At 38.2% G+C, this 144,179-nt stretch overlaps 7 protein-coding genes and 1 long non-coding RNA gene across 40 annotated transcripts; 3 read left to right on the top strand and 5 right to left on the bottom strand.

The window, feature by feature from the left end:
- The first annotated feature begins 17,532 nt into the window (after window positions 1–17,532).
- On the top strand, window positions 17,533–18,845 carry LOC104606174 (transcription factor PHYTOCHROME INTERACTING FACTOR-LIKE 15-like). The gene has a single exon (XM_010271257.3). The coding sequence runs from the start codon at window positions 17,814–17,816 to the stop codon at window positions 18,585–18,587; it is 774 nt and encodes a 257-aa protein (XP_010269559.1). The 5' UTR covers window positions 17,533–17,813; the 3' UTR covers window positions 18,588–18,845.
- Window positions 18,846–30,168: 11,323 nt separating this feature from the next.
- Window positions 30,169–34,491, bottom strand: LOC148791233 (uncharacterized). Of its 15 annotated transcripts, XR_016076518.1 has the most exons (4): window positions 32,959–34,428; window positions 32,340–32,799; window positions 30,826–32,232; window positions 30,169–30,652 (listed from the first exon to the last, which is right to left on the bottom strand). It is a non-coding gene; the product is annotated as an uncharacterized LOC148791233 (long non-coding RNA). The 15 variants fall into 15 exon arrangements; XR_016076516.1 differs by having other exon boundaries at window positions 30,169–31,469; window positions 31,806–32,232; window positions 32,340–34,431; XR_016076517.1 differs by having other exon boundaries at window positions 30,169–32,232; window positions 32,340–33,968; window positions 34,085–34,431.
- Window positions 34,492–35,389: 898 nt separating this feature from the next.
- LOC104606182 (triacylglycerol lipase OBL1) lies at window positions 35,390–40,447 on the top strand. The gene is made up of 5 exons (XM_010271270.3): window positions 35,390–35,945; window positions 38,226–38,419; window positions 38,569–38,602; window positions 38,999–39,603; window positions 40,092–40,447. Exons 1-5 carry the CDS (start codon window positions 35,462–35,464, stop codon window positions 40,359–40,361), a joined length of 1,587 nt encoding a protein of 528 aa, XP_010269572.2. The 5' UTR covers window positions 35,390–35,461; the 3' UTR covers window positions 40,362–40,447.
- Window positions 40,448–43,294: 2,847 nt separating this feature from the next.
- Window positions 43,295–51,191, bottom strand: MCCB (3-methylcrotonyl-CoA carboxylase). The gene is made up of 10 exons (XM_010271310.3): window positions 50,187–51,191; window positions 49,968–50,087; window positions 49,198–49,632; window positions 48,957–49,047; window positions 46,101–46,342; window positions 45,855–46,019; window positions 44,563–44,637; window positions 44,000–44,131; window positions 43,789–43,845; window positions 43,295–43,684 (listed from the first exon to the last, which is right to left on the bottom strand). The coding sequence occupies exons 1-10, from the start codon at window positions 50,373–50,375 to the stop codon at window positions 43,484–43,486; spliced, it is 1,707 nt and encodes a 568-aa protein (XP_010269612.1). The 5' UTR covers window positions 50,376–51,191; the 3' UTR covers window positions 43,295–43,483.
- Window positions 51,192–51,297: 106 nt separating this feature from the next.
- LOC104606189 (uncharacterized) lies at window positions 51,298–59,601 on the bottom strand. 4 transcript variants are annotated; one of them, XM_010271297.3, is made up of 8 exons: window positions 59,231–59,601; window positions 58,619–58,733; window positions 58,414–58,515; window positions 57,645–58,346; window positions 53,994–54,357; window positions 53,821–53,902; window positions 51,764–53,720; window positions 51,298–51,606 (listed from the first exon to the last, which is right to left on the bottom strand). In XM_010271297.3, the coding sequence occupies exons 1-7, from the start codon at window positions 59,423–59,425 to the stop codon at window positions 53,691–53,693; spliced, it is 1,590 nt and encodes a 529-aa protein (XP_010269599.1). In that variant the 5' UTR covers window positions 59,426–59,601; the 3' UTR covers window positions 51,298–51,606; window positions 51,764–53,690. The 4 variants fall into 4 exon arrangements, with proteins under 4 accessions (XP_010269599.1, XP_010269583.1, XP_010269591.2 ...); XM_010271281.3 differs by having other exon boundaries at window positions 51,764–52,021; XM_010271289.3 differs by lacking the exon at window positions 59,231–59,601 and adding an exon at window positions 58,817–58,851 and having other exon boundaries at window positions 51,764–52,021.
- A 10,228-nt stretch (window positions 59,602–69,829) lies between these two features.
- Window positions 69,830–93,501, bottom strand: LOC104606219 (uncharacterized). Of its 7 annotated transcripts, XM_088887844.1 has the most exons (13): window positions 93,026–93,500; window positions 92,715–92,790; window positions 92,499–92,550; window positions 92,207–92,289; window positions 90,917–92,034; window positions 88,110–88,291; window positions 78,024–78,086; window positions 77,856–77,904; window positions 77,555–77,690; window positions 76,409–76,503; window positions 76,196–76,319; window positions 75,420–75,482; window positions 69,830–70,426 (listed from the first exon to the last, which is right to left on the bottom strand). In XM_088887844.1, exons 1-13 carry the CDS (start codon window positions 93,103–93,105, stop codon window positions 70,355–70,357), a joined length of 2,193 nt encoding a protein of 730 aa, XP_088743970.1. In that variant the 5' UTR covers window positions 93,106–93,500; the 3' UTR covers window positions 69,830–70,354. The 7 variants fall into 7 exon arrangements, with proteins under 7 accessions (XP_088743970.1, XP_010269634.1, XP_088743969.1 ...); XM_010271332.3 differs by lacking the exon at window positions 77,856–77,904 and having other exon boundaries at window positions 77,555–77,625; window positions 93,026–93,501; XM_088887843.1 differs by having other exon boundaries at window positions 77,856–78,072; window positions 92,499–92,534; window positions 92,735–92,790; window positions 93,026–93,494.
- Window positions 93,502–105,862: 12,361 nt separating this feature from the next.
- Window positions 105,863–117,114, top strand: THO5 (THO complex, subunit 5). Its single transcript, XM_010271342.3, has 8 exons — window positions 105,863–106,278; window positions 109,704–109,994; window positions 110,616–110,952; window positions 112,059–112,396; window positions 112,492–112,751; window positions 113,064–113,682; window positions 113,765–113,896; window positions 116,599–117,114. Exons 1-8 carry the CDS (start codon window positions 106,078–106,080, stop codon window positions 116,863–116,865), a joined length of 2,445 nt encoding a protein of 814 aa, XP_010269644.2. The 5' UTR covers window positions 105,863–106,077; the 3' UTR covers window positions 116,866–117,114.
- Window positions 117,115–119,081: 1,967 nt separating this feature from the next.
- LOC104606250 (ABSCISIC ACID-INSENSITIVE 5-like protein 5) lies at window positions 119,082–126,426 on the bottom strand. 10 transcript variants are annotated; one of them, XM_088888786.1, is made up of 6 exons: window positions 126,284–126,426; window positions 124,526–125,809; window positions 120,745–120,816; window positions 120,621–120,650; window positions 119,499–119,628; window positions 119,082–119,375 (listed from the first exon to the last, which is right to left on the bottom strand). In XM_088888786.1, exons 2-6 carry the CDS (start codon window positions 125,624–125,626, stop codon window positions 119,344–119,346), a joined length of 1,365 nt encoding a protein of 454 aa, XP_088744912.1. In that variant the 5' UTR covers window positions 125,627–125,809; window positions 126,284–126,426; the 3' UTR covers window positions 119,082–119,343. The 10 variants fall into 10 exon arrangements, with proteins under 10 accessions (XP_088744912.1, XP_088744914.1, XP_088744913.1 ...); XM_088888788.1 differs by having other exon boundaries at window positions 124,526–125,731; window positions 126,284–126,420; XM_088888787.1 differs by lacking the exon at window positions 126,284–126,426 and adding an exon at window positions 125,858–126,277 and having other exon boundaries at window positions 124,526–125,731.
- Between the last annotated feature and the right edge of the window lie 17,753 nt (window positions 126,427–144,179).

The following is a 144,179-nucleotide window of genomic DNA, read 5'->3' as shown; positions in this document are numbered from 1 at the left end:
TCTCCTGGTCCTGGAACAAGGTTGCTTCTCTCTGTCTCTTTCTACTTGGTTGTGATACTGACATTGGATTCAAGACAAACTAATTGTAAATGCGAGTGTAATGTATTGCTTGTAAATGTGGTTGAAATGACCAACTACAAATTTGGGTTACCTGAAATTTCCGGCCTCAAGTCAAAATTAAAAGTTTTCCTGTCGAGCCAAATTAGCCAATTAACCTACTTGTATGTAGTAGTGATTGAATGTATGTTATTACAAGAGGTTCATCCAGGAGGGACCATGCACTGTTGGGAGGTGAATTTTCTCATCTTTCTCATCCCTTGTCATGCAAAATGCTAGTGCTTAGAGAGAAAAAAATATACTTCGGGATTTCTTTTTTCTTTGTTCTAAACTTCTAAATTTCAAATATATAGTTTTACCCAACAGGTTCCAACTTGCTACTTAGGCTAGTTTTGTGTGACAATAAATCATTTTTAATTTCCATTGCAGAGGATGGATGCAATGGAAACTTCTAGCTTGACCCAATACGGAGTCAGGATTGAAACGGCTGATGTATTGCTTTTAGTTCCCCCTACCCTAATGCTTAATGCTTTTAGATGACACAGATTGGTTTGGCCACCATCATTGCATCCTTACCACAATCTATTAGTACCTTCGTCTTAGCATAATCATTCGGTTAACCCATTCTCTCTTCTTCTTCTATGTCAGCTCACCTTCCTTATAGCTTATCCCCTCGTCTCTATTTGCTGCCCGTCCCAGGTCCAATAACCACTTGAACTTACCTTCCAGAATTGGCTCCTCCCCACCCAGTTAGATTAATCCCACAAGATTCCTCCAGTTGTACTCTAGATTGCTTCTTTGGTCCATAGGCGGAGAAGGACCTGGTCCAATCGAAGAAGGTCCCACCGTCATCTAACCAATTAAAGGCCACCAGTTGCTCATACTCATACTACTCTAATGATATTGGCCTCAACCTCCTTGATCCCAACCTTTCCCCTTTCCCCTTTCCCAATGATTCCACTGCTAGGGATGAATGATGAATCTTCCACAATTGTTGAACCTACCCTCTCCCATATAACATGCCAATTTGATGAAATTAGAATGTTCCCAAGGGCTTTTTGTTCAGACGCATTTTATCTAAAAATAGATACTTGTGAGATCCTTCAAAACAGAAGATCTACTTTATGTAAGATAAATTGTGGAAAATAATTTTCACTTATTAATCTTTTATTCAGACGCATTATATATATATATATATATATATATATTCTTATTACGACCGGGTGTTTAGGAATGTTCCCTTTTCGACATGTATTACGTTTGAATGACAACACGTGTCCCTTCCATTTGATTCTCCCCTTCTTTGTCTTATCCCTGTCTTCCCTCCCTTTCCATTCACCCATCTCAAGGAGAAGCTTGCTCGGCAAGCTTCGGAATCTAACGGGTAAGACCTCTTGCTTGATCCAACATAGGGCTTCCTTTCCCCATTTACCCTCAGTAAGCAATAAAATTCCATTCGCACAGTAAACCATGCATTCAAAGGATGAGTTGTAGTGCCTGATTGACGCTCATTGGATTGCTGCTCGATGTTACTTGATGCTGAGTGACCCTCACTGAAGGCTCGAGGTGACTTGATGATGAGGCTCGCTGGTCGAGGTGAATGGTGAGCTGATTGAAACGTTGGCTCCGATAAGCGATAATCTGGGCAGATAGAAGGGAGCAATAGGGATATGGCTTCGGTTGCCATTACATTCTTCCTCTCGCAACTCCTTAGAGAGAGAGAGACAGAGAGAGAGAGAGACAGAGGCGATGGATTCTCCTTGGGCAAGTGGAGAGGAAGAGATCTTAGGCGATTGGTTAGTTCAGGTGTATGAGAGAGGGAGAAAGACAGAAGCAATGGGTTCTCCTCGAAGCGACACACTTTTTTTTATCTATCGAGGAATTGTTGCATCTACTCTCGCTGTTCAACCAAGCTGGAATTTATTTTAATGATCGAACCAAAGGAAAGGATGTAAGCAATGAAGGATTTATAGCATCTTATAGTTCTTAAACAGCAGTTTGCATTCTTTGTTGATAAAAGTGGTGGGTGATTGTTTGCCCGAGTCATTCCGTTGCAGGTGTTTATTTTTGTTGTATTTATCTGCTTTTTTATTTTCTTTGCTTTAAAGGCCGAGGACAAAGGGGATTTTCTATTTGAGTTTCAGCAATGCCCACTCCACATCTCTCTTTGTACAAAAACTACGAAGCCACAGATTTTTTTTAAGGAAAAGGAATTAAAAATAAAAAGAAACCCTAAGCTTCATTCTTGACGAAGGAAACGGACGAAACCTATAATTTGCAAATGTGTTCTTTTGCAGAGAAGTTCTTTGTTGGTATAGTTCTTCATGAAGCAGGCTCTCAGAAACAAGAGGATTATCATCCTCTCCTTCCTTTCTATATCCGTTCTTGTCCCGATTCACTGCTTCTTTTGGTATTAGTGTTTAAAGATTCATAGTTTTTGTTTCCCTTCTTTTTTCTTTTAATTTTATTTTTTTTCCTACTGTTTTCATCGTTCTGTTTTTGCAGCACACAGGGGATTTGGGTCCAGCAGCTCTCTCTCTTTCTCTCTCTCTGTATTTTGGGTTTGTTTCAACTGATTACTCGTTACTTCATATATTTAACTAGTTAGTGGGATTGGGATTGTATTGTACTTCAGGAAACAGGTGAAGGCTTGAAAGAGCCGACATTAGTTGTGTACAAAGATGGGGATTTTAATTCTGTAGATAGAAGGAACTCTTCTGGTGAGTCCAAGAATAGTGGTTGGACCAGTGTTTTCCATTCTTAATTGATGAGTCCGAATAGGGTATAATTATATCTAATTAGCTTAGTGGCTGAATCAATTCCAGATCGAGAGGATCCTGTATTCGCAATCAAAGTGCTTGTTCCAGTACAAAGTTGATCTCGTGGTTAACGTTGGTATTATCTTTTTTCTTCTTTTATTTATCTCCAAAAAATTAAAGAGCTTGGAGCTTTTCCTTTAGTCATATTTCCTTTCTACTGGAAAGCACATGGTTAGATGTAGATTTCACATTGGTTGAGAGGGAAAGTCTTTGCCTTGATTTGGGCATGTGCGGAAGTGTGATTGGCAAATAAAACGACAAAATCACTAACAAATTATAAAATTTGGATGGCTCATTTTACAAAATTTTGCCACCTTATCAATAACAAATTATCAATAACATTTCGGTGTTTTTACACTATTATTTGTATTGTTCTTTTCCACTATTTCCACATGAGCTAAACAGTTTTGCATTCATTATTTTCTAAATAATGCATTTGGGTGAGTCAAAGTTTTAGTATTTTGTTCAATATTAGTTAACCATTCATCTAGCTTTACATAGTGGAGATCCTGATAGGTAAATACTTGTACATGGTTAGCATGATGCTTGCTTTATACCACCCTGGATAAATGCATGGCTACTTTCAGAGCCTACTTTTTTACATGAATACTTCTGAGAACCTACCCCCTCCCTCAGCTTTATTTCTTATATCCATTCAAAATTAACTAACCTCCACCCCATCACTTTGCCAACCACCAACCAGATTTCAAGGCAATACTAAAAATACAAATAGCATATTAACAGCTTTATTTCTTATATTCATACAAACTACTAGAAACAGGGGAGGGGCTAGATGGGTAAATACAAAACAAAGTCTTCACTACTTCAAAGTTTCCTTTTTGATCAATTATAGCTGGTTGATCCTTTGTTGGATTTATTGTGCAAAACATTTGGTTTTGTTGATTTAATTATATTAATTAATGTTTGAGTTATATATTTAAGCATTAGTTTGATTTGTTACTTTTAATTATAAACATCCACTACTGAAATTTAAGAAAATGGTTGTCCTATTTCAAAGCAAATTAGACAAAATTTAACCCACATTCTAGAATGGTTATTGGAAATCATATTACCTCCTATTCTATTACATTAGATTACATAGATACTATCATTGGCATTAGTTTATTTTTTAATTTTTTATTAAAATTTTTATATGGTATGATAATGAATAACCAAAATATTGAATAATTCCATTCCCATCCCTGGTGGAATGACATTCTCCATTTGAGGGAATGGCCATTCCCTCTCCCTCTGGAACAAGATTTCATTCCAGCTGATTTCAATTCTGATTCTGATTCCTGTTTGAACCTAATAGGTTATGGGAATAGACCAGTCCAATTATGAACCAAATGGACCCTAAAGTCTGACGAAAGAATACAAGCAGAAGTAGGTACTTCCTTTCATTGGAGTTGGGATGAATATAAATCTTTTTGTGCATGTGCATATCTTGGTGTTCTTGGGGGAGGGGGTTCTAAGAAAAAAGGAAATTAAAGGAGATGGATACCTATTTTTCACATTAGATGGATTTTAAATTTCCTCAACAAAGATAGAGCATGCAACCTCACAACATGGATCATTCCTTGTTTCAAACGGAAAGTGAGAGCCCAAGGTAGTAAAGTTGAAAAGATTAAAGGAAGAAAAAGGAAAAAAAGGTAATAGAGGTTGTACTACTACAATAAAAAAAAAATAGAAAAAAAGAAGTAACCTTAGCAGACTAATTGATTATATTATCTCCTTATGTTATTGATGGCATGTTCAATGCATAATAAATCCTAAAATTGAATAATTATCATGAGTGGCTTGAGTAGTTTAATGTTGGAAAATGTAAAATTTACCTTTGAAAAATAAAGTCCAAACCTCTCTAATTATAAAGTTCTTTAAGCCATCTCTAATTATAATTAACTGTAATTATCAGAAGTATTAATTTTGTTTCTTATCATATGATAGAATCTTTATATCTTGTTTCCTTGTTGATATACTACATGTTGGAGTGTTTAAGTACACTAATCAGATTTTACATAACTTGTCAAATATCTATTTAGATAATCAACCAATTTATAGTTTACCACTGATTACCATTTGACCTCTATTTGTTTCTTATTTTTGCATGTATTACTACTTTTTAGGTATTCATTTAGGTTTAACTTTTTTTAATATTTTATTTCTATTTTCTTCTACTATTTTATGATTATAATCTATTGTTTAATAATATTATTTGTTATTTTTGTTAATAGGTATCATAGAGAATAATGTGGACAGTATCATGTTCTTATGATTGTTGCAGGCTTTTTGTTTATGAAGTGAAAAGTAGGACTGCTATGGACCTATAGTAGCGGCCAGATTCCATTTTGCTAGCTAATTGAAGCCACTATAAATAAATAATTGAGAATTTTTTAATTTCCACGGTTCTGAATTAGGATCTCTTATTTTTTCAATTGGTAATGGCCACTGTGGCTTTAATTCATAGTGAAACTTTTGGCTCTACTACTTTAGGTTCTGATGCTTTAACCATTGTTTTAGTTCATTCAGTGAAAGAAATGCTTCACCAAAATGTCGAGACTTTGTAAAACTTCACAAAATAGGTTTTGTGAGGTCCACCAAAAGGAGTACATAGTAAATTCCCATTCCCCATAAAGTTAGTAATGGACCTCTTTCATCCCTAAAGAATTCAACAATTGAATGAGTGTGGAATTTTTCTTGACTAAAATGCCCACATTTGTTATTTAGTCCACCTCTAATTATGAAGGTTGAAAATGTAATTTCAATTAATGCTTTTCACCTTATTTAATCCCCTCTCATTAACTCTTGTATTTAAGGTATTAGCTCCCATTCTCTCTTGTTAAATCCCATATTTAAGTTATATTTTCATTAATAAATGCCACTAATTAGATCTATATCCAATACTTTTAATAATATAAACCCATATATTTTAAAACTTACTCAAAAACAAAGCCATTCTTTATCCAAGTGATGACTAAGCAATTCAACTATCCGAATCAAATTAGTCAACCCATGAAATCATAGTTAAATAATAAAATTTTAAATAGAAATAAATGTACACAAAAATACACATTTATGATATTTTTTTATCAATCAAATTAAAAAACAAGTGTAATAAACAAGAATTATTTTTATTGATGATGAAAATGAAATGCATAATCTAAAACTAACCAAAAATGAAATTATTTTTCTGTTTAGCGGAGATCAATAGTTCAACTTTTGGGTCAAATTTGTCAACCTTTAATGTCATAATTAAATAATAAAAATTAACAAAATATAAAAGAAACACATAAATTTTACAAAAAAATATTTGAGCACATGTATAATATCCTACATTTATCATATTAAGCAAAAAATAAGTGTAAATAACAATATTATTTTTACACACATAGAAATAAAAAAAATTATAGAAAAAACGAACACATCTATAATTCCATATTTACACTACTATTAGAAATATGAATAAGATTGTGGAACTTTCCTTTGACTAAAATACCCATTTTTTGAATTTAATCCCTATTTAATTGTGAGGTTTAAAATGTAGGTTTTTTTTTATGAGTAATAGTGCAATTTTATTAAAACAGACACTGATTTAGGATTACAATCTCATGCAAGATCCCATAGAGAGGCGCGAGCTGCAGCCCCTCCTACCAAATACAAAGAAGTTAGGAAACAATTAATGGAATCACAATTGAGCCCAAAACAATTCTTCCCTATTTGCCCCTTGCTTGGCTAACCTGTCGGCCAAAGTGTTTGCAGATCTCCCCACCCACTAAATAGAGACTGACATCGGGTTTACTTAACCTGATGTCATCAGGTTTACATAACCAGTGCACCACCACCTTTGTGTCCCCCTCAATAATTAGTTGTTGTACCCCCATTTGGTTTGCAAGCTGCACCCCTTGTACCGCAGTTGGCATTTCTGCCCTGACAGCATTACCAAATCCCAAAGGACCCAAGTACAACGGAACAACCTCCCCCATTCCAGAGGGCCCTGGATTGCCTAAGCTGTTGCCGTCGAAATTTTAGGGAGCCTTCAGTTGGAGGACACCACCTTGGGACTACCTTGTTCTTGATGGAAGAGCACCTTGCTATTGCCAACCAGTTTCTCCAAAAGGCATTAAAGGAGAACTGATGGAATAGGTCCAAAGTCTTCAACCATTGTATTGTCCTATTCAATACACAGTTTTTTTGTTGTTGGTTATTTCTTTCCTTCTCTTGAAATATTCTATCATTTCTTTCTTCCCATATTGTCCAAACCAAGGCTGCTCTCGCACATCTCCACATTGATCTTCCTCTTTTTATAGGCCAACTGAAGGTAGATTGGTCAAAGATCAATCGTATTTCTGCTTGTGAGCTCCAAATACATAGAGAAGCCAAACCCACAATTCTATAGAGAGTGGACATGAAACGAATAGATGGTAACAGTCCTCCCCGTGAGCTCTACAGAGGGTACACCAGTTGGGAGAAATACAAAGGAAGGGTCTTCTCTTTTGTAGGTTTTCTAAAGTGTTTACTTTCCCATAGTACACTTCCCAGCAGAAGGCCATAACCTTTAGGGGAATTGGCCTAAACCAAATTTCCTTCAAGGGAAAGACCTATTGAGTAAGAGGTTGGGAGAAATACAAAGGAAGGGTCTTCTCTTTTGTAGGTTTTTTAAAGTGTTTACTTTCCCATAGTACACTTCCTAGCAGAAGGCCATAACCTTTAGGGGAATTGGCCTAAACCAAATTTCCTTAAAGGGAAAGACCTGTTGAGTAAGAGGCTGGGACAAGGACTTAAAGAAAGAGGCACAAGTAAACATCCCTTTAGGACTGGGGACCCACACCCTTTTGTCTGGTTTCGAGGGATCTAGATAAATTTGATTTAGTAAGGCCAAGCAAAAGAGATAACGAAACAGTTTCAGCATACCTTGATACACCTGCGTCCAACCTGTCCTCTAAGGTGCCATGAATACACCCCACCACTTGATGCCAAACCCTCCCTCTCTCCAAGGGCCAACGCCAAAGCCACTTCCCCAATAATGCTTGATTTTTTTGAACGACCATCCCTAACCCCAAACCCCCTTTTTACTTCTACACACAATTTCCCACTTAATCAAATGATCATTTTTTCCTTGTCCTGGTTCCCAAAGGAAGTTTATCATTAATTTCTCTAGTTTCTTGGCTTCCCTAGGCGGAATTCTAAAGACAAACAAAAAGTAAGTAGGTAGATTTGCTAATGTGGCTTTTATTAATGTGATCCTGCCACCCAGAGAAATGTTATTCTTCTTCCATGAGGCTATCTCTTCTCAAACTTCTCTGCTACTGGGGTCCAGAATCTGCTCTCCCTAGGGTTTGCCCCTAAAGGAAGCCCTAGATAGGACAAAGGCCAGGATGAGATAGAACAGTCAAGACACCCCGCAATAGCCTCCATCTCACTGTCCTCCAAATTAATGCCCGCTATGTAGCTTTTTTTCAAATTTATTTTCAGATTGGAAATTCTTTCAAAGCCTTTTATTAACTCCTTCAGATTTGAAACCTTCTCACTAAATCCCCCTCGCAAAAGATCATTAAATCATTCGCAAAAGTCGTATTATGGACAATCAACAATTTGGGAAGAAAGAATCTCTCGAGTATTTTCAAAGAAAACCCAACCAAAGGAGGCATTGATTGGGTGATAAAAAATAAGGCTAATTCATTGGATCAACACTTTGGAGGAATTCTCTTGTTTCACGGTAGATGACATCTTAAGAGAATGGACTGTGACAGCATCATTATCTTCAAGGATGGACAGAAACAACATTACATGGATACCCCTGCCATAAGAAAGGATAAAAATTATTATTGATGAATGTAATCTTGGGAATCCACGTGAATCAGGTATAGGTGGTGCATTCAAAGATCACAGGAAAGATGTTGTGACGGTATATTTAGGGCCAGTAAGTAGGGGAAACTCAATAGGAGCAGAATTGCTTGCTCCACTGCAAGGACTTAACTGGTTAGGACATTAGGCCTTCAAAACTTGATTATAGAAGGCACCTAAATCATCACATCAAGGAAGAAAAACTGTTGGCTAGTTGCATAGCAATGGAAGATTATTGAATACCCCAATCTGCAAACTCTCTTGCAGATTCACTAGTTTGAGAGGGAGAAAACAGACAGACCTTGAGTTAAGGAAGATATCCTTTGAAACAATACATGTGTTGGTTTCAATTTGATCCTTTGAGCTGAGGGGTGAGCAACAATAAGCTGGATCTTCTGAAAGGAAAATCTCAGACTATAAATTACCCCAATCATTATGATTGAATGCTTCTTTTTTTTTTATAAATATCATTATGATTGAATGTTATATGCTTCTTAGAGATTATAGCTGCATTATAACATTTAAAACTTCATTTCTTGTGTTTTTCTCCATGGCAGTTTTTTTTTTCTATGGTAAAGGGTTTGGAAGCAATGTCTTGGCTTAAAAAAAATCCAAACTCATTAATCACCCCATTAAGAACTTTAGCATTATATCTATTTATAATGTGAGTGTAGCATCCTTTGTCTGTTTCTTTCACTTATGTGGTTGATATTTCCTGAGGTTCCTTATGTTTTATCTTCATGTCCACTTTGTGCATAAATTGATGTTTTTCGGTTGAAGAATTTGTTTATGGTGTTCATAATTAGTTATATGTTGACTACTACAAATGATAAAATGATTTTTCCGGCCTCTCAATTTACAAACTTATCTCATTTCAATTTGTATTTTGTCTAGTCTGCTGACTCTGCTCTACTGTTCAGGTACTGTCAACAATGTTTCTTGCTGTTAAACAGTCCAACTCAAATCCTCAGACATCAATGAATGCACAAGCTTCCGTATCTAGGATCATGCACTATTGTTAACATCACCACTGGGCAAATATATGTAAATGGACAGATGAAAATATTGATACAGGAATTGTTGCTGTATCTCTGATTCCTTGCAGTGATGTACTGAATGCTTCATACTTCAGTCTTGCATGTGGAAGCAAATCAATGAACTTCACCACTGGGCAAATATATGTAAATGGACAGATGAAAATATTGATACAGGAGTTGTTGCTTTATCTCTGATTCCTTGCAGTGATGTACTGAATGCTTCATACTTAAGTCTCAGAGCATGCTTGTGCCCCCAGTCCCTTGCTTATTCCTAGTTTTAAGCTATCTGGGGTCTAGGGGACGTGTAGACCGGATATGGTCCTAAGGCCTAACCTTTGGCCTTTTCTTGCACAAAGTTGCTAGTCTCAGATTTGAATCTGTGTTCTCATGCTTATCAGCCTGAGATTTCACCATTGCACCAACGAACGGCCCCAAGTTATATGTTAAAGGTGAAAGAAAGTGAATCCATAGCAAACATTGTATTTGCAATTATATTAATTATTCATTTATCTCATGCTTGTGTGAATAGTCATTATTCATTTTGTCCCATTAGGATCCTTCTTGTATAGTTGCATTTTCAAGAGTTGAATATTTTCTGAAATTATTTCCTTAACCAATTAAGGGGTTCTTTGGCAAATTGGAAATTTTCTTTGCTTTTTGGTCCATGTTGCATCCGCAAAAACAGGAAGCTCATTTGATTTTCTGGTTTCTAAAAAGCAAAGGGATTTTTCAAGACACCCCCCCTTTCAAAACTGACAAACTTGCTTGACACCTCAGAATTGGTTACTATTACAACTTAATCATTGCTGACTATAAAATGATATTCTTGCTATGATTTTAAATGTTCTATTCTTGGCAAAGCCTGATATGAAGCTGAGAACCTTTTTAACATGATCTTATTTGCTCAAGATACCATTCTTTTATGTTCTTCAAGGCTTTAACATTATCTATTGTGTTACTATTTTGTTGGGTTTCCACCTACTAAACCTCAGTAGTTTTTCTTTAGTTTATATTATCTGATTGAAGAATGGCATTTGATTCCTCGGTTTCCTTAGGTGATACATCTTTTGGTATAATGTGCTGAAGGTGGTCTATTATTTTTCTATTTTTCTTCTTTGCTAAGGTGTCATCTTTGTTGTCAAGAAAATTGCAGGTACCATTGATACAATCTTATTGATGTGCAGTGAGTCAAGGTGTTAGCCTACAGCTAAGCATTTTAGCCTTTCAAGGCAAGTTATGTCCTAGGCTATGACATGACAAGGCGTCATTGATACAATCTTAAGCAACTAGAATGAAAATGCGTCTGTCAATTTTCAGAAAAAGATATATAGATGTTGAGCTGAACACTTTCATTTTGATTGATGAGCTAAACACTTCTTTTTTGGTTTTTGGTGAAAATAACTACTTAATTGCTTCGTCGTTTGTGGATAAAATAAAGTCATCCTTTTTCTTTTCTTTTCTTTTTTTTTTTTTTTTGTATTCATTGCTATGCACCATTAATAACACCAACGAGCCAGCCCTTCGGTGGTGCCATTATCCTATCTTGGTCCCTGATATCTGGGATCTTGGGAGGGGTAATCTGGATACAGTCGTAACCTTTGTCATTTTGTATGCACAAAGTACCGGCTGAAATAATAAGATATTCAAGGGTATGGCAATCAACCCAATTTCAACTTTAGCCGGTAAGGAGATCAAAAACTTCTCAATAACATACTCGGTAAAAGACAAAAGCAATAAGCCACTCAATTCCGCCAAGACTGCTTGGTTTTGTTGGTTTTGTTGGTTTTGTTGGTTTTGCAGTTGATGATGATGGCTGAAGTTAAATAATATTCAATATTATGAGTATGAGTGGGTGGTATATCAAAATCAAAGGATTTCTGCTTAATATGCCCAGGATCAGCATGGAGAGTGTGATTCCTATTCCTAAAGCCATTCAGCATGCAATAATACAGTGTGTATGCATTATAAGAAATACAAAAATTAATATCAATTCTGCAGATTATCACCCCAATGATTTCTAACATTGGAGTGGTCCAATATATCCTTCCATTCTGCACTATTCAACTTCCCATCTCCCAGAACTGAAACCGGGGTAAATCTCCATGGTATCTTTCCTTCAAATCTAAGTTTTGGTTAATGTGTAATTAGTTAAACGTTTCTGATGTCGATGAAACAAAGGGCTTTCATTATGATGTCAAGGGGTGTGAATGCGAAACTGACTCCTAAGGCTCAGCTTGGAAAGAGTTGTACAGTGCAAATATATACAAAATAATATAAAACAAAAGGTTTTACACTACATTTTTGCATTTGTACTTCCAAACTGAGCCTAAGTAACTGATTTTACTTGATTACTACTTCACATACCAAATTTCCAACGTTGTGGAGTTCATGGACATGCTGTGTATGTGCACAAACTTGTATGTCGCTAGGTGCATATTTTTTGTGGTTGATTCTGCACCAGTTGGGCTGGTAGAAGCCTGAATAAGCACCAATTTATACTATATTTTGTTATAAATACACTGCATTTTGTCATAAACCTGAACATTGGCCACAAACTAAGTACCTACTGTGTTGGAGTATATGCTATTTGAACGAGTAGCTATCAGTACCACTGATTTGCAGCAGTATATATAGAATCCTAGGCATCGACCTATCCTTCTGGCATTCTCTTTAGCAACATAGATCTTTTACTGCACCTGCACGGGAGTTAGATAGGATGAAGCTTGACCCAAAAGATCACATTGCAAATGGTAAAAAAGTGGAAGGCAATGTTCAGAAACCTGCATAGCATTCTGTACATGAGCTTTTTTTTTTCTTTTTTTTTGGTATTAAAATGAGCTTTTTGATGGTAGCCAAACATGGAACCATAGTGCAAAGTCTTCCTGATCGGACTGGCTACCAGAAATCAGAAATTCAATCAAGTTTTGTAGGTATAATTAATGAATTCCTCGACTTTGAGTATTTGTTTATCTATGTGTTCAAACATGCTGAAATTTCACTCATAATCACTGATGGTAATGAAAATGTTGTTAAACTTCACTTCTTGCCAATGCTCCATTAAAATCTGTAGTAATAAAGAGGCTGAAATAAGTATAATATGCATCGGTTGCTTGGTTTGTTTCATTTATTATGTTCTCTTTATTATGGTATTAATTTGTTAATAGCATCATTCTGTTAATTTTCTTAGTAACGGTTCTGTTGATATTGTTCTTGTTAATTCTCCCATTATGCCTCATATCATTGATATGTGAATTATGGAAAACTGTCTTATTGTGCAAATTAGTCTCTCATTGTTATTTAGCGAGAAGAATCTTTACTAATAGCATCTTATCCTATCTTATTTGTCTTATCAGCCGAACTTTGGTTTTCAGTCATAAAAATATTTGATGGGTTTTGCCAATGATTGTCTGTGAATTGTTTATACAACTCAACAAGTCAAGAAATTCTTATCTTCCAGTCTGCTTGTGCAAAGTATTAGTAAAATAATTTTAAAAGACATTACCATTGTGCCTTGTTTGCTTTGGTCTGACAAACTGAATTGATAAAACAATATGTATTAAATTAATGTTTGTTCACACTTCACACCAACAAACTGAAGATTTGTATCTGCGCATCGGATATAAAAACTAGCTATGAATTTAATAATTTGAGGCTTTATTTACATGAGAATTCAGGAGCTGAATTCTTGTGGGATGATTAATCTATTATTAGTTCATTGGTTCTCACTCAGCCAGTCCTCACCCCACCCAAAATGGTGGGACTCCTTGTGGATTATTGTGCACATGAGGTTGCACCAAACTAAATTTAAGTCATCCTGGCTGTAGTCAGACTAATCATCCCAAGTGTTGCATTTGGATACAAGGAAGCTTCATTATTTCATCTGAATTTTGGACAAGACCGGTCAATATCCTCATGTTTAGTTAGAACTAGCAGTTAAAATGAATGAGTCATCTGGGCACCGAAAAGCGTGCATGTGTAGTTAATCTTGCCATGGCGTTGGAAATCAACGACTGTGCACCTTTGACATAAGGAGCTCTTATCCCTGGGGGACCAAGAGGAAGCTGCAATAATGGCTTCTCAGACCAACCAATATTGAAAGCATTTCTGTTCTCTGTGTATTTTTCAGGGTTAGGCGTAAGTCTGTACTTTGTGAGAATGGAAATACGATGGTTGGAAAGCCAACAGTCTGAAAGCTTGAGCTTGTTACGGTGAGACAGATTGATCTATTCAATTGGGTAAACAAGAAACCGATCCCTCCCCGTAGTCTGTAGTCTGTAGTCTGTAGAGGCGTTGAAAAACATATCAGTAATTTGGTAAGAAGAAAGAAAAAAAAAAAGCAGAAACTAGAGACTAGACTCTCTCTGCTCTGGCGATGAAAAGCAAACCAAGCTTGGCTTGGGGGACCGCTTTCGAATGCGATTTGTTTAATAATTTACGCACAGCTATCTATATCTGTATCTCACTGAAATTATATAAATTTAATATGATTTTGCATGCGTCTGCAGTTCCCGATGAAGGGAGAGGTGGTGAAGTTTCTTCTATTGATGTCAATATTTAATTGGCTGTATGGTTGTTTTTCAAAATAGTAAAGGAGCAAGAGAAGATAAGGTGATGCTCTCGTGATAATTAAGTTCAAAGTAAAAAAAAATACACCCACCAAAACAGCAGGATCCCATCTTCTTTCTTTTGTATTCATGTATTCTTTTTATCCAATCCCACCTCTTCTTGCAGAGAACATGTCCCTTTATGCATGCCTTCTTGATAGAGAAATTTATTTATTAAAATAATTATTAGAGTGAAGAGAGAGAGAGAGAGAGGTTCCTCATCAATCTTTGAGCTGTTCTCAAATCAGGGGGTAGTATGGTTCATGTATTATTTTAGATTGTAGGTGCAGGAAAAAAAAAAGCAGCAAAGCTCAACATCAGATTCCCTCTCCCCTCTCGCTTTCATTCTTCCCCTCTGTGTTGTGTCACAAATCACAACCCATCTCTGTATGTGTGAGAGATACAAACAACCATGGAGTCTACGTCTCAAACACCATTGATCAGGATCATAAAATCCCATCACAAGCTGTCGAAAACCAATATGTGCAGTTGTGCAGCTTTATATCCATCCTATCACGCCCAACTAAAACCAAAACCAACTGGGTCTGGGTTACAAAAACTGTTCATGTATTCTGTAACTCTATAAACACACTAGAATATCAAATAACAAATGAGTTGATTTGATTGCATCTTCTTCATTGACTCATGGCCGGAGGCCTGTAAATGTGATGGAGCCAAAAGATATATAGTATAGTGATTATTAAGCTCTCGCTGTAACTACTTGTAGCTGAGTGCCAGGTTCAGGCTCTAAACCTAGCCTAGCTATAAGCAAGGCCGTCTGTCTGTACAAAGCGCGTGTACGGGTGGGTCCAAACACCACCTAATTCCAAAGGGTCGTGGCGCACTGGCAACAGTGTTGGTGAATGGTGATCTAAAGGGACCCATGCTCTCATTGGAGGCATCATTTTGGTGATAGGATCTTGATGGGTAGATCCGTGCTGACGACCCTCGTTTTTGGCCGCTCTCTAGCCTCTTCCAATGCTATTAGAAACGTGCCTCGGAATCTCTGAACCAACAAAATCACTGCCCCCACCCATCTTTGAAACTTTGAATAGCTTTTATTTGGCACGAACCATCCAAATCTAAGTGGCCCTTTGTTTAACTTTAACTACTCTAAGTCGATGTTCTTCAGGGCCATTTGATGCAGCAACAAATGAGATAATGGGCCATGATCATCTCATCTCTTTGTTTCTGTGGGCCTGTGGATTTTGCATTTTCACATGGGGGCTTCTTTTCTTATATGCATTGCACTCGTGCTATACACACAGATTTACGAGACTACAGAGTCTATAAGTCATGGGCCGGTGGTCGTAGTATTGCGCTTATAGACTCTACCTCTTGGATAGGCCCAGTGAAAACCCTAATTGTCATCTTATTGTCGTTTTCTCAATGACCCCTTTTCACATTCTAAGGGGTACCCTTCTGCACCTTACTTGGAAAGTTTGATCATCTTCCTGCAAAATGTACTATAGAAAGCACGTGCTAAGCAGGGTCCACCACATGGTGATGGTGAAAGTGTGAAACATTCAAAGAGAAATTATAACTAAAATCAGTATACAAGCGGGCTTTGTATATTATGGTTTAGAGCAGATCCGAGCCCAATTCCCCATGTTTACTGATTCCTCCGTTTGGCTTCAAATCAAAACCAAAATTGACACCGAGCAATATCTGAAAAGTGAAAAACTATTTATTCCAATTTGCTAAGTTTTCTACCAATTCCAAATTCCTTGAGATAGTCGCTTGAATAGTTGAATTTGCGTTACGACTTTAAAACTCATGTAGAGTGAAACTAAACAGGCAAAGAACTTCACCCAAAAAATAAAAAAGAGTAGACAAGAAAAGAAGATTTTTGGTGAGTTCGTATTGCCATAAAGTACTGCTCCATATGTCAGACCCTCATCCATCCCGAGAAGCGTCCTCCGGCAATGAGAGGAGGTACAGCTGCAGTTGCAGAATGCAGGATCATCGGAGTAGCATTAATACAGTGGCTGTCCTCTCACTACACATTGACACATGTGAATCTCGGATATGTTATCGCCGGATTCCGTTACTGGACCCCCACCCTACCCTTCCGCGTTCCGGCTAATATATGTACAGTTCGCTGTCACAGTGCACTTGGAATCCTCGACGGAAACTGTAGGATACTGGGCCAATCATGATACGGCACATCACCCTGACATGTGGGATTCACGTGTACGGAGCTGACACGGCACATCATGATTGGACCAATATTATAACTCGTACGGTGAAGCTGTCAAGTACCTAGATTGGAGGTTGTCCTTCTGACATATGTCATGTGACTGTGGGGTTTAGGGGGTTAAGTAACCTTTGAAGGAGCGATGAGCTGCTGCTTTGATGGAATTTGGAACCCTCTCTCTCTCTCTCTCATAGTCTCATTGGCTGCTGCAACAATGAAATTCTGGGCCTCCTCTATTTCTTGAGCCATTACACTCAATTCTAGGGGAACTCTTAAAAAAGGCCTTCAGTCCTTTCAGTTCTATATATTTGGGTTTCTCACTCTAGGAAATTGTCGGAAAGTATTTTAAGCCATTTTTTTATGGGATTTTCCTTAAGAACTTTCCCACAGATTTTCTCTTTGACATCTATTTTGGAAGGAACCAATTTTAACAGTGAATTCTAGATTTAAAGAGAAAACTTTCCAGGTCCGTTCAAAGCACAGAGGATGGATGATGGATGATACTTCCAATAATTGTTGAAATTACATGCTAACCACTTCATTACATCAGTGATCAGTACTCTTCAGTTGGTGGGCCACATCCATTGTAGCCCAGCCCCATGGTCCCCCCCCATTCATAAACTGGTTGAATTTAATTGATTAATTCCAGTATTGGTCAGCTTGTTGATTGATTTTGGAAGAACCGGTTCCCTATTGGACGGTTCAGATCAAAACTCTGGTGATTATCATCCCTGTAGACACCAATTATCTACTCTTTTATTTATTTACTTCAATCAATCTCTCTCTCTCTCTCTCTCTCTCTCTCTCAGCTGTAATTATTTCATAGTTTTGATAGCAATTGACTTCAGAACTAGAAAGAAGAAAAGCCCAGATACTTTCTTTGACATCAAAAGGGGTCGAAACAGTAAAAACAAGCATTTATGTATTTGAAATATAATATTCATTCCACCACTTGTTATATATAAATATATAGACTTACAACTGGAATGATAGTCGGTTCTCGATAATCTCAAGCTTCTCTCTGTTTTATTCCATCTTTCCTTCTCCTTACCCAATTCTTCTTTTCTCGTTTTTTCCCCTGCAATTGCTGAGATAGAACCTCCCGCGTTGCCTTGCCCGTCCCCGTCTTTCAGTTTCAGTTCTTCTTTTATCACCTCCTTTGGCTCTCACCGCCTTTACCTTTCTCCTATTTTGTTTTCTTTAATTGTTTTTCTCTGTTGCGGGTGCTATATATCTAAAGGGGTTGTGACAAGCCATGGATGTAGACCTGCTTAAGTCTGCAACAGAAGATCAGCTGGAGATGATGATGGCGATGATGCAGATGGAAAAGTTTCCTGAATTCTGCGGAAACTCTCCAGAATTAGCTGAATTGCCGTCGTCCATGGATTTATCTTGCGGTTCTGTTGGGACAAGCAGTGGAACCATCCCACCCACCTTCAGTAACCCACCGATTACTTCACATGCATTGTTGAACCCATCTGCCAGAGCATCACTTATGGGCAGTGGCGCCACCTTTCAAGAACCCATGGCTTCCACTCTCATATCCAATACTGCGACGGGAAGTTTAATAAACACTGGCGAACTACTGGGTGGTGCAGGTGCAAGTTCGCCCCAGAAGAGAAATTCAATGGAGGCAATGAGGGAGATGATCTTCCGGATTGCAGCGATGCAACCGATTCACATTGACCCAGAATCGATAAAGCCACCGAAGCGGAGGAACGTGAAGATATCAAAGGACCCACAGAGTGTGGCGGCAAGGCACAGGAGGGAACGGATTAGTGAGAGGATAAGGATCCTCCAGAGACTTGTTCCAGGAGGAACCAAGATGGATACGGCTTCTATGTTGGATGAAGCGATTCACTATGTGAAATTCTTGAAGACCCAAGTGCAATCTCTGGAACGAGCTGCCGCCAACAGACCCGCCGGTCTCAGGTTCCCAGCGGCGGTTTCTGATACCAATTACTTTCCCTTGGCCAAAGCCTACCAGCAGTCTGTTCCACTCTTCAGCCCTACCCAGATGCTTAGCTGAAGCTTTAGGAGCATGAATATAATTATAAGTTCAAATAGGAAAAAAAAAATAGACTACATTAATTCTCTACTCTCTAGTGATGTAGGTAGGGTGCCTTGCACAGAATGATCCTTCGATTTTCTTTAAACCTCTTATCTCCTCTTTAGTTCTGTTCTTGGTTCTATCGGTACAAATTACTACGGCCCACTGAATAATAAATCTGTTGACAAACCATCTGTGATTTACTCTCTCTCTCTCTCTCTCTCTCTCTGTACTACTTAGTACTTGGTGTTTTCAATGATGCTTGAATCATGATTTATTTTAACTGTTTTAATTTTTTTTGGTAAAATTTTTTAAGTGTTTTCAATGTTATAAGAGAAACGAAAAGAATTAATTAATAGCCATAGAATGCTGAAGAATGCATGGGAATTCCACGTGAGAATCAGAGTTGCGCTGCTCTTTATAGACATAGACATTGGTAAGATGAATGTTCGACCACTATTTTTTAATAAGCTCTTTCCTTTTTAATCAATTTTCTTTTATCTAATTACTAAAAGAATTGTCGGGATTCAAACCTTCCTAGTTTTCCCAGTGGGATGCATGAATTCCCACATTTTTCTTCAGTCAATATAATCTCTCATGGATAACTCTCCTTTAAAATATATATAAATATTGTTCCCATGGCCACACGCGCTGTGATTCTCTATTTAGAAACACGTGTCCCATTAACCGATAGGACTGGATCTAGTAGGTTAAATGATCACTTGATAAATATTTTGACAATTATCGAAAATGGGTTTTAATTTTTTTTTTAAGGATAGAACTGAGAAATAGGTGTTAAAAAATTTTGTAAGTGCTCATTGACCGTACTTACAACGTTGTGCCTACTTTATCCGAACTGATAACTGAGGGGTTTAATACTGTGGGATATATATCAAGATTCAGTCTCCGATTTATATTTCGTAGACCAGTCATTCCTAATTCACATCTTTGTTGAAAAAATTTCTTTTGTAATTCTTTACATAAGAACTCAGAAAATACCGGATCCCCCGCCTACACAAGCAAATTGTTGATAATACATCGAAGACCAGCTTTGTAACAATTTCATGAATAGACAACGATTGAGTTGAGTGAGCATTTGGTAACCAAACAGAAGATTGGTTGGACCAAACTGCTCCATCCAACCAAAAGTTAAGGCATAAGCTCAGCAGAAAGCAGTAAATATCCATTGACACAGAGAGGTAGGAGGGACTCTGCCTTAAGAGTGAAGCTACTTCCTTCACAAAGCTGAAGTGCCCCAAACTCTCATTTGGGCCGGTTAACTCAATAGCAACATGGGTTGTTTAAACATGTTCCCAACAGCAGAGAACCCTCTATCGGATACTCAGTTAAGTACTCTATTGGTGGGTCAAGTGATTCAAATGGTTTGGCTGAGCCTTTGGTCCCTACTCCCCCCACACCCCACCCAAACCCTAACATATCTCTGCAGATATGCATTCAATTATAACAAGAACTTAGGTTGTACCTAACATGTTCTCAGTTTGTATTGGAAATTGAAAACTGGAAAACCCACTCACGCCCTTCCATAATAGGGTTATGGATTTTGAAGGGTTTTCTGCAATTGGGGAGTCCAAATTTTAGTTGGGTCTGAAATCTGAATTGGCCGTCCCTAAACCGTTCCGGTCCATAGCCACTACCCCATCTTGGAATCCAAGCTTAATTTGTGTTAGTGGTTCAAGTGAGAATGGATTAAGCTTGGTTTAAGACATGGGTATTGTACTACATACAAGAAACCAAGATCGAGTACAGCCCTGAGAACAATATCAAATGCTTGCTCACCAAACAGATCTAACAACGATATATAGCTTTTGGGGAAAGGCCAGAGAATTGGATTATTGTCTATTATTAAGGTTGTATGTAGTGGTTGCCTTCATTGAAACGATTACATCATAGTAGAAGTATTTGAGGAAGTTATTCAAATAGCAAGTGACTTGCATTTAATTGGTGGATGCCTCATGAGTCATGACCCACTTCCATGAAAATCTATTGACGAAACCAGAGTTGTGCAGCAACAGAGGAACCCAATGGGTAGAGTGTTCTGAACCAGCTCTGATACCATTAAATGGAATCATAGATAAACAAAATTGAATCGGTTATCTGTCTAATAAGAGCAAACCCCAATACGGAATTTAGGGAAATAATTAGAGAAATTATGTCTAGGGAATCAAGGTTAATTAGATTGCTAAGCTTGGGATCTTGCTTGTTGTAAGCAGCATATATAAGTGGTGTAATGAGAAGCATTTGATCATGTGAGAAGAGATCTTGGGCTAGATTCTTGTTTGTACTACTTTATAAAAGAAACCATTTTGGAGTTCATTCACTGGAGTACAGCACGTGATATTGCAGAAAGCCAAGCTTTGATTTGCAGCTGCACTACCAACCCAACCACTTCCCAGTAAACACTTTTAAGGAGTTATTCGTTTATCCTTTCTCTTTAAGCACGTTTCTTGGATTAATAGGGTAAACATCTATGACCCACCATGGATCATGTCTCAGATATTGCTCACTTCCAATAGCTCACGTGACTGGATGAAAATAGACCCATTGTCTATTGTGTTTTAATTTATTCTCTCTTAGTTACATGCATCTCTTATTAAATATTGTTAAATTAATTAATTTGTGCTTAACCAAGGATTAGATATCCTGAAGTTAGTATAATTAATTAACTATTAACTAAGTCCATTTCGAGGGAGTTAACAGTTAAGTAGGTGGGCCCTTGAGACGGTCGACAGTATCTCCAAGGTGGGACTTGTTGTACTTGAGATAATGACATCTTACCAACGTAAAAAACCTACTAAATAAATTGAAAGAAAGTCTTGATTGTTTTAACTTTTAAATCCATCACCAAAGAAAAAAGAGAACAAGGAGAAGAGAAGAACAAAGACGGACGATGATGTCTCTACCATTCAATATTAATTTTTTTATTTAATGTTGATGGCCAAAAACATACCCTTGCGTCCGTTTGTATGGTGCCACCTGGCATTTAAGAAACGTTAAATCTGATTTGAAGGGTTCATGAAAACGTTGGAGACGGTGACGGTGAGGAACTAATGATGACGACTCGCTCATTATGTGATTTGATCGTTTTGTGGATTCAATTGGAAACTACTAGCTAAGAAATTAAAGTATGAAATCAGTCAATTCAATCTTATTACTCTTGATTGATGACAACACATTAACCCACTTCAGATTGCGGGGTTAGTCTTTCCTCTTTAGTGGGTTCCTTTTCCTTTCCTTTTTTTTTCTCTCTCTTCTGAACTTCTGATCCTTTTTTCCCCCTCTTGGGAATGCCCGACCCCAACCCCAACCCCAACCCCAACTAGGAAATTGTAATAGATAGGTATAGATGATATATATATATATATATATATATAGCTTTATTATTAATTTGATGAACAGAGCGTTTTAAGTTATAAAATGGGTTGATTCCAAAATCCAAGTTCTTCTTTTTGGCTGTGTACGTACGTGCATGACTTCAGACAATATTGGTCAATATTGGAGATGGGTAAGGCAAGACCGAATCGAATGATAAGGCTGTCATGCCTGAAGAACCGTGCATACATGCCTCACTAGAAGCCATTGAAATTCTTTCTCTCTCTGAGTCCAATGGGTTTAGAAGTGGGAAAGGAATGAAGAAAGAAGATGTGGTCAGAGGGTCAAAACTACAAAGGAGAAGTGAGTGAGGGCCATGTGCATCGTCCCACTAAGTACCAACATCCCATAAGAAGGTAGCCCTGTTTTAATAAGTGAGAGAAGGACTTAACTGCTTTTATCTTGTTTCATTCAGTGCATTGTATCCATTCGGGGTCTTGACAACATTCATTCCAGTTATCCATTTATCTATTATGATCTATCTACATCTTTATCTAATAAGGGGGCGGGGGGTGGTAAATGGTACGTTAATTCCTAGAAACGCAGACAGCCAACAAAAAAACCAAACAAGTCCACCAATAAAAGCCCTCTCCCATATTATTCATGGAAGATGTTCTCGATGTACGGTAGATGTGCATGTGAGGTGCTCCGGTGTGAGGAGCAGATCCTATTCCCAAACATACATGGTGTGGGGTCGCCAAAGCTGTACAGCAGATAAAGCAGGATATGAGCCAATTACATAAAAACAATTGCATGAGCTGGTTTGATTGGTAGCATTATATCTTGCTTGGAGAGACATGTGGAGAAATCTTAGAGCCCCGCTGCTTCTTATTCTTCTTCTCTCTCTCTCCATACTTGTCCTTTTGGCTAGGGGGGGCGTATTGGGCTTCAAAGCTGCAACCATCTCGGAGAGAATCCTCAAGGAAACCCCGTTCACAAGACTGTCTTTCAACAAGAGCTTTGTTGGAACGAAAGCGCCCTCATGGAAACAACTATCATCCATGTATATTTTGTCTTTAATTGCCACCTGTCGTGTCTATACAACATCAAGTCCACCATTGACTAGATCCCATCTAGCTAACACAGAGAGAGAAAGAGAGAAGGGGGGGGGGGGGGTCTGATCTCCCATGTTGAGCCTCTCAACTCTCCATATTGGACACGTGGCAATTGAACAGATTAGCTCACATAGCCATTGCAATGAGGGCAAACTTATCTTATCCAAGCCCTGGTAATAATTGAGGAAAAAACATTAGATGGTACCATCAGCACCACATTTATGGTGGTACATAGTCTGTATTACATGAACTGTACATGTTTCTGGTTAGATGAACTGTCCTATCAAATGGACCCCATTTATTTCACATATTTGACTAATAAATCTCTGTTTTGATTATCAGGTGCGTTTGGGTTTGGCACTTTCCACACGCTCCTCGGCTCTCGCATTCTTCGTTTTAGAAAGTTTCGACCTTGTTTGGTTATTTGGAAAAATAAATAAATTAGTAAATTACATTAAAAATAACCGGTTGGGGAGCTGGAGTTGGAACCCATCCAAACTGGTAACTATTTTCAGATACGGTTTACGCAGGGTGGAACGCATCCAAACACCGTTTCGTTTTGTACGGCCCAATGGGCTTCGAAAGACGTCGTCAAAGTCAATCCTAATAAAAGAAATCGTTGTGTGTAAAAATTCTTTCATGCCTCAACGAAAATCTCTTTCATTTGATTTTGTGGGCTTTCTCTTGCACCTAACACCTTTGTTCTTTTCAAAAAAGAAACAAAAGAAAGTTGAGGGAAAGTCCCCAATGAAATCTTTAAAGCTAAGTGACTATACCTTATTATATTTACATTCTTGCACTCTTTTCAAACTGAACCTTAGGCTATGTTTGGTAAGAGTATAGACACTAAAACAAAACAAATTTATACTTCAGTTCAGTTTTCCAGTCATTTACTAATAATATATTTTTGTATTTTTTAACATATTTTCATTTAAAACGAGAGTAAAATAAAAAACAAACTTTGCACTCATAATTAGTCAATGTAAAAATATGAAATTTATCAAACCAAATTAGCATTTTCATGAACTGTAAAAATACAAAACTGCATTTATATTCTTACCAAACACAGCCTTAGGAATTTTTTCTCTTATTTTCTGTCAAACCACACACAACGCAAGTGAATCTAGCTACTATGCGTAATTCCAATTTTCTCCAACTTTTCTATAATTTGTGATTGATTGATTGATTAATTGATTGGATTAGATTCAAGCTAAATATCTTTTAATTTAGAATTTTTAAGGGTGGACCATCTAAGTAATTTTCTTGACCAATGACAGTTATTACTGCTGTCACTATAAGCAAATCTAAATTACTCCTCCAGAAGTAATTCAATCCCAAAGCATTGTTAAGCAGCCGTTTTCAACTCAAATTGTGCCCCACATCACCCCTTGTTATATTCCAACTTTCCAACAAAGAAATTGATTACAAACAAAATCCTGAAAATTTTGTGATTTTAGTTGTAATGAAATTTTAGTAAAAATTTCAGGATTTTGTGATATATTTTGTCTAAAATTCAAGGTGTTCTTTGTAATATCTAAAACAAAATCAAGTGGAAAGACAAGTGCATTGCTGCCTTGCATTTAACATCTTGCATGAATGACAGATTGGATGGATCAATAAGACATATTAAATTGTACCAGTTCAGATTTAATAGTCTAAAATATTTATTGGATTGGATTGAAATTGGTCCATCCATAATGGATTTATATTGGATTGGATTAAATTGAACCAATATCCGGTCCATTGGCAGAATACAAAAGTATGGGTTTCAATAGACCAAATTTGAGTTAGACCCAATTTAAATTGAAACCAATTTGAACAGATTGGATGGTCTAAACATGGAATTAGATTAGTCCAAAATGATCTAAAATATTCATGGATTAGATTGAACCCAGATCCATCAGTAATGGATTCATAATGGACCAGATTAGGCTAGACCATTATCTGTTCCATTGGCAGTCTACATAGGATATTCCCATGTGTAGCTGCAAGTGCTGTAAGATTAGTGTGAAGAGTGCTCTGAGTAACAGATCCGGTCTCCTCTCACAGAAGTGGGGTATCTGTTTTTTTTTTTTTTCTTTATGATAATAGAATATAAAAATAAAATATTTTAAACTACTAAAATATAAATTAAGCATAAAAGTCTATAAATTAGCCAAAGTTGGTTTTTTATGTAAATTCGTATTTTACATTGGATCCCAAATGGACGAAATTTTCAAATTTTAAAATATTTTCTAAGCAATTGCTTCAACTAATTAGGTACTTACCATACTCATAGTACAATGGCCATTGAATGTTCCCTTTCTATCATATTATGTCAGTCTTTGAGAGTCTGAATCATATACAGTTCAACTCGTAACGTTGGGCCAATCATCAAACACCACGTCAATTCTAGATCACGTGGGCAGTGGCGGTTGTGTCGGTTGCCTTATCCCCACCAAGGGCATGGAAGGGAAGGCACAGATCAGCATACAGTAACATAATTTTGACAAGGTGAACCGTATTAGACTCAGGGTCATCTATGGATGGTTTCAGATTGAGCCGAGAGAGCCTGGTCCCATGTGATTTGAAGGTTAGGTTGGGCTTTGGGCAATCATCACGGGCTTTCCTCCAATGTATCAAATCAGAAGCCTAATCCACTCTAACCAATGGGGTGAGCAAAAAACCGAACCAAAATTCGGTTAACTAAATCGGTCAGTTCGGTTTCAGTTTAATATTTTAAAAAATCAAAGGTACTGATTAGGTTTCAGTTAACCAAATCAATCGGTATATATATATTTATATATATTTTATGTATATTTATATTATATATATATATATTATTATATTTTTTATACATTATAAATTAATAAATATGCATTATATATAAATATATATTTATAATATATAATATATTATTTATTATTTAAAATATAATATTATATATATTTCTAATATTTTATTATATATTTATATATTTTTCTATAATAAATATTATAAACAATAAACAATCGAAAAACCGATAATTAACTGAACCAGTCAATCGATTAACCGATCTGCTTCGATTCGGTTTCGATTACTGATTTTCCAAAAACTGATAACCCCTAATTCACCAATCCTTCTCAATCCAAAGACAACAAGTTAGATATGTGCAAAATGCACATGAAATAGAAAGGAAAACACTCACGCAAAGGACTAATAACAAATAAATGGTGCCGGTCACTAGCACTGATGGATCGATCCCTCAAACCCAAGTGGCAGCTCAGCACCTAAAAATGAATATGCGCCACTCAAGAACAGCCGAGGATGAATTTTTCATTTTTGTATATAAAGCCCAGGCCCAGAACTCAAGCAGCAATGTGGACAAAAAGACCGTGACGGTCTAGGGCAATTCTAGTGAAAGAATATTGTCTTGCCATCATGAGTTATGACAACAGAGTAATAGGGCTTGTCCTGGGCCTCCTGGCCATATCACGAGCTAGACTTTGTACAGCAATAAATTTTTTTTAATTCCTGAGCAGGTTGGCTCTGGATCTTCAGCCCACATAACAATTGGGCCTTTTGACCACGCTGAAGTAAGGCCTATCACCCCATCCTTAAACTACCTCTTGCCCAAAGTGAACTCTTCTGCATCTAATTCATCCATTTGCACACTACAATCGTCCATCTAAAAGTCAACTCTTTAAGACTTCACCAATTACTACCCAATGGAGTGGATTAGTTTGGATTTTGGACTCTAAAATTCCCTCCTCGTAGATAAAGTAGCTCACTTATCAAGATTGAATTTGGTTTGCTAGAATGAAGGGGAAAAAATGAATGATTTCCTTGGAAAATGATGCCCAATAAGAAAGCAATAAATTGTATTGGTCCAAGATATGAATGAGAGAACTCATCTTTGTTGGTTGCAGTGCAACATTTGCACTGGTGTAAATGCACGAGAGTGCAAATAGGGTGAGTTTAAATTCTAATTTATTTTTGTTTCAGATTTGGCTTTGTTTTATTTGTCTGTGACAATTAAAATAGGTAGTAAAATGATGTTGTTAAAGTGCAAGAGAATGGAGGTAAAAGGAGGGTATTTGTTTAGGAGTGAGATATGTAAGTCAGATGGTGCAGTCCCTATTTTATATAAGAGAGAATTGAGGTGGGTGGAAGATGGTACAAATTTTACATCAGCACCTTAGATTAATACCCATTAAAGTGTGTCACATCAGCATTTAATTTTAAGAAATATTGGGGGAAATAAAAATTTGATATTTTCCCAAATGACGCATGTACAAAAATTAAAGCGTTTCAGTTTTCTACCATTTATTTGATAAACGATGAAATCATACAGTTGTTTTGTTTTATTTTATATGCAATAAACACTATCATCTATATGGTGTTGATATGACAGACATTTTTCCAATAAATGCCCACAGAACTGAACACAGTCTGAATCAGGCATATTCATAGTTCATACTAACCGCTCAATACTAATTTCAGAGTTAGGATGAAGAAGATTATAGATCATTATGGGTAGATATGCATATATATAACCATCATAATTGAATAGAATATCCACTCAATACAAGCTACCAACAAATCAAATTTATGGTAGTGTTGATGGCCGCTCAGTGAGAGAAAGAGTTGGATATTAATTAATTAAGAAGGTAACGTAGAGGTTATTTTAAGAATAATGGAGTAATGGTGCAATATTAAAGAATGTGACAAAAGTAATGTTAATTAAAAGTGAAAATCTGTGGTGCCGGAAAGGCATATGAATCTGATAAAATAACCATCTGATTGATTATGTCTTTTGTGATACCGTTGATTGATAATAAGTTTTTCCAATATCATGGTCGAACCCTAATTAAAAATTGATAGATGTAAGAAGAGATGGACTGCTTTATTACGAGGATATGGTGGACCTTGTCTAGAATACATCTGATTGAGCGTCGAGATTAATGAAACCACAGACAAATTAGATTTTCCTTTTTATTCTGGTTTTTAAACCTTCACGACTTAATCTATTGATCATATATGCTCTATAAACCTTATCTTTCTTCACATTTCGCTGTCAATCACAAGCCAATTGACAAAGTTTTAATGGCCTTTTAAAGGGGTGTTCGTCTTTTGGATTTTGAGAGGTGGGGGGAGAAGAGAAGTTGGTCAATAAGATTTTGGTTCCTATTGACCAAGAACCTTATGTTCTTTTTTCAGATTTATGTGGAGATCAATACCATTCTTCTATTTGTACACGTCTCTTTGAGAAGAGCTCCCCTAACGAAATTATTTACCTTCATTTAAATATGGTAACCATCCTCTTCTCAACAACATTTTTTTTCTCATCTTTTCCAGGATATTTTTCATCTAAGAAAACTTTGCCTTTGTTTATTTCTTCCCTCTTAATGTAATCTAATCAACTTCTATTTTTCACTCTTCTGATTTGAATACTTACAAACCGAGAAGCCGCTCCCTGTGCTTATGTTTTCTCTTGTTTTGAGAGCTAGTTAACAGACCCACATTTGACTCTACATGGTAAGTAATGATAACTCTCTATTTTTCCTTTTATTTTATGCTTCGATAAGATTTTGGGTTGTTTTTTCATCTCACTAATGTGTTTGTTTACTTCTATAAGGAAGAGAATAGAAGAAGGAAAGAAAAATGTTTCTTTCCTGCAACTGAAATCTTCTCACCATATTCATTCTTCATCTCATTTTGTTTTTACTTCAACAGGTTCTCTTCCAAGCATTTAGGTTCTCATCCAAAAGTCTCGACCATACCTGGGTCAAGGCTTGTAATGAATTACAACAAAACGTAAAATCAAACCTATGAATGCAACCAATTAGCTAGGTCCAATTTTTTTCTATTTTTGTAATGAAGTACCAAAATAGTGAGATGTGAGGACATGAGTGTATCATCATATTCTAACTGAGAGTAAGAAAACTTTTGTAAAGGTTCTTAATCTATATGTTAATAGCAATTATCACTTGGAATACAAGGATGTTGAATGAGTGAGTACATGGACAAGTATCATAATAAACAAAAGGAATAAGAGAAAGACGGGAAAAATGTAAGAGGTTCAAAAGGATTAGAAGGCCAAAGTAAAGGGAGAATAAATAGAGAAGAGGTTGAAACGGATGATCATGCATGACTATTTTGATGTTCTGGTGAAAAAGACGATGAAAACAGGTCGATCCATCCATGTGCTATATTGGTCCTATGACCCGTTTAAATATCTCTCAAACGGGATAGAGCAAATTTCTCTAAACACAAGGACACGACAAATCTTAGCAATAGTACTGAGCAACCATTGATTGAAAGTCCATGGAGCTGATGAGGTCACCAATAATTATAATTCCATTTCACTTATGATGAAGAGCTGATAATATGCATTCAGTTTCTTGCATTCTATTCAGACATGTCCCACTTGATCACTTTAACCTATTAAAAAGTATGGAAAATTTAGAGTTAAGTCAACCTGAGGGATTTTTATTAACACCTCCACCTATGATTCACTATTCCCCGCTTGAATTTTGTTTATTCCCCACCTGTTATTATTCCAATTATACAATTGTACTAAAGTTTTTGGTTGGACTGAATAATAAAAACCCTTATAATCATTAATTTGAATGTTAATTTTGATCAATGTTTTAAAAATCAACCTAGAATTGGAACCGCTTTCACCACCGGTTTTTGGGTCAACAGTTTGACCATCCAGTTTGAACGGTCAGTTCCAATTTTATATATATGCAATAAATATGCAAAGTTGAGATCTGTATTGCAGTTTGTTAGAATTGTACGACTTGGTGTATGGGAAGCAGGAGCACCCAAAGACTTTTAGAAGACCATAATTCGGAGAAGAGCCATACAACATCTCAAATGGCAACTTCATCTGCAGTACTGGTGTGGGAAGACGGTTGGCAAGGTACACAGCCGTGTGAAAGGCCTCCCACCAAAACATTTGAGGCAAGGACGATTGAGCTAATAATGTCGGCCCGGTTTTGACAATTTGGCGATGTCGCCATTCAGCTGAACCATTTTGTTCAGATGTACGAGGGCAAGTCCAACGATGAACAATGCCAAACCTGGTGAGATAAGGCTTCAACTTCATAAATTCACCACCACTATCAGATTGGAGGAATTTAATAGAGCAGTTAAAATAATTTTCTACATAAGCTTTGAATTTCAGAAATATATCCAGTACATCAGATTTATTAACTAGAGGATAAATCCAACAAAAGCGACTATAAGCATCCACAAAGATAATAAAGTATTTAAAGCCATGAGGAGAAACTATTGGGGCTGGTGCCCAAAGGTCTGTAAAGAGTAAATCTAAAGGAGAATTATACTGAGATGAATTAGACGGAAAGGTAGTTTGTGTCCCTTGCCAAGAGGACACATATGGCAGAAAGATAGCCGTTTATTAGATTAAAGTAGCAGCTTGTGATGATTAACCACATGTCGAACAAGTCTTAGAGAAGGATGTCCCAATCGCTGGTGCCATTTGTCAATGGACGTATGCTCTCCAATGAAAGCCACATGAGGTTGTTTGGATTGCTCACCCACAAGACTACCATCTAACACATACAGTCCATCCTTACTCGGGCCCTGAAGAAGTACCTTCTTTGTCACACGATCCTTCACAAGAAAACCATGAGGATGAAATTCAAAGAAACAGTTATTATCCTCAGTAAATTTACGTACAGAGAGCAGATTTTTCACAATGTGGGGAACATGAAGCACATCTTTCAAGATAAGAGAATCAGAGGATGTAGAAATAGAAGAAATGCCAACATGTTTAATGGGCAAACCTGCACCGTTGCCTATCTTGATTTGATCGGAACCCAAATAATCAGAGTGAAGGGATAGAGCAGACAAATCAGGGGTCATATGATGACTTGCGCCAGAGTCAGGAAACCAACTACTATCAATATGAGGTCCCATGGATGCAGCATAGGCGGATGGAGTTGAGATGTCAGGTTTGAAATTCTTGTCAAACCATGCTCTGCACTTGTAGGCCATATGATTCATCTTGTGGCAGATCTGACACTTGACACCATAATAGGGATTGGGCTTACGGGCCTTGTTATCACCCCTGTTGTTTGGGCATGGAAGTATCTTTCTTATGTGATGAAGAAGAGTACCTTGGTTAGAGGCATAGTGGGCTTGAGGCTGGTAAGAGTCAAACAGGGCCCTGGAGTGCGCAAGATGTATTTCATGGTTCAGGAGCAGTGCTTGAACCTCTTCAAACGTAAATGGCTCAGAACGAACCAGTAATGTGGTGACAAGGGCTTCAAAGTCTGGACCAAGCCCTCCAAGAAATGCTTGAACCAGTTGAATTTCTGAAATGGGTTCACCGATTGAGGCAAGACTATCTACAATGAGTCTTTGCTTTCTAAAGGTAATTGTCAACAGATTGGTTGGTCTTTTTCAGATGAGACAACTCAAAATGGAGCTGCATAATGCGAGCATGAGATTTAGAGGCAAATAAAGAACATAGGGCAATCCAGATTCCTTTTGAAGATGAGTGCCCAATAAACTGGGCAAGTACACTCTCGATAAGTGAAGAATGTATCCATCTGAGGAGTAACTGATCTTGCTGCTCCCAAAGTAAGAAGTCAGGGTTAACATTGCCAACTCTTTGGTCGTCATTAGAGGAGAAGAGTGGGGGGCGTTGCACAGAACCATCAACATATCCCATGGCTTTAAAGCCTTTTAGTATTGGGATCAATTGAGAACGCCACACAATGTAATTTGTACAATCAAATTTAACTGGGAAGAGATGACTTACTGTAGGAGGTAAGTTCAGATTGACAATGGTGGAGATGGACCGGCCATTGGTGTTGAGGGTGGGAGTGTTCGCAGATGTTGAAGACATGGTGGACGTGAGTCCGATACTGCTCTGATACCAAGATATAACACAAGGGGAGTCTGAGAAAAGGCTCTAGCTCAATGATGATGAGCATTGAGCTACTGGTATTTATAGAGCAGTAAGCTATATACACTTGGCAGCCTTTGATTGGTTTGTGCGGTTACAGATAGAACAGAGATGATGATAAGTTACAGTTACAGATAGAACAAAGATGATGATAAGTTACAGTTACAAATAGAGTTTACTGAATTTTATCTTGAGGAGTGAGATAAAGAGTTTATCTCGATGAGTCAAGATTTATCGTGACTGAAGAGCCTTGTGAGTTGTAGTTGTTATCCTTAACACCCTGCATAACGACTCAACAGTTCAATGTCAAGTTAGTAAACTTAAAAAACACTAAAATTTGACGTCGTCTTGTACAAAAATCAAATCAGTAACAGGAGAGGGGAGTACTTGTTTGACGTTGTGCAACTGAAACTCCGATCGGAGAAGTGTCTTCAAAAGTGTCAGGTTGAAAAGAAAACCACCTAGGGTGTCATGCTTGGAGACCGGATCTTGGTATCTAATGCACTCGTCCTACATCATTCGAGCAAGCTCTTCATCATCAAAGATACGCAGGAAATCCTCCTTAACGAAATCCAGTAGTGGATTCCCTTCAATCGTTGAATTTGGTGGGAGGCTTGGTTCTGTTGAGCTTAGTCTAACAGCCCACTTGACTTTTGGCTCAGTTTCAGCGTTTGTTACCTTTGGTTTCCCAGAATGCTTGGATGGTGAATGAGAAATCCAGGTAGGTTTCTGGTTCAGGGTGGTTATTCGTCGAGTCTTGGGATTCAAACACAAACGTGGCCGGAAAGAATGGCTGGAGGGAGATTGAAAATGCAGATCTATGTGCCTGCCAATTTACTAGGTAGACCTGTCAACGGCTCCAAGACAAAGCAGAAGTAGAAAGACGTTCAGTAATCCGAGCAATGAAATCGCCAGAAACAGAGGGATTATCAGAATCGCAGAGGTTATCAAAAGATCAATGACCTGACGAGCGATCGGCTCGTGGCTCAGTTTCAGCGTTTGTTACCTTTGGTTTCCCAGAATGCTTGGATGGTGAATGAGAAATCCAGGTAGGTTTCTGGTTCAGGGTGGTTATTCGTCGGGTCTTGGGATTCAAACACAAACGTGGCCGGAAAGAATGGCTGGACGGAGATTGAAAATGCAGATCTATGTGCCTGCCAATTTACCAGGTAGACCTGTCAACGGCTCCAAGACAAAGCAGAAGTAGAAAGACGTTCAGTAATCCGAGCAATGAAATCGCCAGAAACAGAGGGATTATCAGAATCACAGAGGTTATCAAAAGATCAATGACCTGACGAGCGATCGGCTCGTGGCTCAGTTTCAGCATTTGTTACCTTTGGTTTCCCAGAATGCTTGGATGGTGAATGAGAAATCCAGGTAGGTTTCTGGTTCAGGGTGGTTATTCGTCGGGTCTTGGGATTCAAACACAAACGTGGCCGGAAAGAATGGCTGGACGGAGATTGAAAATGCAGATCTATGTGCCTGCCAATTTACCAGGTAGACCTGTCAACGGCTCCAAGACAAAGCAGAAGTAGAAAGACGTTCAGTAATCCGAGCAATGAAATTGCCAGAAACAGAGGGATTATCAGAATCGCAGAGGTTATCAAAAGATCAATGACCTGACGAGCGATCGGCTCGTGGCTCAGTTTCAGCGTTTGTTACCTTTGGTTTCCCAGAATGCTTGGATGGTGAATGAGAAATCCAGGTAGGTTTCTGGTTCAGGGTGGCTCAGTAATCCGAGCAATGAAATTGCCAGAAACAGAGGGATTATCAGAATCGCAGAGGTTATCAAAAGATCAATGACCTGACGAGCGATCGGCTCGTGGCTCAGTTTCAGCGTTTGTTACCTTTGGTTTCCCAGAATGCTTGGATGGTGAATGAGAAATCCAGGTAGGTTTCTGGTTCAGGGTGGTTATTCGTCGGGTCTTGGGATTCAAACACAAACGTGGCCGGAAAGAATGGCTGGACGGAGATTGAAAATGCAGATCTATGTGCCTGCCAATTTACCAGGTAGACCTGTCAACGGCTCCAAGACAAAGCAGAAGTAGAAAGACGTTCAGTAATCCGAGCAATGAAATCGCCAGAAACAGAGGGATTATCAGAATCGCAAAGGTTATCAAAAGATCAATGACCTGACAAGCGATCGGCTCGTGTCCATAGCTAAAGCAATGAAAAACACTAAAAAAATCAAAGCCCTAAAAGATCTTACATTAAAATCTTAGTAACCCACTTGTAGAGAAATCAAGGAGAAGTCGATGTTAAAAAACGCATAGAAAATGATAGAAAACTCTAGCGCCGGAAACAAGTCGTCTTCTCCGGCAATGGTACTGGATCGACTTCAACTTTTCCAGCGTCATGTTCGATCGCCGAAATCAACTTTTCCGGCGGCGCATTCGCTTACACCACCGGCGTGAGGGAGCTGATTTTCGGAATCTCAGTCACTGCAAGCGTGAAGAGTGGTTCTCACTTGCATTGGTCGAAATAGATGATGAGGATATTTTAGTAATTTTATTTGATAATTCATACATTATTCAAAATAGCTGGGGGTATTTAGGATATTTTATCTTCTAATTGACGGTAATTTAACAGTAGGTATTAAATTGTCGCAAACTGAAAATTCGGGTAGTTGATTGTCACGATTTAAAATTCGAATACTAAATTGACACTCGGCCTAAAGTATAAGATATCTATCAGGAATTTTTTTATAAAGTATTATATATAATTTATAAAACTTAATTAGTGGGTTAGGCCCAAACCGTGACTCGGCCTGGCCCATGTCACTACTAGTTTGGCGAAACCCCTTATCGTACCTGACCCGTTGACATTAATTTATTCGTATTGGTAAGAAACCATCCACACTTTCGAAATTGAGAATTAAGTAAAAGCTCATTCTGAATATAAGATACAATATTATAAATTATAGTCATTAAAAATGTATATTTTAACAATTAACATGACTACCCGGGTCAAATCTAATCAAAACCCAGTAGATAGGAATCATAAGATTGATTCGAATTCAAGAATTAGTCACCAGAAGGGTCCATTCGAATATCTGAATCCTAACCGTTCAATATGATGAAGCAACGAAGACTCCTTGATTGATGTTTCACCTATGCCAATAATAATTAAAAAAAGAAAAAAAATGGCAGTGATGTGCCACATCTGAACTAATGGTGAAATCCGATCTCCCTTTCATAGTTTTTATTCGCGTGTGTTAGAAACTGAGAAAGAAACCTCTCCAAGGGTTTCTTTTTTTAAGGCGAAAGCGTGAAGAGGGTTTCAATTGATATAAACGTTTAAGAAGAACCAATCAGAGACGTAAATCACTATCATTTTAGCCATCATTTAAAGTTTAAGCGTTAAATTAAATCAGATTTGACTTTTCAACATCTATCCCCCCCCCCCAAAAAAAAAAAAGACTTTAACAACGTCCAAAGGTTCTTCGTCAGCTCCTTTCCCCACAGAAGAAAGCCTTGGACGTTATCTATGAATAAAAAATAAACCCATCGATGAGCATTTATGTAGTAAGCAAAAGAACACGCATAAGTATTGTTTTGAGGGAATCGTTTGTTTTTGTTTTTTGGGTTGGGACTTGGGACAAGGCACCAGAGTCAGTCAGACCCGGGAGTCGCGTTCTTTCATCTTTGTTGCCTGCCCGGCTCCCCCTCCCTCTGAGAGAAAGAATGGCGTGCAATGAGGAGGATTTTTGTAGTAATCGTCTGGTTTTGAAACCGGAAGAAGCAGGGCTGGTCGATCTCATCTACCTTTTATGGTCCTCTAACATAGAGAATAGAAGATTTGTGGACTACTCGGAAGAAACGAGGATAACAGAGTTCCGACGTCGGTGGCTCATTTTCATCTCTGTCCTTTTACAAAAAATTCTGCTCTCAATAGCTAAGCCCCTGTCTTGGGTTGGCTCGCTGTTTGAGAAATGGCTTAACCTTTTGTCAAGCAACCGCGATTTGGCCGTGCTCTTGCTAAATCTATTGAGAGGTCAGTCTCTGTTTTAACTTAATTTCCCCTTCTTCATTTAACTAATTAATATATAGTAACTGGATGAGGAGGTGTGCTAACCCTACGGGATCACCGTCATGCTGGGTAGTGGGTACCGGACTACCGGCATCACTGTCTACCCGCAGGATATATAGCACAGAAGCACAGAGAAACTTGGTGGAACCATGCATATACCACAGGGACAGTAGTGTTGGTAGCTAGCAGTCATGAATCTCTTGATTTCACCAAGCCTCAATTCATTATTTCCCACCATTGATCAATACCCACACCTACCCAGGAAATAATAATTATTATTATGTAAGAGCATGAGAATTGAGATGTTCCTCATGTATGACTGCGATCTCATGTGCATGAGTAGGTGGAGATAGAATCATTGTGGGTAAGAGGTGAGGATCATTATTAATATAGGCAATCATTTTATTCACTAAAGGATGAAGTAATAATAAATGATTAAAATGTTTTGAAAATCAAAGAGTGGGCCAATCGTTTGAAGCAGTTGAACCTGTAGGATCCAGACATATGGCATGATCCCAACTTAAGCGTGACCCAAAAAAAAAAAAAAAACTCTTATTGCTTCAGCTTGCTGCTTGCCCCCACTTCCTCTCTCTCCCAAAGTCCCATGTGCGAATCATCCATTCCACATCCCACTAGGATTATAAAAAATATATATTTCTTCCATAATTAATTGAATAAAAGTTTTTATTTTATCATATTTTTCTCCGTAAAACTAGTAGAAAGAAGAAATTTTATATCATAGCTAGCATGTCCCACAATCCCACAGATTGTGCACCATAACCAATTAACCATTCTTTCCGTGAAAGGCTCACTCAAAGCAAACAACCTTCCTACTGCCTCAAGGTCAAGGACGATCGGATCGGACTTGAACCAATAATTTGATTGCGCCCTTCCTGGAAGGAGCGAAAATGGAATTCTCTCACAAACGCTCCATAACATATCCCAACCAACCAACCATGTATTGAGAATATTTTCTATTGAAAACTTTTTAAGATGTTTGTTCTCAAGGCACACATTGAGATGTATATGTGCGGCACAGATGTGACTTGCGGAAATGACACCCTTCGGATAAATACCCTAACCTTAATTGTTAAGAGTCTTCTGACTGAATTGATCCGGCGTTTCAGTATGTATGATCATACTGTTCAGTTGTATGATCCGGTGTTTCAGTATAAGTTCGAATTTTACACTAATAACCAATCGAGTGGTTTCAGTTCAGTTAATACATTAGTTGAATTGTTTCAGCAGAGACACGAATTGGATTCCTGTTACCTGCCAGCCATTAATTTTGGAGAGGGCCGGGGGATTATTAGTGTGGCGTTGTGGGAAATTCTGGCGTATCACCAAATATTTAAAAAAAAAAAAAATTACACGATTTACACCTATAGGATGATTTGAGATTTTTTGTTTTTATTTATTATTTTAGAGTTATATATAATTTGATGGCCTATGGTGGGGCTGATTCGTTGTCTTTTAGTTTTTAGAATATTTTTGCAAAGTGCTTTAAGGCATATATATGCTTGTGCAGCAAGTTTCAGGTTTGGCCGTTTAGGTTCCTTCTGAGTTCTGCCCTTCTGCATTATGCGTTGATAAATTTGTTTATATATCACATTTATTTATTTATTTATCTTTTCTGCCCGGCATAAAACAATTAAGATGATGGCTTTCATTCTGGGGAAGCCATCTCTGACAGCTATTTGTTTTTTTATCCGAAAAATTATTGCTGATTTCTAATAATAAAATCTTACAGTTCTGTATGGATAAGTTTCTGTTTTTGAGCTTCAAATTATATATAAAACCAAAAAGTATTCTGAGTATTTGATAAGAATTGCTTTACAAACATTTCAATCTAAAACCCAAAATCAGATCTCCATTCTTTTGGGTTTTAAAAGCATAAATCTCATAGCTTATCCAAACATGACTTAAATATATGATGAATAAGAAATGTTGATATTGTGACAATTTTGTTTATATATATTATGTATATATAAATAAAATCCTTTAATTCATTAGATATTTTTACCCATTATCTAAGAAACATACAACGGACATAAAAAATGACATATATGTCTTTTACTCTCACTCCAAAAACTGTCCACTTATAACAGTTAAGAAATTGATCACTTAGAACAGTTCAAAAATTGTCCACTTATAACTATTCAAAAACTGTTCATGAATTACAATAGTTTTGTTTGAATTTTAAACTAATAAACTAGGATGCTCTGCTCTGATGTCGATATACAGGAAATGTAGTGATACCTGATGAAACATCAGCAACTTTTAAATCAAGCGTGGCGTGTATAGACTGGCGAGTGGAATTGGATAAAAGCATCACACCTGAAAATAAAAAATACCATGCAACACTATCCATAATGGCTGCTAAACTGATCTACGAAAATGAAGCCTTCATTGCATCCATAATCAGAGATCATTGGAAGGTATTTACTTGTTTATTTATTTTTATTTAACTGTTGCACATGGTGGGGGCCTTTTCCTCAATTTCAGCATCTATATATATATATATATGTATAACATTTTCTAATTTTAACATTTTTTTTCTTTATTTTTTTCATGTGGTTGTGTACAGATGGAGCTTCTGGGTTTCAACAATTTCTGGAACTGTAAGAAATTCTATGCTTTTCTGTGATTGTTTTCTCCAGTTTAGGCCACGGGATCATTGTATCACTGTCTTAGTCGGTATCTATATCACATTCATCAGTTGAGCTTATCATTACCATCTCTGTATTTATAAAAAATATAATATTTTATTTTGGTATATGTTTATATAATATTTATACATAAAAATATAAAATTATATCATATTTATATTTTTCAACACTAACTTAAACTTAAACGGTTAAACTCAACCCAAACTTTTTTCAGACTGGGTTCGAGCTAATCCAGCCCAAGTTGCATTCCTACCTACTAGGGCCTACATGGTCCAAACTCCAAATTAATATATGAATAATTTGTGTAAAGAAAAAGGAAATTAATAATACGAAGGATGGTGGTGGCAGATTATCAGAATGTGCCTTCAACACAGGCCTTGATATTGGAGGCTGACCCCAAGTTGATGGTGGTATCGTTTAGAGGCACGAGACCTTTTGACGCAGAGGCATGGCGAACGGATGTTGACATGTCCTGGTATGAACTCCCTAACGTGGGAAGGGTCCATAGTGGCTTCATGAAAGCTCTGGGTCTACAGCAATCGGGTTGGCCCAGAGAGATTGAGCAAGGGGATGACCAACAACATCCCTTTGCTTATTATGCCATTAGAGAAAAGTTGCGGAAGCTACTGAAGAACAACCATGGAGCAAAGTTCATTGTGACAGGTCACAGCTTGGGTGGTGCTTTAGCCATTCTGTTCCCGCTAGTACTGGCATTGCACCAGGAAGACTGGATGTTGAAGAGGTTGGAAGGAGTGTACACGTTTGGGCAGCCTAGGGTTGGGGATAAGCAGCTTGGAGAGTTCATGGAAACACAGCTGCGCTCTCATGGTGTCAGGTATCTAAGGTTTGTCTACAGCAATGACATGGTGCCTAGGTTGCCCTATGATGATTCTACTCTCATGTTCAAACACTTTGGAACCTGTATCTACTTTAATAGCTTCTACCAAGGCCAGGCAAGTCTCTTCCTCTTTCACATCATAGTATAATAATCCCATTGCTTGGAATCTGCTGGTTATTTTATCGGTAATTCGGTATTTCTTAAGGTACGTAGTAAATTGGTTAATCGAATAATTGACCAATTTATTCGCGATCTCATGCCTCTATTATGGATCCCACAGAAAATGAATTCTCTAGAAAGTATTGTTGTACTGGTTGCCCTTAGAGGGAGGGTAGGTAAGTTGCTCATTCATCCATCAAAAAACATACTCTGCTCCAGATTTGAGTAAGTGATAGTGCAAAAGAACACTTGCATTAGGAAACAGGTTACCTAGGTGCCAAAAAAACGAACAAGGCCTTAGTGGGATCCATTCCTGAATAAGGGATGAAGATGTATTTAGTTATTTACTGTTTTATGTATTGCATTAGTTATATTCCTTTTCTAGAGGAAAGAAAAGCATATTACTTTTTCACTAATTCCTCTTGATTTGATCCTTTTGAGCAGATTTTGCGGGAACAACCAAATAAAAATTACTTTTCGGTGTTGATGGCGATACCAAAAATCATAAATGCATTTTGGGAGCTGATCAGAAGTTTCATCATTCAATTCACAAATGGGCCTGATTATAAGGAAGGCTGGTTTTTGAGATTGTTTAGGGTAATAGGATTGGTAGTCCCAGGATTACCGGCTCATTTCACTCAAGATTATGTCAATGCCACCAGATTGGGATCTTCCAGTTTATATGATTACCTCTGTGATCTCAAAGCTGAGTAAAACTAGAAAACCATCCATCTATACTACCTATAAAAGAGCAGAATGTTCCTTTTTTCTGGATTTTTCAATGGACATCTTTTATCTTTTGTCTAAGTATCATAGAACGGGCATAAATAGGGCATATATATCCTTTACTCTCACTCAAAAAACTGTTCAAAAATTGTCCATAAATTATAAATAGTTTTGTCTTAGAGAAACTCACATGCAAATACACGTACATATTTACTAGTGTAACAAAGTGTCCTCAAAGTGAAAATTGCAGTAAATTCTAGTATTATACCATTTTAATGATTTTACAGTTTTACTTGCCATGTTTGGCACTCTGGTCTGGCAGAAAAATGAATTTCAAAAATTGATTTTCATGGAAAATTATTTGATGACATTTTCTTTGTATTTGATAAACATGAAATAAATTTGAACTAGGAAATCCACGGGAAGTATAATATGCCCCCTGTATTTAATTAGACTTTGTAGATGTGCTTATCAGTGAGTGGTTATCTCCTTGGATGATCAAAACCAAGGTTTTTAAAATTGATTCGGAGAATGAATCGGTCAGGGGTCCGGTTCACGGGTCGAACAGTCAGCCTATTCTGATAAAAATAAAAAAAATAAAAAATGGTTAAAATCGTTCGAACGGTTAACCGCCCGGATCAACGGTTTACTAATCAAAATCAACGGTTTTTAAGAAAAATTTAATTTTGAAAAAAAACAAAATCAATCACCTGACCAGTTCCGGGTTTCCGATCCAACTGTCCGGTCTGGTCCGGTTTTGAAAACCATGATCAAAACTGATGTTGTTAGACTCGTTTTGGACCTGATGCCCACACCATCAAAACCAAGAATTCACAAGCCTAAATGGTTTTCGAAGAAGTTAATTTATATGCCTAACATGCGTTACACCCTTTATTATTTATTATTTTGAGCTTCTTCGTAAAATAGTTTTAAAGATGGTATTGAATCATTTCATTTTTTATTTTTGATATGTTTATACTTTTATTTAAATGAATTAAGGGTCTATTTGGTTTGCGGGATATGGATACAATCGGAATCATAATGATTTAACTATTTGGCTGAGTGGAATTAGAATATCATTCCCACTTTTTGGTAGAATCTAATTCCTATTTTTAGTGAAATGGTAGGTGGAATCTCATTCCCATTTCACCATTTGAGGGAATGGATATTTCCTCTCTTTCATTAAGAATGATCACCTAATTTTGATTCCAATTGCCAACCAAATAGACCCTAAATGATTAAACCACATCGCTGAATCATTCAAACTGTGACTCAGTAACCTGGTATTTTATGCGGTTTGTGTAAAAGATTTATAGTTGGGATTAGGGATGCCAATGGGTTGCGTCTAATAATAAACCCATGTTAGGGTCAAGTTAATTCAGATGTAGGGGGTCAGATAGTATTCCTACATGTAATATTTTCACTCTTTAACCAGAGTCGAGTTTTGGTTTAGTTGGCCACCCATCCATTCATGATACCTCTATGGGTGTCAGGTTGAACTTAAGATTCAAAGTATTGATACGTATCATTCCAGGATCCCACCGATACGACCCTATAGTGGGTGTATCGGGGGTCTGACCAGTTCAGGGGATGAGGGAGACCTAAACCAGCCCCCCTGAATTGGTTTCAGAAAAAAAATAAAAATAAATAAATAAATAGTATCGATTCGTCTAATACACCCATACCAGCATATCGGGCGTATCAATATTTTGAACCTTATAAGATTGGATAGGTTCAGAAAATTACATATCAGTGTTTTCAATCCTCCATTGACCTGACTGGATAAATCATTCAAATCATCACCCAATCATGACCCTAGGGCTGGTTCTTCCAAAATCCGGTCTTTGGTAAAAAACAGTTGATATAGTCAAAAAACCATTCAAAAAAAACAGTGTTGAATTTAATAATATTCTGAATTTTGAGTAAAAGATTTTTATGTATTCTCTTTCTACATGTTTTAATCAAATAAGTAGAAATTCTGGTACTTGTTCATGTTATTTTACCTGTTTATTGCTTATATATAACCAAAAATAATAAGAAATTAGATGCAGGTTCTGGCCCCAATCCACCCCATCCCCACCCTCAAATGCAGGGAGGGTAAACCAGGGTAGGGTTTTGCAATTTTCATGTGCATAAAGGGTTTGGATTTTGAAAATTCAACCCGCTCGCAATGGGTTTTGGAGAGGATATGGGTTGGGATGTATAGAGAGGTGGGCAAGGTCTAAAATTTATAAAACTTTCCCAAACCAAGGTTCAAAATATCAATATGCCGGCATATCAGGCCATATCAGTACTTTTTTTTATTTTTTTCAAAACTAGTTCAGGGGGACTGGTTTAAGACTCCTCCACCCCCTGAACCGGTCAAAACCTCGATACACCCCTTATAGGGGCATATTGAGGAGCTCCCGAAACGATACATATCGGCCAATTTTACCCCAAACCTGCTCCATTGCCATTCCTTTGTACATCAATGTATGTGCAAACTTCCAAGGCCATGACTTTGCACTCAGGTGTCCAATTGGAGTGATGTTTTTTTAACTTTAGGTAACTTTTCAAGGTCACAAGTTGCATAGTCAAGGTGCCTTTCCCAGCTATTTTTCCAAAAAAAAAAAAACTCTTTATGGCCTCAAATTACACATTTTAACATTGTTTTACAAATACAAATTAAAAACTAAATTAAAAATATAAATTAAACATATATTACATCTAAAAACAATTATAATTTTTTATTGATAAAAAATACATGTTTATACATACACATTTTTGTTTTTTACATTTGAAATTAGAATGGGACTGTTAGCATGCATTAAATATGGTAGCTTTAAATGGAACTTAAATGTCTACCTAAAAATTGGAATTTAAATGGGACTTTGAATCCAAATGGAAATGTTAAAAGAAAATCCAGATCTAGGCACTATATATTTTAAAGATACGCTCATCAATGTTATCATTTAATGGAACTGCATTTACATTTACAGCGATCTGCATGTGCAGATGTTTCTTTGGAAACTTGCAAAGCCATCTGCATTTACGTCTCTTCCAGTTCTAGAGTTCATTCATTGCCATTTTTAGCGTTCAGAGCAATAACAAGCTTCCAAAAGTAGAGGGACTTACATTCTAAACACACCATATTTGGTATCTTCTGGGACATTTTTCGATGCAGAGAGGCAAAGACCTAAAACACTTCTTGTATCTGCGGGATCAATGATTCCGTCATCCCATAGTCTTGCAGTAGAGTAGTAAGGACTTCCTTCTCTTTCATATGCTTCAACAACCTTGCTCTTGAAGTTCTCTTCTTCTTGCTTAGTCCACTGCAGCAACATACACAGACACATGAACACAAATAAAATAAATAAAAATTATTTCTTCACCCCAATTATGACATTTCTCAGTAACAAAAAAATAACAGGTTTACCTCAATTCCTTGCCTTTTCTTAGTGCTCCTTTCTATTTGAGCCAGCACACCAGCAGCCTTCAAATTGACCAAAAAAAGCAAATCTATATTAAAAAAACTAATTTCCACTACATGATTGCAATAGCACTTTTACAACATTCTTTGACAAGGTTTTAAGCTCAATGACTTAGCAGTTAGAACAAGAACATAATGACTCGAGTAAACAAGTTACCTGAGGGCCACCCATCACAGATATTCTTGCCGTTGGCCAAAGGAACAGAAAATTAGGGCTATATGCACGGCCACACATTCCATAGTTCCCAGCACCAAAGCTTCCACCAACAATGATTGTTATTTTGGGAACCTGAAAATGTATTATTTGTTTGAATTCTAATAAATAGGCATATTAAGATGCATCAAATTACATAATTAAAAATGAATATTTCCACCAGAAACAATGGAAAATCCATCAAAGCATAGAGCAATATATTTATAATTCATAATATAGGGTAGAACCATTTCTGAAATGGAACTCTTGTTTGACAAACATTTCTAACAATAACATAATCTAAATACATTGTTGGATTTCCATGTCACTTATGACGGAAATATCCAGTGAGATTGGCCACTTGAAACCTTCAGATGCTTAAAAAGCTCTCCTAGATGCATGAATAACTGTGTATGTGCGTGTCTGATATAACAGATACTGTTAAGGTTGCATACCAACATCTCTTGCACTTGAAGCAAGGAAGTCCAAGTACGTATAAGAAATATAAGACAAGGAATTAGTGTAACCTTTGCACAAGAAACTGCCATGACCATCTTTGCCCCAGCTTTGGCAATGCCACCTGCCTCAGATCTTGAGCCAACCTACAACATGAATGAACTTTGAGTGGTTAACACCATTACAGTCCCATAGTCTTATCATGTTACATGAACTTTCAATTTTTAAGAAAATATTGTTCCACTGAAAAAAGAGGAAAACAAATTGACAAATTACTTGATCACCACAATGACATATAGATGAAGAGAAGACAACTCCTAAGAGAAAAATCTTTTAGCCAAAACTAGATTATGCATCCTAGTCCATTTCATAGTAAAGATAAATTTCATTTAAAATCAAAAGGTATAAATGGGTAAGGATTCTTTTTCATAAAGACCAAAAGAAGGAATACAGCTATAATTTCTCGCAACAGTATATATTCTATACTCCAAGAAACTAAATACGAGCTAACTTTAAATGTCTGGAGAATGCAGCTGCTAAGCCAAACTAGCCACATCTTTTACTGTTAAGCTGCATTATTCAGTTCAGAATGTAGATGTGCTAAGTATTTCCTAACCTCCTATGTGAAACACCAATCTAAATGGGAAATGAATTACCGAACCTACTCATTCCAACAGTTTCAAAAAGGATATGTTCCTCAGACAGAACCCTCTAGAGTTGCTGCTGGGTTTACACTTTACAGTCTCATGTTTACTGTAAGTTTTATTATATCAACCCCCTTGACTTCATAACAGAAAGATACAGAGATTTCTGTCAGGGAGAAAGAAAATGTTTTCCATATTGTACTACTAAGAGTGGGAAAATAATGTGCATCCAAAAATGCAAAACCCATAACTTATAAGACACCATTTAGTCCATCGCAGTTGTTTAATTCTTTTTAAGTTTAGCAGGGTGCTGAAATTCAGTATTTATTTACAAGAATTAATGACTAATAGAAATAATAGAACACTTGTACGAGTTTGACAATATCATGTAATTGTACTTATCTACACTGCTGAGCAATTTCTATCAATTTATCAGATAAAGCATCTACATGGTGAATAAATGAATTCCTTCAAACTGAAAAAGACAATAAAATATGATCCAGCCTAAAGCATAAATAGAAAAAGGGAAGGGCACTACCCCGGGGCATTTTATTGAATTTTAATGTAATCTCTTTAACTAAAATGACATTGAACCTAAAATTTTATCATGTTGGTCATTGTTCATATTTAATTTTACTCAAAATAAATTAAAAAGAAAACCATTTCTTCTACACATCAAATATATCAGAAGAAAAGGATAAAGGTTTAAATGAACGCACCATAAATCCAGTAATATTCTGGAGAAATATCAAAGGAATGTTGCGTTGAGTACATAACTCAATGAAATGGGCCCCTTTCAGTGCAGATTCAATAAATAGTATTCCATTGTTTCCAATAATTCCTACAGGTTGTCCAAAGATCCTTGCAAAACCTGTTACAAGAGTCTGTACAAATGTCTTGAGGATTCCTTTGCCTCAGAATATCACACCAAAAAATGTGCAGATTAAAGTTTCAAATGCTCTCACAGTGCCATACAACTTCTTGAATTCATCAAATTCACTTCCATCAACAATACGAGCAATTACTGATCGGATGTCAAAGTGTTGCTTCTGGTCTGTTGGTGCAATGGAACGGAGCTCTTTTACATCATATAAAGGATCTTTATAATCAGGGGTAATACTTTGCAATCCATTCATTATTCCTTGTTTCCCAGCCATATGCAAGTTCTTAATGATATTCCTCCCAATTGCCAGTCCATGCAACTCATCTACAAAGTAGGTCACATGGTTAAACATTATTATGAAGAAAGTTCAGTGCCCCCCCCCCCTAAAACAAAAAAAATAGAAATTATATCATGTGACATCTGTTTCTTCATATGTATTTCGAATGCTTGAGAATAACTGCATTTTAAATATAATAGCTGCAACACAAAGCCCCACCATTTATTGACATGACTGCTCCCTATATGGGGGTACATCTATAATTGAAATTCTAATACAGGGCCAATCATAATAAACCACATAAATTTCATCTCACATGGGCACTGGCGATTCTGTTAGCAACCTTCATCTTCACAAGGGACTTAAATGACATGGCAGGTACTGATTGGCCTGGTACCATTATTTTGACAAGATGTACAGTATAGGAGTCACCTACTAACCCCCATCCCCCAATTTGTCATGATGCTGTAAAGTGGATTTTTAGGTTATTTATTGCCTTTGGCTTGTCTTTGTTGTTGTAAGCTGGTTGTTGCTAGGATTTTCTCTCAATACCATCTTTTATAATTTTATTCTGTTCCATTTCAATTTTGTTCTCAGAAATCTCTGTTTCTCCCTCCCTACACACACACAAACACACAAGAGGCAAGAGTCATCCAAGCCAAATATCATCAATTTAGGGGGTGTTCTGTAGTGTGGATGAGAAATTGGTGGGTGTAGACTAGTCCACACCACACCCTGTGGCAGGGACCAATCCACACCACACCACAGTCCACAGCTGTTCTGAACTGTGAGTAGATTGTGTGGACCGGACCAGTCCACACCCATGGTGGCGTTCTGTAGGTGTGGTGTGGACCACACTTTTTTATTCCATGTATCTCATACATTTTATGGGAGATCTACACAATCGATCATAAATGTCTAATTTTTGCATTTTATAAGGTAAATAAATTGAAAAAAAAAGGCATCAATAAATTAATATGTAGGCAACAATTGCATTTTTTTAATAATTAAGAAATATTATTTTAAATACTAAAAATTAATATTTTAAATATTATTTTATTGATAAAAATATTTAAGAAATTAATATTTAAATAATGAAAAAAGAGTAGAGAATGAGAACCATCGGACTTGTGCTAGAATTAACATTAAAAATTATTATTTTATCGATAAAATATTAAAAATTTAAAAATTACTAAATGATTAAATAAAATGAAGAGTAATTCGACCAATGTAACAAAGCCACACAGGTGCGTTACGCTGAAACCTTCCCTCAAACTGTCCACACTATAGTGTGGACCATCCACGAGAAAATACTATGGACAATAAATCGGGGTGTGGCCCACACTACCGAATGCCACCTTAGTAACCATTGGAGTGGCTCATTGGATTATGACAATAGATAATTCAGGGACCCATATAGTGGAGTGGACTCAGTGATTAGGGGGCAACACGTAAAAGCAAGTTTGTCATCCAGGAGACACTTTTGGTAATAGGAGTGGATCTCCACCCATTAGGAAGCTATAGACCCAATTTTGACATGTTGATATTTCGGGAAACCAAAGAACTTCAGGAGTGGCAGCTTGTTTATGGGATTTAAGGTTAAGACTCTGATGTTGTATGCACCCTAATTGAAGATGAAGATTCTATTAAATCACACCTTATGGTACATTACATAAGAACCTGAATTTGATTTTCATCTTTGGTTTTTTTTTTTTAACAGTAAAATGTTAGTAACAAGATTTGAACCCAATACCGCTTATTTTTAATTACTTAATTACTTTTCTCCTTTGGTTTTAAGAGAACTGAATTAGGGGATTCCCCATTTGTTACTGGGTAAATAGTTAAAATGACACTAGAGCTCATTATTGATCTAAAAAAATGACACTAGAAGACCTATGGAATATGAAATATTTCATTAGGGAGGAGAGAGCCTTGGCATTCAGAATGAACATCTTATTACAAATGGTTCCCTAGGTAGGTCAGCTCATCAGAAAACAGCCTTGCTAGGGGAGAAATGAACTATTTTTAATAAAAAAAAATGTAAAAAGAAGAGCTTCAAATGATAGATATTTGACAAAGACATGTTCTGAAAATTTTGACATGGATGAAATCAGGGAAAACCCTTACAAAACTTCCATTATTGGGTTGGTCATATACACTTTGCATGTTTTCAACAGGTCTACTTGTGAGTTTCCATAAATGGCCCACGAATCTTCCACACGGTAATTTAGTGGGAAACCACATATTTGTCTTGAAAAACTGTTTATGGGATAGTTTTCAGCCCCAAAGCACTTCCTACATATCAATAGTAACTTAATGAACGCTTCTTTATTTTCTAATTTTATATTAAATTGTAGAAGTGAACAGATAATACCTTTTGGGGAAACTACTAATGCAAAGTGGCTTATAAGGCTTATATGGACCAAAGAACTGAATACCAGGCCAAGGTGGAGATATGCCATGCAATGAACCCTTCACCAATCCTTGTCTAGGAGTTGGGTTTTCCTCTTCTCCCCATTACAGTCGGGATTGCTCTGATCCTCCACTTAGGAAGGATGTTTGTATCCATTATAAAGTTGATTTTTATAATAAATTAAAAAAAAAACTATGAAGCACCAAACTACAAGGTAAAAAATGGAGAATAAAACAAAGAGAAAATACCTTCAGCAAAATGATCCGAAACTCCTGATATTTTACAATGCATGGTAGCACCCCCCAAATCCTCTGCAGAGACCTCTTCTCCTGTAGCAGCCTACCAAAATTGCTCCTTCAGATAAAACCTATATTTTGAAAAGTACATTTGCATACTTTTCATAGAAATTCCACACACACATACATAAAAGTAGTCATAAAGTAGTAGTTATGACATGCAGCAATTGGAGAAAGAATCTCGGGAACTAACCTTCACAAGTGGAGGTCCAGCAAGAAATATGGTACCATTCCCCTTGACCATAACACTTTCATCAGCCATTGCAGGTATATACGCACCCCCAGCTGTGCAAGAACCCAAGACCAATGCAATCTGAGGAATGCCCTTTGCGGACATTTGTGCTTGATTATAAAATATCCTACCAAAATTATCCCTGTCAGGAAAAACATCTGCCTGCCTTGGCAGGTTAGCACCACCACTGTCAACAAGGTATATGCATGGTAAGTTGCATTGAGCAGCAATCTCTTGTGCTCTAAGGTGTTTCTTAACAGTAATGGGGTAATACGTCCCCCCCTTGGCAGTAGGGTCATTGGCCACAAACATACAAAGTCGTCCATGCACTGGTCCTATACCAATGATTATTCCTCCAGATGGTAAGTATTCTTCATAAAGTTGATGGCCTGCAAGCTTCCATGCAGAAAACATATAATGAGGTGCAGAATTGCTGCCACAAGATGGGTAAAAGAGTACACTTAATGTACATGCTTATATATGTTAAGGATCAAATGAAGGTCCTGATTAGAACCATTAATCCAGATTCAATTCAATTGAGTAGAGAGAGGGGGTATTTGCAGAAAACCAACCAAGACATTGATTAACTAAATGAGATGCTGTTCATCTGTGAAGGTAATAGATGCGAGCAAAATATGATGGATTCTAATCTAATTCAATAAAGTAATAAGAAACAAAATTTTAATCAAAGAAATGAATAATACAACTGGGGAGAATCAAACAATTCCAACCTGCGATAGCTCAAGGAACGAAGAACCAGGGTCAATTAGGCGATCGATCCGTTCTCTGGGAAGAAGCTTATTCCGACTCCTATTCCTTCGCACAGCTTCGGAACCGCCACCACCGAGAACCTAAGAGAAAAAGGCAAAAGAACCTTCAATCGCTGTTCTATTAACTGAAGAAAAAGCGCGCGCGCGCGCGCGGGAGAGAGAGAGAGAGAGAGAGAGTACCTTGTCCATGTGGAATCGAAGCTCAGAGATAAGTTGGTCCATGGCCTTAGAGTTGTTAATATAGACATCGGAGTTGCGATCGACACCATCTGGTAGGACACCCAAACAGAACTCTCTTCTCTGAAGAATCAAATTCGGGATTGTCCACCGAATTGATGAACTGGCTCTCTTTGCCAACACCCTTAACATTTCCTCTCTGCCTTTGTCTCTACCCTCAAGTCCCTACCTTCGATCTTTCCCAGAATGCGTGCATGTATCGTCCTCCCCTTCTCTCTTTATGTTTCGCTGGCTTTGCTGGAATCTCTATCCATTCTGTAATCCATACTGAAGATAAGGACTAGACGTGACATCTCCTCCCCCTATTAAATATTAGGGCACAGAGGACGTCATTGATCGTCAAGATTCAAGAACGTGGGACTTGTCAGAGAAACACTATTATGTTTTTTTTTCGAGTTAAAATCCCTTGGGAGTACAATGATAAGGAGGTTGAATCATTCTGAATCTTTCGATTTTATCATCAATCTCGTTTTCTGATCCATGATGTCTCGTTTAAAAGGGTCCCACGGATTGGTGGTCGTTCATTTGAGATAAGACATGAATGTCGAACCGGAGGATACAGGGCCTATCACGATAAATCACGTCGGCCTGACGTGTAAGACTTACATGTAAAGAGGTTATGTGGCGTATCGTGAACGGCCTACTGTAGAACACTTTTCAACTTTTGAGTTCTTCCGGATTAATGGGGGTCTCGACGATAGCCCATGGACACCTGACTCAGATCATCAGATTAGTTAGGGTTCACCTGAACTTCCGAGTTCCGAGTAAACCTTCTGCGCCGCTGCGCGCGTTCCATTATTTTCTATGCTAGCCAGAAACGGGATGTATAGAAACACAACGGCTATGTGTTTAGTCAGGATTTGAGTTACGTAGCCCATTGTGCACGCCGAGTTTACAATGATCTAGTGCAGTGCGGTGGTCTTGTATGTTGTATTTCTACCAAAAAAGAACAAAAAGATCTGGTGCTCTTGTACTGGTTCCAAGAATGGTTAGAACTTTAGACCACATCTGTGATCACTCCAAATATATCTAAGGTTTGGAGGCTCCATATTAATTGATCAGAAACAGAAATCCCATATGGGAGATTGATTACTCATGGTTGATAAATCTTGAGTGAAGATCATCTACATACATGCATACATACAAATATTATTGGAATTCTCCCAGTGGATTATGCTGCCCCATTAAACAAATTCAAAGGAAATTTTTACATCTTATCTGACATCTTTTAGGGTAGTTACTCTTCGTTCTTGCCGCTACAAAACTGATCAACATATCAACATCACCTAGTGTGTGGCCTTCTTGCCTGCTCTATGCTGTTTACTCATCCTTATTCCATAGTTTTACTCGGAGTTCTACTTGCCTGACCATGTATAGAACAAAATAAATATTACGGAACATGCAAGATGAGTGACTAGGAGTAGATCATGTAGGAGCTCCCACACAAATGGTAACAAAGGTGAGAAGTTCTGACAGAGAGAGAGAGAGAGAGAGAGAGAGATTAAGGGAATGGAGCTTACAAGGTGCTCAAGGCTGGGGAAAGATGAACCGATGAGAGAGCAGATAATTTTTCAGAATGCATGGCAGGTGAAGCAGCCACTCAAGGAACCAATCTGTGCAACCTTACGGAACGACAGACTCTTACTGGAATGCCTAGAAACCTGATGGACCTGGCTGGCTGCTACAGAGCTCCTCATCTCTTGTGCTTTCTTCTGGGCCAATCTCAGCTTGCTCATTATCTTATCCATTGAGGATGATCTCTTCTTCTCCAGTTTCATCTGAACCAAAGTTGGTACACCAAAACATCAGATACATAAAGCAATAACAATTACTCATGCCCCATTCCCACTGGGTGTGGATCATAAGATGTAATATTTACCATACAGGTTTGTTCTATTAAGGGCCCTTTTGGTTCATAATCAGAATCGGAATTGGAATCACAATGGTCTATTCCCATAGTCTGTTTGGTTCAGACAAGAACCGGAATGGGAATTCAATTCAGCTGGAATGGGATTTCATTCCCAAAGGAGGGGGAGGGAGGGAATGGCCATTACCTCAAATGGGGGAATGCCATCCCACCAGGAATGGGAAGGGGATTTCGATTCCACCCAACCGAACAGTTGGAATCGGATTGGCCCATTCCAACTCCAATTCCAGACCCCTATTCCCGTAAACTAAACGGGCCTTAAGATAATGAAGACATTGAAGTGGCAACAACAGGGATTTCTGAGATGACAAAGTTAAACATGGAAGACATAAACCATTTGTCCATGGGGAGGGGGAGGGGGGTCTTGATCAGCCATGCATAGCACCACTGTCTATGTTGGTGTTATGGCCATTCTGTATTGCATTTCTCCTACAAAGTATAACATTTAAAAGATTTCCAAAGTTTCCTGTTTTTCCCCTGAAGCTAATAAGATAGAGATCCCAAAGAATCAATGAAAACCTATTTTGGGAGGAATAAAGCTAATGAAGAAACCTAAATATGAGATACTGATGGAGTGATGGGTCTTGGGATCTATCTTGCAATAGACATGTTTCTTTCATTTCTGGGAAGCCAAAGGTGGTTATGCAATTTTTAAGTGCATAGCATGGTTTATGGCCACTAAGTTTTGTTAGATCTGTTGTATCTCTATATAGTTTCAAAGTCAGTACGAGTCCCTTGGTATTCCCTTTTTCTTTATGGGGGAGGGGGAATTAAAATTCTTCTAACAAGTTGCCCTCCCAGATGCATATTACGAATATAAACTAATGGTTCATTTGACCTCTTCCCTGTCTAATTAGCTACTTAAACGGACTCTTGTCATTACTTGGTTAACCGGCCCCCTGCCCTAGGAGTGATTCCTAGAAACTGAGAAACATAGATTGATTTTTGAGCTATTCTTCATTTTTCTCTGTTTCTGTTTGCTACTTTGTAGATTGATGTGATCAATGTACCCTTTGGTGATTGAAGAATAATCAAATACCACAATTTGAACCAATAATCACCATCATATAAGTGTAACCTTTTATTCTTATTTTCCCTACGTCCAATCAATTTTCCCAACCTTCAAAACTTCACAGAAAATCATCTCCTAAAATTTCTCCAAACCCGCAATATTTTTTGTGCTCGGAGTCTGCATTTCTTGGTTCATTTTATTGCGTTCCAACTCTAGAAGTTTCATCTCTGCACAGTTCCCAACCTAAGTTGTAACCCTTAAAACCTAAATTCCAAACCAGCACCTTTAATCCCAATCTTGTCATCATAAAGGCACTTCCCATTATCTTCAATAATCAACTTATTCCCTTTCCATTAAGAATGAATTATTATGGTCTTGATTGACCATCTCATCCCTCTTTAATCTTTATGGCTCGGGGGGGGGGTCAAACATAAAATCTTCCTCTTCACTAGGTCACCAGTTCAGCTGTCCAGTCCGGTCTGAGTCTGACAACACTGATTTGGAGTAGTTATAGACAACGTAGGTACAGGCTTAAATTCTGTCATCAGGCATGGAGAAAATCATAACTTGCCTGAAAATCATTAGAACTCTTGTTGCCTTTTAATGAAGAAAAAATAACAAAAAGTATGGAAGAGAACCTCTAGTTTCCTGATTGCTGCCTCAGCTTTTGCTTTCTGCAAGTTCTCCCATGCAGTGATCTTGGCTTCCTCCCTTTTAAATCTGCATGGAAACCAATGCAATTATCTTTTTCCATTAAATTCATTCAAAAATAGAGGAAATAAGTTATTCTAAAAGACAAAAGAAATTATACTTTGATAGGCATTTTGCCGTCTCTGCAACTTCCCAAGCTGAAGGCCGCTTTTCTACAGCTTTCTTTTTCCAGTCCTCAACATTTGTTGAACCCTTCTCAGGCACCCGGGTGCCATGTTTCTTAGACCACCTTGTCACAGTCACTCGTTCATCTACCTGTACATCTCTGATTTCGGATTTAAAGGAATGGCGGCCCTGCAGCTCAACAATGGGAAGGAATGATGGAGGTGAAGAAGAGAAAGAGGGCCTCCCTTTTGGTGATGACTGGGTGCTACCATCAGGGCTCATCTGGGTTGCCACATCTCTTCTTGAAACAGCATGAGAGATCATGGTTTCTGCATCCTTGGTACCATCAAGCTTTTCATCTGCAAACCAAATCCAATGGGCCCAATTATTGTTACTTGTTAGAGCTGAAGTAGTTAAAAAATGAGCTTTTTATTAAAACTACAAAACTGATCTTTAGAATGACATAATACTTAAATATAATGTTTTGTAAATTAATTGATGTTTATCTGAACATCCATTTACAAACAAGATAAAGAGAAACACCAAGGCAAAAAGGATAGAGATTGTGTTGGAGAGCAAATAAATCTAATGTTGCCTCAAGGGAATTAACATAACTTAAATCAAACTTGTATTGGTCAAAGACTTAACCGACAAACTTTACCAATAGTTATCCTACTCAAGTCAATTTGGGTCACCCATGTCTTTCTCAAAAAATAATCAGCTAAGCCTTACATCTGTGTTTGCACCATCATGAAATTAATATGCATTGTCTTTACTAGGCCCTTTTTTACTTGATGGGTAACAGATAATTTACTAGTCATTTTGTCCAACAGGTTTGAATAGTTATTCTACAAGAGAGCATATTTTATTTACTTGATAATTTCCTTAGGGGGAAAATATGTTAAAAAATGCCACATCTTCTAGCCTAATAAACATAGAAAACAGCTATCTGAAAAATTAATAGATCAATATGATTTTTTATCAGACAGTACCAACTGGCTCAGTTGTTAAGGTCTCTGGCACCCTGGGTCAGGGGTGTTAATCGCAGACAAGGCTACCCCCATTCTGTAGCCCCAAATGAGTAATATAGGATCCTACACATCCCACATTTCACCTGCACTAGGCAAGCTACTCCAAATCTATAACCTGGACTCTAGCTACCTGATGTATTGGCAATTTTTCCCACTTATAGGTTGTCTACCAAATACAAGCAGTAATGGATTTTCTTTTGATAGTAATAGATTATTTCCATTTCTGGGTAACTAACAATTACAATTTTTCTACCATACGATAGTATATAAAAACCAAAAAAAAAAAACATAATATTTCAAAGTTCTGATTGGTTAGCGTCATTCTGCAAATAACAAGGGCATTTTTACATTTATAAAATATCATTAGTAATGAAAATTCAATATTTTAAATTTAAATATTAATTACTACATTATCTATTATGTCAAAAATGGATCACAACAATATTTATGATACTTTGGTTAATAAAAATGCTAGATAAAGATAAAAATTGTATACTGTTTTCTTATCTGTAAAAAACAGCATATTGTTTCCACCCTAAAAAAGGAATATTTTCAAACTAAGTGCAATACTGCGTTTTATTAGTTAAGATGAATTTACCAAGCAATACCCCAGGTTCAGCTCACTAATATCATGGGAAGTTGGTTTGACGAGTTTAGCCAAGGCATTCTAGCCTATAAAGGCAAGTGTCATTTATGTGATGATAAGAACCTAGATAATTAGAATTGAAATAATTCAATCACATTCCAGAGAACAAAGAAATAAAACCACTAAATTATTTCATGCACACATGAAAAAATGAAGCACCAAAGTTTTTTCCACTAACAAAATAAGTTTTGGTTATCCTCCCATCCCCCTCTCTTGTCACCTCCAGCCCTGAATTGAATTGTTGATGAACAAGCGGCCTGCAGTGCAACATTACAGGCAGAACAGGGCTAATGGGGAGTTCTCAGCTTTTCTGAAAGAAAAACAGGGGTGTTTTCACTATTTGTTTTAGCACATAATACATTCTCAATTGTACTCAAATCAGGAAAACAAAGATAAACCAAATTCAGTGATTAAAAAGTCACTCCACCAAGGGCTAACCTTTTTAATTGAGAATAGTGAAATCTCACAGGGGTTAAATCCATGGAAATAGGCACAAATAGCCAAACCATATGAAAAATTGTGTCTTCTCTGTTATTTTCTTTTATTAACTTATGGAGCAACAATTTAATTATGTTAATTAAAGTTTTAATATATTTAAGTAATACTAAACTTAATATCACATATTTTGTTTTTCAGTTAAAGAAGCTTTCTATGATATATTTAAGACTAGTACTGATGTTTAGATAATAACTGCCAAACTGCAAGATGCTAATGCAATTGTGAAGCATCCTCGCTAGGATAGGTGATGCTCTAGCTACATTGCTTTTGGCAGTTCCTAAGTCACCGTTTTTACATATCAAAAAGAAAGACACCTTTCTTTACCTTTTTTTGGAATCTATGCGTGTTAACATAACATTCTTTCTTAGTTTCTTTCTTTCTTTCTTTCTTTCTTTTTTTTTTGTTATTTTAATTGACAACATTAACATCCTCGTGGTAAATAGTAACTTATCATGCACCTTGTCTCACTCCAAATCCTCAATCAGAAAGGTTGATGTTAGAACAGATTTGTGGATTACACAACTCTTAACCTTTTCCTACACGAAATACAAATACGATGTTCCTAGGCAATTCAATATGCAGTCGTTTCAGGCAATGGCCACCCAAGAAGTGGTCCAGAAATGGGACAATCTGGTTTGGTTCATTTGAAAGTATATATTATATAAGCAAAAAAAGGGCAATCTGGAAATATGTTTTCAAAAAAGAAAAGGAAGAAATCTGCAAATAATTCCCATGTTCAAAGTAGTTGAGGAGGACGTCTCCCTCCCCCACAAATTATACATGGATGTTGTTAAGATGTTCCAAGGAACTTGCAGAAGGGCGACACCCTTGGATTCTGAAACCAGAGGCAGCAAGCCAATTTCAAAAAGAAAATAAAAGGAATGCATGAAAAAGCTTGATACCGATAAGGAGTGAGCAAAAGCCGATTTCAAATTTAGGTTTGGAAAGGCATGACATCTTTATTTCGGAAAGAAAAGTGTAGCTAATACTTGTAGCGAATCTCGGGATGGAATCCTGCCTTCACCTGGGTTTGAGGTGTGTGCCTGAACCTTTGCTATGTTTAAGTCCAATTTTGCCATTTTGGCCCAAAGAATTAGTGCAAGCAATTTGAAGTTTTGAACCTTCCCTTCCATCTCCAAAAACAAATCGAAATTCTAAACCCAAACTAGGGAGGAATGAATAAAAAGCCAACTATCATTTCCTGTTTAGCCCCTCGTCAGCTTTTTAGTTTTTACTTTCACTGCTTTATGGAAGGAGGAAGGAAGAAAGAAAGGACCATCAGTCGATCGAAAGAACCGCCACGCAACCCATGTTATCGCTTAAAGATTAGATTCTTTCAAACATGGGCAGCGTGGCTTCCTCCTAACTCCTCCCTCCAACGAAGTAGCGAAAGTTTTCCAACCCCGAAGGCCCAGACTAGCATGCCTGCTCTAAAAGATCATCGAAGATCCAAAGACTACGAAATCATCACCTTGTAAGCCGGGCAACGAGGGTTGGCCCAAAAGATCCGACCACCCGTGAACGCTAGCGGAACGCGCAATACAAGGCTCGGCCTGAGCAGGAAGAGATCCTCTACTGGCACCGCCATCACGGACACCACTACAACGCCCAGACGTGCCATCAGCAATTAGAACTCCAGCTGAGAACGGAGAACCCGCCATGAAACTCCCGACGCTCCCGCCATCAAATATCGGGATTGCAGGCGAATACGCCGAATACAAAGCCATTCCCGGTGGGCCAAGCGGGCCACTTTTCGACTTCGGCCGCCTTTGAGGAAGTGCCAGTGACGACCTGCTACCACCATCTCCTGAAACTGGACTGAAAATCCACTTCTCTGCGTCTTCCCATTTAGAAGGCAATGTCCTTCCATTGCTTAAAGGCAACAGAGCAGCACTGACGTATCTCCGGCTTCCATTCATGTGCAAAGGCACTCGTTCTGAGCTCCAACCCTTCTGAACCCCTATGTTACCAGGCCTGTAATTTGGCGTCCCCGGGCTAGGGAATGTACCCGATCTACGAGAAGAACCGGAATTCTTCCTCATACCTCCTAGTCGCGGCGAAGAGCCGGTAGCATCGCTTCCTTGACCGTTCAGATCTAAGGAAGTGGGCCTTTGCTTCCCTTGTATCTTTGCGGCTGTAAGAAGATCAGATTTGAGTCGCCGGATCTGACATTCTGAGAAAAAAAATTTGGTTTTAGAGTTCAGAGCCTATAGGAAAAAGTCAGAACCAAGGTTTGATACCTCTAAGAGCAATAGAGAACGAATCTTTTGCTGGATCAAGAGTTTGAGTATCGTCCTCTGTCTCTATTTCTTCTTGTTGTTCTTCCTCTTCTTCTTCTCGGTCTATATATGATTGAAGACCACAGTTAGTGACTGAAATTTCAAATAGTTCGTAGTCAATCTACTTTGCCCCTTCTTTTCACCTATCCTACTAGTCTATCGGTACCTTTTGCCTTTTCTCCTTTTTTGACAGTGTGACTGCTCCTCTGTACCGCAAATGGCCTCTTCGGATCTAGATCTGGGCCGCGCGAACACTCGTGGAGATCACGTCCCGCCAAATGCTGGACCAAATCAAATATTTCAATGGCGAAAAATCGACTAAATTCAAATTTTAAGTCGCAGAATCAAAGCTCAAAATCATTACTTCCAGTTTGAGTGCGGAAAATCCCATCTGATCAGCTGTGAAACACATAAATCATTTTTTATCGTTTTCCATTCAAATTTCGAAATGTATCACACACATCAAGCGAAAACAAAAGAACAACGTATAAGACAAAAGGCGATAAAAAGATGAAAAGGCGAAGAGGACTGTTGCTTTGTCGTTCAAATGATTGTATACTTCTAGTCATTCGATGAGTAGTAGTCACACGGTTGGTTCGAGACGAGTAAAAAAAATTGCCTAGTGCATATCAATTTAGCGCAAATCGTTCAAAAATGAAAAATCAAAAGCAGTTACTGTCTACTGATGAGCTTACTAAAATCTTTGCTCAGACCAACCGAGAAGTACATTACGTGCAGAGAGAGTCTACATGCAGTCTCGGAGGAGTTGTTGCATTACCTTGGAGAATTCAGAAACGATGGATTCGCGATCGTGAACGTCGGATGCAAACGAGCAACGACCGACACTTCCAGAAGCAGAAGAGAAGAGGCTGAAGTTGGATTCTTGCGTGAAGATTACAGAATCGGGACTGTCATCTCGATCTCGGCAACCCAATTTCGCAGGTTTCGTCTCTTGAAACCCTAGCCCCAGCATTCTCGTTTCAACATGAGAATGTGAGAGGTAGAGATTGAGATTCCTTTTAACCTGAAAAATAGCTTCAATGGCGGGTGCTTTGGACAAAAATTAATATCCTCTGTCTTCACTGATCTGTTCTACGCATGCCCGAAATTAATTTTATTTATTAACACAAGTAGCAACTAGCAAGTTAACGCAAAACCTCGTTTCTTTATTGGGTGGCGATTTTATAATGGCCCTCATATGATGAGAAAATTTTGACCGTTGGATTGGTGTCAGATTGGACTTCTCCCAAAAAAGAGTTGACTATGCAGTACTAGATTCCAATCTGACGGCACGAAACTTCGACTCATATTAGGGTTCCGATATTCAATTAGAATCTATCTTTATTTGTGCTTCGCGTTTGACTGACCCATAGATTCATATAGCATATGCTTTTTTGAGTCTCCAAGAGGAAGGGCAGTTTCGTCCGTTTGAGTTCTTTCTTACAGAACGCATTGATGATTCAACAACCTGTCTCTCTTTAAGCCGAATTCAATTTCAAACAAGTTGACTGTACCTTGAATGAAGAGGAAATGACCATAGAGGCCCAACGTGGTTGTTAGATAACGATTAGCGGATTAGGTGATCATCCACTGCAATATTCCAACCTCAAAGAATCACATTCTTGTAATCTTGTCCCTAATGGAGATGAGAATTCTCATTTCATTTGTGATGAAGAAGTGGGACTGGTTGAGTGGTATCGCAGGATTATAATACTCGATGGTAGGGGATTACGTCCAGCCACTTTGTTTGCATGCACATTACCAATACTTGCGCCAGAGATTCGGACAGACTGGCCCACATCTGAGAGACCGATCCACTTGGAATTGGAGTCTTTGCCTCTTTGGACTCGTGAAAACCAAACAAAGTTTCTCTCTTATCGAGGACAATTCGGACGCCGGATTAGGAAAAGTTGATCATAGTGTTCGAGGAACTCCGATGCTTTAGCGAACTGATAACTGTGTGCAAGAAAGTAAGAAAGTTATAACACTTTGAGAACTAAATCGTGCATGTATATTTTTTGTGTGAATGGGGATATCTTTATAATAGAATATTCTTCGTGAGACCTACGAAGTGTATTCGATATATTCGCCCAGCCTGGTTTGGAGGTGATTTTATGCTCAAATATGGACTTCGCATAAGTGGGTAATGTCTATCTACTCGTGTCTGAAGTGAGCGAGGTGATAATTGGCTCTTTCGACGTGGCATTATAATCCCAGGGAAGTCAGAGATGATAACCCGCTTGTGGAGGAGGCCGCCTGGCACGTCAAGCAGGTCGCTAGCTGAACTTGGGTCAGGTCGTTAGAAGCAAGTCACCTCTCATGCCAACCTGATGTCTTGCCAGGCCTGTTCACAATTCGGTCTGTCGAGGTCGTCATAGTGAATGTGAGGTGTCCGAGGCACTTTCAAGGCTTACTTGCATGGTGTTGAAATGTCATCTGACTGTTTTGATGTGCCACGTGTCATCATGTCACTGGAGGGACAAATTGCCCTTCATCAATTGCCCCCCACTCCTGAGTCAATGTCGGTTTGACGAAATGAGTAGATTGTAGTCAGTCTTCGGCTCGCAATGATTCGTTCGGTTGGTTCGTAGATCGCATGGCTTGTTCGCCCAACTTAGCTCGAGGCTAGGCTAACATGCAGCAAAATTCAAATTTCAAATTCCAAATCGGGCGTGCACATTTTAAAATTCAAATTCGCCTGCAAGTGGTGTGACCTTCTCAACCATCGATTTGACGTCGCATTGCCTCATCCGTCAATTTTCAGTGCCCAAGGCTATAAATAGGGGGTCCCTACTGGGGTCCCATTCGCGTTGTTTTGAAATTTCTGGCAAGAGAGTGGGGGAATCGATTGAAGGAGAATTTTGTTGGGAGATCGTTGTCAACTCAACAAGAGATATTTGGTTGGGCGAGGTCGATTTCTATTTTCAAAAAGCTAGTGAGTCTTTTTTTCCCCCTTTTAGTCATGTTCTCAAGTGAGTCAGAAGGGGGGTCCTCTTATTCCGTTCAGGCCAAGGAAGGGACCTCAGCATGAGATCGGCGAGGTTCCCACACTAGGGCCTCAACTTCTCAATAGGAGCCGGAGACCAGCTCCCAGTTCAGTCCCAGCAAGCTAAGCGGGGAAGAAACCGTTGGTTTTGTATCCACATTTCATATCCAAAATGAGTTCAACTATATTCAACCTGGCCCGAGCCAGTTCCCGTGGAGCCACGGTCGATCCAAAGTCTGTGTCTTCAAGGAGGCATTGATCGCCCGCTTTCGATTTCCTTTGCACCCATTTATTGTTGAGGTGCTCTCCCTCTACAGTATTTCTTTGTGGAAGCTCCATCCGAATGCCATTCGGACCCTCATGGGGACAATTTCTCTTAGCTATCATCTTGATTTTCCTCTACACATAGATGTCATCTCAAGGCTATGCACTATAAAGAAGGTTCCCAATGTGCCCTACAATTTTTACTTGTCTTTCCACTAAGGTTATAAGCTTCTGGGGGTTTTCCCACAAAGATTAGGGACTATAAGGGTAGGTATTCTTCCTTTCTTGGGAGGTCGGCTAGCCTATGGATACCGTCTAGAGACGTAGTGCAAGAAGGATCTTTAAGGTCGAGTTCGATGAAGAGTTGAGTGTTGAAGTCCAACACCTTGTACGTCAACGGTTACTAATAGATTAGTTCAAAGCCGAGCCTATGCACGTTCAAGCTAGCCTAAGTCCCGTAGGTAGGTTGGTCAAATTGCCCTTTGTTTTATATTGGAAGTTACCCTTTAGCTCAGCTAACTCTTCTTTTATGTGTCTTCTTAGGGGTGAAAAGTACTGCTTCTTTCCTAGTAGTGTCCAAGAGGCCATCAAAGAAGAACAGGAGGGTGGCTGAATCTTTAGTTCGCTCGTCAATGGAGGGTTCGTCAACCAGTGACGAGGAGAGGCCTGTCACGCGCATGTTTGTGGTTGTCGACCTTGAAGGCGGCAATGACCCCATGTTCGTACTCCATAGAGCCTAAAATTGGTGTCTCTTAACTTTGTAGGGGTCTTCCTAGTTCTGACCTACCTTTCCTATGCCAGGCTCTAATACCATAACCTTCCTTAGTACCAGGTCACCAACTCGAAATTGGTGTCTCTTAACTTAAGCATTATAATACCGAGTTACTCATTGTTGGTATGTCGTAGTCTGAATATAGGCTTAGTCATGGACTTCTTGCACCCGGTCGAGGTTAGTCTGAAGCTCATCCTCGTTAGCCTCCTCATCATACGTCTCAAACCGCAAGGCTAGCACCTCGATCTCAGTTGGGATGACAACCTCTGTCCTGTACATTAGGTTGAAAAGAGTCTCCCAATCGTTGTCTTGATAGTAGTTCAGTAAGCCCAAAGGACATTGGGCAGCTCATCCACCCACAAACCCTTAGATCGAGAAAGCTGAGCTTTGAGTCCGTAGAGTATCACCCTATTAGTCACTTCAGCCTGGTTGTTTTCTTGGAGATGGACCACCGAGGTGAAGTTCTATTCGGTTCCCATCTTAGCACACCAGTTCTGAAACTTGATGTCTTCGAATTATTTCCCGTTGTCCGAAATTAGTACATGGGGAGTCCGAATCTGCAGATGATGCTCTTCTAGAAAAAAGTTCAGCACATTCTGAGCTGTGATGGATACCAGCACCTCGACTTCCACCCACTTTGTAAAGTAATCGACCACGACAACCAAGAACCTCCTCTGCCCAATTGCAAGTGGAAAGGGACCAAGGATATCCCCCATTATTCAAATGGCTATGGGCAAGTAAGGTACCTTAGGTTGGCTACGGACTGGTGTAGTATGTTGGCATGCTGCTGGCACTTGTTGCACTTCCAAATTAATTCCAATGCATCCACCTTCATTGTGGGCTACTAATAGCCTTGTCGTACCATCTTCTGGGCGATTGCCCTACCCCCTAGGTGTTTTCCATAGAAACCCTTGTACATCTCACGTAGCACCTACTTTGCCTTAATTGGGTGGAAGCAGCATAGGTAGGGGAACGTGAATAACCTGTGATATAGTTGCTCGCCTATGATTACATAGTGAGCTTACTAATGGTCTACCCTCTGAGTTGCATTACGCTCTACGAGTAGAGCCCCGTGGCGCAGATAGTCAATGAGTGGATCCATTCAGTTTGATCTCTACAGCCAAAACATGAGAGGTCTCTTCTGTCACCCCTTCTATGCTAGGCCATGGTAGGTCTTCAATGTATATTGTTCTCTTCATGATTTTCGTCGCACCGGCCAGCTTTGAGAGTGCATCGACTTTGGTGTTCTCAAACCTCAACACTTGTTGGATGTACCAAAAGTGGAAGTTGGGCAAAAGCTCTCTAACCTTGGCCAGGTAGGTCAACATGGTAGGCTCTCGGGTCTCATATATGTCCATTCACTCGGTTCACCATTAGCTATGAGCCATTTCACACCAACTTTCCTACTAGTTGGACGAACCGTCCACATGGAGGTTCCAAGGCTCCTCATCCCAAGTCAGGCCAAGTGTTGCATTGGTTGGTGCCCCCGAGGTAGTCACGAACTTAACAACATCAAGGGTTGGTGTGCTGAACGTGCACTCGGCGATGAAGTCAGGCAAAACTTGTACCTTGATCGCTAGGTGTGGCTCAAACTGAATGTCGTACTTATTGAGATCAATTGCCCATTTTGTCAGCCTTCCCGAGACCTTAGGCTTCTAAAAGACTTGCCTCAGGGGTTGATCAATTAAGACCACGACGGTATGGGCCTAAAAGTAAGGACGCAACTTACGGACTTCTATCACCAGCGAGAAGGCCGGTATCTCGATATTTGGGTACCTGGTCTCTGTGACTTGCAAGACTTTACTCACGTAATAGACAGGTCATTGCACTCTGTCCACCTCATAGATTAGGACCGAACTGACTACCACGTCACTCATAAAGAGGTAGAGTTTGAGCTCATCCCAGGTTCCGACCCGTTTAACAAAGGTGGAAAACTAGGGTACCTCTTAAGCTTGTCAAATAAAGTCGGCACTCTTTAGTTCACTCGAAGTCTTGGTTTTTTTTATGGCTTTGAAGAATGGAAGACATCGCCCAACCGACTTAGGCATTAGTCTTTGAACCTCCTTAATCGACCTAGGGAATCCCATATCTAGGACGGCCTAGATTTTATTCGGGTTTGCTTCGATGCCACGCCGATTCATTATGTGCCCGAGGAAATTGCCCAATGTGACCCTGAAGACGCACTTGTTTGAGTTAAGTTTCATGTTGTACTTTCTTAGAACGTTAAAAATACAATTAATAACGGAAATTAAAGAGTTTGAAAAGTGGGTTTTCACAACCATATCATCAACATAAACTTCAATTTTATTGCCAATTAACTCAAAAAATATTTTATTTACACGACGCTGGTAGGTTGGCCCATCGTTTTCAAGCCAAAGGACATCACTTTATAACAATAAAGGCCTTAGTTATAAATGTCTTGTTCTCTTGGTCAACTGGATCCATATGGATTTGATTGTAACCGGAATAGGGTCCATGAAGCTTAACAGCTCGAACCCGATGTCGCATCAACCAAAAAGTCAATCCTAAGGAGTAGAAATTTGTCCTTTTTGCAAGCTTAGTTAAGGTTGGTGTAGTCAATGCACATGTGCCACTTGCCATTGGCTTTCTTCATGAGCATTGGGTTGGCAATCCAACTCGGATATTGGACCTCTTTAACAAAGTCTGTTGCGAAGAGTTTCCCTACTTCATTGTCTACTATCCACCACCTCTCCTAGGCGAGGTTCCTCTTCCTCTACCGAACTGGTCTGACTAAAGGGTCAACATTTAGTCTATGAGTTATGACAGAGGGATCTATGTCGAGCATTTCTACTATCAACCAAGCAAAAACATCTACATTTTTAATTAAAAAACTTACTAGGTCAGAGTGCAGTGGTTCTGTGAGGTGAGCTCTGGTCTGCACTGTCTTCTCGAGGTTGGTATCTAAGACCGGCACTAGGATGGTGTCCTCCATGGGGCAAGTTATCTCATCTTCGTTCTCTAGTGGCGACTCTAAGTTGATGTCGACCTGCTTCCCTTTCCCCTTCAGTGCGGCCACATAGCACTTACAAGATTCAAGCTAATCACCTCGCACCAGTCCTACTCCATAATTAGTCGGTAACTTCATCGACGGATAGTAGGTCGACACTACTGCTCGGAGGGAGTGCAAGATAGGTCATCCTAGAATGGCGTTATAGGGTGAAGGAGTCGCGACCACCAAGATGTCGTGATCGAAGCGCATTGAGCTCAGTGTCAAACCTACTAGCACTAGCACTCTCACCCAGCCTAGGGGCCAAACTACTTCACTAAAGCCAACATGGAAGACATCGACCAATTGCAAGTCCTTCCTCTCTAGCTCCATCCACTCGAACGCCTCCAAGAAGATGATGTTGGTCGAGCTTCCGGAGTCGACAAGAATCCGCTTTACCTCGAAGTCATTTATGACTAACTTGACTACGAGGGTGTCATCATGCGGCTACTGGATCACACGAACGTCTTCCTCGATGAAGTAAATCACTTCCTCCACACGAGGGCGCTTCAACATTTTCTTGCCCTCATGCTTGAGCTCCCGAATTGAATTCTTTTCCATCGAGGTGATGCATCCTGCCACTATGGACCCTCCTGTGATTAGGTTAATGGTGTCATGGAGGGGCTGCTCAGCTGGTGGTGGGTGTCAAGGAGGTTGATCCCTGTTCTGTTCCCTACTTGATTGTGGCACTTTCCTAGGTAGGTCGACAGGTCAACTTCAGCCCTCCTGCTTGATGAACTACTTCAAGTACCTTCGGCAGATCAACTCCTCAATCTCATCCTTGAGGTTACGATAGTCCTTAGTGTCATGGTCAATGTCCTGGTAAAAGTGGCAGTATTTGTTCGGGTTCCTGTTGGCGAGGTCTCCTCCCATCCGAGGTGGCCACATGACGTACTCAGTTGTCTTAATCTGCATCACAATTTCCCCCCTTTTCACGTTCAACACGGTGTAGTTACAGTTTTGGACGAGGGAATGCGAGAGTGCTGACACGAGGATTTACTGCTTCTGTACAGAGACATGCTTCTTCTCCGAGATGACTTGCTACGACGGTTGCAGGGGACCTACTGCGCCTTGGTGACTTGCTCTTCCGACGATGTTTACTTTTCCGACTCGTCTTCTAACCTCTTCCGCTTGCCGCTTAGCTCCAACTGAAATCTGAGCGTTTCTTCGACCTTCATAAACTTGTCCGCTTGGTTGAGGAAATCCTCCATGGAAGCCGAAGGGTTTAGCTCAACCTTGCAGCGCAAGTCGGGATGCCAAACGTTGTTGACCGTTGCGATGAACTGGACGACTGGGTCAAGGTTGGAAATCTGAAGTCACTCTAGGTCGAATCATTTGATGTAGTCTCAAAGCTTCTCATCAGGTCGCTTGAAGACATTCAGCAACTAAGTTGCTGACTTCGAGCATCGCTTTCTCGTCACGAAGTGCATAGTAAACAGGTCGGTGAACTGGTTTCAACTCCTTATAGATCCTGTAGCCAGCATCAAATACCACATCCAAGTTGTGCCCTAAAAGGTGGTTGGGAAGGTTATGCAAAGGCTCACGTCATTTTCCCCGTATAGATGCATTAGGGCCAAGAAGTTGTCAAGGTGGTCAACCAAGTCGGTCGTTCCATCATAGGATTCCAGGCTAGGGGCCTTGAAATCTTTCGGTCGTGTGACCATGAGGATCTCAATGGCCAGTGGTAAAGTTCGAGACACTAGCTGTGCTGACAAGGTGTCGATCTGTCTCACCTTCTTTTCTTCTTGTTTCATGTCCACCATCTCGTTGTCATTCGAAGTGAGACAACTCCTCCCTGTGGCGCAGTGTGTGCGTCTATGATGCCTTCTTCGTGATCCATCAGTCAAGCTAGTGGCCTCGATCTCGATTGGTGGTGTGGCCCAACTCAGTTCCTTGATCGGGACCTGGTTCTGGTTGCTAGAGCGACGAGGCAAGTCAGGCATCGGGTTCTGATTCTGGTTGTCAGGCTACTAGTTTTGGTCCTGGTCTATGTTCTACTCAATGATCTAATGTCGTTGTTGTCGTTGTTGTTGTTGTTGTTGTTGTTGTTGTTGTTGTTGTTGTTGTTGTTGTTGTCGTATCCCTGCTAGGGCGGCAAAGTGTCCTTCCCAAATTCCCAAGTTCCCATGTTCTCATCTACAGGTTTACCTCGGGGATGTATTGCATCAATTTGTTGAACTAGCGTGCACCGATCCCGACAAGAACTACTGAGAGCTCGACTTGAAGGAGAGGCACATTCATTGGGCAAAGGAAAGTTCCCATGTTCTCATCTACAGGCTTACCTCGCGGACGTATTACATCAACTCGTTGAACTAGTGTGCACCAATCCCAACAGGAATTGCTGAGGGCTCGACTGGAGGGAGAGGCGCATTCATTGGGCAAAGGAAAGTTAGGGCTCTACATGGTGAGGACGTTTAGTAATGTTAGGGGCGATAAACTGCCCAATAGTCATAGAGGGGATTTTAGGGTGCATAGGGGTTGGTCCTGCCTCCTAGTGATCGAGTTGTTGTTGACAGGAGTGTTGTTGGACGATGCCATTAAAGATATTCTTGAAAAAGAGGTGTGAGAGTACGACTATTTGTGTAGTGTTTCCCATAAACAGTGTCAATTGATGGTGTGTGATCTAGTAGCTCCCTACTGGAGGACAGCTCGGATGCCGGATTAGGTAGGTTGCCTTGCTAAGCTGCAAGAAAAGTTTATCAGAGTTTTCAAGTTGATAGACCCGAGGTGGGAACTCTGATGCTTAAGTCAGCGAACTGATAATTGTCTACAAGAAAGCAAGAAAGTTGGAACACTTTGAGAGCTAAATCACACACGTACCTTTCCTTTGAATGGGGATGTCTTTATATAGACTAGTTGCCGTGAGGGCCACAAAGCACGTCTGAGATCTCTGGCCCATCTGATTCGGAGGTGGTTTCACACCCAAAAATGAACTTTGCGTAAACAGGTAATGTCTATCCAATCACGTATGATGCGGGTGAGGTAATAAATGGTTCTTCCGACGTGGGGTCATGATCTCGGGGAAACCGAAGATAATAACCCACTTGTGGAGGAGGTCGCCCAACATGCCAAGTAGGCCGCTAGCTGAACTTGAATCAAATCGGCGGAAGCAAATCGCCTTTTATGTCAACCTGACATCTTATCGGGCCTGTTGCAGTTCAATCTGCTGAAGTGGTGCCGAGGATGTAAGGGTGGGTGTGAGGTGTCTCATGTGCTTTCGAGACTTAGTTACATGGTATTGAAATATAGTCGAGTTACCATGTATCGTCATGTCAAGAAAGAAAGATTAATAATGAATAGATTCCATACTGATTCGTGTGGGTGAAGCCTCAAGCAAAAAATTATAGGGGTTATAAAATTCTGATATGGGCTGATAGGTCATTCTCCCAATAAAAAATTATAAGGGGCGAAGACCGACCGGTAGTCGGTAGGTGTCCAGATAGAATCCAATCAGACATGAATGCCACGGTGGATGGAGCTCATTTCCCCAGGAGTTACTGTTTTTTTCCTCTCTCGCCAATCGTACTGGGGTTCGCAGGATGAGATTCCATTGCCCTTTTTACTTTCACGGTGACAAAGATTACTAGGTTGTATCTGCGAATCAAAAGATTCCGTTCTGATGGATACAAAAAGTTAGCCCCGACATCATTAAGACGAAATTGACTATAAATTAAAAAACCTACAAGCAAAGCCAATAATATCAAGAACAGGACACGAACTCCACCTGTGACAATTAACGCCACACATTTTAGAACGAGGTGAGTAGTAACGACTAACGAGAGCAAATCTGCCCCCCACAACGTCTCACAACACATCCCGAACATCTCCCGATGATGAACGTTCCATTTCTGATATCACCATCAGGAAATGTTTCCAATACACGGCTTAAATGTGCGAACGTTGTGGGGCGCAGATTTGAACTCAGTAGTAACTCGTAACCACGCAGGTGGATTCACCTTTCTTTCTTTATATTCCTTTTTTGGATAGGCAACTGGCAATGGAACCAACTTTAGAACAAGTGTTTCAGTGCCCCCGCGCCTTCTTTTCTTTCCTTTTGTTAGGGCAACTGTGAGTACTTTTTTTTATCCTCAAAAGTAGCCAAAGTTTGTTGCCAAGTGCACGCTTTCTTCTCTCCGTTCTCCTCTGCAGCTCTGCCATTTTCATTTTGACTTCTGAATACGTGGCAGTGTAGTGCTTTGCCATTCCACTATCTTCTGTCTTACCTGCAGATGCCAGAACCTCGTGAAGCATTTCTACTGACCTGACCTGACCTCACAACTGTCCAGCGAAAAAAACGGATTGGATGCCCAGGGAGTCTCCTTCAATACAGATGTAGATGATCTGTCACTTATTTGAGCTAGGGAAGGACCTTCTTATATTTTGTTTCTTTTGCTGATGGATACATGTGGATAGATAAATACACGACGCTATATCGTATTTGAAAAGAAAAAGAAATTTCTCAGATTTCTCGGCACCCACATGCATGTCCTACTCGATTGCGTTTTAGAAAAGGAAAGCAAGATTGTTTAACCACCCAACAATGTGCGAGACTTGTCATGTTTTATTATATTTGGAGACGAAATGTCAACTCAATCTGACAATCGGAATTTCTATTGCAGCACCGACTGACTGTGTTCTGTTTTGCGCTCTCATCTTGTTCTTACTATTTGAGCGACTGTGAAAGAGGGATGTGTGCTCTGTCGTTATTGCAGCAATATCGCACTCAGCCAAACCCAAACCCCACTCGTGATCGTCGGTAGGAGGAATCTAGGCCAAGAGATTGGCGTGTCTGATTTGTGAACCCACAACCCTTGTTATCCGGAACTCTGAATCTATCCGCATCCCAACTGGATCTTCGCAAGAACAGCGAAGATTAGAGATAACGCAAACCATCCAGATTGTCGCTAAACTTGTCTGAATGACTGAAATACTCGCTCTCTCTCACCTTCATTACAAAAATGCAGAAAGAATTAGATCAAAACAAGATGGATTTTACCAGCCAAAAAATAAATTAAAGAAAAAAAAGACGATGGGTTCTAATGAGTCCCATTTCCCACAGTAGCCTCCTGAAACTCGGTGAATCAATTTAATTCTCTTTGATCAGCAGTAGAGGTGGCAATTGCGTGAATCGGATTGAATTCGATTTAGATTGAGTTTCAAGCCAAACCATCTACCCGTCAACCCGTTAATGACCCAAGCCCAGTTAATCCAAACCTGTCTTGACCTAACCCAACCCGCCCCATCCATTAATATATATAATTCATTAACATTGTATTTGGTTTGAAGGAAAAAAGTAGAGAAATGAAGGAAATGTAAGGAAATCTTTATAAACCGTGTATAGGTTTCCATATTTTTCCCTTCCTTTCCCTACCTTTTCCTTCAAATCAAACATAGCCTCAATGATATATATAAATTATAAAAAAAAAAGTGTAACATAAATTGAAGAAAAATACAAAAATTATAGAAAAGAAAAAGAAAAAAAATAACAGAAATTTTATGAAAATATTAAAAATTATAAAAATAATAGAATTTGCAAAAAAAAAACATTGCAAAAATTATATATAAAATTAAAACACAGAAATTCCAAAAAAAGAAACCACAAATTACACAAAATAACAAAATTGTAAAACAATATGACAAATTATAGAAAAATAACAAAAAACTACACAAAAACAAAAGAAATGAATCTACAAAAACCAGATTTATAGAGGAGGTTATGGGGCGGCTCTAGTAATTGAATATTTCATCACAGCAGTGAATGATGTTGGAGAGGGAGCTCATGTGATCATCATTTCCAATCAAGGTTCAAAGTATCGGAAAGGCAAATTTAAGAGACGGGATACACCTTTGATACGCATGGATACGAACGAAAAATTAAGATATGCATGGAAACACATGGAAATGCTATAAATATTCTAATAAATCATAAATAAACATCAATATCACTAAATATAAGACATAAATGAACTATTTATGCATAAAATTAGCACGTTTTAGTGGGTTTTATGAAAAAAAACATATTATAATCAATAAACAGGAAGTCGAGAACAAAAACATACTATCTAATTATGGACATAATAGATCAAGTAATTATTTTGCATGTTTTATTCTAATTTTCTAAAAACTAAATAATTATTTATTTTTATTCAAATAATTATTTTGCATGTTTTATTCTAAAAATTAAATTAAAAATAAGAAAAGTAAATATGTAACAAAAAATTGAATGAATTTATGGACATAATAGATGAAATAATTATTTTGCATATTTTATTATAAAAGTAAACTTAAAATATATATATACCAATGATTCAATGTTTTAAAACACAGAGATGTTCCACTACCTAGAAGCATGAAGCATAATTCAAAACACAAGAGGCGTAAGCTTCCTTAAGAAGGAGGGAGGAAGGGGGGATTTCATTTTTTTTCTTTATCTTTAATAAAAATACTTTATATTAAAAAAACAAAAATGTATAACATTTGTTAAAAGGGGGGTCTTGTCGAAGCGTCGCCGAAGTGGAGCAAGACCCCCCTAACTCTAAAAAATAAAATTGGGCTACATCGAAAAGGGCTACCCCCCAGCCGAAGGGGTAGGGGGCAAACCACTTTCTTTCTCCTTATCTTTTCTAACATTGGCTGAAAATGTAAAAAAAAAAAAAAAAAAAAAATTGAAAAAACATATTTATTTTCACTCATTTTTACACAACCTTGAAAAACTTATTGAATCTTGGCATCTTGCAAATTTATAAAAGTTTTTGGCAAATTTTTACAAGATTTAAGTCTTTAGAAAGGTTAAAAGGCTTTTTGGAGGGTTTGGGAAAGAAAGATGGCTTCTGAAATGGGTTTAGAAGCCTTCTTTCGAAATCACTTCTATTTGTGTTTTAATAGTAAAATCATTGTGTATCGACCGATACGGCATCAATACGCCTTCGGCACGACAAAAAGGAACGGTACGATTGATTTCAAACCGTTCCCCGTGCCAGAAGCCTTAGATACAATACGTATCGGCCAATACAGCCGATACATGACGAAATTTTGAACCTTGTTTCCAATGCAAACAATGACAACACCCAACTCAAACCCTTGAGTTCATATCTGCCCTCTGATTTTTTCGATTTGTTGATCATTGAAAGAGAAGTGAACGATAAACAAATGAATAAGAAAAAAAATAAGGCATGACCGATTCAAGAGAGCCATTGATGTTGTTTTGTTGATTCATTTGATCACCACTTACATGATCAATGCATTTGTTCTCTTGGAATCTCAGAAATATAGAAATTTGAAGCATCTAAAGGGAATAGCTAGAAGCAAACAATAGATTAATCGACTCCTTTGCTATGGTTTCTCCTCTGTTGCGGATCCCATTATAGCTAGAAGCCCCTTCTCTTTGCGATGTCCTTTGTTCTCCTCTGCTACCAATAGTATTATCTTCATTTTCATTTACCATGGCACCATGGATTTGGTCATTTTCATGAACATCAATGACTATACAGGTTTCAGACTGTTTTTTATTCTTTCTTTTTTTTTTGTGTTTTGAGCTTGCAAATGGCAATGTTTGCAAAGAAAACCCTAAAAGGTTCTTTATCTACCGGAGAAGATGAACAAGGAGAGAAGAGAGTGTGCCTATCAAAATATGAAGAGGCTAAAAGGGTTATCCGTTGGATCCATGACCCAACCTACCCAAACCATCAAGTTTCTCCCTTGTTGGGTTACCCAATCCACCAGACCCAAGACTAAATGAATACAACCCAACCCACTAATTAATGGTTGGTGATGATGCACACTTTGGCAGCTCTCGACTGGCAGGTGATTCGAATGGCTGGCTAAATAACCCCTACCTGGAATGTGGCTTAGACACCTAGCTGAATGGTTCCTATCTAGAAAATGGCTTGGACGCCTAGCTGAATGGTGACGAGTTGGAGAGGTGGCTCTGATGCCTAGCTGAATGGTGACGAGTTGGAGAGGTGATTCTGATGCCTAGCTAAATGGTGACGAACTGGAGATGTGGCTCTGATGGTTAACTAAGTGGTGACAAACTAGAGAGGTGGCTCTGATGCCTAATTGAGTAGTGACAAGCTGGAGAAGTGGCTCTGATGCCTAACCGAGTGGTAACAAACTAGAGAAGTGACTCTGATGCCTAACTAAGTGGTGATGAACAGAAGAGGTGACTCTGATATGATCCACAAGGAAACAGTGTTAAAGTGCCCGGGTTGCTTTACCCAGTATGGCCACTCCGATGCTTAAGTCAACGAATAAGAGATTTTTAAGATAGCTAAATGTGAGAGAACTAAAGAGCTACGAGAACTAAATTGTGCATCTACCTTCTGAGATTAGAGGTAAGGCCTTTATATAAACATTGTTTGGCGTGGACATCACACAACACGTCCGGGATCTCCAGGAAGACGTGTCTAATTGCTCCAAAGTCCTCAAAGGTAGTCGTGCACGTAGGTCAATCTTTGCGCCTTACTCGATTTCCTCCAAAACATTCAGTGTGAAAACCGACTTCAGAGAGACCCGGGAGTGATGGGATGCATGCAGAGTTCGTCGGCGAACACGTCTCGCAGGTCACCACCAGGAGATCCATATAAGTATCGAAACACCCGATACGCCCCTACCGACGTATTGGGCAAATCAATATTTTGAACCTTACCCCTAATCAACAAACTCAATTCAACTGGTTGAGAGTCAGGATCACATTCCCCATGCAGTGCCTAAACTTGGGGAACATGACTTCCAACCCTCCACCTTCACCTTCAGCCCTAGAGGTAAGAAAAACCATTTTTTTCTGTAGCAATTTTTTTCCTTTTTAGGATTCAGTTCTCAAAAATTGTGCTCGCATCCTACCACAGCCGTCATTAGAAACATCTCCCCATAAATGAAAAAATATAAGAGATGATACAAATGCAAGGCCGTAAGTGTTGTGAGAAGAAATTTTGTGACAATCAGGTTTCTCTATAAAGTGAAACCTAGTTGGGCTACACAACGGGGGTAACCCATCCCTCAGGGCCCCAACCCATGACACCCCCCCCCCAATCCTGGTGCAGGCGGGATTTAATACCAACCAACCAGTTGGCACCTGGCATTTAGACCTACTGGCCGGGAATTTTTAAAAAATAAAAAATAAAAAATGGACAGAAAAAACGAGGCATGTGCTAGTGATACAATAAAGCATGAATTACCTGTAGAGGGATGACGTGGCTAAAACAAACCATCCGTCAGGCAGTGAGATATAAGTTCAGCACTTCAGAGTTCAGCCATTAGCAAACGGCTCCCTAGTCTCCAAGGAAAGCTATTGCAGAGCTCGGGACAAGGTCTCCACACAAAAGTCTCAACTCACAACTCTACCAAGTACAAACAAAAATTCCCTTACAGGGGCGAATTGGTCCCCCTGGGATTTCCCATGGAGGAACATTTTTGGGCTAACGAGTCACGGGGGTTATTCACGGGCTTGGTGCAGTATCAAATGCATATAAATTCTACCCAAAAAAAATACAAATAAATTCTTGACTAGGCATTGACACATAGTAGGGGTATTTATGTCCAAATATGGAAACCAGATTCCTCGTGGATGAGCCAGAACCATTGGATGGATAACGATCTCTGAGGTGGGTCTACCACCTAGCCATCATAAACATGCAATAATACAGTTATTTGAAGGCTGCATACACCACCACGTCCACCACGTCCATAGGAGAGTAAATAAATAGATAACCCCCAATGGAGATTCTATGGCTACAATATACAGGAGAAGATAAGGAGTTTATTGCTCAAATCCATATTGCTTGCCGGGTTACCGCACCCACTATATGGATCCTATTCTAGCCACCAAGATCCACAAAATCCTGGCTTCCGCTCAAAAGTCAGAAAAAAAATAGACTTCCGCTTCGTTGTCTCCGCATGTAAAATGAGCAAAATGTATTTGTCAGATATACGTCTTATACCTGAGTGTTACTGAAGTAGGCAGTGATGGCCTTCAACCTCCCGTTCAAGAAGTTCTTCTCAACCTGAAGGCAAAAGTAAAACCGTTTGCCCATAAAAAACACAATTAATATCCTATAACCTAAACTTAATAGGAATACAAAATTGAAGGCTGATTTTAAGGTGGCTATCACAAACAAAAACAAAGAATTATAGGATTTTGGTTAGAGATTTGAAGCATGGGAACTAGGTCTATCAGCCTATGCTGAAAACAAGGGCCATAGTAGAGAAAAGTTCCAGAAAAGAAGAGGAATTCAGCAGTGTCTTCTTCAAAACGCTTATTACCAGGAAATAAGCAAATGAAAACAGCAAAAGAAACCCATTCTGTACTAAAGATCATAATTGTCCTAATAATCAGCTATAGTAACCTCCACAACAGAATATTACTAGTATCAGGGTTCATGACATGCATCTCAAACAAAAAACAGCAGAAAGCCAGGATGACTAATTACTAAGAACACTTGACCAACCAAAAGTGATACCCTATCAACCAATATTTGACCAAGAACATATAGGCTGAATGTAGAGAGCGAGTCTCATCACATTGCACTACCAACATGTGTCTTGCAACATCAGATAGAAATAAACATTGGAATAACAATCTAGACATACTAATCTGATGTTAGCAAACAGTAATCACTGTCCTATATCCAATGCAGGAAAAGGAATGCTAAATTCCCTCTAGTCAACATTACCCATTGTATAAATACAACAAGATAAAGTACATCAAATAAGATACCTCTAATGTCCATGGAGGTTGGGCAGACAGAGATAGCTCCGCCAATTGATTGAGGTCCACATTTCTTGGGAGGAACATGACAACTCTGGAAGCAATTCTTCTCGCAGTATTGAAGAGAAAGTGCCTGCCAGGGTGGATAGATTAGATAGGAAAACACAAGAAACAAATCCCTGTGCCAGGATAAAGCAAATCAAGTATTATAAGAGGCCAAACCCATCACATGGCTTGAGCATGGTCTTGATGTCGTAAGTCTGTACTCTAGCATAATCAGGTCCTCCCCAAGGAGGTGACAAGAATACTGTATCAGCCTGCATAACAAAAATGTTTATGCTTAAAAAGCCCATAATGTGGGGGACATGACAAATCACAAAATATTAAAAGCTAAATAGACACATCATAATGGATATAACACAATAAGACAGACTATCAGTTACATATTGCACTAAAATTAAATACTGCAAAAGCAACAGCAAGAACAATAATGGGAAAAAAAAGTCCATCCATACGCAGAAACCATTGGTAAGACTTTTGAGTGCTCTAGAACAGCATATATGTTAACATGGCACATGATAATAGTAGGATCCACCATACGTTGCTCCACATATAAATCATAGTGCATGGAATTCAACCAAGTTATAACCATGGCTTCTATTTTTTTTCTCAAGTGATACAAAAGATGCACATAGAATGTCTATTACAAAGGTCAAAGGATGGAACTTGGGTTTTTTATGCACTGTTCAATGTATGCACTATTGTATTACTGAAATTTCAATCCACAATAAAAGTGATTTCATAATTAGGGGAAGCTCCAAGTGTTCCAAATCATACATCTATCAATTTTCAATCTCCAATCAGAAATGCAATGTGTAGCCTATTTTGGAATTATTATGGTCCAAACTCCAAAAGTCTCATTATCATATTATTCAAACACTTCCTGAATTTGCTCAATGTCAACAGATGGTGTGCTTGAAAAGTAAAGTACGAAAAAAACAAACAACAACAACTAAGAAATCAAACATGATTACCAATCAAGAGTCTAACAAAATTCCCCCTTGTGAATTAAGAGAACAAATAGATGGAGAAGAATGAAACCCAGCTAATTTTTATGCATATTTATATTGATCAGAGAATATAGACAATGCCTTTCCCTAGTCACCTAGCTCCACTCTACCTAGTTACAGACAAATTCTTCAATTAAAAAAAAAAAAAGATTCCCTGAGTAGAAGGCATAATCAATAATAAATCCCATATAGATTTGTAATTTCTTGAAATCCTTCTTTCTGATTCAAAATCATGACTCATGACATTTCAACACTGGTTTATGAGATCATAAATAAAGTAATGGCATAGCATTACTACCTTCAACTTGGGAGCCAACTGAAAATAGTCTCCCAGTATAAAATCTATCCCACCATCAACTCCATAGATAGCTGCATTATGTTGTGCACAGTCAATCTTTTGAGGGTCAATATCAATTGCAATAACATGATTGCTCCTGAAACATCACATACTACATAAATCAAGCATCAAAGTTGGAACTAATAATGCACACAAAAAAAGGTATAAGACCACCTTTCAGGTTTACATCCTCAGAATCCTAAATTTAGACAGAAACAACACAAAAAAGAATGTATCACCACATCAAGTAGCATCAGCATACCTCTTTGCAAATTGGATAGCGTTCCCCCCAACTCCAGTGAAACAATCAACTATGACACCATTACCACAGCGTGATGCATGATGCCTTGCAATAAGCTCAGGAGTGACAGAAAACCACCCTTCTTTGTCCATTTTTACACCATCATCAAATTTAGAGAAGAGGACGTACCTTTGACACCAGTATTTGATAACATCAGCAGGGCATTCTTCTGTTGTACCTGGCAATGGGAAACTACAAATATTTTAGCCTAAGACGGATCCTCATCCAGCTCAACAAGCCACAAGCACCACATGTAAATAAAATCAAACAATCAGTTATAAGCAATGTTCTGAAAATCGTAATCGTATCGTAAATCATAAAGGGGTTTGAAACTTTGAATCGAATCGTATCGTGAATCATATCATAAATCGTAAGATTTTTTCTTATTTTTTCAAAAGCTGTTAAAAAACTCTAAAATATACCTAAATCTCTAAAAAAAAATAGAAAACATGACTTTGCACAAGCTTTCTAACCCATAAACATCTTATAACTATATAGTAATGATAGACTCATAGTTACACTAGTGTCTAGAAGTACAGAGTCTTGTTTCTATTGTTTTAAATTTTAACTTTCAACTTTCAAGTGTTCAACAAAGTAACAAACTACGAACATCAAGTCATCAATTAATAATTATCCATACAATTTATACAATAGTGAGGCAAACTCTACAAATGAAAAGTATACAACTAAAGAAATTAATTTCTTTAAAATTAATGAATATAAAAAGATATTGTGTATAGAACTATGGATGAATTTTAAATCCATTCTAAAAAAAAAAAAAATCAAACTTTAAAGTCTAAGTATAAGTGCTTCATAAATCATAATCTAATGAGGAAGGAAAATATAAACAAGGGAAAAATGAAGAGAAGAAAGAATGGGGAAAAGTTACTGTTTTAATATGAATAATGAAAGAAGAAAACAAATGAACCCTGTTTTCATGTTAGAAAAGAGTGAAAAAATAGAATATATCCCTTTTTTTCATAAAAAAATGGAAGTGAAGATAATAGAATGGAACATGTTTTAACATTAGCAAAAAGGGGGGAAAAAAGAAGCTATTTTTGCACAATAGAAAGCAACCTGTTTTAACCTACAAAGTGCAAATACATCTCTGTTTTTGCATAATACAGTTTTATTTTATGTGTAAAAAAGAATGAAAAATGGGGATAAACCCATGTTTTGTGATTAGAAAAAGTGTGGGGGAATATATCAGGGCTAAACCCCTATTTTCATGCAAGAAAACAAGTAAAAATATTGGGGAAAAGCCCCTGTTTATGCATGGAAAAAGGGTGAAAAGTAAAAGGGCGGAGCCCCTGTTTTTATGCAAAAAAAAAAATCAAGATAAAATATTATAGAACAAGGGGGGAAATTACGAAACTAGGTACCCCTAGCTTTCATGCAAAAATGAATGAAAAACATGGGACAGAGCTCCTGTTTTCATGCCAAAAACTGACTGAAATAAAGGAGAAAGAAGAAGACAAGAAGAAAGGAGGAAGAGGAGGAGGAGGAGGAAGAAAAAGAAAGAAAGAAAGAAAGAAAACAATACAAACCATGTACAGATAATACAAAAACAGTAGAAATCAAAAAACAAAAAAAAAAAATCTCTCACCGCAGACAAGTAGAGGAGGTTTGGAGCTTAACCAAAAAAACGGAGGGTTTCTTCTCTTCCAGTCTCCCACAAAGTCTTTTCCTTCAATGGTAAGTCATGTTTGATCAACCAAAGTGGATATTCTATGTTTTATAACTAAAATGACGATTCTACCCCTCTATGTAAAACAGAAACTTTAAAAAGGAAGAAGGTTAAGTGGTCATTTAATCTTAAGTAAAGATTTTAAACTCTAATTGTATGAATCGCCCAAGAATTGCGATTTACGATTTACACTAGCAATTTGCTTACAAATTGTACAATTTATTCAAAAAATGATTTATATATATATATATATATGATTTGTATCGTTTTAGCCCCAATTCGATTTGAATCGTACGATTCAAATCGTGAATCGCATGATTTTGAAAACATCGGTTATAAGAATAGTTCACATGACATGACATCAAGTCCACCCTTCCCAAGATCCACATATAGGTAGGACCAGCATTGGGTATGTAGCCTTTTTTAGTACACACGTTTAATAGCAAGTAAAGCAAAGGGTGCTTTGTATTTATTTGACACACTGGAAAACAAGGTAAGTCCCCAAAAGAGCAATATCTGCCAGCATGGATCAATGTATATCCTCTATCATGTGAGAAAGGTGCAATGTCTGCCAGCATTCCTCTTGATATATATTGCTTGACAAGGAGTTCTTCCAAACTAAAGAGATAATTAGATAAATGGTCTCTCAAAACATCCTAACTGGAAATAGAAGTTTGAGCCTACTCAACTCTGCTAGTGAAGCACCATTATAAAAGATGCTCAAATTTGAAAAGCACAAGTCAATAGGAAAAATAAGAAATAGATATCTGAAGATAGGATGCCACCAACACCAGATTACCTTGACATGATTGTCAATTTTCTACAACAGAAATTAAAGTTTGAGAACAGACAGTCCCTCTAATTGTTGTCTAGGGATGAAAATTACTCTTCTAGACTTCTAGTGCATAGGACTGAAACAATCTTGACAGAGAATCTTCAAAATTTAGCTCATGTTTCACCCCCTAATATTTGGGCATCTACTAGGATTTAAGATCTTAAAATGGTTTTGCTGGAATGGTGGAGCAGACTTGGTCAAAGATTCAGGGGTGGAAAGGTGGCTCCCTAAACCAAGCAGGAAGGGAGACGTTAATCAAAGCAGCAGCAACTCCAACTGCACTATACTACGTGAGTCATTTCAAGGTCTCCAATGAACTCTGCAAAAAGATGAATAGTATGCTTGCCAATTTTATTTGGGGTCAGAAAAGATCAGAAAACAAGATAAAGTGGATTGCTTGGAGTTCTTTGTGTTAAAAAAATACAGAGGGTCTTGGTTTCAGAGATCTCTACTGTTTCAACCAAGCATTACTAAACAAAGCTGCTTGGAGATTGCTACAAAATGAAAATGCTCTATGCTGCAGACTTCTGAAACAAATTTATTTTCCTCATACGGATTTTCTCTCTGCCTCTGTTGGAAAATCCCCATCCTAGGCTTGGAGAAGTTTGATTTTTGGGCGTGATCTTTTGACAAAGGACCTAATTTGGAGGGTTGGTAGTGGAAGGAAGATTAACATCTGAAATGATGCTTGGATACAAAGCTGCCTCTCGGCAACATGGTTTCTGACAGACCTGCAAACTGTGAATTTCAGAAGGTTAGTGATCTCATTTTAACCAATCCTTGTAGATGGAATCTCACCATTCTCAGGCGGCTTTTCTCTACTGCAGAGGTAGCTGCAATTTTGAAAATTCCACATGCCATTATGGACTCTGAAGATAAACTCATTTGGATATTCAATAAAAATGGTGAATACACAGTGAAAAGTGGTTATCATTCCCATTCAAATGATAACCCAGAAACTTCCTCCAGGGCAGCTAATCGTCCCCATCTTCCAGAATACATCTGGAAAAAAAAAATTGGCAAATCCAGGCACCACCGAAACTGAAAAATTTTCTTTCAAGAGCTATTTCTAATGCTTTGGCAGTTAATCTTCTTCTGCTCCAAAAAAAGGTTGTGGTTACTTCTCATTGTTTCAGATGTGATGGAATTGAGAACATCATGCACATGTTTACCTGTGACTTTGCTAGAGCTGTTTGGCTTGCGAGTGGCTTAGCCATTCGGACTGATTCCATCTCACTCATCCTTCACCAATTGGCTAATGGAGGTCTTCCAATCAGATAGGGAATCCCCTTTCCACTCCCCTCAATGGTTACAAGCCTTCACGGTAGAATGTTGGGAAATTTGGAAGGCTCAGAACACAGCTGTTTTTAGAGGTAAACAAATTTCGCCACTACAGGTTGCAGAGAAAGCTCCAGAGATCAATTTGACTGCAGAAAGTTCTTTTGGGCACCACATGGATAACCCTCTTCCCACCATTTCTATAAGATGGTCCCCTCCTATCGAAGGGCAGACCAAAGTCAATGTTGACGCAAGCTTTCAGGCTAAATCCAGTTTGGCAGCCATTGTTTGCATAATTAGAGATCATGAAGGCCATGTTCTAGCTGGCCGAGTTTTGGCAACTCCCTGCGGTTCGGTGCTGACAGCGGTAGTCCTTGCCTTGCACTTAGGATGTATGGAGGCTGCTGCTTTTGATCAAGTATCAATCCACTTTCAATCAGACTCCAAAGAAACCATCTCTTTGGTTCAACAATTTATGTCAAATGATACTCTGACACTATATCACCCCCTGGGTTCTATTTGCTGGGATATCAAGGCCTTACTGGCCAATATGTTAGCATACTCTTCTGCAGCCTCGGTTTTTGAGTTTCCTTTTAATGAATTACTTCCTCTTTGTGTACCAAAAAAAACAGATCTTAAAATAATTTAGATAGGCTAAATTTTTTTTTTATAGGAAACGGTAACTTTCATTAGATAAACCATAAGAAACAACTGTGACCTTCCAAAGTAAAAGGTGACCCCTGAATAACAAAAATCTTACAACACTGCACAAAACATCTGCAGCCTCGGTTTTTGAGTTTCCTTTTAATGAATTACTTCCTCTTTGAGTACCAAAAAAAAACAGATCATAAAATAATTTAGATAGGCTAAAACTTTTTTTTTATAGGAAACGGTAACTTTCATTAGATAAACCATAAGAAACAACTGTGACCTTCCAAAGTAAAAGGTGACCCCTGAATAACAAAAATCTTACAACACTGCACAAAACAAAAACTCCCGATTCACCCCCTGTTTTGCTAGGTAGTCAGCTAAAGCATTTGCTGACCTCCTAGACCAATACACTTTTGCATCCAGCTCCCTTGTGAGGCTCAATAATTCCCTTACCTGTTGTCTAAGGGACCACGTTCCCAAACTGTTTGATTGCAGCCATCCTATTACTAATTTAGATAGGCTAAAATTCCAAATTACCATTTCCCTTGAATAACCTCATATAGCATGCGTTCATGATTTCCCTTGTTTCTTACTGTCTCTATCAATTTGTGTTGCTGAATAAAAAAGACTAATCAAATCAAAAACATCAGATAACTCCACCCTTGTTCGGATGAAAACTCCATAGTTGGAAGCGACCAATTTCTGGAGCTGGACGACATGGAAGCCCTCTTCAACCTTAATCTAGAAGATCAAGCCTCTCAGTTTCAGTCCAGTCTGAAACAGATGATAGACGTAAGGACATCGGACACTGTAGAAAACCTGCCGTCAAAGGAGAAGCAACCAACCCAGAGCCATAGACAGCGTCAAGGAACATCTATAGAGATGAGTTAGGCGAGCCAGGAGATAAACACTGACGCGCCAAGCAAGGTCAAGGTGCCAGACCCAGGCCAAGGCCATATGATTCAGAAAGACATTGACCAACCAGCAACACCCACAGAGTCGGGAACCAGGGACGCCATCTTTGTGCCCTCTCTGAGCCATCCTACAGGCTACAACCAACCCAGGTTTACCAGGTATCCAAGGTAACTGTGTGAATTCGGTTTTGGCTACTAATGGTGATTGTGCTATCCCTACAGACACTACAACCGAGAACCAATATCACAGAGAGCCCCAGAATACTAAAGGTGCCCAAACTGACGGGGTAGCAAGTGATGTGGTGGGGGGGGGGGGTTGCAGTAATTGATGTTGTAGGGGATTGCAGAGAAGATGTTGTAAGGAAAACAAGGGTAGTAGAAGGTAGAGGGAAAGAAGCTGAGGATCATGGGGAGGGTGAATCTGATGAGGAAATAATGCTAAGGAAATGAGCTGAGAAGATGGGGCTAAAAATTTCATAGTTAGGCCTGGACAAGACTCAGAAGAAGGAGTTGTCTGAAGGGGGAAAACCAGGTAAGAGGCAGGTAAGGGAGTTGAAAAACAGAGAAGAGGGTGGGGCAAGAGGGTGAAGGATGGTGGGATAGGTGGAAGGAGAGGTTGAAAATAAAAGATAAGATAGGGATGAATGACGTGATGATGAAATGAAGATTATAAGTTGGAATGTTAGAGGACTAGGGAGGGTAGCAAAGAGAAGACTCATAAAGGAAGTGTTAAGGAGAGAAAAGCCAGATGTGGTGATGCTCCAAGAATCTAAGGCACAAGAGATTGATAGAAGGTGGGTAAAGAGTGTCTGGAGAGGCAGAGACATTGGATGGACCATGGCCTCGTCGTGTGGTGCCTCAGGAGGAATAGTCACTATGTGGAATGAGAATACAATGAAATGTGTGGAGGAATTAATAGGTAGGTTCTCAGTGTCAATAGAACTGTAGAATCTGGATGATAATTTTAACTGGGTGTTGACAAATGTTTATGGGCCTAATTCGTATAGGGAAAGAAATTAGATGTGGGAAAACTGGCAGATGTGAGAGGTTTGTGGCAAGGCTCGTGGTGCTTAGGGGGGAGGGGACTTTAATATGATCAGACATATTGCTGAATCGAATAATCCGAGACAAAGGATAACCACTAGCATGAAAAGATTTAATGATTTTATAAACACATTTGAATTGAAGGAAATCGGGATTGGACAATACAAATATACCTGGACTAATTGTCAAGAGAACCCGATGTGCTCAAGGCTCGATAGGTTTCTTGTGTCTTGCGATTGGGAGAAACATTGGATTAACATGGTGGGTAGGACACTACCCAGGGTCACCTCTAGACCTATTTACAGGCCAGGCTTCGGGCCCAATTTTACATTGTATCGGGTTCGGTCTTCGGGCCGGGCCCATTAGAATTTTGACAAAAGCCAAGCCCGAGCCCGGCCCATGAACAGGTCTACTCACCCCAGATCACTGGTTGATATGTATTGGACAAGGGATAGACGGGGAAGGGCCGACGCCCTTTAGATTTGAGAACATGTGGTTAATAGTCCTAGTGTTTGTGCGAAAGGTTGAGGAGTGGTGGAAGGAAGATAACCCCCAGGCTATGTGGGAAGGGATTAGATTCTATAGGAAGCTTCGGAATTTAAAAGTAAAAATCAAGGAATGGAATCTTAATAAATTCGAAAGGTTAGAAGAGAGGAAGGCTAATCTAATAAACAGAATTGAAGAAATAAATAAGAAGGAATCAGGTTCATTGGTTGCAGGGGAAAGAGATGAGAGGTTTAATTTAAGAAAAGAGCCAGAATCCACACTCCTTAGAGAAGAAATGACTTGGAGGCAGAAATCAAGAGTGTGTTGGATCAAAGAAGGGAATGGGAACACAAAATACTTTCACATGATTGCGAACAGGAGAAAAAGGAAGAATCTTATTTCTACGTTAGAATTGGAGGATCGCACAATAACTAATCATGATGAGATTGCAGAGGCTTTGGTGGATCATTTTAAATCAATCTTACGAAGGCCTATTTCAGGAAGATGGAAGTTGGAAGGTTTAGATTGGCCAATCCTAGAAGATGTCGTTAGTAGGAGCTTGGAGAGAAATTTTGAATTAGATGAGGTGAAGGAAGCAATTTTTTCTATGGATCGCTCTAAAGCTCCCAGGCTCGATGGATTCACTATGGATTTCTACCAAGATTGTTGGGGGAGTGGCTAAAGGATGATCTAATGCGAGTCTTTGAGGAGTTTTATGATAGAGGGATTGTCAGTAAAGGGGTAAATGCCACTTTTATTGCGTTGGTCCCCAAGAAATTTGGTGCTTGCCACCCCAAGGATTTCAAGCCAATCAGTTTGGTGACAAGTCAGTACAAAATCCTTGCAAAAGTCCTCTCCCTTCGGTTAAAAAAGGCCCTCCCATCAATCATATTTCAATTCCAAGGGGCCTTCATCCAAGATAGACAAATATCAGATTAAATACTCATTGCCAATGAGTGTGTGGAGGATTTCAAGATAGTAGGAAGGAAGGGCATTGTATGTAAGCTGGATCTATAGAAAGCCTATGACTTGGTGGACTGGGAGTTCTTAATTGGAGCATTAAGGAAGTGTGGTTTTGGAGCAAGATGGTGTAAATGGATTAAAGGATGCCTACAATCTTCTCACTTCTCAGTGTTGGTAAATGGTGCAGTCAAGGATTTCTTTGGTGCCCTAAGAGGAGTGAGACAAGGGGACCCTTTATCCCCTTTCCTCTTCACCATTTTAGCTAAGGTCTTGAGCAGATTGATCTCGAAGGCAGAGGAGATAGGTTTGTTAAAGGGTTGGAAAGTAGGAAGGGAGAGGGTGGTTTTAACTCATCTACAATTCGCGGATGACATCATTATTTTTTGTGAGGCTAGAGATGAGTTAGGAGCAAGAAACCTAAGAATGTTGGTAAAACTCTTTGAAAAAATGACAAATTTGAGAGTGAACCTTAATAAGAGTCAGGTGCAGGGATCAATTTAGCACAAGAAGATGTTAATGTGTGGGCTAAGGAGCTAGGATGTTTAAGAAGTGATTGGCCACTCAAGTATTTAGGCCTCCCCTTTGGTGGAAATCCCAGAAGCATAGGTTTTTGGAATCCATTGTGGAAAGGTTTGAAAAGAAACTCGTTGCATGGAAGAGGAATTATATTTCTCTAGGGGGAAGGATTACTCTTATTAAGTCTACCCTAGCAAACCTTCCAATTTACTACCTCTCGGTGTTCAGCATACCTCAAGCTATGGGAAAGAAACTAGAGAGAATAATGAGGGACTTTTTGTGGGAATCAAGCGAGAAGAAGAAAGATCACTTAATAAGATGGGATCTAGTATCTAGGAGGAAAGAATTTGGAGGATTGGGGTTAGGAAGGTTGAAGGAAAATAACGAGGCTCTACTAGGAAAGTGATTATGGAGGTACCCACAAGAAACAGACAAGTTGTGGCACAAGATTGTGACTAGTATTCATGGGCTCTCTGAAAATGGTTGGGATGTTGGAGTGTCTTACAGGGTTTCTAGTGCTTCACAGTGGAAAGTGATTCACAAACTCCTCCCATTGTTCCTCAATCATGTCAAGTTTGATCTCAACTCAAGTAACGAGGTTAAATTTTGGGAAGATGTATGGGTGGGTGACTCTTCTTTAAAGACCTTATTCCCATCAATTTATGCCCTGTCCTGCCCTAAGGGCAAACCGGTTGCTGATTTCCTATCCCCTTCTTCATAGTCTGGTTTTGCTTGGAATCTGGGTCTCCGCAGAAATGTGCGAGACTCGGAGTTGGATTTGGTGTCTTCTATTATTCATCTGCTTGACCAGGTCTTTATTGACCCTACTAAGCAAGATACTAGAATCTAGATTCCTAACCCCCTTGGAGCTTTCAGTTGTGTGTCCTTTTTCAAAACCTTGACATCTTTTCAACCTGGGGTCCAATTTCCAGTCTGAGAAGTCTGGTGTCGCCCTATTCCCCCTAAAGTAGGTGCTTTCTGTTCGGAGGTTTACCATGGTGCAATTAACACCTGTGATCTGATGCAGAGGAAGAGGCTCGGTTGGTGTCTTTCACCTAATTGGTGTTGTTTGTGTGAATCTAATGGTGAAACTACTCTTCATATTTTACTGTGGATGATAATCAGGAACTGGAGGATCCTCGTCATCTGCAAAAAAGAAGGCAGTAAGAATTGGGATCCTCCTGAATCTGGATTCGTCAAATTAAACTTTGATGGGAGCAGTTTTAGCAACCCGGGCATGGCTGGAATTGGTGGGTCATAAGAGGTGACATGGAGAGTGTAGTGGGGCTGTTTCCTGGCCCTATTGGGTGGGGAGACTCCATTACCGCTGAACTAAAAGCAATGGTCTTCGGAATACAAAAAGCCATGGAAATAGGTGTGAGAAAGTTGTTTACAAAAGGCAACTCCAAGTGATTATAAGTTGGCTAAAGCAGGATGGAAAGACTCCGTGGGTATTCAGAAATGAGATCAAGAAAATTAATCACATTGCAAAGGATATGCAGTTATTATTTCAGTGGACTCCAAGAGTAGCAAATGGGTTTGCAGACCAGCTAGCAAAGCAAGGGGCTAATAGGGAACATTGTTTTTGGGCTCTGTTGTAAAATTGTAAAGCAAATCTTAGGTGGAATGTTATTGGACATTGGGGTAGCTGAGGCTACCCAATCTCTGTACTAATTCCCATATCATTTTATTAATAAAATCACTTTCGCTGATCAAAAAAAAAAAAGGTAGAGGATAATAAGAGCAAAAATAGATAAACCATTGAACCATTTGGAGATGTAAACAAATACAACGGAATATGAAACACTGGAATGGAAGTGAAAAATAAACAAGGTACTGACCTTCGTTGTTGTCAGATAATATCTTTCTTTGTGATCTTGATCTTCTCACTTTCTTTTTCCTTTTGGCAATGACAGGATTATGCTGGCTATCCAACTCAACTGTTGCGGAAGTCACATGCACTACTTGTGTATTGCTAGTGCAAGCTTCTTCGGAAACAGCTTTAGTAAGATCAGTGGTCAAACTGCAGTAGGTCCAGATGCAGATACATGTCAATAAAATTGACTTGTGGATTCATGTTCAAATAAAAGTTCGAGTTATATATTATACCAATTAGCAGTCAATGATCAAGAAAGTTTTTCTTGATCAAATGATCAAGAAATTTGAGATACTGGACATGAAGTGAAAACATAACTTTCAAACCAAATTTTGACTCACTTGATTTCTCACCCCTCATCCACCTAATTACAACTTCATCAACTGACATGGGAATGATAAGGAATTTTTTCAACCTTTATGTATTTTTTGTATATTCAGACATTAGGAGTATTTTTTATCAGTTTACATGTTGCCTATGGAATCCAACTTGGTTTTTTGATTTGTATAGTCACAATTTATTAAGAGTCATTGGTTAAGTAGTTCAAAAGTTACCAAGTTTTCTTTGAGTTAAAAGTATGATAGCAGCAATTCTGTAATTTCAATTTTCTTAGTTCTAGCAGAATTGTTTGGTAATAAAATAAAATTTATTAAAAGAAAGAAGTTACAAAAGAAATTTTTTTCTCAGTTTTAGTAGAACTGAGGGTCATTGCTTGGTAATAATGGTAAGATCTCGGGCTGACAACTTGACAAGCATGAGAATGTGGGTTCAAGCATAAAAACCACCATTTTGTGCAAAAAATCCCCCAAGGATAGGTCTGTAGCCAGTCTACCCTCCCAAAACCCCAGATAGCTGAGACCAACATGGGTATATGGATGTGTGTATTTAGGCAAAAACTAGCAAATGATATTAGGTGATTTTTTAGGCATACATTGTGTTTATGGTGACTGATTCCCATAAACCCTAGAGTGATTCTAGATCCCTGTTGAGTAATTCTAGATTTCTCTCTTCCTTATTTCTACTTTCTCTCTAGCTCTGGAAGGAGTTTATTACAAATATGAACAATCCACAAATTCTTAATTAAAGGAGTTTATTCAAATCACTAAAAAACTGAAACTGATCCAAATATGTTTTTTCTTTAGAAGGGCAGCCCAGTGCACGACGCTCCTTAGGGAGGGATAGATGTATGCAGCCTTACCCCTGCACATACAGAGGTGTTTCCAAGATTTGAACCCTGGTCACCCAGGTCGCAATGAGGCAACCTGACCACTACGCCAAGGCCCACCCTTATTTTAGTTATATTTGCATGCCATGAATAAGTCTATCAGCTTTCATCCCACCAGTTTTATTTTAAAACTCCATAAAAAATTCTGGTTTACAATTTTTGGTTGCTCCTCTCACAGATGCTTTGAACTTATACAGCCCCACACAATCACTAAACGCTTCCTAGCTCAACATTACCTTCGCAAATTCATCCTTGGTGGCTTGGTCATACCTGTCCTACATTAATATCAGAGCAACCAGTCCTACATTAGTTGGTATCAACGATATTGGTCCTACATATTCCTCAAAAAAAAAAAGAAAAAAAAAAAGGATAGCAATCCTACATATAGGGACAGCTAGTGTTGAGGATATGAAGGGGTAGGCTAGAGAGGATTATCAATTTATCCATGTCAAGTATAGCAGGCTGGTACCAAACTAACTATATATGGATCTCCTGCACTTCCATTTCTTACTTATTCTTTAATAGTCTCTTTGATCTTTATCAATCAAAAGTAGACGAAGAATCCAAAACATACTGCCAAGAAATCAGCATCTAAGACTTAAAATATTTTATCGTTGTTACTGCATAGTTTCTTGATCTCCCAAGAGGTAACTTTCCCACGTCTGTCTACATGAGCATAGACATTATGATGAATCCATGACTATAGACTGATTGTATATTTGCCATGGAGGAAAGCTCTTCCTCTTTTTAATAGATAGAAAAAAAAAAAGTACTGCCAAGAAGTTAGCATCTAAGACTTAAAATATTGTTATCATTGTTACTGCATAGTTTTTTATCTCCTCCCAAAAGGTAACTTTCTCACATTTATTTACATGGGCATAGAGATCTGGTACATCTCTTTTACTTTTTAGGGTTTATAGAAGTAAAGTGCAAACCACTTCTCAGAGTTTCGAAAGAGTTGGCTACTCAAGTGGCTAATCAGCTAAAGACCATACTTTGCATTGATATGTACAGCAATTGATTTGAAAATCACTAATTGTATGTGGTTGTGTGAGGGTATATAAAATAGAAAAAGAAGGCCAAAAATAAAAGAGACAACAATGGAGGAGTTCCTTTAGGTTTTCTCCAAAAGGTATCAAGGTTGCGTAAATACTCTCTGAAAAGAAAAACACTACGACTCCCTATCTCAGCCTATCTATCCTTCCCTCTATGCTTGCAAAATAGAGACCATATATGTTCCATATGAAATCTTCTATCACATAGATGCAGTCTTTAGTAATTTTTGTATCTGAGATTGCACCATTATATAACATTTACAAATATACTTTTTGTGGTTGATTGGCCAATGCCTAGGCAGCAACTAGTAACTGCTTCATCCCAATGAGAACAATGTCATTCTATAGGTTTAGTCACACAGACACACCCTAATTGATTTTTTTACTTTCCAAACCACATCAACACTTAATTATTACTAATCTTCAAAAAACACAAATAAGGCTTAAAAATATGAAAAACAATACCATAAGAAGACTATTTCAAAAGCAAACCTGTAAATATGATTCTGGGGGTCTGATGATGAAGAAACGGGAACTTTGGCAAAGTTCCCATTGGTCTCAAAGCAACTAGCTAACCCAACTAATTCGTCTAAATGTCCAGAGCTGCAGCTTACAGTAGGTGGAGACATGCTGGACACAAAATCGCCAGCAGCAGGCTCCAGTTCATATGACACTTCACATAGTGGATGACTTGATAATTTATCCTCATTCTCGACTTTCTCAAGCAGGTCAGTTTTATCTTCTGAGCCACATAAGGTCGAGGTTTTGATATGATCACAAGAAAACAGAGGACCAACTTCCCCTTCAGCTGTGTTAACTGTCATTTCGGTCGATGCACTGTCAGAGAATGCTAAGTGTTCCATGCCTGGTGGTGGGTACCATGTTGATTCATGTGTCTTGTTATTATAGAAGTAGTTTCTCATATAGAAAGAATCCCAAATCACCGTCCAATCTTCTAAATTACCAAAGCTTTTACAACTAAGTTTGACATGATCAAACATATCAGAAGAGGGGTCTGATGATACAGCAGGCTCAGAAATTAATACCTGCTCTGCTCTGATGTCAACACAAAGATTTCCACCTTCTCTGTCATAGTAAGCCATAAATGAACCTTCCGAGTTTTTGCATTCCGCTGGTCTTTTGTCCATCTCCTCATCTAGTTCAAATGCTGTATTTTGTGGGACGTTTTCTGGAGAAGCTTCTGTATTTAAAGTAACTGAATGAACTCCCACCTTGGAATCATACTTTGGAACAATACTGCTGGATATGGTGTCAGAATCCATTGCCAAGTTTGCCGTTTCACCAGATAATTCCCCTGAAGTTTGCTCCTGAGCAATCGAACTGGAAATTATGGCAGTCAGGCTTGATGAATCTCCAGAGGGATAATGATGTTCATCAATACCCTCTGCAATATCATAGTATGACGTTTCACTTTGATCTAACCTTGTGCCACATAAAGTAATGTTTGTGTTATCATGCAAAGCTACAGTGGATACAGCCAGTACCTCACTTTTTCTAGAAACTTCTAGCTCTCTTTCATTTTTGTTATGACCAGACAGAGGCTTCATGCGTGCACTTTTTCTTTTCCCTTTGGGGATTGTGGCTCTCTTCTGGAACGCAATGTTTTAACATAGAAAAAAACTAAAATTAAACATCAAAAACACAATGTAACATTGTGTTGCAGAGTAATACAACATTGGTAGCATATTAAATACATTGCAACACCATTGTCGCTATAGAAACAAAAAAGGTTAAAAAAGAAAAAGAAAAATCTGGACTTGCCTCCTTGTTTGTGCCGAAGGAAACAGGAAGCCCCAAATCATTCATCTGTCTGATGAGTTCCATATCCTCTGAGGGAGTGTAATCTGAGCAGATCGCAAAGACAACATAACCACTAAAATGTAACTAATTGATCTATGGCATTGATCATTAACAAATTCTTCACAATGGTGCAAAGTAAGACCCGAAAAACAAATCATGTGGTCTCAGTACATGACTTATTAGCAAAAAAAAGTGTGACGCAAAAAAAAAATAAATAAATGAGGTGAAGGAGAATTCAAGAAGGAACACTTGCCATTAACAGTAGATTCAACCTCAGAACTACAAGCACCTTGGCAAGACGAAAACTGCGTGTAAGAATAAGTGTTTCAAAGGGTCTAAAATAAGCGCATGCATACATCAATCACTATAACTACTAAATTAGAAGGAAACCCAAAATTAGTATCGTAACACGTAAGAGAACAGCAGATCGATTCAGAAACAAACTAAACTAAGTTAAACTTTAACTTACAGCAGTTTCTGCCAAATTACCCTGACGAACAAATGAAGCGGACACCTCTGTTTCGTCTATGGGAGCATCGTCGGTCCTGTTAAATAAGAGAAATTTTAACAGCAAAACCGGGAATGAGAAAGTAAGAGACATGAAACTTTAGAACTTGAGGGAAAGGTGGACAAAACGAGTCTTCTGGAAACATCTTACTGCCCGAACTTCAAACCACACAAAATCTAGCTAGAAAAAATATGCTCTTTGCCCTAATCTGGAACTACATAAACAAAAAGCAAAAAAACAGATAGACTATAGACAGACAAAAATCACTATACCACAAAAAAACTTCAGTGAGCTTGAAAAGAAAACCCAGGGCTCTGATGGCAGGCGCCTCGACTTCGGCCTCGGCTTCCATGAATCCTCAAAGTTTCGAACTACGCGATAACGAAATTTAGGACAGCGGACAGCAGAACAACAGCGCTTATGTCGCAGTCTCGTAGGTAGATGAGCTTACTAGTTTCTATGTAATATATTGAAAGGGGCGGAATAGCGGAGGACGAAGGCCTGTCCGCCTGTATGAATTTCGAAATAAGCAAGCCCCCGGGAAGATTTTAATGTGGCGGTGACAAAAGAGAATGCATCTAATCGTCCCTATTGCTAGGCACCAATTCGAGCTCCCCACAGGCCACAGCCCCAGCACCTTTGTCGGGTCTCGGGCGGATCATGATCCGGATGAGACCGTATCCAGAACCACGGAATTAAATTGATTTGCTTATGGGAGCTTTTTCGGATCCAACAAACTTCTCAATGCACGGTAGATATGCCTGTGAGGCGCCCTGTGCGAAGAGGATATCCCGTTCCAGCTAATTTGTTTTTTTTTCTGGTAAGTGGCTAATTTATCTGTATGGAGAAGTTGCATAAAGTCGTTGCTTACTTTCTGGCATTCTGCTTAATGGACACGCATGGTATAGAATTGGTTCAAAACCCAACGCAAAATGCAGCAATTGTAATTTCTAAAGCATTTGGACCTGCTCTTTACTCGTGTCTATGTCAACTGTGTCGTGCCCTTTCATATTGAACATTGTTTCTGCACGTTATTGGCATTGGAGGTGACACCATCCTAACATATTACCACGCTCCATTTTCCCTGTCGTTTGACATTTAATGTGAATACCCCTACCCCAACCCACATGCAAGCAGGATTCGGTCCAAAGTATCCGCTACAAACAACATGAACCTTACCAACCAGCTGGTTGGCACTTGTGATCTATCAATATTTTAATATTTATTATTAAAATATATCAATGTTTATAAGTAAAATGCATATTATATTAATATTGATATATACACTATTATTAATATATATTAATGATGATAATTAATAATATTAATTTAATAATTAAAGTACAAATGTGTAGTAGTTTTGGTCCATTTGGTTTTTGGTCTTGTTTGATTGAATTTTTTTTTCAAACGGAACTGAAAACCAATATTTTTAAAATTACCAAACCGATAATCAAATAGGCTGAACTGAATTAGCTTAATTAGTTTGATTTCTAGTTAAGTTTGGTAACCAAATTTAAACACCCCTATCTCCCACATCAGCACCACTTAGGCATGTTAGAGTTTAAATGTGAAACTTTTTTGTTTGGTTGAGATTCTTTTGAGTTAAAAACGGTCATAATAAGTTTCTTCTAGAAACATAGACAGAGGGTGTTGGGGATCCATAGGGGTGGATTCAAGCCAAGCCGAGCTGAATACTACCAGGCTCGAGCTCAAGTTCGAGTTCGGTTTGAGCCAAAACCTTGAGCTCGAGCTTAGCTTGAGTCAAAAATTCATAAGCCTAAGCTCGAGCTAGGCTTGGCTTGAGCTTGATTTTGAGAAAAAGCATTTTATAAAAATAAAAAATTTTATATAAAAATATTTTTATTTGATATTTAAAATTTAATAATTATAATATTTTTATTATATATATATATTATTTTTTATAATTTATTATATATATATATATTTATTTATATATTCGAGCTGGCTCGCAAGCCTCACGAGCCGAGCTCTAGTATGCTCGAGCTCGACTTGTGAAAAGCTCGGCTCGGCTCGACCCAGATCGAGCTTCGAGCCAAACTCGAACAATCTAAAGTTTATCTCGTTAGGCTCGCGAGCCTAACGAGCCTCTATATATGTATATACTTATATTATACATATTATATATATAAGTATATATACCTTTTTATAAAATTTTATTGGTAGGGACGTAGTTATACCATAGTCCCTACACATAGTATATTTACTTATTCGAGACTAGAAAGGGAGAAAATATCCCTCTTCGACTCTGTCTTCTTTGATCAGAAAATCTAAGTGGCTAAACCCTTTCTTTCTTGTTCCTTCTTCATCTTAGAGTTTTGTTCTCCTCTGCAGCTCTACTCTCATAAATCTCATTGGTCGGCGATTGACGGTCTCAAGCTCTTAGCTCTCACATAGTTATCGAAAGTGGGAGGAGCCTTCGGTCTCAGGTTCTCAGCTCTTAGAGTTTCGATGCCTCTAGTTTTGGATCTCTCTCACTCTCTTCTACAATTACAAAATACATGAAAAGCTGAAGAAAAATAGGTTTTCGGTCTCAGACACCTTCTTTTCTCTGTTTATTGAAGCAATTATCATCACTGACAAGAGAACCAATAGGTCCAAAGGATATGGCTTTGTGACTTGTGAGTTCTCTTCTTCTTCTTCTTCTTCTTCTTCTTCTTCTTCTTCTTATTTGGGATTTTTCTCTATAGACTACACAGACTACGGTTGGGAGTTGGGACTTTGAAGTTCGAACTGGGAAGGATTGATTGCATCGACAAGAACTCTACAGGCTGCAGCATTGCCCCCATTAAGGGTGAATAAACCAAAGCTTCACATTCAAGGGTAACACTTGGGAGCTTGGTTCATTATCAAGCTTGAGCCAAATCAAGCTCGAACCTATGAATTTTGTAATTGAACTGTGCTCGAGCTTATGTTTCCTATTCGAACCGAGCTCGAGCCTTGCATTTTCCTACCAAGCTGAGCTCGAATACTCAGATGTTCAGCTCAGCTTGGCTCGAATCCACCCCTACTCGGCTCGTTTAATAATCAAGCCAGTGAATTGGGCTCGAGCTCGATTGAAATCGAGCCGAGCCTTGCATTTTCCTACCAAGCTGAGCTCAAATACTCAGATGTTCGGCTCGGCTTGGCTCAAATCCACCCCTACTCGGCTCGTTTAATAATCAAGCCAGTGAATTGAACTCGAGCTCGATTGAAACCGAGCCGAGTCGAGCTCGAGCAACTCGTGAAAAGCTCAGTTCGTTGCCACCCCAAGGCATCCATTGGATGTTGAAGAAACAATCCAATGACCTCACTCTTAATTCTAAGTGTACCCAATGGTTGAATACCCAAAAAGTCTCTTTTGTTGGTTCTGTGCTTTTAAGACCATTTGATTTGAATCTATATGTAGTAATGAATCAATCGTCAGAAGACATTTTATTTTCAAGTTATGATCATTGGACAAGAGATCAGTATAATAGGGTGGTGTCACTTTGAATATAAACAATTCATTTAAACATTTAATATAGCAATGTCAATTCTAGACACAATATTACTCAAAACACTTGTTCAAGGCCTAACCAACATAAGTATCAACAAACAAGTTTGATGCCTAAACACTTGGATTGACGTATTAACATAAAGTGGTATTACCTATTTAATAGTTTGAGCCTGAAGTAGCAACGGTACCAAAAGTAACCATAGTGGCATTGAAAATCTTGTAAATATAGCCTCTATTAAGAATGAGTTCTATTCACTAGTAGAGTGCAAGTCAGGGGTGTTGCATTTCAGCAGTAATAATATAAAGAGAAAATTCCTAATTAGTACTCTGTACTTTGGGCTTAGTGCCATTTTGGCTCTTGAATTTTAAAATGCGACAATTCAATACTTGAACTTTCAAAACATGTCAATCTAGTACCTACCATTAATCAACTCGTTAACCAGCCATTAAGTGGCATTTAAAAAAATACAAATGCCCCTCGAGTATCACCTAATTTTCTTTATCAACCATCCAAACATTGATAAAAATGAATAGTCCCAAATCCTTGTCTTTTCTGTTCAATAAAGTTGGAATCACTTGAATGCTCACTGATATGTGACCCCAACTTTCTTGAAGAGAAGAGGCAGGGATTTGGGGTTGTTCATTTTTTGTCAATGTTTGGATGATTGATAAAGATAATTAAATGACACTTGAAGGGCATATGTGACTTTTCAAATGCCACTTAGCAGTTGGTCAATGGCATGTACTGGATTGACACATTTTGAAAGTTTGGGTACTTAATTGTCATGTTTTAAAGTTCAAGGACCAAAGTGGCACTAGGCCCAAAATACAAGGTACTAATCGGGAATTTTCCCTAATATAAAGAGCTCTCTTTGAAGTGAGTTTCCCTCTTGCTATCTCGCTATGTAAGCGACCTTTCCTCTCGCCTTTCTCAAGACGAATTTCCTTCTCACATCGTGATATGTGAGGTTTTTGCTCATTCTGTTTGTTTTTATGTTTGGCATAAACAACCATGTGAAAGTCTTGGGTACTTTGGATGCAATAGTTAACTACATAACGTTTTCTTTTGCGCGTTGGGCAGAGGTATCATTTCCTACAATATTTATCAAGGTTGTTGGGCTTGGTGGTGATATAGATAGATGGGGTAATGAGAATACTTCGGGATATTTTGCTATTGGTGTGGAATTCAATTTCGTTTCAAGCTATTTCCAGTATTGTTCAAGATGCTATTTTATTTGATAGACCTTGGGCATTCTCAAGATTAACGGTTCATATTGGATTGCCAGTGGTCTTAATGTCACACAATACCAATGGTTCTAATCATAGCATTATCCCATTTGATAAATGCAAAAACCAGCATTGCTCGAGGTCTCACTTTTGTTTCATGTGTTTTCTACCTAAAGGGGTTGTCAACTTTGGAACCGAGACTAGTTTTGTTTCTTTTTCCGACAACCATGAGCAATTTGATTGTTTGTCTATTGTGAAGGTTATTGAGACTAGAGCAAGAATAGAGGATGGGCATTGGTATTCTAATGGTGTTCGGTGTGGCGATATGAGATATGGTGAATGTGGTGCAATTTTTTTTCTCGGCAATCGTCAGTTTCACGGTGTTGCAACTTTGGTAGAAGTAGTAAATTTTATCGATATTTTATAAACATTTTGCGCTCCCATGCTTAAAATTAATGATGTGATTACTAAGGCATTTAAGATAGTGATTTATTTTTTGGAATATTGCCAATTTGCTTTAAAAAAATCAACTTTGGATTGGATTGGCATTTTAGTTTTATTTGTGATTAACTGAGTTGGCAACGCAATATCCAAATTGTGGAATTCATTTTTTCATTGATTAGTTGTTGTCATTGCCAAACTACATTTTTATGGCATGGGTTGCCTAGCATTACTTGGGGCTCCTTGTTTGGATTTGTGGGTGGTTTCATTCATCTTTGGATAGTGACATTTGGTTGGGAAGCACAATAAATTTTAAGTGGGCACCTCCCAAGGAAGGTTATTTATCATGTATACCCTTTGATGGTCCTCATCCACCCAATTGATTAAGTTCAAGTGTTTTTTTTGGTGTGTTTTATTTTAAGTGTCATTTTTTTATGTGTGTTTTACTTTATTTTCTCCGATCTATGTCTTCGGTCCTTCATTGTTTTTGTTTTAGTTCTCATTGACTTTGCAATCTTTGTTGGAGGTTCTTTAACCTTTGTTTCTTGGCGTTTGCTTGACTCTTTATCAATATTTGCAGAGGTTATCCTTGATGACACTCGTGGTGCTCAGCTTGCTTAGTTTCATTTGGTGTGTATGTGTGTGCGCATGTGTGTGTATGTTTTGAGTTTATTTCTTGTAATCTGAGCATTATCAATGAACTTTAACCTTTGGTTAAAAAAAAAATGCAAGTTGGGTTCCTTGAGCTTGATCTTGACTACATCTATTCGGAACAACTGTGTTCAAATATTCATATTCCCTTTAGCCATGCCAACATAGGTTTGGGCCTAGGTATCATCAAGTCATGTTCAATTTGAACTATACCTAAACAAAACCTAATTCAGATAAACTGAACACGATGATTGTATACCAGGTTGTGAAATCAATGATAACACCCGTGATTAGGCTCACAATGAAATGTTGATGATTGGGCCCACAATCAGTATCTTATACATTGGCTCAAGTTACAATTTGGTGATTGAACTTTAAAATGCGATAATCCAATACCCAAACTTTCAAAATGTGACAATCTAGTACATATCGTTAACCAGCCGTTAAGTGGCATGTAAAAAGGCACAAATGCCCTTCAAGTGTCATCTAATTTTCTTTATCAACCATCTGCTAAAATCAGAATCAATCGTCAATTTTTTCATCCCTACATCTCTCAAGTATCAAGGCAAAGCTTCCAATTCTTCTCCTCTCTTTTACCTGTAGAATAAAATATTACAGTGTTAAGTTAAAAAAGTAAAAATAAGTTGTATAAAACTTGAAATTTTTTGTTCTTGATAAAAACTTGCAACGACTTTGCGAGTATGAATTCACATCAACGTGTTTTGTTTCTGTTCTTGGTAAAAACAATTTTAGAAGTCTACTAGATATTTTGGAGCAACTTTACTCTGCTAAACATTCTCTTGACTATCTCTATATCCTGTAAGTTGCATTCCATTCACAATCTTCTGCATTTGAACTTCCTACTACCAAGTGTTCTATACTTTTGAAGTAATACGCTTTTTGCATGGTTTTTAATGACATATGTTTATTTTTGTTATGGTCTTATTCGGGGTGGATATTTGAAGTATTGAAATTGTAACAAATAGTTAGGGTTAAATCTGAAACAGGTTTTGATCATTCGACACTACGAAGACGTTTCAAATTGATCTTCGTCTAATTGGATCTCTCTCTCTCTCTCTCCTACTAAGGTTCTTCAGGAGCTCTCTCTTGACTGAAACACTGTGTTTTTGTGCAAATTTCTCTCCAGATCCTTGAGGACAGGTTTTCTAGCGGTTCTTTCGCTTTTCCTAGACTATGGAAGAGATTTGGATGGGCGGTGAACTCTCCCTATTGGATTCAATGGATGAGGGTGATGGTATTCAAGAAGATGCAAATCTGAATATCGTGGTGCTTGGTATAGTTGAAGGAAGAACAATGGCGTGCATGGTGCTCACATGAAAGCAATAAACTGGAATGAACTAGAAGCGATGATAAATCAAGCGTGGAGCTCTACAAGACCAGTGAAGGTAAGTGACTTAATAGAGAACAAATTTCTTGTGGATTGGCACGAAGTTTTAGAAGGACGACCCTGGTCCTTTATGAATGATATGATTGTAATGGAGCAATATGATTTGAATATGTGTATAGAGGAGATGGATTTATCCTACTATTATATATGGGTTCAACTTCATGGTTCGCCTCTATGACAGATGATTAATAGTATGGCTAGGAAGTTTGGGGGTGTTATCGGAGAAGTAATCTCAATTCATAAACCAAGTAAAAATGAAAGTTGGAAGAGTTATATGAGGGTGAGGGTGAAGTTGAATATCCACAATCCGCTAATGAGTGGTTATAGATTATTAAGATAAGGCAAACCCCTGGCTCCTTTTAGGATATTTTAATGAGATTATGAACTTGGGGGAGAAGTTGGGTGGCAGGCTCAGGCCTGAGAAGTAGATGGAGGAGTTCAATGAAATGATTGAAGAATGCCGGTTGATTGATCTTGGGTGGTAGGGACCAAAGTTTACTTGGTCGAATAATAAACAATGAGGAGAAAATATTAAGGAAAGGATTGGTGGGGGATTAGCTTCGCTAGATTGGAGGGCAAAATATAATGAGGCAATTGCTATTCATGAGGTGTTTATGAGGCCAGACCATTGTCTTGTAATTCTAGACTATAAGCCAATATGTGGGAGAGGGAAGCATCTTTTCAGGTTTTAATCGATGTGGCTATCACACCCTCATTGTAAACATGTGATATCTAAAAGTTGGGAGAGAAACGCTCATCTAAGAGTGGATTGGGTAAAACAAAAATTAAAGTCATGTACATGAGCATCGAGGAAATGGAACAATAATAGTTTTGGGTTGATTCACGAAAGGGTGGAATTAGCACGAAGGAATCTACTCAACTGCATTAACAACTATGGTGATTTGGGGGAGGAACGAAAACTAAAGAACATGTTGGAGCTGGAATTACAAAGGGAGGAGGAGTTTTGGAGGCAAAAATCTCGAATAGAGTGGCTCAGAGAAGGAGAAGGAAATACAAGTTTCTTCCATCAAACCATTGTTATAAGGCAACAAAGAAGCAGAATTTTGAGACTAAAGAACAGTGAAGGGGAGTGGTTGAGGGATGACCAGGCAATTAAATGATAAATAATACATTGTTTTCAAAATTTGTACATGTCCTCAAATCCAGTGTAAGAAGACACCCTATTTTCCAATATTCAAGAGAGAGTCCCAACAAAGCTGAAGGAGAGACTGTCTCAACCATTATCAGTAGAAGAAGTGTCAACTGCGATTTTTGATATTGGTTCCCACAGATCTCCTGGCCCGGACGGATACCCTTGTATTTTCTTTCAAAATTTCTGGGATGTCCTAGAACCCGAGGTTACACAAGCAATCCAATAATGCTTTGATCTTTCTCATGTACCTTCCTCAATCAATTCTACTAATATCGTCTTAATTCACAAAAATTCTTCTCCATCTTCTATTCATGATTTCAGACATATTAGTTTAACTAATACCGTTTATAAGGCCATTGCCAAATGCATTGTGAATCGATTGAAACCTTGCATGTCTTCCCTTGTTGATAATTTTTAGAATGCCTCTATATCTGGCCGCTCTATCCTATATAATGTTTTGATATCACATGAGATTTACCACTTCCTAAAGACAAAGAAGAGGTCCTCTCATTGTCATATGGCTATCAAGGTTGACATTGACAAGGCCTATGGCAGGCTATAATGGAACTTCCTTATTAAAATTTTGAAGAAGCTTGGCATTCCTGCCCCTCTCCTTGATCTAATATACAATTGCATCTATTCAGTTCAGTATTCAGTCCTAATTAATGGATGTTAGAATGGAAGAATTATTCCTAAGAGGGGATTGAGACAAGGAGATCCTTTATCTTCGTATTTATTTATTCTAGCTATGCAGTTTTTGTCATTGGAGATTACAAAGGCTGTGAATGCAGTGGAAATTCAAGGAATTAAAATTGGAAGAGCGGCACCAATGATATCACATCTCTTCTTTGCCGATGACATTGTGATTTTTGCAAAGTAAATGTGGCCAATTGGATTAAAGTAGAGCAAATCTTGAACACATTCTGTAATATGTCAGGGCAGGTTATTGATAAAAGGAAATTTCATATCACATTTAGAAAGAATACCCCCATGTGATCCCGAAAAAATATTGTATAGAATTCTTCACATTCCTGAAGTGCTAGAGGAAGGCAAGTATTTGGGTGCTCCAACTATAATATCAAGAAGTAAATCTGCTACATCTGGCTTTCTAAAGGACAAGATCATTAACAGACTGCAAGGGTGGCGAAGTGCGTGCTTAAATCAGTCAGGAATGTAGATTCTTGTGAAGGTTGTGATCACAATAGTGCCATCCTATGTGATGTCACATTTTCAGCTCCCAAAGAGCTTTTGTCAAAAGATGGATGTGAAGGCTGCAACCTTTATCTGGGGAGAAAAAGACGATGGAAAGAGAATCAGGTGGGTTACCTGGAACAAAATGTGTGTTGTGAAAGGGGTTGAAGGGCTTGGGTTTAGATAGCTTCATAGATTCAACTTAGCTTTGTTAGCAAAGAGTGCCTGGAGATTAACTACATAAATTGATACATTATGGGCCCAATTGATGAAGGCTATTTACTTCCCCCATTCCTCTCCTTTGGAGGCATCTAATAGGTCCAATGCGTCTTGGGGATGGAGGAGCCTTCTACAGGGATTAGAGTTAATTAAACATGACTTGATTTGGCATATAGGTAATGGAAGGGGCATAAGAATCTGGGAGGACTCATGGGTAGTTGGGTGCCCAAACTTCAAAATCCAATACGAGCGGCCAAGTAATTGTAATTTGCATTATGTAAGTGAGCTATTGGTTCAATCCCCCAAAAGTTGGAACATCAGCCTAATTAGATCCCTATTCTCTGAAGCAGAAGTTAATACAATCCTATCCATCCCTCTTCCTTGGTTCGAAGTTGAAGACAATAGCCCAGGCTTTTCACAAGGAAGGCAAGTATATAGTAAAATCAAGTTATCATAAAGCTTGGGTTTTGGCTGAGGAAGATCAACAAATCATGCAATATCAACCTGTTAGCAGAGATTTATGGAAAGGTATTTGGAGTTTAAACTCTATCCCAAAAATTAAGAATTTCTTATGGAGAGTCTAATCGAATGGTATTGCAGTTAATGATAACTTGATTAAGAGGGGTGTGAATGTAGACCTAACTTGCCTGAGATGCAATGAAAATTCAGAATCCATTCTCCATGTTTTGGTGCAATGTCAGTTTGCTCGAGCTGTTTGGTTTGCCAGCCCGTTGGGTATTCGAACTGATCTCTTAGATGTTGATTCTATTTCTAGTTGGATTAATTCTTGGTTTTAGCGGGGGGGGGGGGGGGTCTTGAAGATAGAGAACTAAGAAGAGAGCTAAATGCTCTTAAAGCAATCATCTATTGGGAACTCTTGTTGGCGTGAAATGAGTTGATCTTTAATCATAAATCTCGAACGCCAGGAGATGTGCTTTCTAGGAGTTTAGCATTGTGGAGAGAGACTCCGGACCTAAGAGATGTTCACTTATCTAACCTAAGTGGCACTATGCTTAGCCAGAATAGATGGACTCCTCCACAGATTGCCAATATTTAAATTAATTAATTGTGATGCTTCTTTCAACCAGCTAACGAAGTTTGTAGGCTTAGGATTTTGGAGTGGTAATTGGAGATGCTCATGGTGATGTACTCAAGGTTGTGGGCCAAAAAGTTAGATGTCTTTCGACGGAAGATGCATAGAGCAGATCTCTAAGATTGGGAGTCCTTGAAGCAAAAAGATGGGGAGCCATGAGTTCCATTGTGGAGTCTGATGCACTTGGGGTAATAGATCAAATTAATAAGTGGGACCCGAATTTGAGTTCTGTTAATCATGTAATCATAGAGGACATTCTCCAAATTATGCGACAGGATCCTGCTCTAGTATGTGAGATTCGTCTAACTTTACCTTAACGATGCATTCTTTTCGTGTTTGATCGGCTATGGATTCATTATATAGTTGAAATATGCGGTTTTATAGATTTTTTTAGCATTTATCTTCTTTTTAATTTTCTCAGACCAAGTTCCAGTTCTTTCATCCTAATAATACTAATTGTATCTCCATATTGCACAAGGAAAACCAGTTTTAGTGATACTTGATACTAAACTAATGTTCGTGTAATTAGATAGTGATAACGTAATAAAGGCACATTGTAGAAATCAATTTTCAATGGTACTAAACACCGATCAAAATTAATAACGATAAAGGTGCATACCAATCCATGGTAAACCCACCATAGCTACTGCCATGACTTGACTTGGGAATCTCTAGTATGGTAAGCTTGGAGTTCAAAGGGAATATGTGGCTTCCTCTCGCTCTATTCATAACTTCATCAAAGTTTTTGGCTGAAAAGCCATTGCCATGTGTTTAAAATAGACATAAGATTAGGTACATGGCTGATATGGCTATTAGGATTGAACGCAATGCCAATCCAATATTTGATGGACTGTCAACATCAGCCACCATAGCCCTTTTTTTTTTATCACTTTGGCTTTTATTCTAACGATATGTAATGGTAAATATGTGTGGACTATTTTTTTAGAGAGAAAAGGTTACCTTTCATTAAAACAACAAAGTATGTATGGAGGAGATGTACAAAACTCAAGCTAAATCAAAACCTAAAACTCAATAAAGGAAACCTCCAACCTCCAAGAACAGAGCCTAGGTTTTCTGTTATTGAGGAAGAAGATGATGAATAATGTGTTTTATTTCCAAGGGTAATTTTGATATTTTAAAAGTCTTAAATCACACATGAGGTCACCTGATATACATAACTAATAGTCCATTAAAAGTAGGTATTAGATTGTCACATTTTAAAGTTTGGGACACCAAATTATCACTCATTTCAAAGTACATGATATTGATCAGGAATTGTCCATAAATTTTAAGTGTAAAAATATGGTTTACCTTACCTTACAAATTTTTATTTTATTTTGCCAAAAAACCCACATATGATACACATATCCTCCCCTTATATTTTGTTGGATTCCCCCACCTGTCAATATTGCAAACAACGATAGATTTGTGCAGTGGGCGAATCAACAATTTGCCCTATATTTTATGAATGGTGTGGGGTGTTATTATTGGTTCAAGTTGAACCAGGCCTAAACACAACCTAATTTGGATTAACTACAATGGATGGTTGTGTAACAAGCAATGGAGCCAATGACAACTCTTCATGCCATTGGTTCCACAACCCACTAATACAGCCATATGATTCAGCTAATCCAAATGCCTTCAAGTCATGTTTAAGATCTGATTCAAATTTAACATAAACAAATCAAAAATTGATATACTTGCATCCGATTCAATTCAAATTGCTTTGCAACTAGGTATATGGAGAGGTTTGCTTGTAGAGATGCAAGTCAGTCTAGGTGAGGCTGGGTTGAGGTCAATCCTAACCCAACCCGAATTCTTAAACTCACAACCCTAACCCTAACCCAACTCAAACTTTGGGTTGGGTTAGGTTTGGCCCAACTTTTCCTTTTGCCAGGGAAACCAACTTGGTTTCCCTGTCTTTCCCTTCCTTTCCCTATATTTTCCTTCAAACCAAACATAGCATAAAGGTTTAGTTTTATTAATATTAACATTATTACGTGTACACATTTTAGAAAAAATTGCCCTTAAATTTAAAATTGTTGACATACAATATTCATACATGCATATATATATACACACACACATTACAATAAAAAATATATAAATATATACATTTATGAATGCATTCGTAAATAATTGTATAATTGTATATACATATAAGAATGAATATACATATAAATACATATTTATACATACAAATATGAAATTAAATCAGTTAGGGTTGATCATACTTTTTGTTTTCATTTTTTTTTTCGGGCTAGTTTGGGTTGGGTTCCGGCTAACCCAGCCCAGCCCAAGTTGTAGCCATATTTGCTTGGTACCGCCTAAGCCATATGCAAGAGTCAATAGTCGTCAATACAGCAAGGAGCGTAGGAGCCATCAGGACACACGAGTAAAGTAAGGACAGACAGCGAGCGGGAGAGGGACCAGCAGAGCAGGGAGATGGAGTTGGAGATGGAGGATTCGATATCGTCACCGGTGCGCAGGACAGAGAAGGCGGCGTACGAACAGTTGGAAGAGATCCGAACTTCAATGGAGGACATCGTTGCGAAAATGCTCTTCATAAAGAAGGAAGGGAGACCCAAAGCCGAACTAAGAGAGCTCGTCACTCAGATGTCTCTCCACCTGGTCAACCTCCGTCAGGTTCCAAACCACTCGACCCCTAGTTCCTCTAGCTTTTCATTTTAGATCATACCATGCATAATATCTTAGGGTTTCATTTCTCAGACCTCGATGACATCGAAGACCTCTCCCCCCGGGGCGGGTTACGCAGTTTCAGAATTTTCCAAGTGAGCTAGGGTTCATCCTGTTTAATGGTTGCGTTTGTAATTAGTACCCATTTGGAGTGTTCTCGGAGGAAGGGTATCGAAATTACGCTGGTTTTCATGCTGAAGGAGTGTGTTTCGTTGGATTTAATGGCTCAATTCTTATCGGGGACAAAAAAATTTCATCTGAATTGATATTTTCATTTGGAATCAATGGGGCGATTATGCAGGTGTATGCTGGAGCCTTTGTAGATAATTTATAATTTATAATTACAATACCAAGCCAGTGAAGATGGTGTCTCTGGGGATTTGATAAATACATCATTAAGGGGGTATTATACCGGCTTGTCTAGTTTGAACGCTCAGGTAAAATAGTCGTCACTAGAGCCATTAGTGACACGGGGACGAAAATTTGTTAGTAAGATTAAATGTTGACTCAGGTCATTCAGCAGACGTCTGAAAATTTTAGCTGATTGATTAGAGCCCAAACATCGGAAAAGCAACCTACTTGATTTATTTGCTTATTTTTTAATTGTCGGTGAAGCAAGTTATTTGGCCGAGTTTGTAACAACGAAGCAAAGCTGGCTGAGTTTGTAATAATGAAGCAAAAACTTTCAAGGTTTAAACCAACTGAAGGTTTCTAAAATTATTGCAGAGAATTTTCGTTTGAGCATCTCAAGATAGTCTGTATGACTATTCTAGATTCTTGGGTATGAGGTAGTTATTGACCATCCTAGATTTGTGAACCCGTGAAGCAAACTTCAAATCTTCAATTATTTAGGTGCTAGGAGTCTTGACAAATGGACATACATGCTGAGTGATTTCTCCTCTTCTTATATGTTCGAATTATGCTTCTCATTTCATATTCTGCTATCCTCTCAGCTGGTGATCTTTTAAACAAGCATGAGATAGAATGTAAGAAGAAGGTAAATTGTGCAGTTAGTACCACTTGCAAACCAGCCTTTCCACATGAAAAAAAGAAGGTCCACCAAATATTTGGACTGGAGGGTTTCCATGAAGCCAATGCACACAATACACATCTATACACACTTGAGCAAATTCATGCATGCATCCATGCATTACAACCAGCTTCATGCATCACATAATTCAATGGAGTTAATATCTTCTCATTTGAAGGCGAGGGACCTTGGATTCTTTGCCATCATATTAGAGAGTCTAGCTTTTGTCATCAAGATTGAACATATTGTTGAGATGGACATTGATATATTGCTAACTTCATGGCAAATTCTCTTACAACGAGTTGAGTTTGAAGACCAAAGCAGTTTGTTTCCATTCTTCTCTGATAGATTTCCAAGAATATAATCTTCTTTTTGTGTTTCCCCCTGAATGTCTTGTGCTGTAATGCATGTGTATTACTTGTTTTTTTTTGTGTCTTTTATTAATATAAGCATTTGAGAGTCCAGTCAAAGAAATGTTTTCTCAATTGAAGATATATTCTGTTCTAGATCCTTATAGAAATGCATTTTCTTTTTAAATCTTTTCCCCTCAATGTTCTTTACCTATCAAAGAACATGCTTTACCATTGCTTCAACTTATATCTACTATTTTTTGATAAATAAAATAAGATTTCATTAATAGAAGAATAATGCAGTTGCAAGCTTCCTATGGAGAGGCTCAAGCTGTGTCCTCTCCTAACACCAAGAATAAAAGCAAAAGATAGAAAACAGGTTCAGTCTACGGTTGAGCCCAAGACAATCTTTCCCCGTTTACCCCTTGTTTTGCAAGACCATCAACTATAGTGTTTGCTGATCTCCCCATCCATTGTATTTCTCACTGTCAAACTCCTTGTCAGCCAATTGAATTTTTTAGTTTCATTTTTAAAGCACCAAACTATAGAGTCCGGGTTTTGTAGCCAACCCACTACCACCTTGGAGTCCCCTTCTATTAGCAACTGTTCCACACCTATCTGCACTACTAGTTGTACTCCCTGGATATCAATTAGAAGTTCCACCCTAGTGGAGTTTCCAACTCCTTGGGGACCCGAATAAAGAAGAACCACATTCTCATACTCATTCCTTAGTACCCCTCCCACTCCTAAGGGGCCTGGATTACCTAGACTACAGTTTACTACCATCAAAATTCAGGTTCAAGAAGCTTTCTGGAGGGCTTCCCAAGTCCCAAACCATACTCACTCTAGCCTTTAAAGATGAACAATTTTGCCACTGCTAACCAATTCCTCCAAATATCATTAAATGAGAATTGGTGGAATAGGTCCAGTGATTTTAGCCACAAGATCACCCTATTTAGAATGCACTCCTTCAGCTCTTCTAGGTTTCTCTCGTTCTCTTGGAAAATTCTGGCATTTCTCTCTTCCCACACTGACCAAATTGGCGCTGCACTTGCACACCTCCATATAATTCTTCCTCTTCTATGACACCAAGGGAAGAAAGAAGGATAAAAAATCAAACTTGAATCAGTTGGCATAAGCAACCTGCACCCAAACAATGAGAAGAGCCACTCCCATAACTCTGCAGTAAATGAACAATATCTTGGTAAATGGTTACAGTCCTCACCATGTGACCTGCAAAGAATACACCAAAAAGGTGAGAGATAGAGAAAAGGTCTTATCTTTTGTAGAATATCCAAGGTGTTTATTTTCCCATAATACACTTCCCAGCAAAAAAGCCATAACCTTTGGGGGAACAGGCCTGCACCAGATTCCTTAAGAGGGAAAGGCTGGTTGTGGGTATTCATCAAAAAAAAAAAAAGGGCTGGTTGGGGTAGACTGAGCAAGGGATTTAAAAAAAAAGAAGCGCATGAAAAAGACCCATTTGGTCTGGGTGTCCAAATCTGTTTATCAGGTTCAGAGGAGTCCAGTCACACTGTATCAAGTAGGCTTAGCAAATTTGTTAGACACACAATTTTCTCTTCTCTTAAACCTCTTCGGAACCCAAAATCCCAATTTGGTGCCAATGGATTTATCATAAGGGAGAAAAATTTTGACACAAAATCCTTTTTATACCTTGAAACGGAGAATAAAGAAGGGAAAATGTCCTCTATAAACTTGTCTACATATATATTTCTTACCTAGTTCATTGTTCTCATGATTTCAAATATTTTCCTTTATAGAATTTTCATGGAGGAAAAGTTTTAGGATAAGATGTTTTCTTTATCTATTTGTTTAATTTGCACTAAGCATTCCACTGACATCTTGTCATCTGCTACATAAAACTTTGATAGTAAGTTTGGTCCAGTTGTTTAATGCATATTTAAAATCAGCACCTGATTCTTAGGTCTATCAGTAGCTTTTAGAAAGCTTCATGTTGTTTTTTCTTATTGCAGGTAAATCGTTCTATATTGCTAGAAGAGGATCGTGTTAAAGCAGAAACAGAACGTGCTAAGGCACCAGTAGATTTCACTACATTGCAGCTTCACAATTTGATGTATGAGAAAAATCATTTTGTGAAAGCCATAAAGGTGTGCAAAGATTTCAAGTCAAAGTATCCGGATATTGAACTTGTGCCTGAGGAAGAGTTTTTCAGTTCAGCCCCTCAAGATATTAAAGGATCTGTACTATCAAAAGACAGTGCACATGACCTGATGCTAAAGCGGCTTAATTTTGAGCTTTTCCAGGTAATTTGAGTTTAATTGAGTTTGGTTAAGTCTTAAACAATCAAGATCATGTCAGGATTTTCACTTTCTATTGCACATTCTAATTGGTAGGTAGAAAGTGCATGCACAGAGCCATACCTTAGTTAGGACTGTAATCAGTTTGGATTTGGATATGAACCAGCCACATTTGAATCTGATCCAGTTACTGCTGATACCTTAAATTTGAATTCAATCTGAAATATCGAATCTGGTATGGCATCTTTTGTTCTATTGTGGGGCAAATCATTAATGGTATTTGATTGTGGTATTAGATTTTGATTGTTCAATCTGACCCAGTTACTGCTGATGGGATAAAATCATTAATATGTTCTATTGGGTATTAGATTTCACAAGGTCATCCAACCTGGTATGGCATCTTTTGCTGAAGTTGTATGTGCTCTCTCTTTTTCACCTGAATATGCTTCATTGGTGCATTAACTTACTTTTTATGTGGTTTCCTTTTTTATTTTGTTTTCATTTTTGTTGTATCTCTACTGAGGTTTATCTAGCATGGAGCTTTTTTATTAGTTTTTTGTTTTATCAGTTTTAGTTTATTTCCTAGATTGTGGTCGAATATTATTTATTTCTTTTCCTCTTAACCAGCGAAAAGAACTCTGCAAACTTCATGAGAAACTGGAGCAACACAAGAAAAGCCTTATGGAGACCATTGCAAACCGAAAGAAGTTCCTTTCAAGTCTCCCTTCACACCTGAAATCTCTGAAGAAAGCATCCTTGCCTGTCCAACACCAACTGGGGGTTCTGCATACAAAGAAATTAAAACAGCATATTTTAGCAGAATTACTGCCACCTCCACTCTATGTGATTTATTCACAATTGCTGGCTCAGAAGGAGGCATTTGGGGAGAGTATTGAATTGGAAATTATAGGAAGCATGAAGGATGCTCAAGCCTTTGCCCACCAGCAAGCAATTAAGGACAATGGTAATTGAGCTATTTGAGCACAAATTATTATTATATGTTATATACTTTGTTCCGTAGTTATTTCTGATATATGTTATGCAAATACAGCAAGTCACAACATAGACAAGGTGCTGGGTGCAGAATTTATACTAACGTTGAAGTGTCTGAACTTGAGATCCATCTTGAAATGTTAGTGAAACATAGTCCTGATTTTCCACTGGATATTCTTCTAAAGGACTGTTTGATAACAGCTGAACTGAATGGATTATTTGTCTATTAGTGAATAAGCCATTAAGTAGGTTGTGAGTAACTTAATGGCTGAATGGCATGTCGGGTTAAGTACTGTATGCATAAATATTTTACTATATGGTTATTTTGTGCTCTAAAATACACTTTCAGTTAAGCCACATCAGCCATCACAAATGGCCCTTAAATTGTTATTGACAGTAGTTAGGACAGACCTTTGAATTTTTTTGGGAATATATTAATATTTTCAGAAACTAAGTGAGCAGATATTAGATTCTGTTCTGTTCTTTCAACAAATCTTGAATTGATTGAAAGGGCTTGTCAATAACCAGCCTGTTGGATTCGACAATTATATCCATCTTTGAGAGGTCTTTTGTTACTATTTTCTAATAATCCATGGATATGTTAAAATTATTTGTTTTTTGGTTGTCAACCTGACTGTGTTTACTTGTAAGCTCTAATTTAAGCTATTATTAGAGAATGACCACCCCGTACTAAGTGTGGGGCCTGTATTCTGATGACTTTTGTTTGACAACCATTATTTATGATGTAAGTTCAATTTTTTATTTGTCGTATATTTAAACAATAACCTACTTTATGGATTCTACATCATTTGAGGGTGGAGGTAACTACCATTTGAATCTCATACCTTTTTGAGGGTGGAGGTAAATACCATTTGAAGCTCATACCTTTTCTTTTGAGAGTGGATAGACACATGTCTGAAAAATAATGCTTTTATTTGAGAGTGGAAATAATCACCCTTTTGATACAATTTCTTGAAAGAACATGGTGCCACTTGTCTGAAAGAGAAGGCTTGTAGTCTGGGCCCTTTGTTCTAGGTAAGATATGGACATTGATTAAATGTGCTATCAATGGTTCAGGTGTTTCTACAAATACAGAAATGAATAAGTTGGAGGATGATGTGCCTGACGAGGAAGAGGATGGCCAAAGAAGGAGAAAACGGCCAAAGAAGGTTACTGGAAAAGAGAACCTTGACCAATCAGGAATCTATCAATCTCATCCTCTTAAAATCATCCTTCATATACATGATGATGAGGTTTCAAATCCCAAGCCTACAAAACTGGTTACTCTGAGGTTTGGATACTTATTGAAGTTGAATGTTGTATGTGTTGGAATTGATGGCTCTCAAGAAGGACCTCAGAACAACATCTTATGCAACTTGTTTCCTGATGATACTGGTACTGAGCTTCCCCATCAGGTATGGATGTTTGTGAATATGTTAGGTACTTTATGCATCTGTTTGCTCACATTTTCATTCTTTCTTTTAGTAACAATTTTTGAATGATAATGCAGTCAGCTAAGCTCTTTGTTGGTGATGCTGCTGGATTTGACGAAAGGAGAACCTTACGTCCATATAAGTGGGCCCAACATTTGGCAGGAATTGATTTTCTACCTGAGGTGTCTCCTTTGCTTACGGGCTGTGAAACTCAAAGCAGTGAAATGGGCAAAAGTTCTGCGGTTATTTCTGGCCTTGCTCTTTATCGTCAGCAGAATCGGGTACAAACAGTTGTGCAAAGAATCCGCTTGCGGAAAAAGGCTCAGATGGCTCTTGCGTGAGTCACTGTTCTGTATATTTGGAGTTTTGGGCAGTTTATAGTATGCTTTAGTGATCTTTGTCATCCATAAAAATATTGTATTACTAAGTGTTGGACAAGGACGCTTAAATATTATCTCCTGTTAGGTTCTGTTATTACAATTTTCATCATGAAATACATGGTTTGGATTAGGAACTTTGCATGTTCCATGCCCTTCACTGGTTTGTTTTGCTTGAAAAATAGTTCTATTTTATCATGTTAATGTTTCTATCCTGCAAGTGGTGTGGTATGTCCCAAAATGAAGATTTCAAATCTTTCTTTGGCTTACAGGGAGCAGCTTGATTCCTTAATGAAGCTTAAATGGCCTGCATTGATTTGTGAACATGTTCCATGGGCCTCGCATACCCCTTTGTGCAATTTGCAGAGTTGGTCATCTATAGGACCCTCATCTAATCAGGTTTCATCTTTGTCTGGCAATGCCATGGGACAAATTCCTGACCCTTTAGACCTTGATGTGGATGGGAGATCTGGTGTGTCAAGGGAAGAGATAGAGAGTGCTAGGGAAGATGGGGAACTTCCATCTGTTGCTCAGGTTTCAACTCCCATAAATGATGCTAATCTCCTTGATTCTAAACCCCTCCCAGCAAAATCATCTGATCTTGAACATTCTAGAGACCTGGCTTTAATTTCAAAGAGCTCAGTTGCTCCTATCAACAAGTTAAAATCTCAAAGTTTCAAGAAACATGATGAGGATTTAGATATTCTACTGGATACTGAGAGTGATATGGAAGAAGTTGCATTAACTGAGCTAGAGAATGAAAATGCCACAAGTATTGGATGCTCTAAGGTGATTGACAAGTCATGGGAGGACTATGGGTCCATGGAGTTTTGCTTGGTTCTGAGTAGGAAAATGGATAAGAGTCAGCGAAATGTGAAGTTGGAAGCAAAGGTAGCTAATTTTCACTTTGTTTTTTCCTCGTTCTTTTGTTGATTTTGCTGCTTGGCCATTGGCTTTAACTTCTACATGACAGGTGAAGATCAGCATGGAATATCCTCTCAGGCCTCCGGTTTTCACTGTCAAGTTGTATACCATCATGCCAGGAGAAAGTCATGAGAGGAATGCTTCTGAATGGTATAATGAACTCCGTGCCATAGAAGCAGAGGTAAGATAGAAAAGTTCTGAATTTTTTATCTCTATAATCACTCACAGTAACAAATCAATCCATGATTTAAATCAAGTTTTTATTCATGAAAATGATCTTTTTTATCATAAAGGATCAGCTCTTCCATGATTCCATCTTACCATGGTAATAGTTTGATCTAAATTGTCATTTGGATCAAATCTTGTTTCAGCATCCCACTCTATCATGGATTCAAGTCTTCTTGGTAATGAATTGGAATTGTTTCCACTACTCAGTAACTCAGTATTGACTTTTGTGGCTTCTATTGTCCTTTTAGAGCCTTGAACTTGTAACAGAGCTCAATCTTCATTGATGTGACAAACCATGGGCATGTTATTTTCACTTTTCTGCAGTGCACTTAACTAGATATGTTTATTATGAGAAAACACTCGTTGACTGTAGTGATTGCAATTAGCATTCCAGGTTAGTAGTCTTTCTTTTGTTAGGCCAATTGAAGGAGAATTACAACTTCCATTAAACACCACTTTCTTATTCTATTCCCCTTGCCAGTTGCTAGTCATGCATCTCAATGTTTTCAGTAATCTTGTCCTGATAGAATAAAATTCTTCTGATATTTTCAAGGAGGATCAAAATCATTAGGCTCATTTAGTAGAATAACAACAAAAGTACTTAGTACTTGTAGCAGAACTTGAATGCCAATTTCTGTTTCTAGATTTTGCAACGAAAAGGTTTAAGTTGTTGATGTAATATATGCATGCAATAATTGGGTCGTGGATCTGTGGAAATTTGAATTTCCATGGGAATTACCCGATTTAAATTTCACGTGGTTCAACCTTATTTCATAATTATAATTACGAAAGTGTGCAATCTCTCTTCTTCTTTTCATTAACATCTATCTGGAATTTTCTTTTGATTCCATTCCAGGAAAGTTTTATTAATGCTATTAATAGTTAATACCAGGAAATGCTTTCTTGGATAACAGATCCAATAGTCAGAAAAAAAGCCTATCTGCAAGTGCTGGCCATGCCCTCTAAAGAGTACAATCAGCAAATATTGATTTCCCCAAAGCTGCCCCTGGCCCTGGCGCCCATTCTGATTCCTGTTTCCCTACTCTAGGCAAACTCAGCCAACCAATTAGTTGGTCTTGGGATCCATCTGAATGAGGTGTTTGGTTGACCAGCCAAGGTCTTTGCCTTCCTCAGCTAAAATCTAAGGTCTCAAGGACCTTCTTCAGCTGCTTGCCTAATAACTACCTGACAATCTTCTTAAGCCTGCAAGTTACTAGAGGCATAAGGTCAAAGCACCAATTGAGTTCTCCATGGCATTCGAGAAGGAATGGCTTACCTGATGATATTCCGAAGGAACTGTCATACTATATCCCGATGACTTGTCTAACATTTGATGTTGGTTGTTTTGGTTAAGCATTTTTCTCTTTGCTACCTGAAGCATCATTCTGGAATGGCACAAAGATGCAATCAAAAGTAGAGGTGCTCACGGTTCGGTTAACCATGGGGCTTTTTTTTTGACTGAACCAGTACCACCGGTTTTTGGAAAACCAAAAATCAAAACCGAACTGAAACCAGTTGGTTAACCAATTGGATGGTTCAGTTCTTTGGTTTTTCGTTTTTTAATATGTGCTATAAATAAATATATAATTATATAATATAAATACTAGAAATATATGTAATATATTATATTGTAAATAATATATAATATGTTATATATATATATATATATACATACATACCAGTAGGTTTTGGTTAACTGCCGTTTTTTCATATTGGTTAACTGAAACCAAACTGGCAAACTGGTACGTACCTTCAGTTTTTCCAAACACTGAACCAAAACCTAATTGATCAGTTCAGTTGGCTGGATTTTTCGGTTTGGTTTCATTGGTTCAGCTTGGTTTTTCGGTTTTTGATGATCACCCCTAATCAAAAGCACATAGATGCTTAATAAGGTTGAGAAAAGCAGTAGGATGGCAAAAGAGAATGAAAGTGCTTATTCAAAAATTACTCTGTGATCGTTCTAATAAGCTTTTGGAAAGTTTTGTGACATGGATAGCCAAAGAGAAAATATGAAATGTTTCTTGTTTTTTAGCCCCTTTGATAGCATAACAAATCTCTTTTTTACGTTTCTTATGAACTATGGTGAAAAAGAAGCTACTTTCTTCCTTTTCCTCTTTGTTTTACAGTTTTACTTGGTAATAAAAAATTAGAAATAACTTCACTTTGGAAAAGAAAATCTTTTGCCCTCACATTCGTTTTACCCCATTAGAAAGCAGTTTTGTGAGTTTTTATTTTTTATTTTTTTTTTTGTGTGTTCTATTTTAAGTGGTCTAGTTGTTTGAGGTTGTGGGTGGCGGTTAATGGGGTGAGGAGTTTTCCCCCCTTCTCTCAGGTGACTTCTGGTCACCTTTCATATAGTTTCTCTCTTTTAATAAATTTTATTTTTATCTTAAAAAAAAAGAAAAGAAAAGAAAAGCAGTTTTGTGCCATCTGCTGTTGCGTCTAGGTGGCTGGAGATTTAGCATTATCTGAACGGTCACAATTACATCTTTTTTTCATTGAAGAGCTGGAAAAACTTATGTTATATGATTTTTTTAACTTCATCTATTCTTTAATATATATATATATATATATATATATTCTTTTTTTGGTGAAGATCAATGCCTTGAACTCTTGAACTTGTACATGGACTCACGTATTTTTTGTGCCTGTCAGATCAATCTTCATGTCGTAAAGATTCTGCCAGTGGATTACGAGAATTACATCTTAGCTCACCAAGTATGCTGTCTTGCAATGCTATTCGACTTCTACATGGATGAGGCGTCCCCATTTTCTGAAATGAGAAAGAGTACTTCTGTGGTAGATGTTGGTTTGTGCACCCCAACTACTGGAAGAATACTTGCAAGATCTTTCAGGGGAAGAGATCGGAGGAAGATGATCTCTTGGAAGGATATGGAGTGCACACCCGGATATCCTTGCTAGAACTTTTGGTCTAGGAGTGCAATGGTGACAACAATCATGCTGGTTGTGTTCCAAAATAATTGCCAGAAGTGGGATTTATTTTATGGCTTTCTAGTGAACAGCGATTTTCTCATTTCGAATCTTCTATTTTAAATAATTTTGGGTCAGCAAATCGTCTCATATCTCCTTTGTGGAAATAACATCATTGCTGGTAGTTAGACCAGTATCAGGGTTATGCATGGCAACATAATCAGCTTTTAACTGATCTAAGGTTTGAATCCATTGTAAATCTAAATTCGATCACCTCATCACCCCTATCAAATTCAATCCAATTTAAGACGATCCAAGTTTTACTGCTTTTAATTGATCATATATTCCAATTTCAATATGTTTTTATTGATCATATATTCATATCCGTATCCAATTTGATGAACCTGGATCTCCTAACCACTTTTTTGCTACCCTTCCGACTAACCCAGTCCTATCGTCGTAGTTTAGTTCACCCAACTTCAGGGAACAGTCTACCTGTGTTCGATCGCTCCTGCTTGCAAGTTGCAACTCTCTCTCTCTCTCTCTCCACAGTTGATAGTTGACGGGTCCCCCCCGAATGCAAAATTCCTCCTCTTACACCATCTTTCCTTGCCCTCATTTATCTCTGCATTCCCTGCTGGATTTGTCAACATTGTGATTTGTGATTGCCTCCTTCCGTCACCCTTGTATTCTCTGCCTTCGAATGCTGAACTCGTAGAGCCCAAGAACCTCCATAAATAGTCTGTGCTTGGCAATGTTCTTAAGTCTCAACACTGGAAATTGGAAAAAAGCTATTTTGAGACATGACACAATGCACAATATATCAGTAATAACACAATGTGCCACATGAGACAACTGAAGTAGAAACTCCCCTTATTGGGGAAACTCCAGAGGCTCCCCAAGACCCCATGCCCATGATCCAATGTAAAAGGTGGTATAAACATTTGAACTTAAAATCTGACCAACCAAATGGTTTTTTGTGCTATTAACTCAAAAACTCTTATATTTCGTTTAAATCATGGGACCGGACCGGTTGACCTGGGAACTGGTTCTATTTTACCCTAAAACTGCTTTTTGGCCAAAAACCTTGATTTGGTCAACAACCCATTGACCTAGATGGTCAAACAATTGACCCAGACAACAGTTTTGGACATTTTTTATTTGTTATTTTATTATTTATTTTTTAAGTCAGAACCGTCCATTCATTCCAGATGGTTAGACCGTTCAACCTGGAAACCAGTCCCCAAAATGGTTCCATGCTCGGTCTGGTTTTTAAAAACTTTTGTTTATATGAAGTTAAAGGGGAATGCAACACTACAGTTCCAAACACCACCTGAATCTACAGTCTACTGTTATTTTTGCCTTGAAAAATAGCCTCGGGATCCATCAGTGGGGCAAGCCAAGGCCACAAGAAATATCTCCTATTGGAGGCTGCGAGATTCACTAGTGTCTAACAAATGAGAAGGCTGAAGCAGCTAGGCGGTTGGAGTTCGGTAACTGTAACAACAGAGGAAAAGCATTCAGTGGTCACACGAGGGAGAGAGAGCCGGGAGGAATGTGCAAAAAATGGAGAGATGGCTGTGACAATACAATTAGGTTAATAGAAAAGGCAGCTCAACCTCAACGTAGTTAACCAGCACGTGACCGGATAATGTGCAAAAAATGGTGGTGCTGGTGCAAAGCTTATGCAGCTCAACTGATGACCGGCTTGACCATTCATTCCTGTATATTATTAGACATAAAGAGAATAATATAGTGAGACAAATTCCTTATCGCTAAAAAAGCATCTCAACTGAAGGAATTTATTCCAACAGACTGACAAGTGACAAGAGAAAAGCACAAGTGTAAAGGCTACAAAAGACACATTAAATTAAACGCTTCTCCAATCGTGCATGATTCTTATTAATGACATCAGCACTAGGGCATTGCCGATCATAAAGTAGCTGGAAATGGTCACTCGGCATCCCTCGAAATCCAAATATGGAGACATGGGATCAAACTTCAAACCTGCGTAACTGCAGGCTTTTTGTTGTTAAGTCAGTGAATCTCATGCTGCACTACTGATACGTATCGGTAGTGCAGCATGTTTTGGCCTTTTGGGTCTAAGCCAATTCAGGGGGTGAATGGACCTTAAACCGACTTCTCTCAACCAGATTTGAAAAAAAAAAAAAAAAAAACAACTATCAATACACTCCAATACGCCATACTTTGAACCTTGCTATATATCTCGACTCCCCCTACTTTAACTGCCTTGATGAGTAAAACAGATGCAATCATATCACAGTAACACGAAAACATAATCTACATGATAATATCATAATACTACACTAAACTCGTTAATTTACAATGCACTGGTCTCTTTCTATATGTACAGCAGCTACCTATCCTCCAAAAAAAAAGCCACTGATTCATGGTCCAATCCTTTCACTCTACCAAGGGCCAGTTTGTGTCCTTCTCAAGCATCGCTTTTTATTTCCGTTTTGCTGATTCATTGTCTCGTCCTGCAAGAAATGAAGGATAAAAAAAGTCGGGCATTCCTCGTGAGAGAGTAAAGCAACTTTAAGATCATATATTGCCATACGAGAAACACTGAAAAGCCAAGTGGTTAGTGGTTCATTATCCACCTCTTGCGAGAACTTCACACTTCCTATCCCCAACAATCCTCTGATTGCCGGACCATTTCATCAATCTGGAGAACCCACCATTTGCTAGGTTCAATAAATATTCCACCGATTTTTTGCTAGGTGATCTTACCTGTGCAATTTTTTTTATCAACATTTTAACCGATACTCATGGGCTGAAACTGCAATTAGCCCACGAGGCCACAACATTGTAGACTGGTGAAATGGCGTATGTAACAACTGAACAAAACTGTCATAACATGAGAGCAATTTTGATTCCAAAGAACCAATAGAGGAAAATAAAAGAGCTGGATTGGAGATGGTACCATTGTGGAAGATTCATAATAAATCATTCTTGGAATGGGAAAAATAACATATAGATTTTCTCGGTCTCCAATCAATCTTAGTTGTGCAGAATCTTGCATAACTCTATTCACATTAGTTCAGGGTAACTCAACATAAAAGTAAACTTTGATATCATTATGATAAATGTAAGCTTAGCTTAATTATGCCGTCAGCAACAATATTCCTCTACATTGAATATGATTGACTAGATATAATCTGGATGGAACTGGGAAAGTGAACAACTGTGTAACTGATCTCTTTGGATACCAACTGATTTCCTTGCTTAGTAGAACAAGACAAACACTTCACTACATCCTTTTAATTGATCGACACTCTTCAATGCACATTTGCATAGGGATATTGTGGCTCAATTAACATGTTTACCAACTATGACAACCCGATTGGAAACTCAAATAGCATCATGATTGACCCATGAATCTTGCTCATTACCACAATGATATTAGATATATTTGTTTGTCCTTGTCCTATGGAGCTCCACTAAATTGCTTATAGTTTGGTTAGGGATTGGTCATGGTGCATAATTTGTATGTTCCCATCCCCCAGATTGAAAAAGAAAACCATGATTGAGGTGGCATTCTATTGTTTCCATTATAAAAGGCAAGGAAATAGGCCACTGCTACTAGCACAAGAGCATAACTGTTCATGGACCAGCCATATGGCCGTGGTCATGAAGGCTTCAGAAGAGTTTTATTTCAGAGAAACAACAAGACCAATTAACAGCAAAATGAAGACAAGTCTTTGACTGAAAAAATCATGTACCTGATATTTCTGCATTTCCATAATTTCTGCCTGCAAAACACCAAAAGTGGAATCAAGAAGGGTTTGACATGCCCTTTCTCATATTTTAGTTGAACAAAAAATTCAACTACATTAAATGACATACCTGTCTCTTCTGTAATTCTTGGTTCTCCTCTTTAAGTTTTGCTACTTCAGCTTCCAGTTCCATGGTATATGCCTAATAGAAGAAAAAGGGAAAATAACAGATATAAGCACATAATCCAAAATCATAGCTAGGATGGTTACAGCCTGCACAGGTAGATATTTTTCACTGTTCACGTGCATGTGTATTAAGAGTTTAAGATGTGGCAGTTTAATCTTAATGTCACATGATATTACTCTACTACAAAGTTGATTGTAGTCATAGGCACACATGTACATGGGGGTCTGAGTGACATGAAACTTACATTGTTTCATGTCTTGTCATCATACATAGTTTACATTATAATTCCAGTTCTTAAAATATGAACTTTATATTGAAGATGTAGCATTTTCCTGCTATATTTATATCAGAATAACTATGAAGTTTATAATTGTCAGGATTTCAGAAAGCACCTTTACGCTAAGCTCCTCTTCTTCTTAACATTTACTCATTCTTTTTTCTCTTAAGGCTTCTTGGGCACATATTCCTCCCTTTTCTCTTATTGTAAAGCTAGAATAATATTACTTCCTTCAAAATCTAATTAAAAAATATGGATGTCATAAAATTTCAGCATAAGCATTCTCTACTTGGAATAATGAAGCATGACACAAAAGATTAGGTAAAACATGCCTTCAAATATTAAGAGAAACCGGATAAACATGTTGCAGATCTAATATATCAAAGAAGACCATGGTTGTGCTAACCTGTTTATATTAAATAATAGAATAAAGTTTGTTCTCAAACTCCAGCAATGCAGCTAAACCATACGGACTTATCTTTTCACTAAAATATCAACATGAAAACTTTTATTAGTCTAAAATTACTTAATGCATGTTATATATGCTAGCTACTCTAACTGTTTTATCTGATATAACATCTTCGAAACCAGAAATTTTACCATAAATCTGTCAGCTAGAACAAATATGAGTTGTTGTTTTAAACTAATTGCAACCTTTGATAGGAAGGTACACTAATTGAGAAAGTGCATGCCACTTGTTTTGGATGAATCAACTAAAAAACAGGACATCATTAACAATTTTATATTTACCGGTTCTTTTGGTGTGAACAGGGATACGACCCATGCTCTACAAATACAAAATATCTACATGTCCATCACTTCAAATGACCGAAGTCCATGGATAAACACAAGGTTCAAAATATCAATATGACATGACCAAAACATACCCTTTTTTGGGCCGAGGGGCATGATACACCCACCAACCCATGTGGCTGATATGTAACTAAATCCAATTTTTGTGTTAAACTTGCATGCTTTTTAGTTGAATTAAAATAAAATACAAATTTATATGCTAATACTCAAAAAAGTTTAAGAAATAATATTTTCCATATTTTTTACTTCATTTGTGAGTATCCATATTATATATTAATTTGCAATAAGTTTACCAAACATATGTATGGTATATTATTTTTGGATGTATTGAGGGTGGGCCTTGACACAATGGTTGGGTTTGCTCCATTGCGACCTGACCTACCAGGCTTCAAATCTTGGAAACAGTTTCTCTGTATGTGCAGGGGGTAAGGCTGCGTACATCTGTCCCTCCCCAGACCCCACATTGGAAGGAGGCCTCGTGCATTGGGCTGCCCTTTTTATTATTTTCGGATGCATTATGCATGCTAGTTTAAGATAATGGCTTCATGTGTATGATGTATACAAATGCAAATTACAACTAGTTGATGACCTATTCATTCATTTATTTATTTATTTAGATTGGAAACGGTAATTTTATTAACACAATATTAAGATACAACTGTCAACCCCTAAAATAGGGTGTTGAGCCCCAAGTAATCTTTACTATAATACTATCCAGAACAAACATTCCCTCATGATCCCTTGTTTGGCTAAGGTATTAGCTAGACCATTAGCTGATCTTCTTGTCCACTTGAAGCAAGCACCAATCTCCCTTTATATTTAGAGTCTCCTTGTATCTCAACTTGGTGTAACCCCAATTGTTTGGCATGTCTTACACAGTGAAGCAAAGCCATCACCTCTGCTCCCAGCGAGTCTCTCACTCTTATTGGCCCCGAAAACATAGCAACAATTCTACCATCTCCATCTCTGAATACTCCCCTATACCTGAAGGGCCTGGATTACCTCTAGAGCTCCCATCAAATTTCAACTTTATTCTTTGTTGTGTTGGTGGGGACCACAGTTCCTGCACAATAGGTTTTATGGATGTTGTAGCTGCCACCACTCCCAATTCTTATACATGCCCTCGACTAAGAAGTCTGTAAACAAGTCAAATTTATTACTTCACATGAGCTGTGTTTATACCTTATCAAAGCCAGTTTAGCTGTACAGTTTGTGTTATTGATGTATTTGTAAGATTTATGTGGGCTTCCCTACAATATCCATGCATATCTTAATTGTTCTACTGTATTCCAGTGTTTCCTAAGCATATCTTGATATAAACACATCTCTTAAAATTGCCTATCCAAAATTCTTTGCAATATCAATCAACCTTGGATAAACAACCTTTCACCTTTGTTATTGCATTCATATTAATGATTAAAACTCAATGATCATCAATTAAGACATGCATACAGATGAAGCATAAACTGATTGTGAATCAATCAGAGAGAACAAAATAACTATAACCTCCATCCCCAAATTATAGCAATAAAAGAGTTAATACAAATGAATGATAAGAGAAGAATGAAGCATGGGAAGCCCACTAGTTTATGTTTTTTTGAGGTTTAAGAATCCTTTGATAATTTCCTTTTTCCCCAATCAATTTGATGGTTTTACATTTTTAGAACATTTTTCTTGAAAAAAATATCATGCATCCAAAAAAGCGTTCTCAACGATCCTATGGCTTTTTATGGAGCTCAGATTTCCTACTAACTTTCTCTACCCACTGTGAAATGCAGCCACACATCTCTCAATTCATAATAGAGATGTGTGGCTCCAATTCACAGCAGGTAGAGTGTGGGTAGGAAAAGTTAGTAGGAAATCTCGAGTGCTTATTATGAGAGCTACAAAGTAACCTGTGGACACTAAGACTACTATTAATACCAATGTAAAACATTTCTTTGGCAAGGACTTGCTCATGAGAATCATGGAAACTTACAATTTATACAACTTACAGTTATATTCATTATGAGACACCAAACTCCAAAAACAATAAAGAGGTTTTCCATATGCCATGTTCTCGTCTTTCTCTAGGTGCTCTTTCTAACAAGCTTAAAGAAAATACTTACTGGTGACCTCTGTAGTTGATGTTTCCACATTCCTTGAGAAGTTATCTTTGAACTGCATAGTATAGTCTCTTCGGGGCTGAATGACTGAATCATATTTTTCTAGGGTTAAATTAAAGGGGCATCTTAGAACAATCTAGATTGGTATATAAGTTATTAGCCCACTGAAGGCTAATATTGTTCCAAGTTTGTTAATTAGTGAATTTTCTTATAACAATCATATTTTTCTAAGGTTCATCTTTAAATCGGTTTACGCTTCAAGTTGGTTCATTGGTGTTTTTTCCTTGCTTCCAATTGTACTTCCATGTAGAGAAGAACAGAATGTGTATGTATAGGTTTATGAAAGTTTGCACATAAGAAAAATGCATGTGATTCAATGTATGTAAAAACAAGGCACCAGACAGATGTCAAAATACTCATGTATAAAGATAAAATGAAAGGAAAAAAGAGATTGACAAAGTCAGTTGCAGAAACAGAACATGAATAAACACAAACCGAAAAATTTCTGGCAACTCTTTCAGGAAGTTACCTGCTTTCGAGCCCGTGATCTTGCAGCTGACTCTCTATTCTTGATCATTCTTCGCTGCCTCCGCTCCACTACCTTCTCCACAGCCCCACTGCATCTTCTCCCTCTTAGACTATTAAAAGGATAAGGTACTGGTGACAAGGAAGATGTATCACCATTGCTCTTCCCAAGCCCATCAGAGGATAACTGGTTTGCTGGAGATCCCGTTGCAACTGTAACAGCCCCGGCCCCTAGACCAACCATGCCCATTCCTCCACTCTGTGGTCCACCGCCTTGACCAAAACCATTGTTCAACATTGGATCTGCAACTCCACCCCTCATTCCTGGGTTAGACAGCTGGTTGGTGTTTGCTAAATGCATTGCGGAGGCAAAAGCCACCGTAGATTGTTTTGCGAAGAGTTGGGGTAGCTGCTGCTGCTGTTGCGGCTGAGAAGATCTGGCTCCGTTTATATTTATGGCTAGATTAGGAGACTGAGTATGAACGGGATTGTTACTCTCTGCAATTCGGTTAAGCACAACTCCGTTGGTCTGTCCTGGCTGTGGAAACCCAAGAGCCAGACCAATATTGTCATTGGAACGCGTCTCAACATACATCCCGCTATTATTCGGTGTTCCTGTTTGAATATCTTCTCTCACCACTCCTGCTTTCACCAAGAACTCCTCCAGAGTCATCTCCCCTAAAGTTTGCTGCCTCGACTGCAAATTCGATCCCCCACTACCACTCCCATCTTTGCCGCTAGCACTTTCTTTAAATATGTCTCTCCATACTTCATCGACCGTCTTTTGACTGAGAGTCCGTGGCAAAGTTAAGGAACCCTGCCGCTGCAGATTCGTGCCAGGGACCCCTCCTTCAGTCCCTCCGAAGGTGGATGCCATGGCTTGAGCCTCTTCGGCAGTCCAAATATTCTTGAGAAATTCATCCATGTTCATGGAGCCAAAATCCTTTCCAAGGCCACCCATGGTGTTCTGAACCTCATCTAAGGTTAACGAGAAGATAGAAGGCTGCCGGGCCAACGGGAGGTTTCCCGGCGGCCTTCCACTGCCTGTGTTGCCTTCCAGTGGTTGTGCATCACCAACGTTCTTGAAGTTCATGTGAGATCCCATTTTCACTTATCCAGTACAGTTAACTAACAAATCTCACACATTCACCGAGCTAGACCAGATCGAGTGGAATCACTTGTACGCCTCTTCTTCGCTTGCTTTCTTGGACTTGAAATCCAAATTTCACCAAAGCAAAAACCTCGTAGATGATTCAGAAAGAAATTCCAATTTTCGACCAAAGATAAACTTCAAAAATTAAAAAAAAATCTAAAAATTAAACTCTTAATTGTTTACCTTATTTATCCAACTGTTCTAAAACCAGACCTTCACGACAGTATGACACTCCGCAGAAATTATTTCGAACATGAAACGATTAAATAAAAAATTCAAGAAAAACACAAAAAAAAAATCCTAACCTACCACTTTTCGACTATACAACTTCACTAACTAACTACTACGAAAAAAAAACAACACCAAAAATCATGGACGAATTGAAGAGAAAATCGCGAAGAGCTCCCAGGAAATGAATAGAACAGGGCGAATTAAACAATTACAATTACATAGCAATAAAAATAAAAGAAACAAGGAAAAATTTAACTCCTTCACGATTCAACAAAAACAAAATCGGAATAAAATTAAAATTTTATTTCTCACGACATTTAAATTGGGGGAAGAAAGTGGATAAAGACAGTGACAAAGAGAGCAACAGCAATTTCTTACCTGCTTTTTAATCCCTTTTTTTTTTTCTTTGGTGTGGGAGGATTATTTTCCTCTCTCCGCCTTTTGGCCTCTATTGACAAGTGTCACCTATCGGTCTTCCACGAGTCGGCATTTAAAGGGTGCGAACATCGATTAAAGCATAAATCTACAAAACATTATTACAGGGTTAGCAGAATTTAAAAACGTGGACCAATCGTATTGAATATGTAAGCATCTGATGTAACGTACAGCCAATTATCTACTTATCGTCCACTATATGGAGTATCTCGATCGTCCACGTATCCCTCGGACAACCATGGATGATCTCCCTAAAATGGCGACCGGATGTGCTGGTTACCTACTAAGTTGCCGGAACCGAGCACACAATCGGGAAACTGCTTCGGGCGTGCAATGACCAATTGACCACAACCAGCCGATCTGGAGTGGTAAAATACGCCGGGTGTGAATTAAGCATTTTTGGTGTTAGAATTTAAGAGCTGGTTGGATGATTGGATCTTGGTTCCAACATGTCGGTTGGCTTGCAACCAAGATTAAAATCTTTGAGACAAGAAGCTATACAACTCATCTAATCCTCTACAGTGATACCGTAGCACTGGGGCCAATGGCCACTGGGCTAATCAAGATCCAGGAACCAAACTTTGCATACGCTGAAATGCTCTGCTACGAGTAATAATCTTTTTGTTTACATCTCATATAAGGGCCGCATATATGGAGCTAAATCTCCCATGTAAGATTCGTTTAACTAATTCAAGGCAGCTGCGTAGGAATATCTCCAATATATATTATCTTTCATGGGAAATGTTCTGAATGCATGCATTTAGTACGAATTACCTAATAGAGTAATTACTCTTACATCTGCTTTCAAAATGATATGCTCCAAATGAGGGAAATCATCAACAAGAAACCCTTTAACAAAATGGAAACGGCAAAGGCCTTACCTTGGAGGCTTGACCGAGAAGAGAGAGGGATTGCTTTACTAACCAAGTGACAGCTTTGACAATCTTGAACACCAAGGATTGACGTAAGTATGCAACAAAATATGAGGTCGAGATCATCAATCAACAAGTTCATATTTTACCAAAAAAAGAAAAAAAAAATATCATCAAGCAAAAACAAAAAAGAAAGAAAGAAACAATGGTCAAACAAATATTTGGACTTTGATTTGTAAAGGAGATAAACGCGTTAATGCCCAAATTAGCTACATGGCCGACATCGCAGATAGAGGTGTAAAGTGAATTGTGCCACCCTTTCGGGTGAAAAATTTGGGGGTCAGCTTGGCACGACCTATGGCCCAAGCCCATGTGGGATCGTGCTGTGCCATAGGCTGAGCTGGCCTGTGGGTCGAGCCTGGGGCTGGGTCGGGCCGTGTATCAGGCCAAACCTATTTATTTAAAAGAAATTGACAAAAAAACTTAAAATTTTAATTTTATATAAATTTTGTGTATAAAATTGCTTATATATGCAGTAACTAAATAAATTAGTATAATAAAATTAAAAAATATTTATTTTATTAATATATTATATACTATATATTATTATAAAATTATAATATATATAAAATATATATAAATATATATATGGGTCGTGCTGGGCTGGGCTGGGCTGTGCCTGCAGGCCGCAGATGGCATGGCCCGCTTGGTCGTGCTGTGCCGTGCAGGCCCATGGACATAAAATCATAGGCCCAGCACGGCCCACATGGTCGTGCCGGGCCGGTCCAAGTTCGTGTTGGGCCACGGGCGACACGACCCGATTTACACCTCTAATCACAGATTCACATCCACTAAATGGTTTTGTACTGGTCTGGGGTAGGATAGTCGTCATCGTTGTTTTGTGCTTGGCTCATACTAAGTACATGTTTGATATAGCTTTCATTTGTTAAATAAACATTTGTACTTGATTTGTCTTTAAAATCGATAAAAGTATTTGATAAATCGTTTATGGACAATTAGGTGGCGCCATAACGCACCACATCAACGGAACAGTAAATTAACATTCAACCGTTGGAGGAAGCATTAAATTGGTGTTTACATAAATCAAAGCCCAATTTTATGAATATCAATGCATACGAATGAATAAAGAAAAATACTGGTTTAATGATGACAATGTGACATTTTGATAAATACCTATCACGAAACGCCTACAAAATAAAACACACGTTAAATTGATGGTAGGGTGCATTCAGGTTGTACTGAGTTAGAATCTATTCTCCACACAGTGTGCTTCACACCCACCTCATAGCATGTCTTAGCTATGCATTAGAAACATCTCCTCCACTTGTATCTATTATTTTGGGGAGATCTTCTCAATGCAGGATGATGGGATGTGGCTGTGAGGTCGGAGTGAGGCACACTCCGTGAGGAGCAGATCCTAATTGGGTTGTGCCTTGTGCTGGTGCTACGTGCTATTATTCAACATTCATTTCATCGCTTCTGTTCATTATAATTAAAATAGTGAAGTCCTGACATGTAGCCTAGAAACTGGCTAATAGGTAATGATTGTTATTTTAACTAGGGCTGTTCATAACAAGACCCAAACCGACCAACCTGGTCCGATCCAATCCGAGTTGGCCGGTTTTTCTTCAGCACCACTCGGTTTCGGGTTATAAAAAAACATAAACCGATGGTTCGATTCATTTTCGGTTTTCACACATGAAAACCGAACCCGAACCGACCCAAACCGTCTTAGATATATATTATATATATAATATATTTTAGATATTATATATATCTGATATATTTCATATATATATTTGTGGAAATATATATATATATATATTTCAGCTTTATTTCAGAAATATACATATATATAAAATTTCTGATATATAAAATATCAGTTTTAATCCATCAAATCATTTTTAATTTTCAGGCATCCAGCCTTTGCTTTCTTAGACTTGAATCCTTTACCGTTTACACCAAAAGAATCATTCACAAAACCGACCCAAACCGATCCAACCCGATTCAAACTGACTAGGTCGGTTTTACTTAGTACTGGGTCGATTTCGATTTCATTTCTAGATAAATCGACCAGGTTGGATCGGTTGGAAAAATGCCAGTAAACCGATCCAACCCGACCCGTGAACAGCCCTAATTTTAACCAAATCTACCCTTCTTTCTACACTCTTTCTATTGCTCAAATTCTCCAAAATACCCTACTTTCCCATCTCAACCGTTGCCGCTGTTTCCCCTCTGAATTTCTGAAAATTCTCAGAATCACGGCTTGATAGCAATTAGGGTATTCGTCAGGTTGGTCTCATACCTTTAATCTGTGTTTGGTTTGAAAGATAAGGTAGGAAACTATTATATATATTTTAAAGGGCAAATTTCTTAAACTATTTTTATTCTTTAGTTTATTGACAAATTATATCTTTATTATTCATATATTGTCTTAAAATACCTATATTGTTTCTTACAATTGATATTGTCCTTAAGCACTAGCAGAAAAAATAAATATTGAATTTACACTCCACTACTCTTCAAATTTTCAAAATAAAACTCAACTAATAAAAAATTTTAAGAACGGAAGCTCAGGACACCGAGACCATAAATTAACTATAAATTTAAGAAACTCAATTGGTAGGTTCTCTGACTCATCAGAGTAGAGACCTGGGATCAAATCCCGCTGCCACCAGGGGGTTAAGGGAAAGGGGATGGGCTCTACCCCCTGTTGTGTAGCCTCATGAAGCGAAAAAAAAAACTATAAATTTAAAAAAGAGAATTTGCTTCAATCCAGGCATTTGTCTTTCCTCCACTCTAATTTGTCCTTGTCATCACAAACTTTCTCAGCTTGTTTTTTCTTTTGTTTTTGCTCTATTTTGTGTTGGAGATCCTGCTTTCTAAGGACTATTCCCTTTTTGGGTTTTTCCTGTTTCTCTTTAGATATGAATCTTCACAGCCCAAACTGTGGGGGTTGGTAAATTTGTTCTCGCAAGAGTGGGCGGTTTGTCTTGGCAGCCCAAACTCTTCACACTTGGACGCCTCACATGCACATCTAATAACTTAAAAGTACGAAAAATGTTCCCAATGCATGGTAGGATGTGCATGTGAGGCACGTGTGAAACGTTCTCTGTGAGGAGCAGACCAGATTCAGTCAGAGCTAAGTCCATTCGAGCAGCTGCCTTGCATTGGAAATATCTCCCCCATGAAATAAAGTACAGAAATATGGAGATATTCCCGATGAAAGATTGTATAGACTGTTCGAACAGTGTTCGAACGAGCCTAGCTCTGACTGATCTCGTCTCTTCGGTAACTAAGTAGAGAAAAAGCAACAGTGAGAAAAAGAAAAAAAAAGGAGAAAAGAAATAAAAAATTCAAAGAAAGATTGAGATAAAAACTCCCTGAATTGAATTTGAAAGAGGAACTTTCTTGTGTTTCATGGCGAATGGAGATGGCCTTGTCGAAATTTTTCTTCCATGGCCAGCTCACCAGCCAGGTTGACTAGCAGATGGGCCCCGGATTTGCAGGGGCTGATGAATAAATAATTTATTAGAACAATAAATGATAAAAATGTAAAGTTTGTTTTCTCAATTTTGAAGTTCACATGATATAAAAGTTTTAAAGAAAATATAAAAATCAAATTGATGTAAAAAATAATATCTATATAGTCTAATGCTACAAGAGAGCAAAACTATTTTGTTGTAAAGTAGATAACTTAATTTAAAAATTTCAAAAGTTTTAAATTATTATTATTTAGGGTTTAGGTAATTTCAAAATTTTAAGTAAGTTATCATAGTACAAATAGCTACCATTGTTTTAGCAATTAAGTTAATAAGTCTGAACAATTAGTTATTTTAATTATTCAAATTAATTAAAAACAAAATAAAATAAAATAATTATTCTTAAAAATTATTAAATTTATTATAATAAATAAAACTAAAAATATAAATTAATTAATTGAATAGGTTATTATGGGGAGAGAAAGAGGGAGGGGCTGACATGATCGAAGATAGAGGAGACATGCCAACTTGTCATTTCCATCATTACTTCTTAAATAATATTATTTTGCATTGAGAAAAACAAAGATCAAGAATAAATAAAAACCAGCCACGTCTCTAGTCACTCCTCGATGGTCCATATTCTAAGGAGAAAAAATATGAATATATAATAGGTCAAAGAGTAATAAGAAAAGAGGAACATTAATAAAGGATACCTACAGGGGAGTGATAGTGATAGAGATAGAGAGAAGGGGTGGGGAGAGGTGATGCGAAAGAGAGACGTGGGATGGGAATGGTGTCCAGCCATACCATTAACACTATTCACTGTTCATAATACTGTTTACTACTGTTCACCGCCTATACTTGGACCTGTTCATGGGCCGGGTAATTAGGCCCACACTCCGGTCGGGCTTGGTCATATAATTAGGCCCGCGGACCTGACCTCGGGACTAACACAGTACGCCCGATTGTGTTTTAGGCCGGGCTCGGGATTTGTCAAAAAAGCCCGACCCGAGCCCGATCCGGCCCGACTCAGCATTATATATTTTATAAAATATATAATATGTATTTTATATATTATATAAAATATATAAATAATATAATATTTATTAAAAATATATATTTATAATTTAATATATACATTTTTTATTCTTTTCTTTATAATCTCTCTCTCTCTCTCTCTCTCTCTCTCTCTCTCTCTCTCTCTCTCTCTCTCTCTCTCTCTCTATATATATATATATATTCAGTCGCTAACATTATGGACTAAATTTCGGGCTCGAGCCTAGGCCCGGGCTTCGGGCTTTTTATGAGGGCCAGGCTCGGGCTCAAGCCTTAGAAAATTCTGTTAATCCAGAGTGAAAGCCCGGGCCGAGCCCGGCCTATGAACAGGTCTACCTATACTAAATTGGTATCAGAGCCACTGACCTTTGACCCTTCATCTTCTTCAACCTATTTTTATTCTATTCAGACCTCTGGTCACTAGATGGTACCTTAGAGCTTTTGGCTAGAATCCAAGGATTGTAATTTTTTCGGAGATATCACTGGGCTAGAACCCCAGTTGGACAGACTAGACATTTGCCAGTTTTACCAAGGCAAGAACCCTTGAACCAAGGTCATAGGCACGTTGTAGGCCAAAGAGTTGAAGGCCGTTTAAGTTGATTGACCATATTTGGTGAAGTAAAAGGGTAAGATAAATTTATTTAAGACCACCTCTAGTTCTAACAATGACTCTGTAGAAAGTAGTAACAGGATGTCCTTAACCAAATCTCTGTCAATAAAAAATATGGAAGAAGTAAATTATGATGATATAGAAAAATCCCTGCACAATTGAACCATCCCAACGATTGCACATTCTGAAATATACAAAAGAGACATGTTTAGTCTAAAAGCAAACCTAAACATTAGAACTGCAGAAAGAACAATAGCCCTAGGAAACGAAGTAGAGAGCTTTTCTCTTGTAGATAAAAAGGTAATAGAAACCTACAAAAGGAAGTTTGACTGTAATTTCATACACTTTGGCTTAATACAAGTAGTCATTAAACCATTAACCAGAACGGGATTACAAACAACTACTTTAGTCTATTTGACAGATTCTAGACATAATAGATTTAGTGACTCCTTATTAGGGGTGATAAAATGTAGCCTTCACCAAGGGCCAATTTACTTCAATGCCTTCCCAAACTTCTCCGTGTCATTAACAAATCTAGGGATTCATGAAGCCTTAACCCTCAGGATTCAAACCCAAGGTTTCAAAATGAAACCATGATCAGAGAATATAGCATTAGTATACAGAGTCTACTTTAAGACCATGAATACTATCTGCCCTAATACCAGAATAACAGGAATTAGGGGAATGACTACCCTATTCCAGACCAATGCTAGGAATAATGTTACAATTCCTAGGCAAATCACTTGGAATGAAGTGAAATTGCCGGAAAGTTGGTCACTTACTAAAGCAGAACCTCCAAACCCTATCAAATCTACTGAATTAGCATCCATATTCAGTGAACAAGATGGATCGGTAGAATTAAGGTTTAGAAGAGCCTCGACATCCTCGCAGCTCGTACGCCAAATCGATGGATACAAGATCCAGAAGATCGGTGCATTTAAGACGTCCTCCTCCATGCATCATTTATGCCACCTATGAAACACCAATAATGAATAATTCTTCTTCGGACTATCATACAGCTCGAAGGGAAAATCAATCAGTTAAATCCTATGAACCAACAAAGGCAGATTTTGAAATTAACATGTTGGAAATAGAAGAAGATTTCCAAATAAACAAAGACCTTATTAGGATATACTTCAATGCACAACCCTTATAAAAGAAATGGTTCTTTAGAAAATTCTCTAGAGAAGAGAGAGATCGTATCAGAGAGTTATGGTACGATGATATGAAAGAATTAAAAGAAAATATTCCATTTTGGGAATAGTTTGCAAAACAAAAATAGTTCAAGAAAATGAAACGTCCCTCTGAAGAATTAGATTTTTGTGTTACCGAAAAACTGTCTAAAGCATGGAAGACAACAACAACTAGAAAAACTGTGGAATCAATACATCCACCTTTAGAAGCAGTAAAAATAGGAAAAGATGAGCTCATAAATAGCCCAATAAAAAATTCGATGATAGTAAAAGAGTCTGAAAAGATCTTTTCAGAACATTATTCTTAAATTATAGAACAAAATAATTATACAAATATATGCCTAAATGTTTTAGGAAAACAAACTAATAGGATAGAATCTTTATTAAGCTCACTAGAAATTTCTAAATCTAGAACCATAATTAAAAAAGAAAAACCAATGGCGGTAATGCCAAGTTTCCTAGAAAATATGAAAATAAAAACAACCCCATTAGACTTGTTAAAAGTAAGTTATCATGAACTATCTGCTAGACTAATATCCCCATCAAATTGGGAAAAGGAGAAACTTCAAGATCCTCTAAAAATAAGAAAAAGGACAATCTATCAGATTTCCACTCAGTGAATTTGATGGGAGAAGAATCAAATGATAAATCAGTAGCAGATGATGCATATCTATAAAAAACTTAGAGATTTAGACGAAAACCCCAAGTTGGATATAACTGGAACATATTCTACGAATGAAATTTAGATGAAAAATCTGAATACTAGATCCATGATATGATAGCACATATGACTATGTATGCATGTGCCAGCAAATTGGCTGGTAACGATGAAAAGGTGATAGCAACAGTCACCACCAAATCCTTTACAGGGAAATTAAAAGGCTGGTGGAACAATTATCTCACCGAGGGAGAAAGAGATTATATCCTTAATGTTGTCAAAAGGGATGAAGATGGTGATAGAATCCTCAGCCATGGCCAACCAATACCTAATGTGGTTATGACTCTATTCCTTAATATCTTAAGTCAGTTTATAAAAAAAATCCTATAACATGGTTGAGAGGATAAGGGAACAATTTATAAATCTTAAATGTAAAACCCTATCTGATTTTAAATGATACAAGGATGTATTTTTGTCCAAACTACATGGTTAATCAACTCCAGGTAGGATTTCTGGAAAGAGTAATTCATTTCTGGACTCCCACCAGTATTGGCTGAAAAAGTTTGGGCTTACCTTAGACAAATAGGAGGTGATAGAATTCTTTACTCTAATTACTCATATGGATACCTAGTCCAAGTGGTAACTCAGATATGATTAGAAGTATGTAATGATCTGCGTTTAAAGAGACAAGTTAAAAAGGAAAATTTTAATTCTAAAAAAGAGTTAAGAGATTTCTGTTACCAAATAAGAAAAGGAAAACACATTTTTATAAAAAGGAAAAGAAGGAATACCAAAAGTCCAATGAGTTTTCTAAAATAAGAAAACCTTCAGCCCCAACTTGTTTTAAATGTGGACAGAAAGGTCATTATGCCAATAAGTGTTTTAAAAATAAAAACATCTCTAAGAAAATCAATGAACTAGAAGAAGAAGAGGTCTCTCTAAGGGAATCCTCTACTTCCTCAGAAGAATGTTGTGCCAATGACGTATGTACTTGTAAAAATGAAACAAGTACCGAAGAGGAAGAATTAGGAGAAATCAATGTGTTAACCTTAGATGAAGAATATATTCTTGAAATACTCAATGAAATTCCTAATGAGGAATCTAAGAAAAAATACCTGATCACAGATTTACAAAACAGAGAAAAAAAAAGAGAAAAGAAAATAAAGAAAATACCAAAAAGTTATTGGATTAGAGAAATATAATTTCCTATAGAGAATTTATTAAAAGATCTCAGGCAGAGAGCTCCAAGCCTCCCACAGTACAGGATATGTGGGAAGAGGTCAACCAAATAAAAAGAGAAATAAAAACCCTAAAACTAAGGGTTTACGGATTAGAAGTTGAGAAATTTTGGGAAAACCAATCAAAGAAATCATCAGAGCAGGAATCCGCTGAGTTTCTCGGAGATGATGAAGATTTCATATACTCTATAGAGAAAGTAAAGTACCAAAAATGGTACTCTAAAATTACCATTAGAATAAAAAATTACCACCTCTCGGTGATAGCCCTAATAGACTCGGGGACAGATATTAAATGCATTAGAGAAGGAACTGTACCTTCTAGATACTTTGAGAAAACCTCTCATCAAGTTAATGCAGCAGATGGAAGAAAACTTGAGATAAAATATAAAATCCTTATGGCCCATATCTATAATCAAGGAACTTGTCTAAAATCCACCTTCCTCGTGGTAAAAGATTTACGACAAAAGGCTATTTTGGGTACTCCATTCCTACTATCCATCCTCCCTTGCCATATTGATTCCTTAGGAATCACGACAACCATAGGAGAAATCCCTATCACCTATAAGTTCTGTCAAAAACCTAGAGCTTCTACCATTAACACTCTAAAAGAGAGAGTAAAAGGCAAAGTTAAGCTTATAGCAGAATTACAAACAGAAATAAGAGAAAAACAGTTAATTAAGCAGTTAGAAGAACCTAAAATGCAACTAGAAATTGAAAACTTCCAAACAAAACTAACAAAGGAAATTTGTGCCCAAACTCCTAGTGCATTCTGGCATAGAAAAAAGCATAAAGTAGAATTACCATATGAAGAAGATTCCAGAGAAACAAAAATCCCCACAAAAGCCAGACCAATTCAAATGAATAGCAGATTATTGGAAATCTGTAAAAAAGAAATCCAAGAACTATTGAAAAAAGGGTCTAATAAGACCTAGCAAATCTCCCTAGAGATGCCTTGCTTTTTATGTAGAAAAATAGCAGAAACAGAGAGGGGAGTACCTAGATTAGTAATAAATTATAAGCCCCTCAATAAGGCTTTAAGATGGACTAGATACCCTATTCCTAATAAACAAGATCTAATAAACCGTATATACGATGTAGAAATATTTTCCAAATTTGACCTAAAATCAGGTTATTGGCAAATTATAATAGAAGAAAATGATAGATATAAGACAACATTCACAGTGCCTTTCGAACACTATGATTGGAATGTGATGCCTTTTGGGCTAAAAAACGCCCATTCCGAGTTTCAAATGATTATGAATGAGATCTTCACTCCATACATTTAATTCATAATAGTGTATATAGATGATGTGTTGATCTATTCTCCATCTATAAGATTCTACTGGAAACACCTGAATATATTCCTAAGGGTAATGAAGAAAAACAGACTAGTAGCATTTACTAAAAAAATAAAACTTTTTCAAATAGAAATCAGATTTCTAGGATATCAAATATCCAAAGGAAAAATAGCACCAATACAAAAAGCAATAGATTTTGCTAATAAATTTTCTGATAAAATTAAAGACAAACCAACTCCAAAGATTTTTAAACAGTCTAAATTATATAACATTGAGAAAAACAGAGATCAAGAATAAATAAAAACCATCCACGTCTATAATAGGTCAAAGAGTAATAAGAAAAGAGGAACATTAATAAAGGATACATAGGGAGTGATAGAGATAGAGAGAAGGGGTGGGAAGAGGTGATGCGAAAGAGAGGTGTCCAGCCATACTCATTGCTTTTCAAATAGAAATATTAAAGAAATGTAAAATTATCTTTTTAGAATTCAATCAAACAAATAATAACAAATGGGTCATTTGCAACCCGTTATGTCATCATCTTCACCCGAAATAAGAAAATGCCTGCATGGAAGTTGCTTTACATCCTCATTTGATGTATTCGATTCAGCTACCCAAACTATGTTGATGAAACTAAACCATCCCTATTTATCAAACTATCAAACTGGAGTCGATAATCTCCAACCACCAATTGCAGGCAATACCATAGACAATACTTAAGCCATCAGCCAGTTAGGGAGCCCAATACGCTGCACCTTGTCGGCCAAGCAAGCACTAACATAGTCGGTTAGCAGAGATAGAGCATGGATGAGAGAGGGGGGAAAGGCGCTAAAATGGAAATAGGACTGAAGAGCGAGCTGGTGGGGAAAACTCAAAGCAAAAGACACCAACGAATGCAAAAGCAAACCCTTGTAGTTAGAAACGCCAAGCAAACCGGAGAGAAGGCAACTGGGTCATGCACGAATATCGCCTTGAAGGGAAGTTCGCCTACCATTACCTGTCCAGAAGTTCCAAGTTCGAATCCCTTGATCTCTATCTTCACCCTTTAAATTTCGTTCCTCGACTGTTCCAGTATTCATTTTAGGTGATTTGTGACTTGAGGATGCAGAAGGTTTTTTTGAGGGTTTTTTTTGGAAGAGAGAGACAAGGAGTGGGAAGAGGTAGAATAGGAAGACAAATCCAAAGAGAAAGAAGGGTAGGAGAGTCACACGTTGTGATTTACTTGAGGATGCAGAGGGTTTTTCTGGAAGGGATAGACAGCGGGTGGGGAGCAGTAATCGGTAGAACAGGAAGAAAAATTGAGAGAGAAATATCACTTTGTGATTTACTGAAAGCTGGTGCTCAACGGCATCTCCGGTCGGAAGATGAAACAGATGATGCGAGGGTTGAAGAAGAAGGGATCAATTAACACCAGTGGAGAAGATTTGGCGCAGAAAATCGGAGAAATGAGAAGCAGCATGTCGAAGAACAAACGCACGAGCTGCTTGCACGTGAGAGCGCTAATCTACTCACACGTAGATTCCATTTAGCGTGAGGAAAGAGCAGGCATTCCGTAATAACTAATAAGTATATATAGATATATATAGATGCTGGAGTCACTGTAAGAGGGACTTGGCTTCATATGTACCTATTGCTGTTTAATTGCTTTGAAGAAGCCAAGCCACTGTAAGAGGGATAAATAACTAGAACTTGATAAAAAAAAGCAAAAAAAAAAAGTGGCGGAGATCCTGAAAACCAGTTTAATGATCCGGTGTCCACCGACGTCAAGCTAACCCTAAGCTCCTCCGGAACCACATCTTTTTGACAAAATCAACGTCTCATTTTATCTATTCGCTCTGGTTGGGGTTGGACCTCAGAAAGATCACCCCCCAAAACAATGGTGGTGGGTGGGCCATGGCAATTCACTTCGCTTATTGGAAAAATACCTTGGGACGTGTGCAATATCTTTTCTGGTATGATATCGTTATTGTTATTGCAAGCTAACCCTAAGCTCCAAGGATGGATTTAGCGTTAAGGAAAGTTCACCATTAGATCCTTGTTGCCCATAGTCGGTTTTTCGCTACCAAGCTCTCCGATCGGTGGTCAAGGCAGCAAAGGTCGTCAGATCCTTCCATTCCAAATTTTCTTTGATCCCCACCACAATAATCCTTTAAGTTGCATTTCTTTTAGGTGTACATTCAGTTTTACACTGATGGAAAATGTGAACCAGTTTGGTTGTCATTTGTTAAGGTGTAAATTTGTTGAGATGGGAGCTACTGATGAAACCTGAAATGGGAGCAACTGTAGTCGACAAAGGAGGAGGGAAGTTGAGGAAGAAGAAGAAAAAGGAGGAGAAGAGAGATGGAGAGAGAAAGGTTGGTGGTGGATTCACAGATTTGCTACTACAACTGGTTGCAGCGGTGGTGACGGAACAGAGAAAGAAGAAAAGGGGGAAGAAGAAGAGAGGAGGAGGAGGAGAAGAGAGAGAGAGAGATAGAGATCATACTACCGCTGCAACTGGGTTTTGTCACTGCCGCCCTGGGCATACTGCCGCTGTTGTTTTTTGCCGCTGTCACCTTGGGGTCAGATCTGCCCTGGGAGAGAGAAATCTCGTATTGTTGCTACAATTGGGTTTTGTCGTTGTCGCCCTGGATTCAAATCCGCCCTAGGAGAGAGAAATCTTATATTGTCGATGCTGGGTTTTGTTGTTGTTGCCCTGGGTTCAGATCTACCCTGGGAGAGAGAAATCTCATATTGTCGTTGCTAGGTTTTCCTTCTAGATGTTTGACGGAGATGCATCGGCGCCAGTGAGAGAAAAAAAACAACAAGAAAGAGACGTTAGTTTTACACCGACAATTTCGATATATATTTTACATTGATTATCGATGTAAAAAAAATCAAAAATGAGTTTTATACCGATTTACGATGTAAAATTATACTCTTTCCAAACATGTGTAAAATTGAACCGGGGTGTAAAGTTTACCCCAATTCGATTTTCCACCCAAACAAATGTGGTGCCCAGGTTTCAGCTATGATCTCGTTCGATGTTGGGGTTTTATCTTGTTTGGAGTACTTGGAAGTGGCTCCATGTGCCGAAGACGAAGAGGAGAAGGTGGCTTCACTCTTGCCCCAACTTCATCTAGAGGGAGCTGGTGTAGGGGAAGTTTTGAAATGGGTATCAACGGGAGCCTAAAGGGCAGAGACCAGGGCTTCCATCCACCGAGGACGTCTTGTGGCCATCTCAATCACCATACATCCAAGAGCTTAAACATTGGTAGAGAATCCCTGTTCATCCCAAGAGTGTCTCGACAATAGATACTTGATTTATAGAAGATGGACGAAGGGTAATATTGGGTTTGAAAAAAATATACGTTACGTGGTATCACGTGTGTACAAATTTTAATGGAACATTAATGGCAGGGGTAGAGCTAATCAATTGTCAGAAATAGTATGGGTAGTTTAAGGCAATAGTTAAACAGTAAGAACACAGTTTGTCAATTAGCTAAACAATAGGGGTAGTTTAAGAAATTTGCCCTATTTTATATCAAACATAGCCATTATAGAACCCAACACTACTTATTTATTTATTTTTTCTGTTAAGCTTAAAAAAAGAATCAGATCAATTTTGAATTGGGGTATGATTTGATAGAATATTTGTCATATTTGAATTCGATTTGAATCCAATAGGATATATAAAACCTAGGTTTAAATTCAATTCCATAACCAATCGGATATCCAATGGTACATCCTATTCAATTCGATTAAACACATTGAAAAAAAAAATAGAGATAAAGTAAGAGATTTGACATGTTTGAAACTTCAAAAGAAATTATACATTTGAGAGCACAAGATCATCTATCAAGAAATGTGAATGAGAATTGAAATCAGCAGGAATGGGATTTCATTCCCAAGAGAGGTGCAGGAAATGGCCATTCTCTCAAATAGGGGAATGCCATTCCAACAGGAATGGGAATGGGATTCCGATTCCACTCAACCAAACATTCCTGTTTGGTTAAGGAATGAGAATGATCCATTCCCATAGTCTGTTTGGTTAAGACAGAAATGGGAATGGGAATTGATATTAGCAGGAATGGGATTTCATTCCCAAGGGAGGTGCAGGGGATGGCCATTCCCTCAAATGGGGAATGAGATTCTGATTCCACTCAACCAAACAGTTGTAAATGGAATAGCCCATTCTGATTCCAATTCCAGACCCCTATTCTCATAAACCAAACAGGTCTTTAGTTGAATTCGCTCTCGCATTTGGTGATTCAATGGTGGCGAATGGACTCACTTTCTTGTAAATCGCTTCTTGTTATGGTATGAGCAAAGAGTAACCGATCAGTTATGACAAATCCTGAAACCTCAAATGAAAAGATGAGAAGAAAAAGACGATGAGGAGGAGGAGGACTGACACCAAGACATATCTTTTATATGACTGACGAGTGATAGCCCACCGCTAACTGATGACACTACATTGAAAGGATGAAGAAAGGTAGAGGCGAGAAGAAGAGGGAAGGTGAAGAAGACTATAGGGTTTGGGTCGTTGGGAAAACATAAGGGTATTGAATTCCTTTTTGAATGTTGACAAATTGAAATTTGTGTTTGTCAAAAATGTTGAAAAGTGAAGCCTAAAGACTCTTGATGGGGTGTTATCTTACCTTGGTTGAACCGCCATGTGGACACTGATGGAGGGTGGAGGGTGATTTGGCCGACCAACCATGAAAAGACACATGACAAGCCCGAACCATCTGGTGACACCTAAACCGACCTGCCCGGCTTAGACCTCGACCTAGGACAATGGATCATCCCCGACAGGGCGGCGCACACCACCTCGGGAGAGATAACCGAGGACCTCCGAGGCTGGCTTGACTCCGACCTGGGTAACTGAGGACTAGATTATCCAGCCGACATCTGGGTACCAAGTTACCGACTCACATGGCAGTTCATCTTTATCTGGGGTTCCCGAGCAGTGACATGTTACTTACTTAGCGTAGAAACCCCAACTCCTGCACCACTCGGAGGGACTAGATGAGGATCACCACCCACATGATATGAGTGTGCCTAGAAGATAGCAGATTGATAAGGCTCGGCATGCCTGAATATCCCGGACACAGAACTCAGACCTGACGCCTATAAAAAGACCTCACTATTCTGTCAGAAGGTACCCGCATACTGTGCCAATTACTCACTCATTTTTCTCAAGTTCTTTGCTCTAAACTTTCTTATTGCTGACTTAAGCATTAGAGTGCTTAGCCCGGGATCAGCACTCTGGATACTGATCTTATAGTTCAATGGACCAACCCCATCATCCCATCTGTTCAAGTTGTCCTCCAATAGGGAAAATGACATATTCATGCTACAATAGAGACCAATGTGGACCAACATTTGGTTGAGTGCTCAATCGGACTGATGTGGAGATCAAATGACGTGAAACACCATCGTATGTTAAAGACGGCTACGATGCACACCATGAACCTTGGGTGGACAGGGGCACGTGGCAAACGCCAAGTCCAATTCAACCTCTTCCACATGAAAAACATAGAATTGCCTTAGCGGCCTCGGTTGGAAACGAGTTCACATCTCCACCTCACAAGGAGCCACCCCACAACGCCCCATAGCACATTCCCATCGTGTATTGGGAACATCTCCCAATGATAACATCATCAGGACTGGTACTATCATCGGGAGATATTCCCAATACACAGCGGGGATGTGCTGTGGGGCGGCTCCCAATGGGGCGGAGATGTGATCTCGTTGGAAACTACCTGGCGCACACCACATATCCCGTGAAAAGTGAAGAGCACAATGGAACTCCCCATGCCCATGGGTATTTAAGGGCACTCCATCTAATGTATTCCTTCTTTCACTCTTGACACTCTTGTCCTCTAACTCTCTTTGAGTCTTGCCCTCTTAAGTTCTTCGGATTTGCTCATCTACTACTAGCTTGACCTAATTAACCTCAGTTCCTCTGATTTTTGTATTTGTAGGTCATTGGATCCCTCAACTCAACCATCTCTTCAGGACATTATCTGTTGTTTATCCACCTCAGCTCAGATAATACCAATGTTCTTTATTCAAAGAGAAATTTTTGAGACATGAGCTAATATAACATGTGAATTATAAATATATTATTTCAAATCATATGTGAAATATACAAATTATTTAATATTTGTATAAAGTATAAAAAAGACATACATTTATTGAGGGGTATATCTAAATTCAATCCGAAAATAAAACACATTGTATTTACTGAACCAATTCGATTCGATAATCTGTTAATATATATTTGAATCTGAAAAAAAAAAATTGAATCAAATTTAAACTCGAATCATCACAATGCTGGTTGCATCCTACAAAAGGGGAGAGAGAGACTAGGGCAATAAATGTGAAGGAGTAGGAAGACTAGGGCAATATTGTCAGAGTAGAGATGGTTGATGAGGCTATAGAGTCGATGTGATCATGTGATGGAGTGGAGGAGATAAATGAATCTTGAGTTGCGAGGAGGCTTCACTCCTCCACATCATAATGCCACAATAACTGCAATGAAGTGTTTTTGAAAAGACATCACAAAAATACACTACTTTTTTGGCTTCAATCAATAAACAACTTAAACAGGAAACAATTAAGATTGTATATTTGTATTCAATAATACTTGGGGTTGTTCAATATAAATTTGTAAGAAAATATTTTTTTTTTCTATCACAAATACCTGATGCTTCTTCAAGAAATTTCTACTATAATGCCAACGATCAATCCCATAGTGGCTATATCTTATTGATGTGACAAGGCAGTGGTACCAAATAAAGAGGCTTGTTCAATATCACTCCCTCTCTCTAACATATACGCACACTAATTTATTTATTTCTTAACCAATAAAGATAGATTTTTTTTTACAGTTTGGAAAGATTATAAATATACATATGCATTGTAAAATATAAACATATACGCACACTAATTTACATTGTATACATCTATACTTGTATTCTTTCTGAACTAAGCCTTAGGCTCAGTTTGGAAAGAGTATAAATGCAAATTTGTAGATTGCAAAACCTTGTATTTTGTATGTATTTGTACTGTATATATTTGTATTTGCACTCCTTCCAAACTGAGCCTTAGAGTACAAATACAAATATGTATGATGCAAATATAGGTTTAATGATACAAAATACAAGGTTTGCACTGTGCATATTTGTATTTGTATTCTTTCCAAATTAAGGGGTGGGGGCAAAATAGGAGTGTCAATTGGACCAAATTTGGTCCAATCCAGTTGGGTCTAATATGAGTCTATTATAGATGGGTCAGGTCCAATCCAATCCAATGAATACTCTAGACCATTTTGGACCAATCCAATTCAATGTTTGGACAGTCCAATATGTTCAAATTGGCTTTAATTTAGATTGGTTCCAACCCAAACCTGGTCCATTGACAC

The sequence above is a fragment of the Nelumbo nucifera genome, chromosome 5, assembly GCF_055504915.1.
Source record: "Nelumbo nucifera cultivar China Antique chromosome 5, China Antique-T2T, whole genome shotgun sequence".
NCBI lineage: Eukaryota > Viridiplantae > Streptophyta > Magnoliopsida > Proteales > Nelumbonaceae > Nelumbo > Nelumbo nucifera.
This window is presented reverse-complemented; position numbering and strand designations above follow the sequence as displayed.

What these genes read in the sequence shown, in the direction of transcription:
- LOC104606174 (XM_010271257.3), top strand. Translation starts at nt 17,814, where the DNA reads ATGGATGTAGACCTGCTTAAGTCTGCAACAGAAGATCAGCTGGAGATG.
- LOC104606182 (XM_010271270.3), top strand. Translation starts at nt 35,462, where the DNA reads ATGAGCATTTATGTAGTAAGCAAAAGAACACGCATAAGTATTGTTTTG. An exon ending in TAATCAGAGATCATTGGAAG is followed by an intron (nt 38,420 to 38,568) that starts GTATTTACTTGT and finishes GGTTGTGTACAG; the next exon opens with ATGGAGCTTCTGGGTTTCAA. An exon ending in ATAGCTTCTACCAAGGCCAG is followed by an intron (nt 39,604 to 40,091) that starts GCAAGTCTCTTC and finishes CCTTTTGAGCAG; the next exon opens with ATTTTGCGGGAACAACCAAA.
- MCCB (XM_010271310.3), bottom strand. Translation starts at nt 50,375, where the DNA reads ATGTTAAGGGTGTTGGCAAAGAGAGCCAGTTCATCAATTCGGTGGACA. An exon ending in CTGTGATGGGTGGCCCTCAG is followed by an intron (nt 43,846 to 43,999) that starts GTAACTTGTTTA and finishes GTCAATTTGAAG; the next exon opens with GCTGCTGGTGTGCTGGCTCA. An exon ending in AGAAAAGGCAAGGAATTGAG is followed by an intron (nt 43,685 to 43,788) that starts GTAAACCTGTTA and finishes ATGTTGCTGCAG; the next exon opens with TGGACTAAGCAAGAAGAAGA.
- LOC104606189 (XM_010271281.3), bottom strand. Translation starts at nt 59,425, where the DNA reads ATGCTGGGGCTAGGGTTTCAAGAGACGAAACCTGCGAAATTGGGTTGC. An exon ending in GTTCTCTATTGCTCTTAGAG is followed by an intron (nt 58,347 to 58,413) that starts GTATCAAACCTT and finishes TTTTTTTCTCAG; the next exon opens with AATGTCAGATCCGGCGACTC. An exon ending in ACGGCAAAATGCCTATCAAA is followed by an intron (nt 53,903 to 53,993) that starts GTATAATTTCTT and finishes GTTTCCATGCAG; the next exon opens with ATTTAAAAGGGAGGAAGCCA.
- LOC104606219 (XM_010271322.3), bottom strand. Translation starts at nt 93,105, where the DNA reads ATGGAAGCCGAGGCCGAAGTCGAGGCGCCTGCCATCAGAGCCCTGGGT. An exon ending in ATTATCTGACAACAACGAAG is followed by an intron (nt 78,073 to 88,109) that starts GTCAGTACCTTG and finishes TCCCATTGCCAG; the next exon opens with GTACAACAGAAGAATGCCCT. An exon ending in ATGCTCAAGCCATGTGATGG is followed by an intron (nt 76,320 to 76,408) that starts GTTTGGCCTCTT and finishes CCACCCTGGCAG; the next exon opens with GCACTTTCTCTTCAATACTG.
- THO5 (XM_010271342.3), top strand. Translation starts at nt 106,078, where the DNA reads ATGGAGTTGGAGATGGAGGATTCGATATCGTCACCGGTGCGCAGGACA. An exon ending in GCAAGCAATTAAGGACAATG is followed by an intron (nt 110,953 to 112,058) that starts GTAATTGAGCTA and finishes TCAATGGTTCAG; the next exon opens with GTGTTTCTACAAATACAGAA. An exon ending in ATGTGAAGTTGGAAGCAAAG is followed by an intron (nt 113,683 to 113,764) that starts GTAGCTAATTTT and finishes TCTACATGACAG; the next exon opens with GTGAAGATCAGCATGGAATA.
- LOC104606250 (XM_088888786.1), bottom strand. Translation starts at nt 125,626, where the DNA reads ATGGGATCTCACATGAACTTCAAGAACGTTGGTGATGCACAACCACTG. An exon ending in TGGAAATGCAGAAATATCAG is followed by an intron (nt 119,629 to 120,620) that starts GTACATGATTTT and finishes AAAATTGCACAG; the next exon opens with GTAAGATCACCTAGCAAAAA. An exon ending in GTGTGAAGTTCTCGCAAGAG is followed by an intron (nt 119,376 to 119,498) that starts GTGGATAATGAA and finishes CATTTCTTGCAG; the next exon opens with GACGAGACAATGAATCAGCA.